General features: G+C 38.4%; 4 protein-coding genes across 5 annotated transcripts; 2 read left to right on the top strand and 2 right to left on the bottom strand.

Moving 5' to 3' along the window:
• Positions 1-588: 588 nt before the first annotated feature.
• On the bottom strand, positions 589-37499 carry LOC140237357 (dynein axonemal intermediate chain 4-like). The gene is made up of 23 exons (XM_072317294.1): positions 37231-37499; positions 35472-35682; positions 34400-34516; positions 33278-33348; positions 32286-32398; positions 31062-31243; positions 29911-30018; positions 28812-28881; positions 21913-22038; positions 21278-21393; positions 20253-20355; positions 18987-19192; positions 18355-18441; positions 17068-17145; positions 9066-9139; positions 7861-8002; positions 7079-7245; positions 6202-6289; positions 5320-5448; positions 4778-4875; positions 3818-3893; positions 3133-3210; positions 589-2420 (listed from the first exon to the last, which is right to left on the bottom strand). Exons 1-23 carry the CDS (start codon positions 37266-37268, stop codon positions 2364-2366), a joined length of 2535 nt encoding a protein of 844 aa, XP_072173395.1. The 5' UTR covers positions 37269-37499; the 3' UTR covers positions 589-2363.
• Positions 37500-38161: 662 nt separating this feature from the next.
• On the top strand, positions 38162-51196 carry LOC140236782 (mesoderm induction early response protein 1-like). Of its 2 annotated transcripts, XM_072316716.1 has the most exons (10): positions 38162-38181; positions 39514-39538; positions 40351-40484; positions 42676-42907; positions 44006-44082; positions 45956-46025; positions 46636-46787; positions 46986-47162; positions 47963-48090; positions 49425-51196. In XM_072316716.1, the coding sequence occupies exons 1-10, from the start codon at positions 38173-38175 to the stop codon at positions 49972-49974; spliced, it is 1554 nt and encodes a 517-aa protein (XP_072172817.1). In that variant the 5' UTR covers positions 38162-38172; the 3' UTR covers positions 49975-51196. The 2 variants fall into 2 exon arrangements, with proteins under 2 accessions (XP_072172817.1, XP_072172818.1); XM_072316717.1 differs by lacking the exons at positions 42676-42907; positions 44006-44082.
• A 22715-nt stretch (positions 51197-73911) lies between these two features.
• Positions 73912-86728, bottom strand: LOC140236775 (dimethyladenosine transferase-like). The gene is made up of 11 exons (XM_072316705.1): positions 86634-86728; positions 83305-83378; positions 82764-82850; positions 81075-81136; positions 80108-80251; positions 78378-78501; positions 77632-77724; positions 76961-77025; positions 76073-76136; positions 75365-75471; positions 73912-74895 (listed from the first exon to the last, which is right to left on the bottom strand). Exons 1-11 carry the CDS (start codon positions 86689-86691, stop codon positions 74853-74855), a joined length of 921 nt encoding a protein of 306 aa, XP_072172806.1. The 5' UTR covers positions 86692-86728; the 3' UTR covers positions 73912-74852.
• Positions 86729-100036: 13308 nt separating this feature from the next.
• On the top strand, positions 100037-135425 carry LOC140236818 (protein zyg-11 homolog B-like). Its single transcript, XM_072316755.1, has 12 exons — positions 100037-101047; positions 102294-102434; positions 117333-117391; positions 119165-119282; positions 122756-122809; positions 125249-125407; positions 127182-127343; positions 128342-128389; positions 130145-130212; positions 131925-132054; positions 134108-134258; positions 135103-135425. Exons 1-12 carry the CDS (start codon positions 100037-100039, stop codon positions 135273-135275), a joined length of 2274 nt encoding a protein of 757 aa, XP_072172856.1. The 3' UTR covers positions 135276-135425.
• The last annotated feature ends 8754 nt before the right edge of the window (positions 135426-144179 follow it).

Below are 144179 nucleotides of genomic sequence, written 5' to 3' on the forward strand. Positions count from 1 at the left end.
GGATTTCATTATTAAAACGGTGTTCTTTATAACAGGACTGCACTTTACTTGTATTTTAAGAACTAGAATGCTGCATTTAGAAATGAGGCAGGTGAATGTGTGTGTGTGTGTGTTTGTGTGTGTGTGTGTCTAATTTACTTTGGCTTCCTCGTGTGCAGGGAACCATATAGCACAAGGATATCCAGCAAACTGATGGAACACATAAACAAAACTTGTGTTGTGACATACACAGATGTCACAAAACAATGCAAGCAAACAGGGGTGCACATATCACATGAATGTGCATGGAAAGAGAGAGAGTTAGAATACAGTATACAATGTATTCGTGTAAACGAGTCTTCTTCGCATAAGACCAATCCAAAGGGATTGGATAAAATTTGACTTATAAATTTTGACATGCAAAATATTATACAAAATGAATACATGGTTATATCCAGTAGGGCAGAATTTTTCTATGACTTAGCCAATTTCTTGTGCGAGCTCAACTAAGGCGAAGTGACTGTAATTAGATGGGTACGTTGATTTTTGTTTTTTGCCTAGGCTACAGACACCTTTAATCAACAGATGACACAATAATATGTTTTTGCTTAGAGTTTAGTACTTTATTGTGATAAATTACATTCTGACATCAATAACCTCAAGCAAGTAGTTACAGACACAAAGAACAAGGGTTATTACATGTACATTATTTACAAAGAGCTTCAATACCCTCAAGTACTAAAGAGGCATGTGTATTACAAATGGACGGTTTACATTTATAGAGCTTTACTCCTGTATATACAAAGCATAAAATGTGTTCATGAGATCTCATCAAGCGGACTCCTCTTCATATGTCAAATTTGAGTGTCAATACAGTATTAGATGCATATGATTGCATCCTTCAAAAACACAAAATACAAAAAAGTATTAATCGAACAGACACACTAAAGGCACACATCCAACTAAGTTCAAGACTCGACCCTAATGTCGACATCAAGTTACTTGAGTTCAAAGCTGGCTATGCATGGGAGATTTTCACAATGTAAAATGTCTTGCCATCTTTCTGGAGACCACTTAAAACAGCTGTGTAAGGACATTTATGATCATTTGCCTATTCCATATGTAATAGGTTTTCTTTGCTTTGTTGGCTTTGCAACACTTATCAATAACATATGGCACGGCAATGCCACTGTTCCACAAGGATCTGTCAAAGATGCCTACATACCCAGTATTTCATATTTTGTCAAAGATGTTGACATATTTCGTATTTTCTTGGGTGATTGTTTTCCCTTAAAATGAGGCACGGCAGTGAACATTTCAATTCAATCTGCTACTGACGGCACATGGAGTGTGGAACAAGGATGGGAAGACATGAATATGAAAGACTGAAAAGAGGACTGTCTTATTCACATATAATCACTTTCTTGCCCTCATAATATATATCTGGCACAACAAATCACATTATCAGCACCGGATTGGATCCCAACACACACCAAGCTGCCTTGATTTTCAGTGCTGGGGGTAAAATGTGTATGGTATCTTAATGTGCCTCCTTTCTACAATCTTACCGCTGTGATTTCACTTTGCCCACACATCCTCATTTTTGGAAGTTGCAAACTACAACACACTTATTCTTATATATATATTCAACGATAGCCTTTCTCTTTCTCTCTCTCTCTCTCGGGGGGGGGGGGGGGGGGGGGGTGGGTGGGAAGTTATACCTTTGTAAGCTGATATTGTAGAGAAATATAAAGGGGCAAAAAGAACCACAGAAGTGCACATCAATAATCACAAAGTGGGAAAAAATGAAAATGAAAAAAAAAGAAGAAAATCCATGACTTGCCAACGGTTCTGCCATGAGATCTTTCCCATCAAATTGTGTTTAAAGTAAAAGCACTACACCCCCCCCCCAAAAAAAAAAAGAAAAAAAAAAGAAAAGAAAAGAAATGCTCCCTAGTATTGGCATGGTTGATTAATTCATCATCATTTTGAAATAATTTCAGCTTCTCTCCAAACATATTTGCATATTTAGTTTAAGCAAAAATACATGGAGGCATTCATAGAAAGTGGTTGGTGTAGTAGAACGTGTTCGTGTATGACGGAAGTAAAATTGTTCCAGGAAGAGGCAAATGAACAGGAACCACAACAGTCACACTTGTAATGACAAGACAAAGGTCTTCACGTTTACAGGATGTAGAATGAAAGTGTATCGTTTTGGTCCTCTGATGAAAGACATCTCCACAAACGCCAACATGAGGTGGCCGACAGAGGTGGCATTCTCTAATGCGACTCGAGAAATGATCCAGTGGCTGAGGAGATAGATAACCATTAAAACTTCCCCTATCCTCTCCTGACACCCTCTCTTTGTGGCTGCATGATTCCACCTACGTCCTAAGCTGCCCGGCCAGCGTCTGCTCCAGCAGTTGCTTCAATTTCTCTGTCTGCAATGCCAAATGATAAAAGACGAAACATTACACTCGTCAAACAATATCAAACATAATTTGCTTTGAAGACATTGCTTTCCCATTAAAGTACCATTTGCAACTTTCCTGTTCACTTTATTCAACACAAAGACACGTTATCATCTAAGATAATGACACTCATCTGCAAAATTTCTTTAAAAGAACTGAAATTACTTGTCATTTCAAAGACATGAATAGTACCAAATGTAGATAATGGAAATAATACAAATGACTGAAAAAATGGCCCTAGTGAAACAAGAACATTATGACTGACACCCTACTTTGCTCCTCTAATCAAAAAGAAGCCATTGTGGTATCTATATTTTTCAAATTTAGCTTTCTCTGAGAGGGAGAAAGTATCCAAATTTGGGGAATTCCTGCACATTGTATTTGCCTAATATTCTGCAAATTTGGACTTGTGGGACAATTGGTATGTAAGAGGTTAAATGTGGGTGTGGAGGACAACAGTGACAGCATGAGAACTAAGTCTTATCCCCCTTTTTTTCAGCAAAACAGAGAGTGATCTTTCCCCCCCCCCCCCCAACCTAGGAGACGATATACAGCATATGTATTTTATGGGAGGCAATATTTCATTGATACATGGTATCAGTCACCTCGTGAGAAACAAAAATAAACACCACTGACAAATATTCACATATACAATAATCAAAACCTGGTGAATTAGCCTTACTTGGTCTTCTTCCACAGGGGGCATGCACCGTAGTTGGAACACCGACACCTGTCCTTCACTGTCACCAACAAGGATGCACTGGAATGTAAATAACAGTAACAAGACATTACAGGACATTATCAAAATGTTTCCTCCAAGAAAAAAGATCGAGTGTTGAGAAGAAAGAGTGTGACTACACTGGCAAGGCGTTAGGAGGGCTTTTAGAGTCTTATTAACTGTGAAAAGAACAACTTCACTCTACTTCTGTTACCATAACCAGTAACTTTCTGTGAATGGGATATTTGCAAGATTTTTTTTTTTATTTGCAAGATATTTGATATGACGAGAACATTCACTATTTTTAAAATTATAGCCTATTTCATCTTTAAATTCCTTTAAATTTTTTCAACATTTGTTTGATGATGCAGTGCACTTGGTTCCAACATAGCATGAGTCAAACTTAACCTTTGCATACTATCATACGAAATGATAGAATGTCATAGAACCCCCTCCCCCCCTCCCCCATTGGCAAGGATTTGCCTAGAAGCACAATATACTAACGTGAATGATAAAGAAAAGAAAAGAATATGGGACATTGGTGTGAAAAGAGATGCCAAACATGGCACATTATACCAACAGTAATGCAGTAATAGGCTTCTAATTCACATCACATAGATGCATAACAGTCATTGTTCTTGGTACTCACGTCAGAGTTGCTGGCAAACACAAGACATGAAAGCTTGACACCCGGTGCTGGAACATTAACTATAATGGGATCCAGTCTGCAAAGAAAGAAAATAAATTTCCAGCCTTTTCAAATTTTCATCTTCTTCTACATTTAATTTACATTTACCAGAAATACTCTCAAATAAAATCACCATGAAATTTTCGCAAACTGGAGCTAATGGCCTTTTCGCTGCCTGAAATTTTTGCAAATTGCCACTGGCATTCAGTGCATGTAGTTTTGACAAGAACTTCCGCCCACATTTTAATTTCATAAATCTTGGCTCTCATGAAATTAGAATGCACGCAGGACTTTCTTTTTTTACAGTACTGTGGTGTAATACTTGATTAATGTACACCTACACAGATGACTTGCATAAGCTATATTCCATGCCGTCAATCCCTCGTTTGAGGCGAGACCCAAACTTCCACGAAGAAAGTGGGGTGCTATACCTCGTTAAAGATTTTTCGTTTGGGAGTTGGGAGTCGAAGTATTTGTCCATTGCAAATAAACTTTCTGCTCAGGCGTGACAAACCTGGAGGCCAAGGCAGGGTTTGATGACTCCAGCAGCTGTCGTATTACGTAAGAGCATGATAAGGATATCTGCCTGTGGCACACCATTCAAAGTGAACTCAATTTTCTCTATCCTTTCTAAAGTTTTCAATTTTATATTCTATTGAGAAATTCTATGGTCATCCATTTTACATTTCGAAAGAAAAAAATTGACCCGTAAATAACAAAAATACAGGAATAAGAAGGAGTGCATTGCCAGTTTGCCGGTGCTGCTCACTGTTGGGGATAAAGTACAAGCCGTGGATCAAGTTGGGGAGGTGGGCTGCAGTGCAGGCATGCTCTGTCTGCATACGCTGAATGTCTACACTCACACACACACACACGTACACACACACGCACCATTTCTGCATTTCTGTCATATTGCCTTACGTGTTCACACTCAGATCCCAGATCTCAACAGCGCCCTCATTGACGCAGCCAAAGACAGTCGGTGATGAAGGAGACCAGCACACGTCCATGACAGCTTTCTGTGGAGTAGTGATCAGGATTAATTTAGAGCAAACTACGTACAGCATTAGCTTCACATCCACAAATTATTACTACCCTTGGACTGCTGCTATTAATCACCATTATGTGACTTTTGTACTTCAAAGCAGACTAAGTTGTACTTGCGTACAGTTTTCAGCATACAAAGCCTGGAAAAGTTTGTTGATATTCTTCCCGCCTTTCTTGACTTGATGTGCAACTTCTATCTATCTATCTATCTCTTCATCTATCCTTCCATATATCTCTTCATCTATTTTCTATCCATCTATCTAGCTATTGAGCTTTTTATCTATTCACATATCTCTGTCACTTCATTTATCTATCACCTATCTATCTATCTATCTATCTATCTATCTATCTATCTATCTATCTATCTATCTATCTATCTTCTCATTCACTCCTTCCCAAGACCTCAATCTTCCTACCGTTGATGAGAAGAAGTTGAGGACAGGTTGGAGTCTGTCCTGCATCCAAAGTCTGAGGCTCCAGTCTGCGCTGCAACTCAGGAAGATGTCGTTGAGGAATGGCGACCACCGGATCTTGTATATCGGACCCTGTTGACCCAATCAGACAAAACATGATCAATGATATAATCTATTGGTTAGCTAAACAGGTCAAGTGCTTGTGCTTGCCTTAATCCCCCTTCCAACACTTGACGCAAGACATGGTCAACCAGAAATCATGTATGCAAACTGTGGCCAACCAGAAATACAACCATACTGCCTTGTGCACAAACCGTGGCCGGGTAGAAATACATTCATACTACTTTTTGTCATGGTTCAAATCCTTTCTGCGTGGTGCTCTCTCGAATATATAACATATCGTCAGTTACTACTTTTATAAGTTAATGTGCCATGTACTAGAACAACACTGCTTCTGTGTTGGCTAAAATACTGAGGACATTTTTCTTGAAATTTATTTTCTTTTTCCCTCCCATAAAAGCAGTAGTAATATAGACACATAAAAGTGAAAGCTGGCACACAGAAGGTAGCCCATTCAGCTGAACCACTTGTAACATATCTCCATCAAAGAGACTTCAAATTGATTGCTTCAACAATTCTGTCAACAACACAATCATCATTGGCTCAAGTGCAGAGTATATGGACAAACACACTGTGCATAAACATGCAAAGTCCATACCTGTCCATCTTTGTCACCAAAATAACGATTCAAGCTAAATGTTGATGTTATTTTTGGCCTCTGATTTTGATGTGGAGGTGTGGCAGAATTAAATGAGCATACCGAAGAATGAACCTCATGCAAGTGAAATAGGCCTATAAAAGGAAGAAGGAAGGCTGATTGCTTACCGTGTGGCCCTGGTATGTGTCGAGATACTGTTCATTGTAGGAGCAAGAGCACTTGTGGATAAGGCCGTCTTCAGTCCCAGCGAGATATCTGGTATGTGGAGGAAGAGTGATTGAAGGAGATTAGCAACAGGTGTACGTACAGTGCCATTCATGTGTGCCTTCAGAGAGGAATTTATAGATGGACAAACTCTATGCCGGACTGCTGCAAAAAACAACTACAGATGGTGCTGATATGGTTTCTCGTCTGAATCTACCCTCTATTAGATGAAGACACAAGTAAAGCAGAGGGGTGAACAAAAACTCTAATCCGTCTAGATTTGCAACAAAGTAGCATACATCTATGACGACTTAAGTGCATATTTCCACAACCTTTTCCTACTGAAAGCACACCATAAAACACACAAAAAAGACCAAAGCTAGATTTCCCACTTATTCCACTGCCTTTCCATGACCCTGATCTGAATGACTTTGTTCTCAAAGAGACAAAGTATCCCAAACGGGTCTAGGGCAATTACCCCCTGGGCAATTACCCCGAACCCTTCCTTTGGCCCTAATCCTAATCCCAACCCTGAATCTTATCCTCACCCTAGCCCAAACTCTAACCCTAAACCTAACCCTAATCTTTACTCTAACCTTACCACTGACCAGAAATTAGACGGGGGGTAATTGCCCTGATACGATCTCAAACTAATGAACTAACTAAAAGAAAGACAGACAAATAGACAGCTATAAATGCAGACGAACAAACACACAGATCCTGAATTTCTTTCATTCATTAAATTCCAGGCACAAAACCCAATGGATAGACCAAAAAAACCCAAAACTTTTGTATGTTCTAGTCTATTGATTCCTGAACACTCCTAAAGACCATGCTTACATGTTGGAGTCCTTGGGGTAGAAGTCAAAGGAGAGTCCAGCCGCCTGCCTTGAGATGAATGCCTCTCCTTTCTCCTTGGTGTCCTTGCTTGGTGTGCTCGGTGTGGCTGCCTTCTTGGTTGCCTTGGCAACTTTCTTCAGCTTCATCAGCTCTGCACTCTCAAAGCCCTGGATTACACACACAGATGATGTGTCAACAGTATTAAGTATAACTCTGATATTTTCAACAGGAGTGGGACGTAGCTCAACACTAGAATGTATACCCTAACTTGCTCTTGCACCTGAAAACATGAAGCAGTGTTTGGCTTTGCAGTCTGAAGTGAAATCTGTGTGCATATAAAACAACAGGCAATTTCGGTTCTGATATATGGTCTCCAGTCTTTATCTCAGGCAGCAATATTCTGGCCTGTAAAGTGTATTCTCACATCACTGTTTGAGAGAGACACAAATTCAAAAGTGTGCTATCAGTTGTGATATGATTCTGATGCATGACAGATACCTGATAGTTTTCAAATTTAGTAGAATAGCATTTAGAGCCATATGTGTGAAAGTAGACAAAACTTTTGTCACTGGATGTAGTTCCCAACCTTTTGCTTGCCTACTGATGATCTCCACAATAAATGAGTGAATCTATTCCATCATTCAGAGGTTACTAGTTTCAAGTTATCAGAAAACTGGTTAAGTTTTGTGGGTTTTTTTTTTTTTTCCAGTAGGCCTATATCAAACACTAAAATGGCTTTGTCTCCTAAAAATGTTTCTCCTTGATGACGGTTCTGATCCCACCTTTCTGATCTGCCACTGGGTGACACGCCCATCCGTCGATATGGAAACGAGGACCTCGATGCGCTCATCACTGGACGACCCCCTCTCTTTGTCCACCCATTGTAGCTGCCAGACAGGGGCTGCATGTTTGGCGTGACTTTCACTTGAGGACACATAGAGTCAGGAGTGACAAGACATTAGATTTGATACTGAGGGGTCTAGGGCAATTACCCCGTGGGCAATCACCCCAGACCCTTCCCCTGACCCTAACCCTAGTCCTAATCCTGAACCTATTCCTAACCCTATGCCAGACTCTAACCTTAAACCTAACTCCAATCCTAATCTTTACCCTAACCTTATCACTAACCAGCAATTAGCCGGGGGGTAATTGCCCTGATATGGTCACAGAGGGGTCCCTTTGCAATTACAGTTACAACAGAATTGCATATCTTGATACATACCAAATTTTTGTTTATACTTTTTGAAGTTTACTCTCCATATCAGATCTATTTTAAAGGTCATCTTTATTACATTTTTTTCCTTTCAAAAATGAATACTAAAAGAAAAAAAGGACAGAAAATTACTCCAAATTGCTCACTAACAAATCTATAAGGAGATAGCATCTCAATGCAGTTATTGCCATATTCATGTTCAGGAAGACATGCTAAAATATATTGTAAATGACAAACTTCCAAATGACTTTTCCAGGAATTCCATGATCAACAAAATCTGAATATATATTAGGTAAGAAAGGAAATTAGTACATTATATAGGTTTGGGCATCAAGAATTCTTCTTGCAAGCAACATCACTGACACAATATAATGAATGATAGTTTCACAGCCCAAAATATTCTGCTCAAATATCCAACTCTCGCTCTCTCTCTCTCCCTCTCTTGTGCAATCTGTGAAAATCTTTGTTTGCAAAGGCCACAAAGTCATTATTTGCATCATGCCGATTGACTTACAAAAGCAAAAGATGTAACTATGACATGAGCCTTTCTAAATTTGTTCAAGAGTTTCATCATACAAAGGATGACCAAAAATAGAAGAATGGATATGTACTTAAGTTTTCATGCAAACAGAAATAGTACAGCAAAGTATCATTTAATCCGTTGAGGACGAATCCCGAGTATACTTGGGCAGGGGTCTATGGGAAATGTGTGTTGTAGCAAAATCAGTCCGTCCTCAATGGGTTAAGTTAATAAAAAATGTACAAGTAACTTACTAGCTGTCCAGGATGGGTTCATCACTTGAACTTCTCACATTGTATATTGCCACTGTACCGTTGTAGAGCCCAACCTGAATAAGAGAAAAAAAAAATATGCATACTTTAGAATACACACATATATCTAAGGGTTTACATTTGCTTCTTTCATCACAAGTTAAATAAGTAGAGATATTTGCATTTTTGTTTGTTTTGTTTGTTTGTTGTTTGTTTTTCGGTGGAGAAACTAAAACTACCTGAATACTCATCATGAAGAAGATAATGACAGTATAATGCTGAACTTTGCATTCCCTACATATCACTTGTACTGTGCACAGAGCAAAATCGAAGAGGAAGTGCTGAATGTGACTAGCATAACTATCAGGGTAGGTTTAACATCTTTCCTTTTTATATCTCGAGATAGTTTCTTTTAACATGGAATATGTGCCAATATATCAAGGTACATAAGGTAATCACAATTGTGAGATATTTAGGAATATGTTTCTGTGCTTAATGTGTTTATCTGTTCACAGCATTCTTCTTTACAATGCTGACTCTCTGTGTAGCGATGTCAGCGGGGTCGCATTTAACACATTTCCTATTCTGCCGACGTGTTAAAAGGTCAATTTTCATCAAAGCACTGTGGCTATATATACAGCTTTAATTTTTTTTAAAAATATCAATAAAATGCACTATAAAGTACTAAAAATAAAAAAAAATTAATTTGGTTCACCAAAATGATCGGGAAACTTTCATTCGATAACATTATCGCGGCGCTCCACATCACACAAAGTACATCGTGCAAGTCGCCATCTTGATTACAGTGACCCCAAATCATTTCTGCTTCCGGGTTGGTTTTTTCTCTCTTGCCTGGTCATATGACGTAGGTATGTAGAGGTATTTTCGTCGCTACATCTCCACATGTTGCACATGCGAAATGACCAGTCAGAACTCGACGAGCAGTTCGTTTTCCCCCTAGAAATCTTGTATTTTGGTGAAGTTTGGAAAAAGAGGCATCAATTTTGTGATTTTGGACCCTGTTTTCTATAGTAAGATCTCGAGGGTTTTGAAAAAACCGGTCTTTATTTGATTTTTGTGGATGTTTTTAACCTAGAAACCACTTGCATTTGCAGTAAAAACCTGTCGCATTTTGTCGCAACAGGGATAAGCAAGGCGGTGTCGGGAGAGCTCTCGGGCATCTTTCGGGACGCAGAATCACGGTTTCGGAGGTGATTACATAGGTTCGTATTTAAGGCCACCTTACGTAGGTATTTTCTTTTTAAAGACACCATATCTCGCTGCTAGCTCTGCTGCCGTGTGTTTTGTACATCGTGCTGCGCTGTCTGCTACTGTGCAACGCAGAACTGCGATAACTTTATCGCTGAGCGAGTAGGCCTATCTGCGATCGAGATTATTTCGAGAAGTAGGTAAGTGACAAAGTGGTGAAAATTCCATTTCTACCGAACTTGAATCTCGCTCAGATGAGGTTACTGAATAACTAGGGTGAGTTTGTGCATGTTTGGAGGTCATTTGATAAACAGGTGCGAAAGTACACTAGCGCCCGTGTTGTGCTAATTACCTTGGTAGGGGGCGGCCCTACTTCAAATTCATTACTCTGCCGTTTTTGCATATAGAATTTAATTGATTTCCACATTGATTGTTTCCAAAATAAGTTTTCGTTGTCAGCCGGTTGTTCAGTACGTGTAAAGCATTTTTTTTTTTCAAACCACCTTAACACTAGGATAAAAGTATTCCATGAATATGGTCTAACGTTACCGTTAGTTCTTAACTTCTAACCAGTAAACCAGTTAAACTTTACTTACAACGTTGAATAGACTTTCTAACGTTTGTCGTTAGGTCTAAAATATGACAATGTATGTTTCACTTTTCAAATTCACCTCTTTAAATTCTAACATTACATGTAACAGTTAGACAAAGTCCAAGTTTAAATCGGCAAATTGATTCAATCTTGTCTTGAGTTTATGATGAAGAAGATGTTGGGTTTTGACTTCGAAGTACAAATGTTTACCAATGCCCCTCTGTATGTATGAATATGATTGTTGTTAGATAGGTTAATCATTAATTATCATTATTGGTCTATTGTTATAATAATAATTATTATTTAATATTCAACATTAATGTTATTATTAACAACTGCAGAATACCCCGCCAAGATTTTGGAGGCATGCACGAGATTTTCTTGTGCACTGTGTGCGTAGTATCCCGGATGAAATAAAGCACAGTCAGTATGGTCGGGAAATCTCTGGCGGGGTATTCTGTGCAGTTAAGCCAATTATTGTTAATATTTATCTTAAGCTTATTATAGTGATATTAATGTTTTATTGTCAGGCCCTAACTTTATTAATCATAACATTAGCATAGAGTCTATTCCAAATTAATGTATAATAAAAAGGTAATTAGAATATTATGATTTTTGCAATATTTTCAGGCCATTTATGATATTATCCAGCAGTGGATCCAGGATTTGAAAATTGGAGCGGAGGGACAAAATTCAATAAACTTCACTTGTAAAACTCACGAAGGAATAGTGGAATACCCACCAACTCCACTTGACTTCTTGGGAGTCTTCCTCAACAACATTAACAATGTGAATGAAAAAAAATTAACAGTTTGAAAAACAACAGAATAAATTAAGATGAAGTACATTTAACCTTACCCAAGTCAAACTCATATAAGTCAAATAATTGTCCTACGGTAAGTCAAAGGTCATTTAAAAGTCTATCTTCTCTTTAGATTCTATTGTTTTTTCCCTTCATAAGTCGAAGCTTTTTTCTTGCGTCCCAACTGATTTGACTTAGGAAAGAGTGACTGTATGAGATTAAGAGTAGAATAATCAAAGGAAAAAAATGCATGATTAAAGATTCATATTTGTATGTTTCATTGTAAATCCAAACAGTGCTCTACAATGGATCTAAAGAAGCTACACCCTGCTAGTCAAAAGTTAGCTATAGGTAAAGGCTCCTCAGATAAAGTTGATTGGCTCTGTCATGTAATCAACCTCAAATTCGGGACTGAAGAAAATTTTTATCAATGCACTCAAATCGATCAAAACTGTCGATCACTATCAGCTCCAACCTTCAACGGATATCCTTCAAGCATTTGAGAACGAGTTGGTCTATGCTTCATTTCAAGTAGATTCTACAGTGGAAGAATTTCTTCACAATTCTGGATTTTTATTTACAAGTATCTTGTTGGCCCACTTTGGAGACTATTCCTTAGTTACACAAGAGATCCGTGAATTGGAGGATGTTATTTGTACGATCCAACATATGTGTTAATTCAAGATAATTCCAGCTACATGTAATTCATGATGGCCTCCTCATCTACATCAGTGATCACTCATGATGACATAATAAAGCGATTGAGAACTTCACCAATGTCTACGGTAGTCGGGTGGTTGGCAGAGCAGAAATCAGGTGTGAGTGTTGTCGCCCTAAAAAAGAAGTTGAAGAATACAGATGAGAAATTCAAAAAACTAAGAAAAAGTAAACACAGGGAAGCTGGAAAAATGGAAATGGACAATTTCTTAAAAGAAGAATTTGCATTTCCAGCAAGTCCTGTTGAAGCAGAAAGTCACTATGTTTCAGTGGAGGGAGAAATGGCTCGAATATACACTCCATCTGGAAGTGAAGAGACCATACATACTCTCGCATCACAACTCAAGAGCAAGGAATGTGCAATCAAGGAACTTGATGAAAAACTCCAAAAGATGACTGTAGAAATGGAGTCCAAAGATAAGTTGATACATGTGCTTCAAGAGAGAATTCAAGAAAAGGATGCAAAACTGCACAGAGTTATGGAGAGTGACAGATACCACAGAAAAAAACATTCAGAATTCAAAGAGTTGGTGCAAAAGAGTCACAAAGAAGAAGATTCATGTGCACAGCAATCGACTGCAGAAGATTCACAAGCAGATGAAATTGAAGAGATGAGAAAAGAACTCATAGAATTGGAATACAAGTTTGATGTTTTGAAAGAAGAGGTAAAAGGTGATACATGTACAGTGGAGTTGTATGATGAAGAGGTGAAAACATATACTCCTGAGCTCCAGAGGTGTGTACAAAATCTACTCACAGAAAATGTTGGAACTGATCATGTTGGCAATGTGATTACGGAGGTTCTTAAACTTGCTGGGAAACATCCCAACAAACTACCAAGTCGAGGTACAGTGAGAAACATCAATTTGCAAAGACTTGCAACTGCACAGACCCAAATCGCCCAAGATGTCAGTGAAAAACAAAACACAACTTTGGAAACAGATGAAAGCTCCAAATTCGGCCAGAAATATGGTGCATATGCGATAAGGGATGAAAGTGGCAGACCGTATGTCCTGGGTCTTCGTGATTTAGCCACCAAATCTGCCAAAGACACCTTGCAGGTTTTCAAAGATATCTTGTGGGATATTGACAATATATACTATCATCCAGACAACAACTTGGCTTCTCAAAATATGCTTTATCACTTACGAAACACTATGTCAGATAGAGCGGCAACAGAAATCAAGTTCAATGAGTTGCTTGAGCTCTACAGGGAAGAAATCCTTCCTGCAGTTGTCGACGACTGGAAGAATCTCTCTGAGGAACTTCAAAATCAAATAACCCGTCTCAACAACTTCTTCTGTGGGTTACATGGACTGGTACATATGGCTGAGACGGTCAACAATGCAGCACGGGAAGTTGAAGCGCTACACTTCGAAGGTGCTGACAAAGTCCCAATCAAGGACCAGCGATTTCGTAAACCCAATGAATCTGCCATCTGCCGCACGGTTCGTACTGCTTGCAACGTATTTGCATATGGTGGGGATGCCAAAACAAGCTGTCACGGACGTTTCTTTTCCATGGTCAGTGATGTGCTAAAAGAGAATGGATTTAGAAGCCTACCACTGACACCATACCATGGGAATAGATTTAATATTCTTTTTCATAATGCATGCTGTGTGTATTTTCTCCAGCCATATATGGTAGCGTTTTTGGAACAGGATGGTGGTGCTCCATGGGTCCTGCATGACCTCAAGACACCATTCTTTCAAGCAGGATGTAAAGCTCTTGGCTTAATCTCGAAACTCATCACAGCCCCTCTGTGGAACCTCATTGAGGACAAAAGTATCCACATCGTAGACATGAATACTCGCTATCTACAGTTGGTAACGTTCCTGAAGGACACATCCAATGGCAACATGGAGGAATTTGTTGCTGGAAATGCCAGACCCTTCCCTGATGTTAGAATAAAGGAGGATGCTCTGTACAAAGCTCTTGTCAAAGAAGCAGAGTGTGATGCTGACTGCCAAGTCATCCTAAATGCAGTTTTTCCTGCACTTGCCAAATTGACACAAAAGCTATATCATGACCATCTTCCAGGTGGACGATATGAAGATGCCTCAGAAGATGTACGGAATGCAGCTAAAGGGACTGCTAAACACAATAAGTACTGCGAAACCATTTTCGCTTACTATGACCAGCTGCTGAGAACAAAGCCACACATCTCGACCATTGCGGCAGAGGCAAGTGTCATGTTCACGATGAACAAGACGTCCGAATGGCTCGATGCCAAAAGTGAACAAGAAGAAAGGAAAATCCTGAAAGAGACCAGGAAGAAAGTGACCGAGATACAAAAGACCTTCAAGGAGAGACAATTGCAGATCCGGCAACAGAAGGCAGAGCAGCTGAAAGAGAAGTTCCAAAAAGCTGAAGCTGCTAGACAAAAGCAGCTTAACAAAAAGATGCAACAGGTCAATGACATAATTTATTGGGGACTCCTGCAATCTGAAGATCAAGTAGAGCAAGCAGTGGAAGGGCTGACAAATACTGAAAAGGTCAACCTGCTCAAGGCACAGATAAGGTTCAGGAAAAATGTACTGCAACAAAAGCCAAGTGATCAAAGTCTCTTCAATTTCTCTGTACAAACTGAAGAAGGCGGTTGTAAAAAGAGGCGGCAGTTGTCACCAGAAGAGCTTGTAGAGAATGTGAAACTTCTAATACGGGAAAGCCGATAAGGTTCAGGAAAAATGTACTTCAACAAAAGCCAAGTGATCAAAGTCTCTTCAGTTTCTCTGTACAAACCGAAGAAGACGGTTGTAAAAAGAGGCGGCAGTTGTCACCAGAAGAGCTTGTAGAGAATGTGAAACTTCTAATACGGGAAAGCCTTCTAGGGACGACCACTGAGAAATAACCAAGAGGTCCTAGCCTGGTGCGAAAGAAAGCTCGACACCGGTTCAACACTGAGGAAGGACCTAAGTGGTGGACGGGAAGAGTTATCTCACATGTGAGACATCTCACAAAAACATCGTTGCTTCATAGTTCAATTTCCTGCTCCACCGCATAATGCCAGTTTTTCTCAATTATTGTTCTCAAGTTGTTGAAATTTGTTATTACTAACTACATGTGCAGTCAAACCTGTATGTAAGGCTACCCAAGAGATACAAAAAGTGGCCACTCAGACAGATTTGACTGTATATAAATTAACTAATATATTTCTTCTGCTTTTCAGATAATACGACTGTCCCAGTTCAAACAATTACATGTAACATTTATTTCACATCATTCCATTGTTGATTGAAACATTGAATAAAATATCTTTATTGAAATTTTGGTGTTTCTTTGTGCATTTGATGAATAATTTGCATGAAATTATTGACATGAGTTACAGGCAGTATTGTTCAACAATGTTTCACTAATGTATTTCTCTCTATTTCAGATGTTATACACCTTTTCGAGTTCAATGACAGTAGCATTTATTTCACATCATTCCATTGTTCTTTAGTAAAATTCCTTAAGATATCTTTAATATTGAATGTTTGGTGTTTCTTTGTGAATTTGATGAATAATTTGCATGAAATTATTGACATGAGTTACACGCAGTATTGTTCAACATTCTTTTATTGATGTATTTCTCTCTATTGCAGATTACACACCTGCTCGAGTTCAAACAACATTTTTTCACATCATGTCACTTCTTTCATTAAATGTGTTGAATGTCTTTACCGTTACATACACATGTAGTTGTCATGTTTTTGCACTTCATAAACAGTTGAGTTTGCATGATTTTTTTTTTTTTTTTTTTATACCGGGTACTTCCATGCATTGTTCAAAAACGAAGTTACCCTTTGATTGTGCTGTTAAAATTTTCATTTTTTTTTTATTTTCTTATCATTGACTTTTGTGAGTGCATTAATTTCTTGTTCATGAGTTTGCTTGTCTGAGTATTTGCATGTTTGATTTTAAGTTGCTTTTTGTGTACCGTACTGTTAGATTTTATTTCACGCATAGTTTTGATTTCATGTTTTTTTGTGTTTGGTTTCTTTTTCTGTATGTAGGCCTACATTGTACCCCCCCCCCCCCCCTAATTTCTATGAGTTTGTTATTGGATATACCTTTTCAGAATTTGCTTCACATGATGATCATTGCCATTAGTAGGTACTTTTTTTCCACTTGTTTACATTGTTTCCTGCTATTTGGAGTTGACATACTATTTTTTTTTTTCATAAAGGTGACTGGTTATCCGTCGTATAACATCGTGTGCTCAGATTCACCGGATACAGTGTACACAAATAGACTGAAGGACGATTGGGAAGCTGGTGATCTCGTGGTTGAGGAGGACTATTAATGAAGGTATGAAATCAAATGTATAAATTCAAAAGCCTACTGTTGACATCTAAGCTGTAAAATTTCATTTTGGAAATCTTTGCTTGGAAAACCTGCATAAGGGGTAATAGAGTAAGGAGAAGCAATTCTCCATAAATTGCCGCAGAAGACATACAGTTGAGTGCTACATTTGACAAGCCATAACTCAGTAAAGAAACATCAAATTTTAATTATCTCTTCACCTTTGGCTTTGTCTTGCTGAGACCTTTAATATGATATATGGTTTGGCCATATTTCATGAAAAAAAAAATTTGGTCTAACATAGCTACTCTGTGTTCTATACCATTTTGCTAAACACTTCTGCAAATTACCGACATGCTTCTTTCTAGCCAAATAGCAGAGCTATGTGTCTTCAAACTTACCGCTAGCAGGTTTGGATTGGATGCTGAGAAATCCATAGCCGTCACTCCTGCCTCACAGTTGAATACCCTCTCAGGATACTAATGGTGGGAAAGACCCAAATCAACAGAACACTCATTTGGTGTGGTATAAATGCATCATAATCATATTTTGATATGAATCAGCTAGATACAAGGGTGACTTCGTGACCTTAGAATTCAGCTGATTGTATCCAAGTTGCTATTAATCCTTATCGTACTTTGTTCACTAACTGGCATGTACACCTTGGAGAGCTTTCTTCACCGATTGGTACAGATGTCAGCAAACTAACTGTCAATGGAGATTAACTAATCTCCCAGGCAAGCTTCATGGATTATGCTGCTCTGAAAGCAAGTGAAGTGCCTAACCAACTGAGAAAAAACAGAAAGGTTGTTTGCATCATTGCGTACATGAGCTAATTGTGAACTGGTTTATCTGGAGTTGTCCAATACAACACATCATATTTGAGATATGATCCAAAGACAAACGGTTGGTCACTTTTTTTGAGGGGTGGATGTTACATTTTGCGGTTGCAAGCTTTAAAGGTTACAACACAAAAGTCACATTATTAGGAAAATTGGGTAGAAATATGTGAGTGCTAGTGACAACTGCATTGATTTCTTTCTAGTGTGCGTGTGCATGTGTGTGTGTGCGTCTTTGGAATCTATTTCTAAAGGCATTTAAGGTACACTCTGTTCACATCTTCGTTGCTATCAACATTGTGATTCACTTAAAGGCATAATTTACCATTTGCAGATGAAAGAGAAACCCAGCATTTAGGGATAGAAACAACTACTGTAAAAATTTGAATTGGTAAAATTGATGTTAAGTATTGTTAAATATACAAAATGTGAACAACATTTATAATAAAAATGTTTCCAGACTAAACCGTCTACAGTTATGGTTTATTGAGAAAAATAGAGAAACCTCCTTGATTTTAGGCTTTATCGCGAAAATTTTATATGATACTATGTTTTGTGGTACAACAGACCTCCACATATGCATTAAATGTCATATCTTTAAAATGTTTTAAATCACTGTTCCCAAAGGTAAACAGGATCTTTAAATGTGTAAAAATAACTTCATTCATCACTGCTTTATGATTGTAATGTTCCTAATATTGGAAATCTAAATGTCTTTTAAAGTGTTTGCCTTCAGTAAAGCATGTGAGAAATTACATTTGACCAATGTGGCAGCGCTTATGTCATCAACTTGGAAATATAAGGATGAAATATGCGATAAACACTGTGTATTTACCCTTATTATCTTACCTCTGGGTTCTTGAGCGACCAGCAACAAGCTAACCCACCCTTCTGTTCCGTAAAGCCAAACTGTCCATAGCCACATGCAAGCAAATCCTGTCAGAGCAAATTTACATGGATCAATGTTATTTGAATGAATGAAAGAGAATATCACAACAGATGTTTATAGGACTGGAGGATGTTTTAGCCACGAACAACTTCTTTTAATAATTGAAAACAAATGAATACATAAGTGAATAAATATTGATACTCACATATTATAACATAGGAGGTAACTATGGAAGCAACCTAAATTTTGGGCCACATGCAGTTAAAAAAAAAAGTAAGAAGTTCCTTCATAAGGAAAAAGACTAATTGAGCCATACTGTTTTTATCTTTTGAAGTCAAGACCATAATAGGAAAGCCCGAGAGCCTTCATATGGAAAAAACATTTCTTATTTAGCCATGCCATTTAGAATTTCTGAAATGAGGACTCTAGATAAGAAGGGATAACTCATAATAAGCAGATCAATATGCAAAAGAACAGGTTCTAAAATGTGATATTAAGTAAACTTGCCACCCTTCTAAGCTGGGATTACACCCACTTCTGGCTTTCTAGCAGTGGCTCTACCTGTTGAGTGAGAAAAGTAAAAATTACTCACTGGGTTGTTCTTGTTCCACGCCATGCAGCTCACGTTTCTGCCCTTGGTCAGTGAACACGAATAGGCCCAGAGACGGTCCAGGTTGGGCCCCAGCTGGGTCAGGTTGACCTGGTTGGCGGCGGAGGCGGGCGGCTGGGCGGGTGTGGCTACTGTGGTAGGGGCGGAGACCTGGCTCTCTGTCTCCTCCGGCTCCGCCTTGTCAATATCTGCAAAGAAGAATCACAAAATGTTTCATCCAAGTGTCCAACAATTCATATGTATCATTACGTGTATCATTTCTATCTAAAATTTTGTATCGATTTCAGCATTCAGCAATCACTTTAGCTCCTGATCATAAACACTTTGTTCAGTTATGATTCCATCCATCCAGGCATCTATCATTTCATTGTTACATTTATCCAATCAATTTCCACTGCCTATCTACATACAAGGATTAACTGAATATTCATACCTGAAAATATGAGGTATTTATGTATGTTCATTTATCTATCTATCCATCTGCTATCCACTTTTATAAGTCTCTTTAGCAATTTGTCCTTGTATGCACATGTCTGTTTGTCTGTTCATCCATTCATTCATCTATTCATTCTTCCCTCTATCTGCCATGCTACTTCTATTGCATATTAGTTCAGCAGACATTACAGAACCTTAATATCTTACCATCCATCAATAAATCTTTCATTTTCTTTGCATCCATCTATCCATCATTATATTTCCCACTTAAGTATCCATCGTTCAATCTATCCATCATTATATTTCCCTCTTAAGTATCCATCGTTCGATCATTCTATCTACAGGAATGGTACAGTATTGGTTGAAGTGAGGATTCAGCTTTTTAATTTTTTTTTTTTTGAGATACCTACAAACCCCTTCATGAAATGTTAAAGAGCACACAATTCTATGAGGAATTCAAATTTTATTTGATGAATATTGGTTTTGAAATGACTGAGATATCCACAAACAGAGTAAAAGGGAGCGATCTGAATTAAAGGCAGGTCCAACCTTTCAAGAGGATCACCTCCTCTTGGCTATCTCAGCCATTTCAAAACCAATTTTCATCAAATAAACTTTGAATTCCTCTCAGAATTATATGCTCTTTCATATTTCATACGAGGTTTCTCATTATTTCAAAATATGATCATCATCTCAAAACATGATCATCGAAAAACTGTAGAAAGCTGAAGTCTCATCCCATCCAAAGCTATACCATCCCTTTAATCTATGAATCTGCTGCAATAACAGACTACGGCAGCAGGTGCCACACACCAGGATAGATGGGCAGGTCTCGGTACGCCGCCTGCTTGTGCTGCAGAGTGTTGAGTGTGATGACTCGCTCCATGATGAACAGATCCCTCTTGAGCTCCTCCAGCTGTGGGCAGTGGTGGCATGAGGACAGGAAGTGGCAAAGCATGATGGGAAGGAGGAAGAGAAGAGGGAATGGGGGAGTAGGGAGAAAAAGTGAAGAAACAGTAAAGAGTAGGTAAAGGGAGAACAGAAATGGGAAATGTCCGAAGTAGGGAACAAATTTGTGAGGAGAGGACACGATTAGAAAGAGTAAAGACAATGAATGGAAATTCAAGAGTGAAACAATCAAACGGTGAAAGAGGAAGGGATGAAATGGTGCAAGAAACAGAAACATGCAATAGAAATACTAGCATTGATTCAAATAAACACAAAATGAATTAAATAAGACAATATCTAAAGAACCGATAGTTTTCATTTCATCACATACATGTATATGCTATGCTTATCCCAATTTAAGATCTTATTGCAGTCACCATTCCCATTAGATAACTTCAAATATCACTTGTACAGTTATGACTGAAAGATTGACGATGTTGCAATTCAAACAGATATCAAGTCCACAATATATCTTCTCCTCTATGTACCTTGGATCCACATTATCACACTGCTATCAACATTAGGTCAACAGCAAAATAACAACATTCAACCAAAAGTTTAGATAAAAGACAACAAATATTTTTTGGTGATGAAAGCAATTACTCCTTGTAATTTGTCTGTATTGCATGGGCTAGCTAAATCAAAACCAAAACTGCTGAACACATTGCAGGCAGTGAAAAGAAGGGTCCCTACTTTTTTGTTTCTCTTTGGTTTTGTTTATAGTCCAATATTCTATAAAGGTTTTGTCGTTACTTTCTTTTCTATAAAGGAGTTGCCCGATAAATCTGAAAATTTCTATGCTGAGCCCTGGTAATTGTTGGGTGGTTTGTTATCGTCTTCTTTGATGGATACAGGGAAGTGGTTCTTTTGTGTGTAATGCAGCAACTCACATTTATGATCTCCTCAAAAGACAGCCCTCTGGATTCGGTGACATCTTTGCTTTCTTCTGTCAGCTCTCCTAGCTCTGATTCAGCCATCGATGCATTCACTGTGCTGGCTTTCACATCTGAACGGAAAACAGAGAGGAAGAAGGAATAACTTGATGTGTGCAATATCCAAAGGCAACTTTAGGACACTTCTCAAGTGCCAATGTTCATAAACAGATTAGTATGAGGTTAACAGACGGTGAGTTAGCCTGTTGCACACACATTTTCATTGTTCTCATGAAGTGTGGGGCCATATTTAGAACAATGTAATACATACAATACAGCACAATACAATACAATAAATACAATGGCATGATTGGCATTATTGAGTCCTGTGAAACATGTTGTCATGCATAAAGGTGCTATTAAAAAATTGGCATAAAATCTGACTTCAGTAATCCAGTAATATCACTCTTTCATATGGCCATGGGTCCAAATGTGGCCAGATAAATGAGGTTGGACAGTACAATATAAGCATAAACACTTCCAGGAGCATTATAAACTACCAAGAGATTGCAGTTGGGATTCTGACTCCCACTTGAAGGAACAAAGTGATTACAAAGAATGAATGAGAGGGAGAGTTAGGAAAAACTATATACCTCCTTCTTTTGATTTGTTTGTCTCTGTAGAGCCCTCCTCTGGAACAGTGCTGACTCCAGGCTTGGATGCCTTGGGCTTCTCTACCGATGTCTTCTTCCGGTCCTCGTCCTCCTTCAACTCCTCATCTTCACAAGAGATGATTATAAAACATCACAACATTTCACATTGGCCTCAAAGAATACAAGATTTGAAACAAGACTATAACTGATATGTATTTTAATCCCATCCCAACCGCTTTATTTATTTATTTATTTATTCATTTATGTATTTATTTATTCATTCACTTATTCACTTATTCATTTATTCATTTATTCATTTATTCATTTATTCATTTATTTATTATTTTTGGGATGCTGTCATCACTTTCTTGTACACAAATTTCATGAAGTTGGCGTTGGAGCTGCTATGAAGAGCTTTAGAGCACACTGGCACATTCATTTCATCTGCTAAAGAACTAGTAGAGCAGATAAGCCCTCAAAATCACGTGAATTGTGCAAAATTTGACTAAAGCATGAAACTTTCACCAGTGTTAGTACATACCATAAGATTTATTTTAAGATCGGGAGGTAAGTCTGATTTGACCTCTGATGACTTCCAGAGGTCAATGTACTTTAGATATCAGAAAATCGATGTTTTTAGACATTTGCAAATGATATATGTGGTTATGTTGCACTAAACATGCATTTATACCACAGAGAAATCATTTCCAGATTCAACAGAGCACTGACAGGTTTTTACCTTTGACCTCTGATGACCTCCAGAGGTCAATGAACTTTAAATATCAAAATATCGATGTTTTTAGACATTTGTGAATGATATATGTGGTTATGATTCACTAAACATGCATCTATACTTCAGGGAAACCATTTTCTGATTCCACAGAGCATTGACAGGTTTTAACCTTTGACCTCTGATGACCTTTGGAGGTCAATGACCTCAAAATATTATATTGATCTGTGATGTCATTGGTTAATGGTAACCATTGTTAAGATGTACAAAACAAGCATATCTGTCTTACAATGAAATTGTCTTCATATTCTAAAGAGCAGACAGGTTTCTACCTTTGACCTCTGATGACCTTGAGAGGTCAATGACCTTAGAATATCAGAATATTGAAGTATGACATCATTGGTGAAAGGTCAACATGGTAAGGATGTACAAAACAAGCATATCTGTGTACAATGACATCGTCGTCATATTCCAAGGCACACAGACGAGTTTCTGCCTTTGACCTCTGATGATCTCGAGAGGTCAATGACCTCAAAGTATCAGAATAGTTTGGCATCAGCAATGGTAAACATGATGATGTTTTAGAGAGCACTCGTATGCCCTGTTTATTAACGAGCCATTACCGTTCACCTATGAAAATCACACAAGGTCAAATACCTCGAATGAAATGTGAGGATGTTAATATTGATATTGCGATAGTTAATAGTTAATAGTTGTTTATAATGTAGGGCTTACAAACCATGCATTTCTGTTACCAAAAAAGTGGCTACTCATTCCGCAGAACTTTTCAGGTAATTATCTAAGTCGGGTATGTGCACAGAGCAAGGGGTGTCGATCTGTTTTCACGTGGGGGGGGGGGGGACTTGGAAAATATGTAAAAGCATAAGTTCATGGTGCAAAGGAATGAAGCGGAGGGGGAGGGGAGGATGTGGGTGGGGGATTGGATTTTCGCAGGTTTAGACCTGAAATCAGTGATTCAGTGTAGCTCTTGTTTAATGTGTGCGTCATCACTTATACGGAAGTTGATGGGGTGTGGGCGCATCTCACCTACCCTCCTCCCAAAGACGAAGTTTTTTTTTTTTTTTTTTTTTTTTTTTTTTTAAGAATCTGATGCATACGTTTTGGGGATAAATGGAAAATTATGGATCACCAAGGTGTACCAAGTCTATATGGATGGGAACCCAGGAAGCGCAGCGTTGGCGAGGGTAGGGTATTCCACTCCCATTCGACAGAGCTCTTGTATTTTGAGAAATGAGATTCAACGACCTGGCACACAGGCACTTTTGAAGGAATACCTCGAAATTTGTATCAAAAAGGTGTAGTAAGTCAGCCATCTATGGAGGAAGACCAATCGACAGAAGGATGTGGGTGGAGGTATCCCCTCCCACATTATGGAGCTTTTGCATTCTTTTGTTTGCAATTCAATGATCTCGTGCCACTCTTGGTTGAACTACCATTTTGAAAAAAAAAGTCCATACCCAAATGTGTAGCCATAATCAATGCATGGAGGAGAGGTTGATACAGCGAGAGGAGGGTATGAAAATCCTTCCCATGCGAGGGAGCCTTTGCAGTAAGAATAGAAATGTAAAAAAAAAAAATCTAGTATACACATTTATGATGGAATATTTGGGAAATTATCAGTAAAAGGAGTGTACCAAATCTAAGGGTAGAAACCGAGGAGGGATTGTTAATTGAAAGATACACTACCCCCTCCAACAAGAGGGATTTTCTTTAATATGTCGGAACTGAAATAAAGATCTAGTACGTACTTTGTGATGATATAGAACAAAAATGGGACAAAAGCACTGAGCGTATATGGAAGGGGACATAACGAAAGATAGTGTGGGGGAGGGGGTATGCAAAGGAGATTCTGCCTTTTAATCTGGTGCATACTATAGCTAAAATGTTCAGTGACAATTCATTTTCTGTCAAAAAAGTGAAGAAAAAAAATCTCAATCTCAGGAAATACTTGGAGGCAAAGTTTTATGTCCCCACCATTCCCCCTCCCATATTTTCTCGGGAGGCGGGGCAAATGCCTCTTGCCCTCCAAAATGAACAATCTTGCATATATAGGAAAGCCTTTTCATCTTTGGAATTCAAATAAAAATATCTCTTAAAAACATTTTTCATAGAATAAGGGAAATTATCATTCCCCAAAGTATGTTATATCTGTGGAAGGAACCAAGCAGGGGGAAGGAGTCTATCGAAAGGAGATATCCCCTCTCACAGAAGGGAGATTTTGCATTTCAGAATTAAATTTTAACAATCCGATGCACACTTAAAGTGAAAAACTTGGGCAGTTTTCTGTCTAAAAAGCAAAAAAACAAAAAACAACAACAAAAACTAACAACAAAACATAGTCCACATCTCAGAATTTAATGGGGTGGGGGTCAACTATCCCTGCCACCACCCCACCCCTCCTCCAAACTAATGCCCCGGTATGTGCATGTGTTTTATTCCACTTGTTGAAAAGAAGAGAGAGTTTAAGAAACAATATTGTTCAGTGGTCGCTATCCCAGTCAAGTAAATTGTTTATCAATAAGGTGATTTCCTTCACCTGTATACCTTAAGATGATGTAGACCTGGTATTTGCCTTGCACGTTATTACATCTATTTCTTTTTTAGTATTCTCGTTTATATTTTGATGTGAAAGCTGTTTACTTTGCCACGATTTTATTTGTACATAGAAAAAATAATCCAAGACTGAAAACGAAACTGATACAATATTTAATGATTGACATGATGCACATATTGTGTATTTCTATAGCAATAAAAGTGAGCAATTCAATAGGCGTGTACTCATTTCACATGAACATTAGCGATGATCCTCTGACCTCTGGAGGATATTGAAAGATATGCATCAAAATGTAAGAATATTGATGTCTGGTCTCATTGGTTTGTAATGGCCTGCTGCTTATGAAATAATAATTATATTTGTGTGTGTGTGTGTGTGTGTGTCCAAAATTGTATGCAGAGTATGCCACACACAGTTCAATTTTGACTTCCATCTAGGACAATGAGCGGTTACTTTTTTCTCAACTACACTGTAATATCAAAATCTATTGAAAAAACATGGTGGCGACTGGGTCTAACATATTATCATTCCTTTTCGTTGGAGATCCATGCGGGGATGGTCAAAACAAACATAAAAAATAGATATCTCAGACCTAATTGTTATAACAAAGCATCATATCCTCATATACCCAACCCAACCTTCTATGCCCAGACAATGTAAACCACCCCATGGACTTACTTGGAGCTTTAGAATATCCTTTGTCAACAGAGAGAGACATCCAAACCTTTGCAGTGCCGACTAAGATCTGCCATGGAACTGATTGGTATTGGCTCTGCATCATTGACAGCAGATCTCGTTTCCTATTCTCCTTCTTCTTCTTCTTCTTCTTCTTCTTCTTCTTCTTCTTCTTCTTCTTCTTCTTCTCCTTCTTCATTATACTGTGTAATCTTGTAATATTCTGCCATGGAGCCTTTTCTTAATTGGTTAAAGAAGGTATCCAAAGAGCTATATGAAGCAAAAAACAACAAACAAATGCAAAAACAAAAAGAGAGACATATGTATCTTTGATAACAGACCTGAATATTGAGTATCTCTCTCCTGAAGTGTTTCAAAGAGATACAAGAGACAGTGGCCGAGAGTAGCCGCCACCTTTTTTGGGAGTATAGGCCTACTTTGTGTTCTTGCAAATGATGCCTGACATTTTTGGTCATTTGCCCTTTTTGAAGAATGCAGCAATAGAGCCACAACTTCCTGCGGAGTGGATATTGTGGGGTTCTTGATGCAGAACACCATCGCTGAATTTGCCTGAGCTGTACTTTCTTACAGGGATTGCCATTGTAGTTTTGTTTTGTTTTGCTTTGTTTTGTTTTTCAAGTGTGGCTGTAACACTGCTTGTTTTGCATATGATGGTCATTGCAGCTAGAGAGTGCATATCTTCTCTGGATCATTCCAAACTTCATGATGTTTCACCTGGGTGAATGGATCCCAGATGATGCATGCATATTCCAGGACAGTCCTGAGCGGCATGGAGTAGCAAAACACCTGAACTTTATGATACTCGTATCTTCGTCTGGAGAGAGTCTTTGGTTGAAGTATAACCTTTTTAAGCTGCTGTGGCGATTTGATTCCAGCTGAGCCTCCTATTGGAACTCCAAAATATTTTGCACAATCCGCTTTCTCCATGGTTTGCCATGAATGCTTATCTATTCCCTGGGTAGGTCTCGGATGGCAATAGCTAGTTGCAATACACAGGATTGCTTCATGTGGAATGCATGTTGGGCCTCACAGTATGTCGAAGTTTTCAAGATGGTCCATGATGTCGCAGCTGTGGACTGTATACTCCAGGACCATGAGTCATTCATCGCAGTCATACTGTAACAACCCACCAGCTTTACACTGGCCAATACAGGCCCACCAGCTGGAAACTATGCAAATATTGCCCATGAGCTTGACACTTAGGCAAACCAGTCCCATAATGAGTCCGACAAATGGGGGAAAAGATCTATGAGACTTACACTGAATAGATTAAACACTCTGTATATCAGTCTCGTGGGCCTTGTTTTCCTCGAGTGTCGAGATAATGGCCATATTTGCTAGTCTACATAACTAACCCAAACATAACAGTTGTATTTGAGGTCACTGCCATCACTCAAGAAACTTAAGCTTTATTTCTGAAGTAATTGACCTCTCACATTTCAGAGACCTGTTACTATAAACCAATGCTCTGTGGAATATGCATACACACTTTGATCAAAACATCAATGCGTGATTTGTACATGATTAAGCATTTACGATTACACCAATGAAGCCAAACATCAATACAGGTAAGCCTACACATCTGACCTCAGTGACCTCTCATTGTCCTGAGAGGTCAAAGTTAACGCACAGGCTAATGACCAATGTTCCATGGAATGACAAGATTCTTCTATTATAGCATAAATGATTGTACATCGGGTATTACAAAGTTGACCAACTCGTTGACTATACATAGAATATCAATATTCTGATATTTTGAGGTCATTGACCTGTCACCTTCCTCAGAGGTCAAAGGTAGAGACACGTGAGTAATTTCTCTTGCTCTGTGGAATAGGAAAACAATTCAATTGTAATACAAATGAATATAACATCATGTTTGTCATCAACCAATTGCACCAAATATCAATGTTCTGACATTTTGAGGTCATTGGCCGCATCATAGGTCATCATAGGTCATCAGAGGTCAAAGGTAGAAATCTGACTCGAAAGGTTCAGTGGAACATTGAGGCAATTCCTCTTACAAAAATTAGTTTTTAGTACATAATTATCGTGTTTCAGTTATGAGTGACGCATTAAAATATCAATTTTCTAACATTTTGAGGTCATTGACCTCTGAAGGTCATCAGAGGTCAAAGATAGAAACCTGTCAGGGCTCTGTGGAATATAAAGACAATTTCACAGTGACAAAAATTAAGTTTTAGTACATCATTACTGTGTTTTATCATTAACCAATGATGCAAAATATCAATTTTCTGACATTTTGAGGTCATTGACCTCTGGAGGTCATCAGAGGTCAAAGGTAGAAACCTGTCAGGGCTCTGTGGAACATAAAGACAATTTCACTGTGACAAATATTAAGTTTTAGTACATCATTACTGTGTTTATCATTAACCAATGACGCAAAATATCAATTTTCTTAGATTTTGAGGTCATTGACCTCTAGAGGTCATCAGAGGTCAATTCAGACTTACCTCCCGATCTTAAAATTAATCTTATAGCATGTACTAACAATGGTGAAAGTTTCATGCTTTAGTCAAATTTTGCACAATTCTTCGGCTTATCTGCTCTACTAAACCACTTAAGTGATGATGAAGTCCCTAGAGTGAAATCATGGCATATAGTGTCTAGTTACACACAGTGATATCACCTGAACAAGAATGTCTCAATAAAATACATGTACAAACATATAAAGTTATTCAATGGAATGTTACATGTACCTATTTGAAAATGGGTAATCCAATGGCCACTCATATATTTCTCAATGATCAGGTTTTTTATTCAATTCAGATCGTACAATTTTGTGATCTTTTATAAGATAAGATCTACTTCCTAACCAGAACAAAATATTAGAGAGGGCTATTGCATGCCACATCCACAGGTTTTTCCTCTCAAACCTACCTTTTTCCTTGTTTTCAAGATCTTGGTATGTGTCATACATCTCCCAATTTGTGACTGTACTGTCTTTGTCCTGTGAAAAACAAACAAACAAACAACAACAGCAAAATGAATTTAATGACTTTCCTTTGCTCCAATAAGAAATTCAACAGCAAGAGTCGATGGTCAAATGAATAAGATATGCCTTCTACATATTATTTAGCCAGAGGTTGACTCTGCTGAAGTTTGCTCGCCACTTTACAATAACAGAGCGTTTCAAAAACATAACATGGCAGTGTCAGATCAACAGGAATTGCAGAATGACAAACTCATTCTCCTCAGCTTAGGCACAGCATTCTTCAATTGGATATTTAGAGGTGTATGATAAATGTACAATATGTTCCCATCTTCGGTAGATCACGTATGTAGATTGTGACATGTGGTCAATGAAGACTATTACTTTTCACATCTCAATCAAATTAAGGGCAATGACAAGTAAGCTGACATAAATGCATCCATGCTTCATTAAAAAGCCAAAATGTAAAGAGAGTGACTTATTACGGGTAAAATGAACAATCTGTCTCGTCTGCAATCTAAACCATACATGCAACTGCATAATTGGACTGAGTCAGTGACTGTTCAGTGACTACCAGTCAGGTGGCCTTATCAAAGGAATAAAGCTGAAAAAAAAATTGATAAACATAGTTTGACAAATGTATCAACCTTTGTTTGTTAGTTTGTTTATTTGTTTGACATCATCTTTCCTACTACCGGAATATCATTTTCTATTTGGTGATCATGATTTTTTGCTCAACTCTGCACTTCTCAATACTATTAACATTCACCAAGTACATGTACTTGTCAATAGCCAACACAGCCGCTGGAAAGCTTTGCACAGAGGATGTGTGTAAGCTTTTCGGACACTCACCACATAGTTGACCCTTGTGGTCTGGATTTCCTTGTTCTTGGGAAGATCGTTGAAAGTCTGCATGCCTCGTTCAGCGTATCTATCATTACCGTCACGGCTCTTGCAGAGCTGTGGGAGCAAAGATATCTCAGCGATATGTCATACCATCACAACAATTGTTATAGCTATCTTGCCTTTCCTATTTCATACTTTCACCACATAGTTGACCCTTGTGGTCTGGATTTCCTTGTTCTTGGGAAGATCGTTGAAAGTCTGCATGCCTCGTTCAGCGTATCTATCATTACCGTCACGGCTCTTGCAGAGCTGTGGGAGCAAAGATATCTCAGCGATATGTCATACCATCACAACAATTGTTATAGCTATCTTGCCTTTCCTATTTCATACTTATCAACGATACATATTACAGAAGTTTAAAGCATATGAATCTGTATGTATTAAACATTGCTTCAAGATATCTTCTCTGTTAAATGTCATACATGTATAAGACATGAATCTTGTAATGGTGGCAGCTCTGTGTATCCTATTTTTATCCATGTTACTTTATTTTTCTCATAAATTGTTTAAAATTAGTTCTGTTTGATTAACTGTGATAAGATGTAGGGATGTTTAAATTATGTTCTGAGAAGCATATATGTGTTAAGTTTTTGGTAGATATCAGTATTCTTAAGAAGTACGTTGTACGTTTTATGTCAAATTGTATTTCAGGTGAAAGTCCTGCGGTTTGTGATTATGTTCCTGTTTAAAAAGTTTTAAATGTTTTTACATGTTTACATGTATGCGCAATGACTTAAAGCAAAAAGAATTCCCAGATTGGACAATAAAGATGAAATTGAAATTGAAATTCTTATCACTTGTTGAGGCCAAGGATCACACATAATTGTAGGCACTTATACAGAGGATGCCAACCTCACAAACAGCAGTGAAGTATTCTAAGCGATAAAAAAACATATTTTTAGTGGAAAAGCAGTATTTTTACAGGATTCTTGCAATAGACATGTAGGTACTGTAATAGAATTTGGGAACATAGTATTTTCTATGAAAACCTGTAGTATCTTTGCAAAAACAGTACAAAATACTGCACAAACAAGTAGCAACTGGCATTTCTGGTATACCAATAGATGAATAAGGCAGGCAGTATCTAGCTCTGAGGGTTACTTACATTTGGAGTGTAATCTACATTCTATCAAATAGTATCATGTACACACCAACAAACACACACATATCAGAGTAACAAATAGGAGCTAATAATGATTCTCATGCAATTAGCTCATAATCTAGAAAGATGTTCCAGGACTGTTTTACATTACATATTACATTGCAGCATGAACTATCTTGGGTGTGGCTACCTCTTTGTATTTCTCATTCCTGGTCTTGACGTCTGCTGCTTCGTCAACATCCGCTGAGACGCTGACCCCGGGCAGGTCCAGGAGCCAGATGGTCGGGGTCTCCGTCAGACAGATGGAGACCACATTCTCCAGGTCCTCCTCTGTGAGGTCCTCCTTTGTCTCCTCCCGCCTGGTTTGGATGTCTTCACCAAGGAAGATTAGGATGAGCAAAGTGAGACAATAATGTAAGCTGTTCTTGGATGTTACAGATAGGAAACATCAACCAAAGAAGACGTGGAAGAGACAGGGGGAAGAGGAGTTTTGGAAGATTTGCTTGAGGAAGGAGGATGCCCCAAGTCAGGCTAGGTGGCAAGAAGGTGTGAGAGTAGCCTTTTGACAAGGCCTCCTGGCTGAAGATTGAGACTAACTCGCCACACCGAGCACTGCGAGAAACGGGTGAACGCGAGACCGAGTGGCGCAGCCACGAGGCCTTTCGAAACCTGGGGTTTTTTCCCTACCGCCTCCCGACGAAGGTGAATATGAATTATTCATATATTCATGAGTCAGATCGCAGTTGGTATGCTAATGAGGATGTGTCAACACTGCTGGCAATGCAGGCAGCTACGGTTGAGCAAGCCGAAGACATGTATACTTATACGTATTCATTAGATGCAACAGCGTGGTGAGCAATGTGGTCGGTGATTGGCCGCTACCCTTTTTGGTAGGAGAATCGGCGAGAAACAAGGCTCAAGATAGGAAATTCATGTCAGGTTTCAAAAGGCCGCGTGGCTGCGCCGCTCGGTCTCGCGTTCACTCATTCTCTCGCAGTTAGTCTCTTTTTCAGCCACGAGGCCTTGCCAAAAGGCTAGTGTGAGAGGAGCAGTTGCTGCTACAGTGAGGTAAATCCAGGCATCCCTATCACTCCAGACAGATCATTACTGGATGATGGCGCAAGAAAAATTTCAGGAAAATTCAGATGGGCTATTCTTGGAAAGTCAGACTTCTTGGTCTTGTTGCTCTCAGACACAGCAAGTCGAAAGCATAAACTACATCAAGGCATGAACAAGACATGAAGTCATGGGTGAAAACTGACAGCTTTGATTAACTCCAACATTTACATAGAGACTGGGAATTATGGAAGCACATCTGTGGAGCACAATCCAGCATTTGCTAGCCCAAGTACTCAGAACAGCACCTGAAACAGGATCCATCATTGTTACTGACTTCTGGCAATGTGTCACTCACCTTCAAGCCCACTCAAGATGTCTTTCATAGTGGTGGGCTCGGCGATCTCGTCAGTGAAGGATTCGGTGTTGGACTGACTGGATGCACGTGACAAGCTAGCACCAAATACAGATCTGAATGAAACAGAACAAAACTGTGTCATGTAATCTATCGACAAATGAGAAAAACAAGCACTGGTCACATCACAATGGTGCTCTTAGGGTGAGTGGTTGTTTGATCTCTGAATAGAAACCAACATGAGGAATATCCTAACATTGCATCGTGGGTGACGGATAGTATGTCCTAAACTTTAATTTATTTTTTCATCCCAAAGGTAAATTCGCAGAGAGAGCCATATCATTTTCAACCATAACTTGACAAACAACTAGGCACAAGTTTTTGTTTAATCTTAACTCATAGGTACGCAATTAAAATGTAAACACAAGGCAACATAGAAGTGCTCAAATCAATTTTCCAAATCTATCAACTAATGGAAATGGAAGTTTACAATATTGCAGAACTGCCAATATTTCCCCACCAAAATCATTAAGGTTCAACAGAGCAGTCTGAAAGATACTTGTGTGGTCATACATGTACATCTTCAATTAGCAAAAATAATTCCAAACTCAGGGAGGTCTTTACATTCTCTTTGCGTGACTTCAAGAAATTTTTCAGACTGCAGACTCAGAGAGACCTGGAAGCTCTAGCTGCATTGCATGGCCAAGCACTGTAATATCAACTACAACTTTCGAATAATCAGGTAAAATATATTCAAATCCATTTCGATCATTTGTTCTGCCTCGCTGAGTGAATGATCAACCAACAAAATCAGAAAATCATGGAGGAAAACTAGAAGATACATGCAGGGTTCATGTCCCCTGGTCAAAGCACCATGCTGCAAATCTAGCAGGACTTTTAATAGATTCATGCTTGTAAAGTTGTTACGGATCAATGCATGCTTTTAACAAGGTTTAAAAAAAAAAGAAGAATCAATAGTGTGGAGGTTTGTTTACCTTGTAAAAGGTCCAGCAAAGCTTGTTGTCCCAGTTTGATAAATTGACGCTTGTGACATGAGATCTGTGGGCTGAAAGATTGATAGGAAAATGTCCTAATTACCTTACAATACTATAATCATGAGGCAGCATTGGCAAACTAGCAAATATCATTCCAAGTTTGAGAGATATCATAGGCATCTATGTTCTCATGATAATGACAGCAATATAAACTTTTCAGCACAAAAGGAAATTAAAGAGATAGTATAGTTCTTGTTGAGATGGGGTACAGCTTTTAACTTTTTGCGAGATAATTGGAAACCACTTATATGAAATACAATAGAGCATACAATTCAAAGAGGAATTAAAAATTTATTTGATGAAAATCGGTTTTGAAATGGCTGAGATATCAAAAACTAAAGTGGTTCTAATAAAATGTGAGTCCAACCTTTCATAAGGACCACTTTGTTTTACTTTGTTTTGGATATCTCATCCATTTCAAAACCAATTTTTATCAAATAAACTTTGAATTCCTCTTGGAATCGTTTTTCTCTTTAATATCTCGTAAGTAGTCTCTAACTATCTTTCAAAATGTAAAATCTGAATCCCCATCTCAACCCCCCCAAAAAAAGTATCATAACAAATTGATAATATGCTACTGTAATTGTGGAAATTTTCATGGTGTTGAATTTTTTGCGCATTTCACGCAACCAGAAGCTAGCGCGAAAATAAAAACACGCGTAAATTTTTGCATGCCATATGTCCCAGTAGTTGATGTCTTGATTCCGCCGAATTAAAAACATGCAAAACTCTTCTTACCCAATCAAGCGCGAAAAATTAGTTGCGCAAAAATATCCACTTTTACAGTACCTGCAATATAAGCTCTAATCATATGAAAGGATTCTCACTGATGGAAAGTAAAGGGGCTCACTAAAAGTCAAGAGAACATAGTGCTCAGTGTATTGCATAATGCTATGAAATCTTGGTGTGGATGTTTTAGGTGAAATCATGCCTGCCATTTACACCTCTTGGTAAGATGTGTAATCCAGAATGGTCATGGGGGGGGGGGGGGGGCTGTGCACAAGTGTTGATTCTGAGGCAGCTGTCCTAGGTTGTAAATCAAATTGTAAACAGATCATTTACCGTTCCCTGGGTGGACTCTCCAGCGTTGAACAGCTTGCTCTGCTGCTGCTTGACCGAGTTGGGGTCAACAACAAGGAGTGGCTGTGGAGTGACATCTGATCCATCATCATCGACCACCTGTTCAAAGATGGAGACAGTCATGGGGAGGGATGGATTTTTTAAGTTTGGCAGAGTCATGTGATGAGTGAAAGTTACTGACTCAGTTTGCGATATAATGTCTTTAAAAAAAAAAATGTCTAAAATCACATCTTACACTGTATAACATTGAGTACTAGAATACATTCTTTGAAGGCTAAATGCCCAAGATATACATAGGGTGCAACCATGGTAATAATGACATTTCAGAAGAAGAATATAAATCCAGTAAGAACATGACAATCAAATGCAAGAAAGAGCAGGCATTTGAACAGATGATGAGATCCAAATGCAAAATAGTATAATGATTTGTTTTTTGCAGGCATGGTGCCAGGTATTTACTTTCGGCAAACTTTGCCAACTTCCATAAGTGTTATGTGATATCAAACTGTCTATTAACAGTTCAACAGTGATATAATGTACAAGACTTCTTTGCCAGTCTCGTCATTTCATTTGCATTGTAAAGAATTTCTTGCAATATCTTAGGACTGTGTGGCTCACTTCTTAATCTTTGCTATAACTGTCAAACTGATTAATTTCCTTTTAACATTCCTTGGGAATAGCGGCCTACACTGTAAGATATGAACTGCATGATATGAGCACATACAGTAGTCCTGTATGCCTTTTCAAGAATGGGCCTACTTTTAAAACTACATTTTCTTGTCATTTCCCAAACGCATACAGGGTTCAAGCATACAATTTCACAGCACAGCTCCACCTCTGATTTCTTGATCTGAAAGATGGTTCCAAGGCCAAGGATGATGCTATGATGGTAAAAAAAAAAAAAAGGGGGGGGGGGGGGTTGGTGAGGTTGTCTGAGCTCAGGCACTTAAACTTGAGGTTACAATGGATGCCAGTATTTTACTAATATCTGTGTATGAAGGCACTGATAAGGTTTTTCATTCCATATTTTGAGCTTCAAATATAATAAACCAACCTGTATGTTCAGGATCTTTCCACCAAGCCTGTGGTGCTCAGTCTTGCTGTCAATGCCCACTTGGCTCTTTCTGCTTGAGCTGAGGGTTGTGCGTGACCCAACACCCAGAGTCACATTGCGTTCCTTGCCAATGCGATTCTGACTAGTGGACCCACTGATTTTGCTGCGATTTGCTGCATTGGACCCTCCTCCGCCAGGAATCTTGAGCATGCTGGTGATTGAAGAAAAATTCATATCACACAAAACTGCGTCACTCTTTCAATGGACTGCTGCCTAATGGTTAAACTCCATGTGCTGGAACTAGATAAGATCTCGCTCCCTTTTTTTCTTTGCTTGATTTTCAATTCAAACAATGTTACAGACAGAGTCACTCTGAGTCTGACTAAACTTAGAAAAACTAGATGCTAGATTTGGTTAGAGTTTTACAGACTAATGTTAGAGGGACAGGGTTTTTATTCTAACATCAGAATCTAGTCAATTTTTCAATTTTGTCAATCTAGTCAATATTATTATCATCATCTGATCTGATGACATAGAAGTTAGAACCACCAGAGTTCTATGGATATCATACTGTTGTGCTGTTAGTGTTACTAGTCAATGGGTTGAGTTTAACGTTAGAGTAGGCCTAGATTCATTACTAGATAGTTGATAAAGTGGTAGTTAGTCAGTAATCGCTGATATTCCACGCATATTTCGCGCATTGTTCGCGTAAGAACCACGCAAACTACGCAAAAATTTCGTAAAACAGCGCAATACTGCGTAAAATTTTTACGCGAAGCCGAGTTTTGAGCTCCTCAAAACATGGAACTGCGTAAAGTGCCGATCCGGCGCACATCGGCTGACAACTACGAAGGTTCAAAATTGTAGACAAACTCATGAAATGCGCATAAAATAAGGCTCGAATTTCTTACGTGATTCATGCGTTTACGTGACTTTTGGGCAGTGTGACAGGTCCTCAAAAGCCAGGTTTTTGAGCAGCTCAAAACTCGGCTTCGCGTAAAAGTTTACACACTTCTAGGCAGTATTGCGCTGTTTTAGTTTTTACGCAATTTTTGCGTAGTTTGCGTTGTTCTTACGCGAACAACGCGCGAAATATCAGTGATCGTTTGCAAAAATGTTGCCGCTATCACGTTTATGTGCGATTCATACGCAGTTAATTGTGATAAAGCGCAGATTATGCGTGATTTTCCGTGGACCTCTGTCGTCAGGTGTCGCGCACAATCACGAATTCGCCCTATTTGGGGCCTTTGCGTGCCTATGCGCTGATTAGTGATTTTTGAGTGATATTTCCGTAATTCTTGCGCAATTCATCGGTGATTTTCATCGCGTAAATCAGCGAAAATTCTCAACGGACAAGCACGCGCAAAACCAAATTTCTTGCGTGATTCATGCAAACTTACGCGACTTTTGGGCAGTGTGCCCGGGCCTTGAGGGTCGGGACTTGGCCGGGGATTTCTATACAAATATGCCCGACTTGTCGGGGACTTGGCCGGGGATTTCTACACAAATATTGCCCGGATTGTCGGGGAATTGGCCGGGGATTTCAACTTCAATTTTGCCCGGCCTGCCGGGGACTTAGCGGGGGATTTCCGTGAAAATTTTGCCCGACCTGTCGGAGACTTGGCCGGGACTTGGCCGGGTAGTGTAACATGCAAAATTGCAAGTGGGATGCAAGTCCCGGCCATCCCCGGGTACCCATGGGCCGGGACTGCAATTGACAAGTGCATTAGTCTAATTACTCTCGGAGCTCTGCACTCACCCTGGCCCAGTTTTTCCTTTTCCTGCGCCTGTTGACATCGTGAATCTGGTGTTGAAAAGTTCGTTTTCGATGGCTATTCTCGCTCCACCAATCAATTAATGCTGAGCTCGGCCCTTGAGCCCCAGCTTTGCTGACATATGAAAACTTAATCTAGTACTTGCAGTTGATCATAGCTCGATTTCTTGTAATTTGACGGAGAAACAACTTCCTCAGTATCAAAACGCGCAGACAGCGCACTCGTTGCCGACGTTAGGGAGCTGGGCCTGGGAGGATCGACGATGTTCGAAATTTGAACGCCTGCTTCCTATTTCTACACTGTTAGTGTTACACAGACACAATGAGGGGGAAATAACACTTTCCCTAAGCACAAAATACAAAAATGTCCCCTGTATAATATGATTTGCAATGTTCAATGCCGGCGAACACGAATGAATTGACAAAAATGATTAGCGTTGACTCTCCTGTGACCCATCAGTCCCATATGTTACAATCTGTGTGAGATGACACTCTGGTACTCCTCGACGTTCCGATTTAGCATAGCATAGCATAATAAACGACTGAAGCAGAGATCAGCCGAAGCCGCCGACGGAGTTGCCATGGGATTGATAGGATCGAAGTGTGTACATAACACGATTTGTGATTGGTCCAAGCAGAAAAGTAAGTCATATTCGCACAAACTTCAAATTGTTTTATAAGGTAATACATTAATTAAAAGGATGTAAAAAGGCATCAAATTATATTTTAGAATATTTTTGTTCATTTTTTAATTGAAAAATCTGATTTTATCCTTGTAATGTAATTTTTCTATCTAAAATGACTGCTATTCAGCAGACCAATTACGATATGGATAACGTACTGGCCCTAATGAGAACATCCGGGACTTTTTAGCTATTACGTCAGCAGCCCGTAGAGGTCGACGTTATCCCATAATACTGTGTTATCATGGCGGAGGTAAGTCACCGAAAAATCTCTAAATTTAGGAGTAAAATTTGACCTTTCATTGAGGACAAATGAGTGTGAAAGAGTTTTAAGCAGATTATTGGTATTTATTCTGTCAGCCTATGAGACTAAAAGTTGCTTATGTCCGTTTAAATATTGACAACTGTGGAGTGAAAGAAGTGATGTTTTGTAGCAAGTAACGGGTAACCCTGCAGGTTAGTGTTTCCCCACGTACTACATGTATACTCTATGTACTGCGCTGATGTATCGGCGCGCATGATTGATCGACCAATCGGAAGAGATGGCATAGACGTCTTATGTTGTAGGGCGGTGCATGAACATGTATCACTGCGGAGAATCCTATGATAGGGCCATATGACACTGTGCAGCTCCCGAAACTCCGGGGGCAGTGTGGTCGAAGGACCGTTGAGTTGGGAAGTTTAGAGTTACCGAAGGCCTGTCTATAGCGGTTTACGGAATCGTAGTTCATGACGTCCCTGACCCCAAATGTGCTTTGATTTTTAATTTTTAATGTAAATGCAGAATTATTATCTTATGAATGATATGAAGATATCTAATGAGATATGATAAAGAAGTGTAGTTCCCGTAATGTATCACCAGCGACTTATACAGAGGACAATTGTGCAGTTAATGACGTAGCGAAACTGTAACGTTAGGGCTGAAAAAGGATACCTAAAAAAGTAATGTTTATAGACAAAAGTAGTAAAATGTTAAAGGTCTATGTCCAGTTCAAGAATAAGCACTTTTTGGCAAGGCGTAGAAAGTCATCACTAGCCTTGCACAATTCGCTGTCTGTGCTTTAGAATGCGCATTCATTATCAGACACAAAGATGTCATAAAATTTGCTATTATATTATCATGTAATGAGTTACAATCCCCTACCCTCCTAAGTAACAATCCAAATAATATTTTGTTCTTTGATTTTAATTTCGATTTTAACTCTTTATTTTTAGATCAAAGTGAAAAGAGGATGTTCATGTATAGATCTATGCCACAAAAACAGTATTGCAGCCCATTTCCTAGAATTGATATGCAGTCTTCTGGTCCTATCTGGTGCCAACTGTGAATGAATTAAGTTTTATCATGGAAGGTATAATGGAATGTATGCTAACTTTGACACACCAGCCATACAGCTTCATTTCCATTCCACAAGTTTTCAGTGTCAAGAATGTGCTTTCAGGAAATGTCTGTATTTGTATGACTTCTTCATATGCATTTGATGGTATTATTGAACATATTGTCATTGATTTTATTGTAGTTACTGTGAAAAAGTAAAACATCACACAAAGTAACTTGATTACATTTATATTTCCTCCTCTCCAGCCGGCAACAAGCGACTCGAGTCCCGGTAAGCAAAATAAATAAATCAGTCAATCAATTTAAAAAATTTAAAAAAGATAATATAAAAAGATACAAAATAAAGATATATAAATAAATGAATAAATAAATAAATAGATTAAAAAAAAATAAATATTTATTATTGAGGAATTAACCAATGCAGATGGTATTGTTAATAAGAGATTAGTTCCACATTTTTATGTAATGTATACATAAAACCAATAAGAAACAGTGAAACTTTGACAAGTTCACAAGTGTTCAGTTTCCTCTTATTGTTTTGTGCCCCAAATAAAAAGTGATTAAAAAAAACAGCAACAACTTGTCATTGTAAATGGTAATGCTTTAAGGATAAAAAGTCGTCTTTGTTATACATATTTCTTAAAATCTTTTGTAATCTTGATATTCTACTTTTCCTATATTCTTTTTTTTTCTGTTGTACATCATAGATGAAACTTGTATTGACTAAGTTTTACTGGAATTTGTAGGAAGCAGAACCAGTGGAAAAATTCCCAATACCAAATGCTTTGCCAAAATGAGGTTCTCTCCACTGTTTTGATGTAATATAGAGGAAGTGTGTACTTCAAAGAAACTTGTGGTTTCCAATTAAGTTATTATCATTACCATAGAGCTGCCATCATATGAAAATTTTCTTGATTTATGCTTCATTTGCTTGCTAATGAAAAAGGGGATATTGAATTCCTTGTGTGGGCTTACATTGCTCTCACCACTCTGCACTTCATGTAAACTGAACACATTTATTTTCCATGTCAACACTGAGTTTTTGATGAATTTTTTTTTTTTTTTTTCAACCTGACTGCTTAGAAAATGATCGTGACTTTGATGTCACGGCCGAAATGATGGTCCATGACTATGATGACGAGCGAACGCTCGAAGAAGAGGAGCAAAATGAGAGTGGGGAGAGTTTTAGCAACAATGAGCTGGATGAACTAGCACAGGTGAGCATTTGCTTTAAGGCACCTTGCTATGTTCCCTGAAGAGGGAAGCTATCTCAGCAACAATTTTTGTTTGTTTTTCTTGATATGGAAGTCATGAAATAAAAGCAATACATTGCTGCTGTAGTTAGATGAAAAACTTTGAAGGAGAGTTTTAAAGAATATGATGAATGTTTAATATCATGTATTCATCTTATTTGGTATCCAATCTTGGAGTTAAGTCAATTGTTAAGATGGCAGTGGCTCTTCGGCATTTCTGTTTGAAATCTCATAGATTTCACGAGTTTGTCCTCACTAAAAAAAAAAAAAAGGAAGAATGAAAAGAAGAAGAAATATGTTAGAGATAAGAGGAACTAGAAATGTCGCTATGGCGACTGATGCCTCTGCCATAATGCATGATTCTCCCAATAGGTGTATGGTTCAATGTCTTCACAATGTGTTATGACAGTTTCACAAAACTGACAAAATATTGAAATGACAGGTTTGTCAGAAATATCTTGAATGTTCACTTTCCTTGAACTAGGTTTGCTATAATTGTCTAAGAGTGCAGGTACCTGTATAAATTGGGGAATTGAGAACTTTTACTTGACTTCTGACCTACCCTTTTATAAGTTTATGCATTGAGTAATTTTCAAGGTATGAAGAAAGAGTGTAATTACAGTATAAAATATATAGATATTGCATTTAAACCTGACCTTTGACCCTTAACCTTTGACCCTTAACCTTTGACCTTCTGGCTGGAAATTTCTCAGAGAATCTCCATTAGGGAATACATGTACATATCAAGTTTTAGTTTTAAAAATAATAATGTAAGCATTGCATATACTAGTATATGAGGGAAATAGTAACATTTTGAGGAGTTGACCTTGACCTTTGACCCCCTGACTAGTGACCCATGACCCCTACATTCCCTAGAAAATCCCTGCCAGTCAGTACATGTGTATGTACCAAGTTCCATGAAGATACATTGAACCATTTGCAAGAAAAGTGAAATTGTAACATATTCACCCAACCTTTGACCTTTTGACCTTTGACCTTATGACATGAAACTCTCTCTGGAGAATCTTTATGCAGTAGTACATGTCTACAATAAGTTTCAAGATAATACCTTTGGGCATTGCATGGATATGGGGGAAATAGCAATGTTTTTAACATTTGACCTTGACCTTATGACCTTTGACCTCTTGCCAATGTCACTAAAATCTACTCAACTAATTGCCCCATCATACATCATCCTTGGACCAAGTTTGGTGAAAGCTGCTTCATCCAGTTTAGAGTTATCACGTAAACAGATAAATTTTAGGATTTGACCTTGATCTTTGACCTTTGACCTCTGTCCAATTTCACTCAAAACCTAATCAAGTAATTGTCCCATCATACATCATCCTCAGACAAATTTTGGTGAAATTTGCTGAATCCAGTCTTTAGTTATCGCGTAAACAGATACAATTTAATGATTTGACCTTGACCTTTGACCTTTGGCCGATTTCACCGTAAACGAATGCGGACGGACGTACGTACGGACGTGCGGACGTACAGACGTACGGACGTACGTACGGACGTACGTACGGACGTACGTACGGACGTACGGACGGACGGACAGACGACCCGAAAACATAATGCCTCCGGCACCACTTTGTGGCGGAGGCATAAAAATTACAGGATAATGAAAAGACCGAGCTGAATGTTCAATATTATAAATACATCTAGTATGAAAGCCAAAATGTAACTTTTGATCCATAGTTTTTATGACTGTTTTGTACTGTTTTGTTTTCAAGTTTAGTGACTATATTCTTCTTAGTTATGCTATAGATGTATCACAGACATCTGTCACTTGAGCGTCGGTAAAAACAAATTCTCTTCATTGTAAGTTTTTTGTGACAAGCATGTACCTCACACATCTCAGGCTTATTATGACAAAAATCACACAATTAGCATGCCTTCTAACCTTTTACAAATAGTTATTTGTAGCAAAACCTATGCAAAAAAAAAAAAAAAAATCATATTAAAAGACCTCAACTGAGTTTTGCAAGTACTCTTAGAATTGTTGCTTTGATTTTCTGTCCAACATCTGATTCATTTATATTTGATGTCTTATTCTACTTTGCCATATTCTTCTGAGCAGATAGAAGAAATAACTTGCTAACCATGCATTGCTAGATAGTCATATTCACCTCTGAATTTGTGCCTACAGGATGCTGAGATTCCAATGGATGACCTCTTAGCCATGTACCTGCCACCCGAAGGGGGCGTGGCTAATGATGAGGAGGAAGAGGAAGAAGAGGAGGAAGAGGAGGAGGATGACCTCACCAATGGAGAAGAAGACTTAACTAATGGCGAGACGGAGGAATCATTACCTAGTGACGTGTACCAGGGGTCCAGGGATTCTACGCCCGGTCGCACGCATACCCAGAGATTGCTCAGATGTGAGTTGAATGCTTGAATTCTTTTCTACTCATCTCCTTGTCTCATGGTCAGTTTGGCCGTGAGTTGAATGCTGTTTGAATTCTTTCTTGTGTCCATCATTATATGAATTTCCATCTCCTTGTCTCATGATCAGTTTGGCCTACACAGTGCTCTATGTTTGCCTTTACCAGTGATGACAGCTATCATGTTCAACTGAGACTAGAACATCTGCCAGTTCTTTTTGATTGTTTTTGTTTGTTTGTTTCTTGTTTGTTTGTTTGTTTGTTTGTTTTTTTATGTCTTGTAAAGACTTTCATATGCATTGCTGTATGTGCAGATATGAAGACATGTCAATGAGAGAAATATGTGTCTATGGCATTGTAATCCAGCTGCTTGTGTGTCCAAGTATGAAGATCCCTTTGTCGTAGGGGTTGTGTAATGCATTTTATACATTGGGTCGTGTAATGACAGATAAGGTAAAATGTCAAATATATGTAAACAAAGGTCTCAGCAAAATTATGGACATACTTCTGTTCAGACGCATCATTTTTGTGCCCTATCAGTCTTCTGTGATGTGCTCATGTTTTTGTGGAGTTGTTATAGTCTTTTCACATCTTATGTAGATCACGTGTCTCAAATCTATTGTGAAGGATGTTTTTGAAATAGACATTATGTTTAACTTGTGGTACTGGTAATAGAAGAGTTACAGTTTTTTAACATGTTTAAACAAGAATTTTAATTCATGCCAGAGAAAGCAGGAGTAATAGTGCATGAATTATGCTCCTGTTTGTGTTAGTTGTTTTTTTTTTTCACTTTTGTATTGTTATGGCTTTGTGAGATGAGCAGGCTTCTCTTTAAAACTTCAGATTTCTTAAAATCACAAAGATAACAAATTACTGAAACTCTAAATGTTGGAAGTTTAAAGTGATCTTTTTGGGCAGACATACATCGACTTCATTGTGCGTCGAGTGATTTGAAATAAACTGTATTTTGTTTGTTGTTGCAGTTCTGTGAAACAAGACAATGAAATTCCTGCTGGACTGTCGAGCTGTAGAGAGATTGACTCATTGTGGGAGATCATGCATTTTTAATAATAAATTATATTTATTTGACTGCAGCGAGTGCCAATCCAGACGAAGAATCAGAGTCAGGCTCCGAGGATTCCGATTACGTTCCACCTGATGATTGGAAGAAGGTCAGTTTTATTGAAACAGTAAAACCATTTTTATCATGAGTTGCATCCATGATTTTGTGCTGGCATTTGTGATTCAGCTTTCCTGTTAGAATTGCATGCTATCTGTATAGTTTATTGCATTTTGTACAGCTGGAAAATGTAATGAAGGGATGAAGGACTATGTCACTCTCCATTGCTAGCTAACCAATGTTCTGAGATTTATGCTACTCTTTATCACAAATTTGATATTTCACCACCATCACTGAATGACATTTGAGTCGATTATATCATCTTGACTTTGCTTTCTTTTGTATTCTCTGTTTAGTCCTTAAAATGAGTTTGTTGAGTGAAAGATAAGGCTCAAAGTATGTTCTTGCCTCACTTTTTATGCCTCCGCCACGAAGTGGTGCCGGAGGCATTATGTTTTCGGGTTGTCCGTCCGTCTGTAATGAATTTTGTGGACAAGGTAACTATCAAAACTCGTTGAGATATCCTAATGAAACTTGGCATGTATGTGTATTAGGGGGTGAAGTTGTGCCTATCAACTTTTGGGTGCACATGCTCGAGGTCAAAGGTCAAAAGGTCAAGGTCAAATACATAAAATTTCACTATTTCCACCATATCTATTGAATGCCTGAAGATATTTTCTTGAAACTTAGTGTATACATGTATTACCCAATTAAGATTCTCTGGTAAAAGTTTGGGTCATGAGGTCAAAGGTCAAAGGTCAAAAGGTCAGGGTCAAATACATAAAATTTCACTATTTCCACCATATCTATTGAATGCCTGAAGATATTTTCTTGAAACTTAGTGTATACATGTATTACCCAATTAAGATTCTCTGGTGAAAGTTTGGGTCATGAGGTCAAAGGTCAAAAGGTCAAGTAAAAATATTAAAACTGTTTTTTTTCTCCATACCTTGGAAAATTGTTCAAGGTATCTTCATGGAACATAGCATATACATATACTGACTGGAAGTGATTATCTAGAGAATGTAGGGTTCATGGAGTCAAAGGTCAGGGGTCAAAGGTCAAGTGCAACACTTCAAAATTTTACTATTTCCCTCCTATCATGCAATGCCAGCAGGGTTATTTTTTTTTTACACTTGGTGTATGCATACATGTGTAACCTAATAGAAATTCTCTGGAAAGTTTTTTTGTCTTCTTTTTTTGCCTCAAAGGTCAAAAGGTCAAAGATCAAGTGAAAGTGCTGAACTAACTTTTTCCTCCATATCTCGGAAGTGGCTCAAGTTATCTTGAAACTTTTCTACCTGAAAGTGATTATCTTATGAATTTTAGGGTCAAGGGCCAGATGAAAATGATAACAATTTACTATTCAATTCAGAAATTGCACTTTTTCTCCACACCTGTACCTTGAAAATTACTCAATGCCTAAATGTATGAATGGGTCAAAGTCGAGTTAAAGTCCTTAAATCCCTAGATACATGCTCTCCTGTTCATCCAATTAAACCTAGGTCAAGGAAGGTGAACATTCAACACATTTGTGACAAACTTGTCATTTCAATATTTTGCCAATTTTGTGAAAATGTAATCACACATTGTCCACATGTACTATCTAGACCTATTGGGAAAATCATGCATTATGGCGGAGGCATACCAGTCGCCAAAGCGACATTTCTAGTTCATATTTACTCTATTCCCATTTCCATAGGTGTGTGCAGTACATCAGTGCAGGTCTACCCACCAATCTAATGTAGTTCAGCAGTTAGTGATATTCCTCATTAAAGGGAATCCAAATAGAGTTGACATTTGTCATGGGTTACTTTGCAAATGACTCTGATGTACTAATGTTTGGTGAGAATCTTTGATTTTGTAAGGATGGTTGTGTCAGTGATTCATACAAATAGTATCTGATCTTCCTTTTTCCTGTGTAGTGTATAAGTGTTGGGCATGACTTCCAAGCCATTGTGCCTGAGGGACTGAGCCCATACGATGATGCTCCAGGTGAGAATCCAGAAACCATGGTGATTCATTTCAGCTATATACATTGCAAGGCGGGTTGAACCAGGAAGTCATACTGGAGCCATGAGTGACTGTACAATTGAATTGGTCTTTTATTAGATGCTGTGTAAACCGGTATTAAGCATTTATGTTGGTGAAATGATTGATTTGCTAATGTCTGAATAACAGCACTTCTGGGAGGCGTTTCATGACGCATTTCGTCCTGTCGGACAAATTTACTCTCAGCCAATCAGATGCAAGGATTCAGTTTGTCAGATGAAATACCCCCCTGATAATTATAAAACTTGCGTGGCACAAAATGATACCTGTGTACTTTGTAAGCAGCGTACAGTGTAAATAGTATTGAATAGGAATTTACATGTTAGATTTGAAAATGCAGTGTTAGATTCCTTGATATAATGAATTTAGTTGAACAAGGACATTACATTTTGTTTTGTTCTAATGCCTGAGGATAGTGTATGGAGGAGTGTATCTGGTTTTTATGCATGTGTTCCTGTGTGTGTGTCTGCATGCAGGCATATTAGTGTGAATCTATCAGCCATTTGCTCTTCGTGTGCCTAATGTCTCATTGCTCACACATTATGGCACACAGTGTACGAGAATGAGGACAGACTATTATGGGATCCCAACAAGCTGCAGGCAGCTGATGTAGAACGCTTCCTAGACCACGTCCACCAACCTCTCCCCGGCGTGCAGGGACTAAAGGCCCTCCCCACCGGCTGCCACATCAGGGATGATGAAAGGGTATGTACCCACCACCACCGTGCATTTTTTAGATGAGATGATTTTGTCTCTTTGTGACGGAAGTGTTTCTTTTCAGCTTCACTCTAGATATTGATGACGAGAATTTGACTTGCGGTATTCCGAATAGCGTGTACCTCCAAGTATTATGTTGAAGGAAAATATGATTGATTAATGGCACCTCTGCCTTGCTTCTTTTAGGCACTCTACATCCTCCTACAATGTGGGCACAACGTGGAGGAGGCCCTCAGGAGGCATCGGATGCAGATGGCTCCGCCCGCCGACGAGATGAGCCTATGGTCAGAGGAAGAGTGTCGCAACTTTGAGAGCGGCCTCCGCACTTACGGCAAGAACTTCCACCTTATACACCAACACAAGGTAATGCCAGTCACTTGAAATTCAACTGCTCAGTGAAGTCTGTCAAGCCCCTTGAATATCCTGGATGCTCCAGATCAATGCAGGCGACTACTGTTATAAAATGTCCTTGGGACCAGCAGTTTGTTTGTTATATAGAAATTTATTATATCCGAAATGAATTTGGCATTATAGACATTATTGATTATAATTCTGGGACCTGAATTTATACTTCGATGCAACAAATTTTCATCATAACTATGTTGGTTCTAACAGAAGAGCTCTGTATTCAAAGCATTCAAGCACTCTACCAAAGACTCAACATATACTGGTGGACTACATATCATACTCCAGAAGTGTACTTCCACTCATCTGTTTCCAGACAAAACCATTGTCATTAATGATCCCCAGGCACTGGAGTATTGGAAAGTCTTGTGCCCAGATCCATTCAATGTTTTTACAAAGGCAATCTTATCATATCGACCAATTAGTCCTTGTTTGTTCATTAGAAATACTTATTAATTTTTAAAGAAAAAAAAAAACAATGTTGGTCAGGTATTTCTAAATGTGCGAACATCTGTTACAGTAAAGTGTGAGGCCTTTATGAAAGATTAATGAAAATAACCAATTCACTAAATTTCAGTCCGGTTTGTCTACGAGTTTTGCTTCACAGTTGGTAGTAACATGGTATGCTAATGTGGTTTAACATACTATACAAATGCATGCGTTAAATTAATTGTCCTAATCCTGTACCTGTATGTTGAATTGCATGGCTGATACAGCTCCACTGACCACTATCACTGTAAACCCTGTGACTGTCTTAGGTCAGAACGAGATCGGTTGGTGAGTTGGTCCAATTCTACTACCTCTGGAAGAAGACAGCGCGGCACGACATGTTCGCCAATCAGAGCCGGCTAGTGAAGAAGAAGTATCACTTGCATCCAGGCATTACGTAGGTTGACTTCTCTTTCTCTCTCTACTCCGCTTGCGCCAGGCTTTGCGTAGGTTTTCTTGGCGCCGTTTCTGCTTTTCTGAGCAGTTACTGCTTATTCTCTAATGGTCTGTTTCCACCAAGTCGATGGAGAAGTCTTACAAAGAGAGTCAATTACTTTTCTGTTTTGTTTTTTTACGGGGGGGGGGGGGGGTTCGGTAATGGTTGTTGACTCCTTTGTGAAAGGATAGGGAGCTGGCTGCATGAAGGAAAAACTGGCAGTTTTCATTTATTTGTCAAACATGGAGAATTCTTAGCAAAAACTTGTCAGTTACTGTCTTTTATTTTTTAAATTAAAGTTGTTGACTTCTCGGTGGAAAGATAGGAAGCTACCTGGATGTTGGAAAAGCTTCAAATGTTTCTGAAGTTTCTTAATTTTTTAATCAGTTGCATGTGATAATTGCATGGGTAAAACATTTAGTTCTGATGATAGTGTGCATTTCATTCACTATGATATTGCCCCTGTCATTAGCATATTTTGGAGCCTTTTAGTTAGGGACTTAGCATTAGGTGATTGAAATTTTTATGCATATCTTTCAACCATGAGTTCTGAGCAGAAATCAGCAAGTTTACATGTCAGAAGGATTCCAAATGAAAAGGGAAACATTACACCAGTGATAGCATCATAAGTCTTATGGCCCTTGACCTGACATCCAATTCATTTTAAACTAGAAAAGCCTTCAGAGAGCTCGGACCTCTGCCAAGCAGCTCATTTCCACCCAGAGACGCATGCTGAAATTGCCCTTATTTCCCAATGATAAAGAAGCCTTTCTGTTGTGTCTCAGTGTCTATCTCATCAGCAGCTTACTGCACACTGCGCCTCGAGTGCATGCTCAGTGCGCATGTGCACACCTCAAATACATGCAGCTTGAACTCCCTCTTTTGTTGACCATATTGGCCAATGGATAATCCTTCCGAAAAAGAAAATTAAAAAAGTATCCTGGATCCAGACAATTATTTGGATCATTACCAAAATGTAATAATCTTTTCATTGTGTCATCATCGATTTCCCGTGTACGTTTCAGCCAATATGTTCACATCTTTTTGAGTTATTTTGCAAAAAGACAGATAAACTGACGCCAACAAAAACATAACCTCCTTAATAGCAGAGGTTGTGAAAAGGAAAGTTGAGTACAATAAAAAAATAAAAAAAAAATTAAGTATGGCAAAGTTGTGTGGTACCTCAGTGTGTATGGAAAAATTATTTGCCTGTCTGTCTGAAAGCAGTTTGGCATATTAGAATGCTAATAGTAAACCTCAACCCCCCTCTCTCTCCCTTTCCACCACACCCAAAGGGATTACATGGACCGGTTCCTTGATGACATGGACAACAGCATGAGCCCTCCACCCGCTCAGTCCCTCTTGGATCGGAGCCGGATCAACAAGCCCCCCAACCAAGTGACCATGCTGGCGCTGAACGGTGTGCCAGATTTGCAGAACTGTTCCCCCGAGCTGGGCGTGCTTGCCAGTGGAGACCTGCCAAGCGAGGCGTCGGCCTCTGTTAACTATGCAAGCACGCGCACCCTACCCATCACCTCAGAGGACGGAGTCCCGCCCACCAAGAAACAGAAACTGAAGGAGAGCAATGACCTCCTAGTCCTGGAGAATCTCAAGACTTTCATTGCCAGCAATGGGGGCATGAATCTGCCCAACTCTGCCGAGCTGGTCACGCCAATCGATTCCCCTCCTGCGTCGTCGGCCCTCACACATAACTTGCAGAACGTTGACCCCAGTCTAAAAGCCTACCACCAGCCCACCTCGTCGGTAGCTGCAATCAGTGGCAGCTTTAAGGGAACTGATGCGATATCAGCGAGAGACAAGTTTGGTGCGGTTGTGAATCAATGATAATGAGTTGCGGTGGATTGCTTAGCAACGTGCTGCAGTATTCTGTGTGACAATATGTATATAGTGCCAGAGAGATGCAAACTATTCAACAGATATTAAGGGTTTTTTTACCATTATAGCATCTTTTTGTATGTTTGTAAAAAAAGAAAGAATGAGTATACCTTCCCGTTACCATGATGATATTTACTTCTCCAGCACGAAAACAGTGATGGACGACGCAAGAAGTGCAAACTACCGTATGGATAAACACATGTCTCCTGTAGCTCTTTTGCAAGCTTTCAAAGAGTATGGCTTTTACAAAACACTTGGTTAATGAGCCTTTGTGTTGCATTGTTTTACTTGTGCACCACATGAGTTTATTTTCTAGCATCTTTTGTTGAAACCTTTGCAAGAATTTACCAAAGCGTTATCAGATGCCACCTTCACCGCGCAAGAAACCGATATGCAAAATGCACGGCATACTATGTAAGAATTTATATTTTGATATAATAGTAACCACTTTAAGCTCTCCTGAGGCTCGAGTAAACTAGTGTGATCATTCATCGTCCAGCACGCATTGTGTATCTTGGGGGCCGAAGTGGGCGCCAATTTATACTTTTTCATCTTCTTGAAAAACGCATGTTCAAATTTGTCACCAAACTTGGTATGTATTATTGCTAGGGTGATAAAATATGCATTTGCAGCAATAGGCGCAATACCCCTCTTTCGGCCCCCAGGGGACCCCAGAGGACCCCAGAGCCCCAGATTAGAGAATCTTTACAAAATCTTCTATGAAACCAAAAAAAAAAAAGTGCTCAGAACGCATGGTAATATAGGTGAGTGTTTGTACCCTCCTGTGGCCATTCCCAAATTAGGGACTAATTTTCTCACCTACTCATCTTTTTTTTTCCCCAAAAAATGTGTGGCTGGATTTTCACCAAACTTGGGAGGTGATAGAAAATATGTTTGGTAAAACAGGCACCATGCTACCCTTGGGGGCCCCCAGGGCGCCCCAAAGTGAAAGATGTTCAGAAAAAAAAAGAATCTCGAGAACCAGATATGATAAGAGTCAATAGTATGAGTGAATACATCAATGAGTGTGCTTTCTAATTTTGTGTGACAGATCCGGGGCTGGCTCCCTCGCAACCAGGGCCAAATATGGGGCCAGTTTTTAATCCTTTTGAAAACATGGTAAAATTTTCTCTTTCACATTATTTTTATCATTAGTATGATACAATAAGTAAATGGACACCATGCCCCTTGGAGGCACCCCCCTCCCCAAGATACATTTGTGTTTGCTATATTCTTTTAACCCTAACTAGGCCGGGGGGGGGGGGGGGGGGGGGCCTCCGAGGCCCCCCCCTCGACGTTCCGCGCGATGTATCGCTAACGTGAAAAGCTATCGCCGCGACGTTTCAGGGCTTTTTCCTGTCGAGTCTCCCGCATCTTTTGACACCAAATTTGCGATGCCCGGGCGCGCGGTTCCGAAGTTTCGCATAAATATGTACATGCATGTCAGACCAAAAATTGCTCAAAAACGTGAATTCGTGTACAATTTCAATGGAAACTGTGCTTACAGTCAAATTTCATAAAAGCATGATTATTTTGGGGTTTTATTGATTAAAATCAATTAATAACATATTTTCTTGTTCGGAACAATGTCGCGGACAAGTTTCATCGAAAAAACAATGAAAAACAAAGTCGAAAAAACAAAGAAATACATAAGAAATTCAAAAAACAATAAAATACTTAAGAAATCTTTTCGGATAGCTCAATTTTTTTCTCTTATATTTGCTTAGGACACTCAAAAGAATATTTACACAAAAAAATGTGCCCATTTCGAGCTTTATTTAGTGATTTATACCAAATTGTCTGATTTCATGCATCATTATGCATAAATTAGCATAATTTAGCATAAATGACATTTTTTTTTTTTAATCTAACTTCGTAGTACTTTAGATTACACCATAGGCAATGTGTGTGCCAATTTTCGTCGCGATCGCGCGGTCGACGGCCGAAATCTGGAGGGGGGGCCTGGGAGGCCCCCCCCCCCCCCCCCGGCTCTATGATCTACCTAAATAGCCCGGCCTAGTTAGGGTTAAGATAATAGGAAGAATGCATTAAAGGTGAACTTGCGATACTCGGGTGAGCACTAGACCCACTTGGTCTCTTGTTCCTTACATTACGAGAATGTTTCCATCATTTTGGGCTATTTTCAAAGCTGTATATCGTGGACAGAAAATCTATTTCTGCTTGGGCAACCTGAAACAGTTTTTTGTAGTCCATTCCAACTTCCTTTCACAAAGCCTACATGGAGAATTTGCAGGCGGGATATTTTATGAAATGGTTTATTTTTTATTGGCGTATTTCACTGATTAAACAGAATACACCCATCAGCCTGTATTATTATCAATTGGTAAACCAGTGTACCTGTGCAACAGTGATCACTTCATGCTTCCTACGAGTTCAGCCTAGACTGATGGAGAATAACAAGGTATTAGATAGAGTGTTGTCTGGACCAATAACTGAGATGTTGATTAGTTTTGTTGTAAACTTACGCCTATATACTGTATTTGTGAATTGAAATCCCCCATTTTATTAATACTGCAAAATCTTGCTTTTCTAATCTTTTTGTCATGTAAAAAATAGTTTCTGTTTTCCTATTCCACTATCCTATGAAACAAACAAACAAAAACAGAAGTGTGTCAGACTTTCATGTGAAAGACAGAACATGTGACTCCCATCAAAACAGTTCTTAGTCCATTTATAAACTCAACTTCACTGGTACAATGGAACCTCATTATAGCGAGGTGGGATGAAATGAGATACCCCGATATGAGACAATCTTGCATAACCAATTCCTTTTATATTCTTCTGTTTTCTTTTTTCCTCCCTGGTATAACAAGGTACTTGCTATAATGAAGAAATTTCAGTGGTCCCACGCATCTTGTTACTAGTATAACGAGCATCCCTTGTACCCAATTGCTGGAAAGTCCTGGATAATTCGATTCACTCTGAGTTTGAATCTTGATGTCTTGTCAGTTCTTTGCATAACCCTGTGGTAGTCTTGCAATAACTTCTGAAGTGACAACGAAAGTGTTCGGCCGAAAGTTACTCATTTTACACATTTTCTCCAATTTTCGTCGGTTCCTTTTTATTCTATATCAGGGAAAATAAGCTGCAATAGCGTTGTCCAAAAGTTTGTGTACATGTTTTGCCGAGACCGCAGTTGATGCCTTCATCATTATTTGTATGAGGTGGGAAATGGACATGCCTAATGACTGCGTATTGTTGGGGTCCAAGTCAGTGGTTTGATTACCTGTTTGGCCTCACAGTCCTGCGCTGTCCCGCAATGTAGATTTGTCCTTTGTTTTCCATGAATGCACAGATGGGAGTTTGGTTTGCGCCTACGTGTGTAGCAGTCAGATAGGATCTGTAGACTTGGCCATGGTCTTTTGGTTATATTGCAGTGATAACTGGTTTGATTGGAGAGTGATAGGAATGTACAGCATAGTATGAAAAGACAGTGTGTATCCTGGCTGTGATTGCCAGGACTCGGTGGCTACTATTCAGCATGCTGCAGAAATTATAGACTGTATTGTGATGTCATCACTCCTTTGCTGCAGTAGTATCCACAAAAGATGAGTATACCTTAGCATGAAGATTCTGTGCTATTACATGATAATAGTTGCCTGTGAGTGTAATTGCAAAGCAGTGCTTGTCTTCTCTTGCAAACATTCTTGAGCTTTTACTTGCAGTCAGTTGCAACTTGTGACAGGCAACGGCATTTGAACTATTTGAATGTAAGTGTAAATGTTATTGAAAATCGTAGTGACCAGTGCGGACATGATAGTAGATAGTCAATTGGAGTAACAGTCTAGTCAGAGTGTTGCTCTTATGTAGACAGAAGAGATGTTATGTAATTGGTATCTATTGCTGAAGGATGCTGAAAGAACTTTGTGCATTCATATATTTTCTATCTGTTGTAGCCTTTGCAATCTGAAACTTTCCGTGCCCTCCAGCAGTGTGTAAAACTTGCATCAATCAGCCAAGTTTACCGTGACCAGTCAGTCCAGTGCCCAAAGAAAACTCCACCTCCCTTAGAATGTGTGTACTCTGGGATCTTGTCCAGTGAAAGCTTGCTACATTTTGCAGAAGTGATGCCATTTGCTCTGTCAAGCAGTGAAGTGTACCATGCATTTTTTTCTCCCGCTTTAGCTTTTGGCCGTGTCTGAAGTGATGCTCCTATGAAGTAGTGGTCATAGTATATGATTTATTACCACTCTCACACATTCATTTTAATTTGTGGTCAATATGACATATTCCAGGGCATCAACATATACAGAGCCTATCTGATGTGTCCAGCTCTTCTCTTCTCTGGACTCGTTTTATTTAATGCTGTAAAGCAAAAACTGAGACTGTGGCTTGGTGATCGTGCTTTTATTGGCAAAGTCTAATGAACTTATATCTACTTGGTATGAAATATCGTGGCCTTGACAACTCGAATCACTTCCATTTTCAAGCTATTGCCATTTCGTTTGGAGCAGATAGCATACATGTCATAAAACTTGCACTGTTAACAATATTGAAAGTAGGAAGGTGATCCTTTTTTTGTTTTATTTTGTTTAACTTGAACTAAATGTTAAAAGTGTTGAGTTACCAGTGTACTGCACCAAAGTTTGATTTTTCTGATTGGTTGTATAGTTATGTTTGATTTTCAAGTTTGACAAGTACAATCTTATGTTCAGTTTAGTCATGTGTCAATTTTCCTCAAGATCTGGTTTATACATTTCTTTTCCTTTTTTGTATATATTCTGGTAGCATGTTGTATGCTTTATATGACCTACAGAAGAAAGAGTAAGAAGGATGTATGTAAATATACTCAGCAAGCGTATTTCATTGTGTATTTTTATTTCAGGTACATTTGTAGAAGATGACATAGTGACAATGGTGAACAGAGGAGGGAAAATGTTTGCAGATCTGTGTAGGCTTATGTCACTGATCTTTCCAAATGAAATGCAACATCAAATTCAACTTATTTTTGTATGATAGCTGCTTAAAAGTGAAAAACAACTACTGTAAAAGTGGATATTTTTGCACAATTTTCGCACTCGGCTGGGTTAAGATGAGTTTAGCGTGTTATTAATTCTCGGAATCAAGACAACAACTGGGACATACTACAAACAAAAATATTTGAGTGCTTTTATTTTCGCGCTGGTTTCTGGTTGCGTGAAAGGCGCAAAAATTTCAGCACTGCAAAAATTTTCACTTTTACAGTATTAAGGTTCTTTGAAATCTTGAAAGGGAAAACTGAGATTTTAAGGTGGTGCTACTAGATTATAGTTATATGATTTTTCATTTTAGCAGTCTGTAAATTTTGTACATAAACACATAAAAACCTTTAAAAAATTTTAAATAAGATATATGCCGAGTTAGCATAGTATAGGAAGACCAAGGAAGGGGGTATGGTAAAGTTCTTCATGGATTTAGCTGAGTGGGATTGAAAGAAGGTAGTGAATATTCACAAAAGATATGCTCTCAGAATACTGCAATTCTGTGTACAAGGTTAGTATCCCTGCATCACACATAGTTAGCTTCCAAAACTTCTTTTTCCCTTTTAATGATGTGTAATTAATGTTCATGAAATGACATGTCCTTTGTATGCAGAGGTCAGCTGTGTGAACCCCCTCAAGTTGTTCTTGGCATGGGGCCAAACATTTGTTGTAGCTTGAGTGATCATGTGACTTGGTAATCCGAGAGCAGTTTAGATTATCAAAGTGATGATGTCACCAGTCTTTTGTTACAGCTTGGATTGGAACCAGGTGCGAGCATGGTTAGCAACAATAACGTTCGCAGATATTTGAGCCAGGTTAGGGTGTTTAGAACCAGTTTTTATGGCAGTGAATGGCTGTGACATCACACGTTGGTACTCTACTGCACTTGCCTTGGACAGCTGGAAATTTGAAAGCAATGAACTGAATGAACAGGTTGTAATACAGGATTTCAAGATCAGACTAAAAAGTGACTGAGCAAGAATTTCTCCAACTGTCGAATGACATTATCAGCATCATGTGTAGAGAATCTACTTTCCCCCCGACTTACGAAAGATGCTTCTATCAACTCATTATTATCAGTTGTGTGGCAAGGTATTCCTGTCACTCTTAAAGAGGTGGTATGGAGTTATTTTTTTTTTATTTTTTTTTTTTTTGGGGGGGGGGGGTGGATTTCATTTTTAAATACTCTAGTATAACTGTGGTAAACCAGTGATAAGAATTCCCTGCATTTTTTTTTCTTCCTTCTTGAAAATGTCATTGGAGATATTTCATGCCGGTGTGGAAGAGAACGTCAACATCATGGGAAGATGAAATGTTCAGTTCTTTGGTTGCTGCAGTGTCGTGTAGATAATCTTAACTTGTTCGGACCTTTGTATGTTCTTGTGCCCTCATGAGACTATTATGGTCCTCATTGTTCTGGAAGAGCTACACTTTCAATGTCCTTGTGGTAAAGAATTCAGGGGACTTACAAATATTCAGTCACATCAGATCAAATCAAGCCAGTTCTCTTTCCAGTCTGGACCTGATCCAGTTGCTGCATGTATGTGACCTCACTGTGGTTTCAAAAGCTACGAGAGGTTGGGGACATTGCCATTACGATGAGGTATACAGTAATGGGGCTGATACAAATAAAAAGTAATGACAGACTTCCCCAGAGCATGGTGTGTGCATTGATATATTTGATGTGACCTAACATTTTCTTTAAAATATACGATCGACGAATATTAAGAAGATGTTTGTTGGTTTGTGCTATAGAATTCTACAACATTTCCCCCTATTTTATTGGGTAAGCTGTCTTGTTACAGCATCAATGAGAGGTGTCAGTCCATCAACTTGTTTCATGTACTATACAACCTAGTATTTAATATCTTATTTTCTTGAGCTTTATGTGGTGATCCTGCTGAAGTTTTCGACTCTTGTTTTCAGGGATACACCCTGTTGTGAAGAAATCATGTTGCATATTTTTGACCAAAGCTGTGTAAGTGTATACGTGAAAGATTGATGATGTGATAGGCCAGCGACTTTGTGTGAAGAGCTCTTTGATCAAAATGTTTTACGAACTTGCAGCAAATTTTAATCACCAAACAAAAACCAAATGACAGAAGTTTTGATTAATCTGAGAGTATTGCCAGTGAATTTTTAGCATGATGTCTTGTTTTTGAGACACTCACCTACCTTTTAAAGACTCAAAATCTCCTAGAATTTCATACCTCCCTCATTTCAAAGTAAATATAGGTGTCACTGATGTTGATTTAGTTGTATTTTTTGTATCTCACTCCATGCCTTGATGTCCCATACATTGTATCAGAATTTCAATAAAAACTTTTATCTTAATCTGCTTTGCCTACTTCAGTGGATAAACTAGCAAAATAAATCAGACCTGCTGCAAAATAATGATATGGTAAATGTATGTTGCCATCTGCAAAATAAGAGTACAGTGGACCCCCATTATAACGAAGTCCTCGGGACCGGCAGTTTTCTTTCGTTACTTCGAAATTTCGTTATAACTGAACAGATAAACAATAAACATACATAGAGCGGATAATGTTTCGGCCTAAATTTTTACTTCGTTGCAACCGAAATTTTGTTATAACCGTGTCCGTTATAACGGGAGTGCACTGTATAGCAAAACTCCTTAAATCAGCAATTTTTGAGACTCATGATCAAGTCTTCTCTGTTGTTATGAAGGCTTCCAGATTCAGAATGGAACAATTTCTTTGGAGTGCGCATTTTGTGCACATTTATTATCATGCCCAGAAGGGAGTTTCATTTTAGACTGTGTCAGATTTTGATTTTTCATATGGATATGTTTTTGTGTGTTTCTGTCAGTGGAAGCGTCATTGCTGCTACAAGATTTTTTTTTTTTTTAAAGAAAACATAATTTGAAGTTACACTCACATAGGATCTGAGGCTCATGATCTTATTTTAGCATACATGCCTTTGCCAGAGAAAAGAACCATTATACAATAATCTCTCGCAGTGTGAACTTGAAAGCATCAATTTTTTTTTTTTTGTTCCTTAGAAAAAAGGTAAATATAATCTTACTTTCTAAGTTTTTTGGGGAGGAGGATGGGAATCGACATGATTGGGACTCTGTATTTGTAATTTGCATGCCACCCAAACATTCACAAGGGGATATCATTATCAGACATTCATATACATTATACCTTTTTTTTGGTGAAGAGATGTAAATACTGTACCTTTTCCCTGGTGTGCCAACAATACAAGAACTGCGCAATCTATGGCAATGGAATGCCTAAAGGATACTTTGATACCAAGGATCGTACAGTTTTGAGTGAGGGATATCGGAAAAAAAAAAGAAGAGAGAGAAAGAAATAAAGTCATTTTGTGTAATGAACATGAGACTAGAGTATACAATGATTTGAGTTCCTTTGCAGTGGGGGATGATTATGAAAAAAAACCAAAAAAAAAAACAGTGGGAGTAACCAGAAATAGGAACTTGATGAAAACTTTGCTAAGTCAACTAAACTGTTGTTAGAGGGTCATTACCCATTTGATCTTTGTAACTTTAGTGATATGCTACTGATAAATCTTTACGGTTTCCCATCTTATTATTTTGCAGATCTGTTTCCCCCCCCCCCCTTTCACAAATGACTTTATAAGTACTAAAATTACTTCCATGCAAAAATTACACAAGTATTGGAACTATGAGTGGTTTGATTCCTGTGACAGAGGAGCATTTGCAGTGCTAATTAACTGGATATTGAGAGATATGTGAAGTAACGCATCACCATTTGTGAAAAGTATTAGAATGGCAATTACCCGATAAGGAGGAAGAATGGCTTGGTATATGATCAGTTTTGTTGAACAGCAGTCTGGCCGTCTTATTGGTCAGAAGCTATTCTGTGTTGTTTTCTTCTTCCTCAACTTCGCATTTCATTCATGAGCACATCATCCATGGTCAACTAATTCATCTTAATGGATTTTATTTCATTGTAGGGGTCCTACTGCACTTGTATCAAGGCCATAACTGAAAGATCGTTGGTCATTGAATTATTTCAGTATTATGTAACATCTGTCAACAGTGCACTGTTAAAAGTATATTTTAGCTTTGTATATTGCGTTTCAAGAACTGTACATTTCATTTGCATACTGTTTTGCACTGTTTGGATAATTGGGGCAGATTTGTTCGTACACACTGAATTTTTATCCCATGTTATGTATTTCCACCCGAAAGGGACTCGAGTCTGCAGTTTGCATATTCTTTGTATGCTTTGTTCATTGAAAAATTTTGTGTTATCTTTTTTTTCTTCTTTTTTTTTTTTTGTAGCAGACAGTGTACATATTTTAAAAGGCTTTAAATTATTGAGAACTATGGTATTTCTGATTGGCTCTGTGAGACTTGTGAAGCAGTTGTGGGATGATTCAAAGTACGACTGCTGGAAGGGGGTGGCGAGGGCTAGGGCTAGGAATATCATCAAGAGATCCTTCATCTTCTCAGCTATTTTTTCATGTACTTTTGTAAATATTAAGATGTTTGCCACTTCAACGTGTAGCTATATAATTATATATACAAATCTGGAATAAATATGACTGAATAGCAGAGTAATTGCCTCCCTTGTCTCTGTATTTTTTCAGTGAAGCGTATTACAGTACAGTGGACTCTCGTTATAATGAAGTCCTCGGGACCGGCAGTTTTCTTTCGTTATAACGAAATTTCGTTATAACCGAATGAATAAACAATAAAAATACATAGAGTTGATAATGTTGCGACCCTAAATTTTATTTTGTTGTAACTGGAATTTCGTTATAACCGTGTTCGTTTATAACGGGAGTGCACTGTATACGTTCATTAGTGCCGCTATTTCTTTTATTTTTTTTCTCTGATTGAAATAACATCAGTTACCTGATATTTTGCCTCGTTCTCCAAAGAACACCATGCCTACATGACAAAGCTAGTGTCTAAACTAGCACACTTTAGTTGCTAGCAAGTACAGTGGAAACTCAATAAAATGAGATTCTTGGGACCAAGAAAATCTGTTCTTTATACGTATCAGATATTTTGGTAGTCAATAAACAATACAAAAAGGATATGAATTCATTTGGACCACTGAAATTAATTTGTTGTATTAGATCTCTTAATGTTCAGTTCCCACTGTATTCCCTATATGAGAATACAGTCAACCTGCCTAAGTCGAATCTTTTTGGACTGAAGAAATAGCTTCGACTTAGAGAAAATTTGACCTATGAGGGATTGAAATCAACAGAATATAAAGAGAAGGGACTTGAAAAGACCTTCGACTTGGGCGATTATTCAACTTATGCGAGGTCGACTTAAGCAAGGTTGACTGTACTGTAGAATCAAATCAGAAAACGAAAACAAACAATAATACCTTCCAATGCCATAGGTGGGTCTTCATCAGCTCGAGCTTGAAGAATAGCGAGCTTATGGGGGATCAGAGAAATAAGCCCGAAGTCAGCTGAAATGTGCAATCGTGTCTTCACCAGCTCGTGCTTCACTTCAGGCACAGTCAAGTTTATACGCTCGATGCTGGCGCATGCGCACTTTAGACGAACGGTACCGGCGCGAACACACTCCGACCAGACTGCCTATGTTCCTGCGTGGTGCGCAACGCATGCAGTGCCAATGTTTAAGCTCAAGCTGATGAAGATGCGTTAAGATTAGCGCGCTATTTTGCAAATTAGCTGGCTATTCTGCAAATAAGTCAAAGATTTCTTTGGCTTATTTTCCGATTGGAATAGCGCGCTATTTCGGTCTTCACTGCAAAATTAGCAGGCTATTTTCTGATCTGGCCAATTCTTTGGATCAGAAATAGCGGGCTATTCTTCAAGCTTGAGCTGATGAAGACCCACCTACTGACATCGCATGCAAAGAGTATGCTGATAAAGTACAAGGAGAGTTTTAACACTGAGAAGAGAATACATATAATTCCTTAGCGAGGGCAGTAAAAAGAAAATGAAAGATGAGGAACGTTCTGGGCATTTACAGGTTTCTCGCAATAGACCTCCACTCTATAAACACAAAAAACAATAACACAAAAGGAGACATTGAAAGTTTTACACAATTTTCAGTGGGTTTTAGACAAACTGCATTTATGGAGCTAAAATTTTCCAGGAGGGCGGTGCAGTGTATTGACCGATTCGGGTTCGTTGAGGGCAGCAGACATTTTATGGCACTGGGCGCAGCCATGAGCTCAAATTGCGGTGTCTCAGCCGACCCCCCCTGCTCTCCCCCACCCCACGGGCAACATGTTTATCGCGCACTTGTAACAAAGCTTCGCGCACTAAGCAAGCATTCGCGCACTCAGTACGAGACGCCCATTGGCTAAAACAGCCATGCATCAGTTTCTCATTAAGCGCGCGTGAGAGGGGTGGGGAGAGAGAAGGGGGGGTCGGCTGAGACACCGCAGTAATGGCGCTGCCCATGCCAAAAATACACATAGCGCGTCACAGAATCGGTCAATAGACACTGGGTTATAACAATATTTTATCACAACAAAATAAAAATTTGGGTCACAAAATTAAGTTGTTATAACAAAGTCACTTCCGAGCCCCATTTAAAAAGAAAAACAACAGAAATGTGCTCCTCTATTTGAAATGCTGAAATGAAAAAAAAAAAGAAAAAGAAAAACACTTAAAGAGTCTATGCATGGGCAAATGCTTCACATAACAATCAGTGAGCTTGGGTAAAAACAGAAGTCGCTCTGCGTTCACTCCCTGCTTCACATACCATTTTTGAGAAGAACTTGCATTAGTCTATATTAATCAGAAATGAAGCACAAGTTCTGTCACATATATATGTATAAACAGGCTGTACATGTATTATATACGTAGATGTTTATTAATGTGAAAATAAATAGGGTTTGTTACGGCAATCCATAGATTTGTTATTCCTGAGGTCTGTCGACCCAAAAATGATAGCAGTCTTTGTTACTCCGAAGGTAGGAAGTTTTGTAACTTATTTCTCCCACTCAACCCAACAAAAAACAAACAAACAAAAACACTAATTTGTTGAATACTTAAATGTTTAAATTCTTGCCCTACATAGGCCAGTGTTGTAAACCAAATAGGGGAAAACAAAACTAGATGTATGACAAGCCCAACTGCTTGAGACCAGACCATGAGATGGCATTTATTTCCAATTCTTCTAAAAAAGGGTTTGGTACAGCAGAGTAGCTGACATAATGATCCTACCTATGGATGAATTGGAACAAGGAGCAAGTGGTGGTAGCAAAAGCTAAAGGCTACAAACTTTTTAATTGGCTAACAAGGGAATCTCTCTCATCGACTTGGAGGAGTTTGATGCAGGAGCCAGGGTAGGGGAGAAATTCAGGGCAACAAAAATTGAATGCTGGGATAGAATTCCATGACACTATGCTTGACGTCATGTGGACTTTGTGGGGGGGGGGGGGGGGCACTGAAGGAATACATTCTAACTCATCCCAGGAACTGAGCAACTTTACTGATGTTGAATTATTGTGACTGTAATAAAAAACAAAAAAACAAAAACAAAACCCCTACACTACTCTCTCTGAAAGTCTAAAAATCGGAATGATTGCAAGGTCATCAAAATGTATTTAATTGCTTGTGACCTTGTTGTTCAAATGATATAATTTGGCTTCAGCAGCGACTTAAAATCTTTGGTGTACACCACACCCAAAATAAAGTACATGTATATGTAGCCAAAACATGTTATTCTGGCCATTTTAAAACTTTACTCAAAATCATGTAAATTACATCTAATCCACCAATACGTACGCGCTGAACTACAGGTCAAATATTCTATTATCAGTTGATCTACAGGTAATTCTTTGTCACATTAAAATGGTTGACTTAAATGTATCTTTTATGATAAACTTGTTCTATATGTAATGTTGATAAGGTATATTGGTTGGAACAAAAAGTTAACATCTTATGTAGATATTCATGTGCATTATATCATTAGCTACTTTACACGCATCTAAAATCAAAGCGCAGGCTGCATCGCTAGTAATGTAGATTTTAATTATTCATGTCTTTTGCAGGGGCCGCTAACCCCCCACCACCAGCACCACACACTTTTTAAGCTGTTAACAAGGGGAAAAAAAATTGTGCTAAAATTAAAAGCAGTGAAAAGGTATGCCCTTCTGACAAATGACAACCCAGATGAATTCATCAGAGCTATCGGCAAAAGAGCAGTGAGAGAAAAGATGAAGAAACTTGAAAGCCAGTTTAGAAGCACAATTTCATGAATATCAAAGTGCTTCCGCAGAGGAAGGAAAAAAAAAAGAAGGAAAACAAACCTGAAGGCTGAAGATTGGAGACCCTTCATTGGCAACAACTAGTCACCTACCAGATAGTCAAAATCGGGATGCTACTGTTGTGTAAGGAAACGAAGGCTACTAGACACACACACACTGTAGAGCCGCACATGCGCTTTACGTAATAAAAGTTGCTTTGGAACCGCACTTGAAAGTATAACACATGATTTCTTTAGTGTCTTCATTGTTGTATTAATGTACCTAAATTACACGTACATAACAACAAATGTGGCGACGAGGATAAACTTCAATTGCATCTTCTTGATTTGGTAACGTCTTGGAGTCAAATCATAGCTACTTTTGGGGCTATAGGTGAATTTCGTGAGGATGACGGGAGTTGGACCCAGTACATTGAGTGAATGGGACATTACTTCAATGCGAATGGCATCACGGGTGCCACGAAACAGCGCTCTATCTTACTGAGAGTGTGCGGTGCGTCAGCGTACAAGTTAATGTCAAGTTTGCTGGCGCCCAAGAAGTCAGGAGAGGTGGTCTTTTCGGAACTGGCATCATTCGTGAAGGAGCACCGAGACCCAAAGCCCTCGGTGATCATCCAGCGCTACAAATTCAACAGTCGAGCTCGCAAGGAAGGCAAATCGATTTCGGCTTACGTAGCGGAGCTATGTTGAGAGATCGGTTGGTATGTGGAGTGGCTGACGATAGAATTCAACAACGATTACTCTCAGAGCCAACCTTGACCTTCGAAAAGGCAAGAAATATCGCTGTTGCAATGGAGCTTGCAGATAGAAATCCTGCAGATCTGCATGGGGAAAGAGTGTCGAATGGGACGGTAAACAAAATTGAATCTCCGAGTGGCCGTCGCTATCAGGCTCATCGCCTGCCCTCCAAGCAACAATCAAAATGTGATCGGTGCGGTCAAGCCCCACACAAACAAGGGAAAGATTGTCTGGCGAAGGGCGTGGTAAGTTTCTCGTGTGGGAAAAAGGGACATTACGCAACTGCATGTCGCTCAACGGCCAGGAACAGCTCATCGAAGAAAGCGAACTTCCTTTTTCTGTCCAGACACCAAGACCTCCATCTAGACCCACAGAGAATGAAGGGCAAAGATCTCCTCATCCTCATCGAGCAGTGGATTAATCAGATGTTCTACAGCAGAACCAGCATGTAGAATGGAAGGAATCTGACAGAAACCCTCTTCATTATGTTGAGTTTATAGTATGCTCATTTGACAATGTGATTGGTGGATATACTCTTGGTGATGGGGTCAAAGCTTATATCGATTCTATCGCTGTAAAAGTGAAGCCAAGAGAATCACACAGTGCTGCACGGTCATGGTTCAACAGCTTGGGAATCAATGGGCCAGAGAACTGCAGGAACGCTTTGGCTGTAGATGCAAAATTGGGGAAGCTTAGATAAAGCAGGTGACCAGTGGACCACCATATCATGCTAATGACAGGAAAGGTCTTCAGAAGTTCGCTGACCAGCGAAATATGTGTGGAGACCTCGAATGCACTGAATCTCACACAGGAGATGAGTGGCCAGCATGATCTCCTCAAGGCGGTAGAGAGAGACTTCCATTCTACCTGAAGGGCAGATGGCTCAAGGCAGTTCGCAGGCATTCTGGTGGCTGTCCTGACATCATGGACATAGTCAAGTTTGTGTCTGCTGCTGCAGAAGAAGCGAACAACCCAGTTTTCAGGGAGGTCACCATGACATCTAAATCAGATGCAGCTACGCTTAATTTCAAGAAGTAGCCCAATAAGAGGAGCTATTCAACAGTTGCCACAGAGAATGCAAAGCCCACAACAGTGCAACCAAAGTTCATTGAGTGCATGCAGTCAAACCACACTCTTTTTGGACGTGACAGCTTCAAGGCATGATGCCAGAAATGAGATTTAAGTTCGCTTAAGACATCAAGCTCTGTTTCAACTGTTTACAATTAGGCCACGGCAGTCGATATTGCAGATTGGAGACACATGCTCTGATATGGGATGTCACAGGAAGCGATCCACGTTCTTGCACACACAGAAATACGCACTACTGGCAACAAGAAATTTGTCACAGACTGAAGATGAAGAACCCTAATCAACAACAACACAAACACATATCAAATCAATCAGCACAAAGAGGGTTCAGTTAAAAAAAAAAAAAAAAAAAAAAAAAAAAAAAAACTACCACACGAACAAGGAGATGTGCCCTACTCATACAGTTGTAGTTCCAGTCAGAGTTGGGGCACACGGAAGAAGTGCATCTGTCCATATATATGCATTACCTGTACTGGACTCAGGATCTACCCATACGTTTTGCACGGAAGAGTCAGCTGTACAACTGAATGGTGACTCAAAGAAACTGAGTCTCAGTTTAACAAAACTCGAGAGGGCGAACAGCACAGTGTAAACATTAGTAGTCAGTCTGCTTGTAGATTCCGGGCCAGGATCAGATGTCATCGTGTTATCCTGTGTATACAGTACAGAGAAGCTACAAGCTACAATCTCAGGAAATTGGCCATTTGAGAGTAAGCATAATAATGATGCAGATCTAACACCATATTTCCATGTGAGAGGTATGTGTTGAGCATAAAGAGATGATCTTGTATTCAAAGGGGAGGAGAGAGAGGGTAATCACCTCTAAAGTCTTGAGAAATGACTTGCTCACACATGTACACAATTCACACAATGGTGCAAATGGCTGCCTCAGAAGGGCACAAGAATGTCTTTTCTGGTCAGGGATGGGTGCATAAACCAACGACCATGTGCAGAAGGATGAGACTTGTCAAAGTCAAGGAAAATAACAGCCAATAGAAGCTCTACCCTTCCATAAAGTTCTACGCCAGTTGAGGTGTTGTTTTATAGTACAAGAGTGACATCTAGTGTTTGAGACACTGTAACTGTGACTTGTACCACTACTGCATGAATACAAATGCTGTTGCTATGTGATCACAGATCAACCCGATTCCTTTCTATATTGCAATAAAGAAACCCTGGGCAAAGGTTGATGCCGATCTGTTCCTGTGGATGGAATGAAGTACATGTACTTGATAATTGTGGACTTTTTCTCAGGTGACTGAGAAGCTGATCATCTGGAGATTACACTGACAACCAATGTCCTTTAGAAAATGAATACCACATTGTGAGAAAAGCATACATATGCTTACGAAACTTGATGTTTCTGAATCTGAATGCGTAGGTGGACGTTTGCATACATCGAGTTTACCAAATTTATTCTACCGTGACATGAATTATGATGCTGTTACTTTTCTGATAGCTTGTTGCTAGAATTTTCTGAAGAATAAGAAGTGTTTAACCCTAAAACGACTAGGGGATGGGCCTAAAAGACCCCCCTCAACATAAACTATGTTTATTTTGTAATGCTTAAAGGTTTCACACTGCCGTTAGTTTTGTGCAACTTTTGATGCTAAATTTGCATGCCCCGCATGTAAGATTACAGCTACATCACATTTTCACATGGTATGTCTTCACAGATGAGATGGTGAACACAGTTCTCACCAACACAAACAAGAAAATCAACAAGTTTCGCTCCACCTTGTCACCTGAAGGGCGGAACTGCGACAAAATAACCAACAGAGATATGAGCTCTGATGGAAATACTGTGCCGCCGGGGAATGCTTGCCCAGAACCTTCTTGATGTCAAGTGGCTCTTTGGACAGCGAGTAGGCCATCCCATATTTGGAGCTACATTGTACTATGAGCAAGAACAGGTTCAAGTTCCTCATGACAAAACTCTCCTTTGATGATGAATAGACCAGACCTTGAAAGGTGAAGAATGACCACTTTGCTGCATTTCGGGAGCTCCATGATATTCTGAACAGAAACTGTGCCCAGGTAGTCAACCCAGCTGACTTCATCACCATTGACGAGACCCTCTACCCCATGCGAACAGGAATTGGCTTTCGTCACTACAATCAAAGCAAGCCTGCAAAATACGGAATGCTGTTTTGATCCTTGAATGACGCAGGGTACCCATGCACATATGTCACCTCTGTGTATGCTGGAAAACCAACTGAAGAACCAACACGTCACTACGTGGCTGGCCCAGAACAAATCGTAAAGTACTTAGTGAAGGAGATGGAAGAGCACGGACACCTGAGAGGGTGCAATGTTACGATTAACAGACTCTACACCTCATTCCCTGTCAGTCACTGTGGTGATGATGGCGTGGCCGGGTCAGTAGCCAGTTTGACAACCAGCTCTACTTCTCATTTACGTGCTATAAAGACCAAGGCAAAAAGAGGAGCCCTAGTAGCAGAGGCAGAAGGACTCAGATGCCTACAAGAACTGGAATTAGAAGAGCTCAAGCTCAAGCAGAAGAGTAGTCTGCTGAAGCTGCAGACACAGCTCGACATTACGAAGGTTGAAGAAGGTCTTTGTCTTGTTCTTGTTGTATTGGTCTTCATCTTCTCTTCTTCTTTTGTTGTATTTTTGTGTTGGTGAACTGACACCTGAATACTGATTTCCTTATTATGTAAATAAATTTAGTTTAATCAATCATATCCCATCAGAGTCATACCCATAGGGTTCTAATCAATAGTCCCACATGAAAGCCCCACTGCGACATTGGTGTCAGGAGACGGATATAGTGAATAGACTGGATTGGTCAACAAGACACAAAACAACATCAGCAAAGAGCTTGGAAGTGGATGTACAGCGACCCTCAATGTCGGAGATCTTCATCGATGTTGATAATGAACGACAAGGAATCATCAGGATAGATCGTGGGGAAAATACTTTATAAACACATTGTATGATTGTGACTATTAAATATTTTAGTCATTGTGTATTTGATACTCAGTGCATATCGTCTGTTGAGAATGAGAAGGGCGTTAAGTGGTCTTGAACACTATGGGTTTAGTGGCAACTTAACGCCCTTCTCATTCTCAACAGACGATATATTGTTATTTCTTTCCTCGTATGAAAACCAGCAGCATACCTCGTGATACTGACAATGGAGGAATAGGGACTTGAGATGCTAACAGCTCTGGTATATCCAAAATGATAGCAGTTCTCACTGGAGCATTTCAGAGTCTTTCTGCCTCTCGAGTACTTCCAGCAATCAAGCTTTCTAAATTCAAAGGTACTTCAGTTAAACCAGGAAACCCAACAATCTCTGTTTGGTGAGTTTGAGGAATACAAATTGTATTGTGCATTGTACAAGTTACAAGGCAGAGAGAAGGTGCAGGTATTGTTACCTCATCTAGCTGGACCAGCAAACGATGTAGTCCTCTGTTTAGAGCCCAATGAGAGAGAAAATTACGAATGCCTGTCAACGGCCTTGAAGTCTCTCTTTGCTCTTCAGGAATGATACGGTCCCTCACAAGTCAATTACATGGCCACATCAAACAGGAAGGTGAATCCCTCGCTGCATACAGTTAGCGCATTCATCAGAATATATGATTGGATGGAAACGGTCCCATCAACTGATGAACAGGCAGCTCTGTTCTAACTGTGTGATAATACAAATGATTCATTCAAGAGGTATGAGACAAATAAGTGAAGAGACAGATTAGACCTATAGCCCTGGATACCGCTTGAAATTCTTTCCTTGTCATGAGAAAAGAGGTTCCAGAGTTATTTCCAGATGAAAGCATCTCACCATCCAAAGCTAGGATCAGAGAATGTGAAGTGGAAGCAGCTAGTATCACATCACAAGATGATGTGTCTATGCAACACATAAAGGATGAAATCCCAGGACTGAATGAAACACTACAGGAAGTAGTAAAGGTAGTGGCTGAGATGAAACAGAACACATGTATCCAGCTATGTCCTAAAAAAACTGGAGAAATGGTGTTCTAACTCTGCACAAAAAGGACATGTCAAGAATGACTGCAAATCACCAACAGATTGTTGCAAGTGCAGACAAACTGGGCACATCAGAAGTGACTGTCCGAATGAGGCTAGAGACAAGAAAGAGAAGAAAACAGAAGCAGAGGTGAAAGCAGTACACAAGACAGGAACAGCTGATGTCATCTCTGACATGATTGTCAAGAGTCCCATGACAGAAGCAAAGATTGCTGGTGTCACTACTGGTTGCATAATCGACACTGGAGCGGGAGCCAGTCTGATTCCAGTCAGCTACTTTAGGTCCACTCGATGGTACTGGTAGTGGAGTGAAAGTGATTGGAGTTACTGGTAATATCATTTCAATACACTGTAGTTGGTAATGTGAAAGCTCCAGTTGCCATTGATGAGAAAGTAGCACAGGTAGGATTTCTTGTAGTCAGTGATCAGGTTTAATTGGTTAGATGAAATGTATACTGATATAAAGTCTTTTTTTTTCGTCCTGAAACAGTTGAATTGATCAAATGTATTACATTTGTTTGTAAATATATATACACATATATATTTGTGTAACTGTCAGTTGTGTTGTGATAGACTGGGTCCATTGTATTTCTTTCCTTGTACTTACCTGCCTGTGGGTAGGTAGTAACCTAGGATTGTTTATAACATGCTTTCATTTGTGAAGGAAATAAAGTATGTTATGTGATGTAGTACTAGACTGAAAGGTAAATTTCCTGTCATTTTGGGATGCAATGCCCTACAAGCACTCAAGAATGAAAGGGGGATTCAGAATATGCCAGGTTGGGATCTAATTGAGAAGACCTTTGAAACAAGAAAGTAATCTCCACAGAAAGCCAGAACCTCATTGCTGAAAACGGGAAGGTGAAGTTGTGCCACCATTCCCAGAGCGAAGCGTACTCTGTTGTGTAACCATCACGGAGGATAGTTGTGCAACCATAATGGAAGATGATTTGCAAGTGACAATTGCTAATAGGTCCAACAGTAGGATCAGTATCAGTTGAGGCACTGTTATTGCATCTCTACAGTAGAAATAGAAGAGGGAGAGAGAGGAAGTCACTATGAATGATGGAGAAAGAATGGTGGAAATAATCGTGGAGAAAGTGACAGTAGAAGCTGATGCTTAAATTGAAGCAAGCCTTCAGTCACAAGGAGTGAACATAGCAACAGATGCACAGATCTGCATGAGTAAGAATGGACTAAGTCCTTGAACTCTTTCGAGACGACGATCCAACAATGCAAGACCCAAATTAGACTGAGTTTAGATTAAGGGATTATCACCTTGCAAACTTTGTATAAGTGTTGAGCATTTAATATCGCATGATTATTAGCAAGTACAGCGTGTGTTACAAAATCATACACACAGGCAAAGGGACATATGAAAGTTTGTTTAATGGTCAGTCTCTAACTTTCCTTGGAAAGTGCTGACCTAGTGACAAGACATGACCATGCTGAAGGATGACAGCACTTTGGATGGGTCATCATGTTTGCAGAGTCCAGAGTAGAATTTCCTGTGTTAGATACAATGTTCAGCTTGTTGTATAGATCTGATGGAGATCATGTGACACGGCTACATGGAGGGATCAGCACCATGACAGTTTTGAGTTGGTTGGAGGTTTTCTTCCTTCTCTTCGTTTCTTTACATCTGTCTTCTACCTTCTGAACATCGAGTGTGTGTACAGTGAATCACAGCCGTAATAAATCTCATTCAACTGTACAACCTTGAGTCTCTGTGTTTCGTCTGGCAGTGCCTGACCTGACAACAATCTCCTTTTCCAGACTACGACACCACCCAACCAGGATTGGACTCTCTGTAGCTTTAAAACAGCCAGAATATGTATTGATGACATTAAGACATGAATGGGAAATAATGGTCAGAAACTTGATGACTTAAGTCAGAATTTACTCTGTAGGCTCCAAACAAATGTTATCCAAAGTGAAATCCTACACAGTGCACTCCCATAATAACAAAGTTTTTGGGACTGGCAGTTTTCTTTTGTTATATCGAAATTTCATTATAACTGAACAAATAAACAATAGAAATACATAGAGCAGATAAAGCTGCGGCTTTAAGTTTTTACTTCATTGTTAACTGGAATTCCTTTATAACCGTGTTCATTATAAATGGAGTGCATTGTACATATTATGTTAGAATTGGTAAGGACAGTCTTGCCTTTGAACAAAGTCTGAAAATCTTGGTGTTGTATATAATACAAATCTGTCGTTCAAGCATATGGATCCCAATTGGTGAGATTTCAATTGCGTAACTGAACTCGATTTGAAGATGTTAAGCTAGATCATCAGCAGAAGTATTGATAGATGCTCTCATTTCGTCCCGCCTGGATTTCAGCAATTCTCTGTTATGCAACCTTCCACAAAAAGAAATTAGTAAATTTCAACATTTTTAGAATTGTACTGCTAGATTACTCACCAATATGAAGAAAACAACACATATTACCCCAGTACTTCTGTCCCTCCCCTGGCTCCCTGCAGAAAAACCTATTATCTTCCTGATCCTTCTGCTTGTCTACAGTGCATTGCACTGATTTGCCCTTGCCTATCTTCAAAATTCTCTTCATTTTCACCAACCATCACATAATCTCCCGTCATCTAACTAAAAAATTTTACAGGTAGCTCAGATCAAACATAGTTCGGGATTGTGCTTTTTCATACATGGGCCCAAAACTTTGGAAAAACCTTGCAATATCTCTACAACAAGCACCTTCTATTGATTTATTTTAATTGAACCTCAAAACCTACCTTTTTAATATGCATTGACGATTGTTTACATGTATGTTTATTTATGTATATTATGTTTGTTTCCTTGTTGTTCCTTATGTTCTGTCATCTATAATACTGTGTTGTAATGTAACACACCTATTCAGTGTTTCCACAGCACCATGAGCAGCTCTTTAGTTAGAATGAGTGCGTCATAATACTACAAGAATATTTACCAAAAAAAAAAAAAAAATCAGTCCATTTGAAGCTTTATTTCAGGAATTAGAGCTTATAATCTGATGCACAAAAAAGAAAAAAAAAATCATACATAAAATTGGAATAATTAGAATAATTTAGAGAAAACAACCATTTTTTGGAAACAAATAATGATTTATTCTTGGAGATTATGCAATGGGCAATGTGTGTGCCAGTTTCAAGAAGATCATGTGATTGACAGCCATGATCTTGGGGAAAAATAAGCCCCCTGGGTCATACAAATTCAAAATAACCCAAGCTACAAAAGGTAAAATACCAGTGACTTTAAAAGCAAGCATTCAGAATGTTTTGGTTGTTTGTTTTTTTTAAAGAAATGAAATAAAAAGTGAAGATTACACCTCATCCTCAATCAATGGACTTAAGGATCACTTTTTGTATATTATTGTTTTACAAGCCTTACAAGCAACATTCACGATACAAATCCTCCAAAACCTCACAAATTTCATTCCTTTGGTCTTAATTAAGAATATTAGGGACAGAAAAGCAAATATGCAGTATACTGTGAAAGTGGATATTTTCATGCGACTAATTTTTCGCGCTCGGCTGGGTAAGGAGAGTTTTGAGGGTTTTTAATTTTGCGGAATCAAGACAGCAACTACTGGAACATATGGCAAGCAAACATATTCACATGCTTTTATTTTTGTGCTAATATTGGGTTGCAGGAAATGCGCAAAAATTTCAACAATGCAAAAATTTCCACTTTCACAGTATTGTCTTTCGAGTATATGTGAAAGGAGAGTTGATATGATTTCAACTTGTTACTGTTCACCCATATTCTAATTTTAATACACAGACACACAGAGGAATAATTTCTCTACGACGCTTGGTGGATGCTCTCAATGATACAGTAAACCTTGGATAAGTCGACGTCGAGTGAGTCGAAAATCACTTAACTCGAAGCAAAATAAAAAGTCCCGATTTTTCCCCTTTGTATTTTCGCTAAGAAATATTTGGATAAGCTGAAGTACGAGAGTCGAATTTCGGCTGTGTCGAAGTAAAACATTCAGTCCCTTTTGTACAAAATACACGTAGTTTACATCACTTGAGCCGAAGAAGATTTGTCTGGCATTCTCATTACATTTAGAGGAGAACAAAAAAATCGGCATGTCGCAGAACCCCGTCCCTGGCCTGCTGCAGGAAAGCATGCACACTCACCGTACCGCTCTGCACGCATGTCGAATACATACACATGTATACATGTATACACACAGCACATCGATCCATATACTTCATCCATACACACAGCACATCCATACTTTATCCATGTCAAGCCAGAACTCCTTGGTCAACCAATCGCTGCTTTAATATTTTAGTGTCAGGCCAAGTGGGCGGAGCTTGTTTGTGCGTGCCCGGCTGGCTGTATACTTATGTTCAATGGAGGTGGGATGGGCCTGGGAGAGTGTTTGTCTCAGGGTAGGTTGACAGAGATGGCTACCTATGTTGCACCATAGACATACCATAGCACATGCACATTGCCACATTAGCGCAGACATTCTCAGAACTACGTTTAACTACTAGCATTGATACAAATTCCATGTTCAATTTAGAACAAAATAAGAACATTATCTTCAAGAACAGACAAATTTGAATGTAAACACACACACGCACGCACACACACACACACACACACACACACACATGCATGCAAATGTACTATAATACATGTACATAACTGTGAGTCGAAAAAAAAAATCGACTCTCGCAATCGACTCTCGCAATGCTAGTAGTTAAACTACGTTTAACTACTAGCATTGATACAAATTCCATGTTCAATTTAGAACAAAATAAGAACATTACCTTCAAGAACAGACAAATTTGAATGCAAACACACATACGCACGCACACACACACACACACACACGCATGCATGCAAATGTACTATAATACATGTACATAAATGTGAGTCAAAAAAAAAAATCAACTCTCGCGAGAGTCGAATTTCACTTAAGTCGACGCATTTTTGTCAGTCCCGAGAGCTTCGACTCATGCGAGGTTTACTGTATTATGGAAACTTGCCCTTCTTGGTTATCAATGCTGATGCAATGACTAAAATCACTGTAATTTAACATGACTGCAACTCTCACTTTGAAAACAAGGGTCAAGTACGGATTAAACAAGGGTACGACTATGAGAAAGACGGTCTGAAGCACAAAAGAAGTCAGCGATACACACAGCATGTGGACCAATCAGGGCTGGGCTACAGCCAGCTGAATCATGTTTGCTGTATCAAACGATGAAGTAAGGTTTGCACCCAGAATCCAGGATTTGTGAGCAGCTTCCATCAAAATCTGAGAGATTCTTCTGAGCAGAATGTCACCAAATAGTCTCCCCTCATGGGACAACATCTCATCAAGAAAGTGGCACGCGTATATTTGGTTGGCATCTAGCAATGGCAATACGAATCTGAAGAAGCCAAGAAAACTCTTCTCCAGATGATCCTCAAGTACAAAGAATGTTCTCTGCTGAAGGGTTACATAAACGATGCCCCTCGCACCACTGTTCACTTCCCACATCAGCAGATTCCAGGCAGTTTGTGGCATTTCCGTTGATATCAGCACTGACAAGCAGGCATCTCCATGGTCAGGACACAGCTGTCTCCTTGGACATCCCAAGTGTATGTATCAAGTCTTCTCTGAGAGACTCTGAGAGTTCAAGTCATGATGTTTCACAATATTTAGGTTTACCACACTTCATTTGACATGACACGCATGTATGAAGGGGCTACCTTCTGTCCCCAACAAGACTAACAGTTTGATGATGAGTCTGACCTGAGGCAGAGCAAACACGGCACTTCATCATGAAAAGTGGATGCCTTCCTTGTTAAAGCTGGTCAGCAGTCTAGGAGAAGAGAATGGGAAAAATCAAGACAAGGATTTGATTAGTTGTCACAGCATCAGCATTTAAACTTACCTATGAAGGGATCAGGCTCAGGTTAGCAGTTTGCACTTTTCATCTTGACATTGCAAATAAGATTTGTTTTGAGAATTTATTTGGACTGAAGAGTGGAACAAATAGCTATAGACTAATGAAACTTAAAGTTAGACAAATCAATTGATGTGAGGTGATCCCCTAACCCATTTTGATGATTCCTGCCACGTTTGGTCAAAATCCAGCCACAACTTTTCAAGAAGAACATGAAAATGTGGAAATGTGTGCGCATGATGCAAGCTGGAGGATGCCAGATGGTGAATAATTGAACTAGCTCACTTGAGCCATTTGTCAGATGTGAGCTCAAAGTCATATCACAGTAATGATATTACATGCTTTAGCAAAAATGACTAGATTCATAAAATGATAAAAAAGTCACCTGAGGAAGTCATCAATGTCCATGGTCCTTGCTCTCATGCCATCAAACTGGTTTGCCTCAAGGATCTTGCACACCTTTTCCTTCATGTCCAGATTCTCTGGAATCGGCTGTGTGGTGAATTAAAATAGAGTTGATATACATTGTAGTGCCATTTACAGCATGACGGGAGCCAAAAACATCACAAGAGATTAAACAATTATCACAACAATCATGCATCTATACAGGAGACTAGCGATTATTTTATCCTACAGCAATAATCAGCACTGCAGCATTTAGTTTCTCAGTCACCTTGAAACAGTAATCAAACTCTAAAGTCAAGAAGAAAACAAAACATCAAAGAAAACATAGCATATCAACCACCCACACTGCATCATTTCTGACATATGTTTGACTTTTTAATTTCTAATTTGTGACATGAAATTTCTTGTAAGAAGGTGAAGATGTAAAAGAATCAGTAAGCAGCAGATATAAAAGGAATCAGCAAGGTTGTATTATCAACTTTAGGTTATTGCTCACAAGAAAATACATGTATAGCAGAGAACAATTATATTCTTCAACAGGGTCCTTCCACGAGCAACAATGACCATGAGGAACTAAGATGAGATGAAAGAGTAACAGTACGGATTAATGTGAGAGACTATCAAGGATTTATATAGGTAGGTGTACAAATGATAATCAAGCTGTATTTGTATGTTGCAGGTGACTTACGATGTTCTTGACTGAACAGTGTATCCTGTAGTTCTTCTCCAGCATTTCAATAATGCCCTTATTCCTGTAAAATGACCAAAAATTTATATCTTTGAGATACATTTTTAGCTGGAAATAAGTTTGCAAACAAACAGAAATGGTATTCAGTAGGACCCAGTGAAAACTTTTTTTTTCTGCAATAGAGCCCCCAACTATATATTTGTGAGAAAGCAACATATACTGTATACACCGAATATTTCGCGAGGTTTTTACTTTCGTGAGTTTCGCGAGTCAGGTGCTATTCGCGAAATTAAAGACACAAGAAAATATTGATTAATCAATTCATATCGCCCAATACACTTAATGATATCAGGAATCTGGTGAACAATTCATGTATACCAAGTGATGCTCTGTGGGCAAAAAATAAAGAATAAATAAACAAAATAAATCAATAAAAACATAGCTTTGTTGTTGGAGCAGCTGATTTTTCCTGTTAGTTTGCGTGCAATTTATCATATTGGCATAAATCATCTGAGGTGGTAAAAAAAAAAAATCTGAAATCAATTTCTTTGGCCGTAACTTCACTGTATTGTATGAAACAAACTTACAATCAATCAAGCAATGAAAAAGGAAACATGCTTTTTCAATCAATTGATGAAGAAGGAAATATACTTTTAGTGATTTTGAAATTAAATTTGCACTGAATGTTGCATTTCCTAATGTCAGAATGCTATGTCAAGTTCTTGAATTACTCATCTAATCCACCAGATGAAACTAATGAATTGCATTCGATCAAGAACTGATGAAGAAGAAAAATAGACAACAGATGACAAACATTGTGCATATTGGGCAAACAAGCTAAAAATAACGAATATGATCCCGCTGACACAACCAGCGTGATATACTTGCCTGAATGCTGCCGAGAGTGTCTTGTTTTTTCTCACAAACGCTATCCGCACCAAACCGTCCCACTCCTACACAAGACAAAATTAAAAAAATTGAAAGTACCAAACATACTCCAACAGCACAAAATAATGATAATGCCTCTACTTATGAAAAAAACAAACAAACAATGTTTGAATCAACATCTTGACTGCACATATTAACTTTGAAACAAACCACTGGCATGAAGATGAGACATTCACAGCATTAAACCATACATAGTTTTTAGACAAGATTTTGTTTTCAGTTAATGTCACATTCTAACAGAAGGGCAAACTTGAATCACGACGTACTCTCTATTGTACGGCAACAAGCATAGCAGGGAATATTTTTCCTGGCATCTCATTGCAATCGGCGGTGCCTTTTGACAAGACTGCTTTACAAAATTTCTAGTGTGTAGCATTTTTTTTTTTTTTTTTTTTTTGGGGGGGGGGGGTCTTTTTTTATACATAGGATTGCACTGAACTTTGTTATAAGTATTTTCCCATTGATCAAAATTACTTATCAAATTTGAGAAGTAAAATTATTCCCTGAGAAGCGGTTCAAGACTCCACTTTGTGGGGTGAATATAAATCTAGATGCAGATAGATGCATGCAGAAACACAAATTATGCTAAATCTATTCTAATGCACTTTTACCTGAAAGTTGATGGGTGGTGGGGGGTTTCTTGGTTCGATTCGTACAACGCTGGATTCAACCTTTGGTGGTGGCTTGAAATTATTTCTTCCAACCTGGCAAAATTATCAAAATGAATAAAAACCATTTCGATGAACAAACCTAAATACTTGATTTCAAAGAATGAAATGACCTGGAGAACATACGTACATGATTAAAAAACAAAACAAAACATTGAGAGAGTGAGAGAGAAAGAGAGAGATAGAGATATAAATAAGCTGTTTTATCACAACTCTGTCTTTAGAAACTACAAAAAACAACAATCCAACAAAAATACCTGAATTACTATCAAAAAACAAACTTTACAGTGATGATCCTAATCCAAAAATCAGATAACACTGTGCACAATGTAATCTTTTGAAGACGATTTTAAATAAACTTGAATTTGCTCCTGTTTGTTAACACATTTAAAATTCTAAATTTGACATCAATGCTCAATAGGAATCCCCCTGCAAGATTTTTTGTTCACAAGTTCTCTTTCATGTTCTAATCTTTGTTCATCATTTCTTAACATGCAACCTGCTATGTTTAATACAGAAATGCTACACATACATTCAATATGACCACGCAGAAACACAATGAAATCAAGTCACATACATCCTCCTGTTCATTCACTCCATTTATGATTTTCAGAACTGCATATCACAATCTCTGCACTGTTTCAATTGGTGCCACTACATTTTCATCATCAATACATTGTCATGGTTACCTTCATCAGGTGATCAACCCTTGCCAAAAGCTGTGTGTTTATTGACAGTCTGCAGTACAGTTTGTCCCCTGGCCTAGCTACCAGCCGCTGGGCAAATTCTAGCTGGAACATCAGCACAGCACACCTGTAAGTATTTGAGTTCTAAATGATTAATATCATCAGTGATAGAAATGTAATGATGATAATCTTAATAAAAATTGCAAAGTACCACTACTACCACTACTACTACTAATATGTAATACCATACGCTACTAAAATATCATAAAATATTTATCTGTAATCATTTTCATTCTAATTTTTCTTATTTTCTTCATTTTCTCCATCCTATAATGAATAATATTATACTAATAATAATGATAGTAATAATAACTATCATTATTGTCATTACTACTATTACTATTATAATCATTACCATTCATTGTTATTACCATTATTATTATCCGTATCCGTACAGTGCACTCCCGTTATAACGAAGACGGTTATAACGAAATTCTGGTTACAACAAAGTAAAAATTCAGGCCGCAACATTATCCACTCTATGTATTTTTATTGTTTATTTGTTCAGTTATAAAGAAATTTCGATAAACGAAAGAAAACTGCCGATCCCAAGGACTTCATTATAACAGGAGTCCACTGTATCATCAGCACCAACATTATTAGCATTTTTACCATCATCATCATAATCATCATCTCGATTACTGTAAAGCGAGCAATGTTTGCGTGCATTTTAATTTCGCGAATTTCGCAAGCGCCAAGATTCGCGAAATTAAAATGCACGCAAAAGTTTGTGTCTACACTATGTGAATTGAATGACAGTGGCATTTCGCGAAAATTTCATACCGCAAAAGAGGCCGTCGGCTCCAATTCGCGAAAAATACATGCCGCGAATATATCATGTTTTACAGTACATAATTATAAATCTCATTGCCAGAGAGGTGTTTTCCAAGGAAGATCTTCTCAAGTAGTTTTGGTGTCACTCTGGTCAAACATTTACATCTTGGAATGGCTAAGCTCATTCATATCGGTATTATCCACAGAAGCTAAACTGCAGTGCTCAGAACTAGTATACCCTGTGAAGTATAATGTGTCTTTCTACTAGGCAGTTGGAAATGATGAGTGGCCTCAAATCAACATGGTGTTATCATGTTTGACTTTGGGTGCTCAACTGTCTTGGTAAATATGATATTTTTACCTGCTCTCTAAAATTAAATTTATGCTAAATGGTACAAAATAACAGAACATGACTAGAAAAGGCACATGTATGATGAAAGACAGGTATTTCAGAGGAAATCCCCTCATGAAATGAGAATTTGAACAAAAAATTTATGAAAGAAGAGCATTCTCCATGATGAGAAGAGCTATGTAGAAAGGTCATTGCAAATACCAACCTAGAAAGTCACACAGTATAATGGACCAAGAGAATTACTGAAAATCATTGCCAATGTGAAAGCTGCATTGCAAATAAAAAACAGCAAAATTGTGAGTAAACACATAATCATGGAGAATTTAATTTCAGTGTTACTCATTTAATTGAAACAATGATAATAAATACTCCCCTCTGTTAAGATAAGAATTTTTTTACTACTATATAAATAAGCTACATTCACAGCAATGTCTGTTATCAGATGCCACAACACTGGCACAAACAGTAAGTCATATGCCACAGCAGCAACAAATCAATCTAGGGATTAATATCAGTTTTTCTAAAGGGCAATGAATGGAGAGAGTACCTGAAGAATGGACGGTGGAGGAGCAGCTTGAAGACAAACGGAGATGAGATCTGGTAGGGAAGATTGGCCACACAGACATCAAAGAATGGGAGGTCTGTCTTGAGAACGTCACCCACAATCACCTGCAGCTTTGGGCCGAATGCCCTGGAACATAATACACGACAGAGAATGGTGGGACAATAACATGCATTAGAAACTGGTCTGGTTCCACTATGCATCAAAGAGTAAGTATGCAAAGCACCACCACTCTTGTTCTACGTATCTTTGGCTCAGTGTGCACATTACAATGAATGTGCATGATCACATCGACTGCATCCAATCTTTATGTGTCCAAATTTGCAGACTTTTGTGGGTGCTCCGATTGTTCTCACAGAATACCTTACTTTTTTCATTTACAGTAAAAACAGATGTGGGAAAATAAACAAATGCAGATGTGAACTATCTCTTTATTTCACAGCAGCAAGGTAAATGTAAACCTGACTGGAACACTTTACTTGTGTTGATTACACTTTAACACTTGAAGTCAATTGTAGTTCGGTATCCAAACTGAATATTCAATAATATATTTTGCTATTTATAGTACAGTGTTAAAAAAAAAAAATGTCCTGGGTAACATGCTGATACTCCCTCCCCCTACCCAACCCTAGCATGTGCACACAATGTTTTGCCCCCCCCCCCCCAAAAAAAAAAAAAAAAAAACCCCAAAACAAAACAAAACAACCAAACAAACAAACAAAAAAACAAAAGAAAACAATATGAAACAAAACACAATGCTGGAAGAAGGAGAAAAATATTGATAGCTTCACAGACAAATGCAATGGCATATATCTCCTTTTTGTATTTGTGGGATAATGCCTAACCATGTATGGCAAGTCTGTAACTTCTTTAAGACAGTTTCAGATAATCTTTTTGAATCCCTCAACACAGGGTAATATCTTTTACAAAGTTTGACTAGTTTTCTACTCACGTTCCCTGGACCCTCTTTTGAAGTTCAGCAACAAGACGGGGATCAAGCTCACAAGCAATGACCTGCATGAACAGACATACAGAAATCATTGTAGAATCACTGAGCTCTACCAATTTCATTTTAAAGATAATATAAAGTTTTGGTATTACCTCAAAAGTTTCCCTGAATTTCCTTGTCTTCGTTTGTGTTTCAGGTTAAAGTACTTTTCATATAACTAACACTGTGAGACTTACTCGCCCCAAAGTGCTCTCATGTCTTAGTAATCATGCAATAATGGTTTCGTACCAGAGCCGCCGCCATACGGCAGCGGCGAGGTAGTACACGTATTGTGCAAAACCATTATTGCATGATAATTGCGACCAGCAGCGTGCAGCCCCATACGCATACTGTGTAGCTAACTGCGACCAGCAGCCCCATACGCATAGCTAAATGGGGCTTCGCATTGTAGCTTACAGGATCATGATAGATTTAGTATCGCGGGTAAATATCAACTTAAAATCCAAAAATTTCTTCAATTTGAAGACTTACCATTTAAGCTGAAGTATTGAAAACAGGCTTTGGGCAACGTTTGGTTTTGCCAATAGTCCCTTTCTGTTCGAATTGATGACTGAATGTGACTCGGTCGAGAGGACCTTGGAGAGCTACACTGAATTGACGGCCAGCGCATGTGCACACAAACATCTTATCCATTCATGGATTTGAAATTTGTTCGCATGTGATGTGTGCGTATGCGCTGGCCGTAGTAATCAGTGTATGTAGCTCTCCCAAGGTCCTCTCGACAGAGTCACATTCAGTCATCAATTCGAACAGAAAGGGACTATTGACAGAACCAAACGTTGCCCGAAGCCTGTTTTCAAGACTTCAACTTAATTGGTAAGTCTTCAAATTGAAGAATTTTGTGGATTTCAAGTTGATATTTACCCGCGATACTAAATCTGTCATGATCCTGAATGCTACAATGCGAAGCCCCATTACGCTATGCGTATGGGGCTGCTGGTCGCAGTTAATTGCATGATTACTAAGAAATGAGAGCACTTTGGGGCGAGTAAGTCTCACAGTGTTAGTTATATGATAGATACTTTAACCTGAAACCAAAGGTACCAAAACTTTTTATTATCTTTAGGTTGGGTACAAATCACAATTATCAAAATGAAACTTACACAGAACTACCGGTACTTGTACACAAACTCTGTAATGCACAGATGTACACCATATACACCAGGGAGGTGGCCCACCTCCCGGTGTATATACTTGACAAGCTCAGATCATAGTCAGGACATTGAGAACTCAACTTTAATTTCAATCATCTCGTTCCAAACTGGCGGTTGCACTGTCGCCACGACGATAATACACAATGCTGTAGATGGCACCATTCACATAATTGCCGGATACAATACACTCTACTGCTCTGTATCTCACACATCATAGATCGTGAAGATACTCTTGATTAACACTTTATATTATAGGCATATCATTTCATAAGTGAAAAGATTACCATAAGAAGTGCACTTACAATAAACAACATTTGGTGTTTTGGGGTTTTTTTTTGTATCTCTACTCTGCAACATAGACATTTATAAAATGAACCAGCTGAGGATGGGTTCCTTTTGCTACAACAGGCATTTCCCATAGACACTTTCTCGAGTATATTTGGGCTCGTCCTCAACGGGTTAAGAGGAATGCCCATACCTTTTTAACTTTGTCTAGCATCTTCACTGTCATGTTTCCTGTACCAGGTCCAACCTCCAACACGGTGTCTGTGCTTCTCAGTGCAGCCTTGTCATGTGGAAGTAAAATTTACAAAAATAATAATAAATCAGTAAGTTAGCATCAAAGAAGAGGAAAATTCATCTAACATCAAAACACATATCCAGTGTTGAAGTGTTAGCCTTGTTTGTGGCAAATCTAACCAACAGATATACGCTCAATGTGGTTTAAATAAGAAGTCACGTGTCTTCAAAGAAATAAAGAAGAGCGAGATAAACAACGAAAAAGGATCAAAATTTGATCCTTTTTCGTTGTTTATCTCGCTCTTTTTTATATACATTTAAAAATAAAAAAAGGATGATAGATGATGGAATGGTTTTATATTTTCATTTCTCTCTAAATGCGTAGAGTCGTCGACAGGCTTACATTTTCTAAAGAGCAACTCACAGCCCAAATATGAATGACTTCAACTCTTCTGAGAGCTGTGTTAACAAAACAATGAAAGAAGAAAAAAACAACATACCTTGTTTATGATACCCTCAATGACCAAGGGGTTCTTCAATATGTGCTGACCAATACCAGTGTTGAACAGAATGCCTTGTTAAAAGGAAAAGAAAACAGAAATGTATAAAATCACTCACAGAAAATCTTGGTGTTATACGTAGAATAACTTTGTGACCAACATTTTTGGCATTGTTGCTGTGACAACTCATTTTTCAGAGCTACATTAAGCTGAACATTTCGACTAGCAGTGTAGGGGACCCTCCTTGATGAGCTTTACAAGTATCAACAAGTCAAGTGGTGGTACAGATGATTCTCCTGCACATCAGTTGAATTTGTGCAGTATACAATATTTTGGACTTAGCATGATGGCTCGTGCCCTGAACACCGCGCATGCGCAATTCGCTACTGCCCTCGCACGCATCACAATGACGTCACTTTTCATTCATGAATCGGGAGCTACACTGAAGCTGCATCATCATTGGCTCTTTACTCCCGTCATTTACATATTTTCCCACAACATTATAACATATGTGTGCGACAATTTCCAGCGTGATCAGCCGAACAGTTTGATACCAAACTCGGCATATTTACATCAAATTTTCGATTTTTGGCAAAATATTTTCCTCCTTCGGTGTAACCATGTATTCAGTGAAGCTATCGTTATGTTTGAGATTTGAAAAGTCATATTTTTACATGATTTTACGGTGTGAATTTGTGAAGTAGTTCGATGTGTTCGTTGGTGTGTGTGTATCAATACATGCGATATGTATGGTAGCGACATGTACAGGTGTGGAGTGACACACATAAGAAGAAGCTCAACACCACAATGCAAATTGGTCGCCATATTGTATGGTTTGTGTAGCATTGTGTACTGATGGGAGCTCTTCAGCGAGGTCACCGCCATAACCGCTACGTAACACGAAGGCAAGCACGCATGTTGAGTGCAACGCATTGTGTACACCACACCGATCCACGGAGTAGTGAATCTCGCACACTGCACTGTGCAGGGAAGCGGACGGCCGGGCGATCAGCCAATCAGCGGCCCGGCTATCTTTTCACAGCCTTCAACGGGGGATATTTTAATGTGCTTAGATAAGCTCACACCTAAACATTAAAGGACAAGTTCACCTTCATTAACATAAGGATTGCGAGAATGTAGCAATATTAGTAGAACACATCATTGAAAGTTTGAGGAAAATCAGACAATCCGTTCAAAAGTTATGAATTTTTGAAGTTTTTGTGCAGTCACCGCTGGATGAGAAGACTACTGCAGTGTATGATGTCACATGCGTACAACAATATAAGGAAAATATAAAGAGAATTTCACAAAATTTAATCTTTTGAAAAAAGTACACATTCCCTTGACTCGTTACTGACATTTGTTATTGGTAATATTATTCCTACTGCCTTTAGAAAGAGGCAAGTCAAGTGCTCTTTTATTATGCGAAAAAAGTGAAAATATGTTGAATTTTCTTTACATTTTCTTTATACTGTCGTACTCATATGACATCACAAGCCTTAGTAGTCTCCTTATCCAGCGGTTCCAACACAAAAATTGTAAAAATTCATAACTTTTGCATCGATTGTCCAATTTTCCTCAAACTTTCACTAGATCTAATGTGTTCTACTAATATTGCTGCATTCTCTCAATCCTTATGTTTAATGAAAGTGAACTTGTCCTTGTGCTTCATCTAGATCAAGCACATGCACATTTTGGATGCAAAGTGGCCCGACTCATGTCTTCACGTATAAAGAATGAAATTGTTTATGCATGAGAAATTAAAAAAGAGGGACACATTAACAAATGCCTTTGACATTTCACATGCGTGGAATTTGGTTCCTGCAATAGTCCCTTTCTGTCCAAATTGATTTTTCTTGATTCGGTCAAGCGTAAACTAGATCTCGTACTAGCGTAAACCCATCCGTAGTATGACAACTGATCATCCAGGTGAACCTGTGCGCATATTACCTGCGCACAGGTTCTAAATCCTTCAAGTGCATTCATACTAGGGTAACATCCCCAGTATTCGGTCACTTAAGCTTTTTTGCAATATTTTTCAAACTAAAATAATACATACATACATCATATCTACAGCAATGTATGTGAAATATATCAAATTTCTTTAATCTCAACTTTCATTTCGTTAAATATCTCACAGAATTGCACAAAATCGCGAAATATTTCACCTTGAAAATTCCCCAGTATACGGTCATCGGCTCCAGTATTCGGTCACGCGATGTGCGCGTTCAAATTCAATGCGTGTTCAAGGCAGCTGAAAAACGCGCGCGCGCGCTACCTTGTTGGCGCAAAATTGCATCGGAGAAGTTGCGGCGACCGTTGGTGACCGAATACTGGGGCCTCGGCACTTGCATTCAACCCTTGTACATTGGGACACTGTATCGGCACGTACGGACATTTTGTTTTTCTTTTGCGTTTTTGAGGATACCATTACACTCCAAGCTTGCGATAAGCGAAAAATCCCGCGAGAGAACGGCGTATTTCTCGATTTTTAGCGCTTTTTCGGCGACCCATATTCTTAAAACCGGGCCTTATCCGCGCGCGCTTTTGGAAAGTAGCGCCGATTCTACACTTTTGATGGTAAAATTTGGGATTTTGGATGGATTTTTGGAGGGGGCTAAGGGAGTTTCCTGTTGTGAATGAGTGTGTAAGTATGTGAATTAGTGTGATTTCCGTGTGTTGTGACAGTTGAACTTACTAGCTGGTGACTAGTGATAAGTGACCGAATACCGGTGCCTGACCGAATACTGGTGCCCTTACCCTACTGACAGCCAGGCTAGGTTTACAATTGACCGCATCACAAAAAAGCATCAATTTAGACAGAAAGGTAAAGAGATTATTGGAGGAACCAAACTTTGCACGGCACGAGCTGTCAACAATTGAACTACATCTGTACACATTCAAATTAAAAATAAATCAAATTCTGATGTTGAATTTCACAGGCAAAGCCACCACATATAACACACCAAATCTTGACATATGCTGCCCTGCCCGAACACACTACGCATTCGGCATTCAGCTGCAGCTAGAACTGGTCTCAGTTTGAGGCCTAAAGTTTACAAAAGACCCAGGCAGCATTTGAAACTGTCCCCTTTTTTGTGACCTCATTCCCTGGGTACCATACCAGTTCTCCCCAACAGTAACACAAAGTTAACTGCAAGTCTCAATTTTTAAGAGTCTTGCATGTTGGTTTATAAATCATACCAAACAAAATTTCATACACATGGGACTACCACATGTCACCAAACACAAACACCACTACCACCAGCCATGCCAGTTATCACCGCACTGCAGAAGTCAGTGCAAACAAAATCACCACTTATACTCACCTTGTTTAAACACCTGCTCGTGGACGCGGGATTTTTTCTCAACTTTAACTTTAGGCATGATTGGTAACTTAAAAGCTTCAATTCACAATGAAAACAGTTCGGTGTGTCAGGACGCACATCCATATGACGACCCCACATACGTGATCCACTACTGGACAATTTGTACCGATACACACGCACGAGCGAGTAGTCGTACACGAACATGTGGTAGGTGCACCGGTGAAACATGTGTTGTGTGCGGCAGTGACACACCAAAGGGAGGTTTGTACGCTCTTTGGTACCCACGCTCTGTAGTATTGCGCAAGAAACTCGTGCGTCGCGCAGATGACATCTCAGAAGCGAAAGCCCGTAACGGCTTGCAATGGCGCCGTCAATACAAATGTACGTATGTCAGTAACAGTATTGAATTGTACATACGGTATGTAGACCTATGAAAAGAAGAAGAAGAAGAGAGAGAGAGAAAAAAAAAGATATCTCACTGCGTCTCCAAAAACAGCATGCATGTGTTCGTTCAAAGTTATCCTTTTGGTGCATTCATTTCATTCATAAAATCATGAATAAGTAAAATACCAGACTAGCCAACAACATCATGAGTGCCCCCCTTTCTCCCTCTTCCCTCTCTCCCTCACGCCCTCGTTTGGCGCGCCAAAGCCGCGGCGCCACGTTTTCAAAAGTGTGTGTGTGTGGGGGGGGGGGGGGGGGGGTGGGGAGCAGTTTAGATTTTTCTGGTGCCAGCCCACTTCCGGGTTTCACCATCTAACAAGCAAGAAGAAGAAGAAGAAGAAGAAGAAGGAGGAGGAGGAGGAGGAGGAGGAGGAGAAGAAGAAGAAGAAGAAGAAGAAGAAGAAGAAGAAGAAGAAGAAGAAGAAAAGACCTTCAGCGCAACTTTCTGGTGCCCCTTCCAGGGTTTCTTCGGCTAACAAGCAATTAAGGGGGAAAAAAGTCTTTCTTCTTCTTCTTCTTCTTCTTCATGATTAAGTCTGCCTCCTTCAATAGACTGAAGATTCTTGCAGACTGGTGCTATTTACATTATAATACAATTTATTTACAGATATTTACAAGCACATAGAAAATTTGACGAAAAAAAAAAAGAAAAAACTAGCCACTGTGATCAACCGTTAGACGGTTTCGAAATGATCCCACAAACATGACAAATGGCGCTGAAACAATTTCTGACGACAGGGAATTCCAGTTCCTTACAGTTCTTGGGAAGAACGAATGGCGATGCGATTCAGTTCTCGAATATGGTACCTGATAGGAGTGTGGTTGCGAAGCTCTCGTTAACTGAGTAGCCTGTTTGATAATATAGTCCTGTGCTGAAAGAGGAGTGAGATTATTGTGTATTTTGTACATCATAATTAGCCTGTCATTTTCTCTGCGCTGTTCCAGAGTGGTCTAATTAAGTTCTTGTAGCATTTTGGTGACACTCGAGGTGTTATGGTAGCGATTTAAAGTGAATCGCGCAGCTCTTCTCTGGACCATTTCCACTTGGTGGATTAGGTTCTTGGTAGATGGGTCCCAAACTGTGGAAGCATACTCAACAATTTGGTCGAACCAACGTTTTGTAAGCTGTGGCTTTAACATCAGAAGATTTTATGCGAAGATTGCGTTTTAGAAATGCAAGCACGTTATTGGCTTTATTGACAGTATTGTTGATGTGGGTCCACTTCAAATCAGAAGTCTTTCCCGCACTTCTAATTCTACCACTTCCAGGTTTCATCGGCTGGCAACACGAAGCCCTCGATCTGGTGCAATTTGCAATCGGCTTCCAATCAATATCGATTCAAAAGCAAAACAAAGCTTAACCACATTTTTTTTTCTGGTGCCACTTTCGGGGTCAAAAAAAAAGTGTGTGTGTGTGTGGGGGGGGGGAAGTGGTTATACCCTATGTATTCCTATGAGGGGAAAGTGGGGTTACTCTGGAGGCATTGGAACTTGTCCTTTGTTAGGTACTATGTTTTGGCCGCATTACCCGTCCACGTTGATTAAATCAGACAAAATGTTTTACTATTTGAATAAAGTTCAATACTATCCTTTTTTAACTTTAAAAACACGTTCGTTTCTTTGTTCTTTAGTTCTTAAAGGTTTTAATAGAACTCACTGGCAAACAACTATTTGACAGGGATTCTCTATAAGCTCAGGTTGAGCAGCCTGAGATTACAAGCAGACCCAACTTTGTGTAATCAGATTCACTGAAAAGCACACTCGCAACTTCTGCCAGTCCCCATGACCATGTATCAGGGATGCTATTTCTTTTTTCCCTCTTAAAAACAAAACACAACATAACAAAACAAAACAAACATTAGTGTGGCAAAACAATCACAATGATTTATTAGCACAATTTGAAACAAGAAATTAGTGAAAATAACCTAAACCTATATACTGGAAGATTTTTCAACGATGATTAACCTGTACAGTTTATAATCATAAAACGCAACCACAGAGATAAGTTAACTTGTTATTCGGCGAATTCTCACTAAGTCAATCAACATTGTCCGTTGGCGTGGTAGCATTATAATCCCATCATGAATATTATTATAGCCATTTGGACCTTCACTACCAAACAGCATTGGCAAATACACAACCACATTTTATGTCAAATTTGTGGTGTATTTGTCATTTTGTTCTCTATAGCTTTCCTTCTATTCGTTACCTCTGTCAAATTTGATTTCATCGGAATTTGTGGTGCGTATTTTCATTTTGATCCACAGCGTTCTTCTATTCATTGCCTTATAAAATCAATCAAACTGCATAGGTATATGCTTTAAACTCAGACTTTTCATAGCTTCAAGAATTTAGTAACTGCCTATTATTATCATCTAACTTCATGCCTATAATACGGAGTTTTCGGAGCTTGTTTGATGCTGTAAGTCTTCTTGTATAAAAAGACTTTATGGCCTCAAGCATTTGCTATTGTCGATTTCCTATACCTTTCGCAAAGGCACAGACTCGCTCACACATGACATTGTGAGAAAGCCACAATTTATTTTGACAATGTAAACTATATACCAAGGTAAGTAAAAATTTGATGGGGTAAGACCATAGAGCTGTATTATATGTAAATGCAGCTCTATGGAAGACTGCCTATGGTCCGTTACTGACGTCTTACCAAGGAGGTACTTCCGTGGTCTTATTCCACAAAGACATGCACCCTCATAATAACTGCAGTGGCAGATCCGAGGGGGTGGGGGCGCTCGGTTTCTGAAATAAAAGAAATAAAAAGAAAAAATGAAACATGAAGAAGGGGCGCGGAAGTCCCCCACCCCTTTAATGTTCGATCATCATAGTGGCACCAGAAAATTGCGCTGAAGCCTTGTTGTTGTTGTTGTTGTTGTTGTTGTTGTTGTTGTTGTTGTTGTTGTTGTTGTTGCTTGTCAGCAAATTTTTGTTAGTTTGTCAGCTGAAGAAACCCGGAAGTGGCACCTGAAATATTTGTTGTGCCCCCACCTTTTATACGGAATTCCTGGATCCGCCCCTGACACCATGTGCTTGTTAATATCAATTAAAGGCATGATGCAACCATGGAGCTACAATAGCTCCATGGCACAACGGAATTGTATTAAAGCCCATCACCCTTGCACTAAATCCACCCTCGTGACGAATGACACAATTTGTCTAAAATGATATTTGTATGAATCCTATATAGAATCTGGAAGTGGTAAAGGCATTTTCCTTACATCGGGTGCGGTGCCTGGAACGCATTATGTCAAATATTTTCCCTTGGATTTCAACGTCCTGTGGTGAAACTTTTGAGAACACCATTGCTGAATACACTCAGCAAAAAAAAAAAAAAAAAAAAAAGTTCATCTTTCTCATATAGACTATTTGGCTAATATTTATGTTTTATATACCATGTTAAAGGTAATTTAATTTGCTATCAACCTAGTATAGGATAATAAAAAGGGAAACTTTACACATGAACGAACACATTCGTTTTTCTCTTCTAAGGCACAAAAGTAAAAATTGCAAAAATGGACAAGTTGTTATTTAAGCGTGTAATATGCTCTTCCATATAACAATGAGAGCAAAAGACAAATTCAACTCAATAAAAATGCAAATTGTTTTGCAAAAAGCAAGCTATGATTTCTATGTCTCTGTAACCCTTCAAAGATAAAAAAGGCAAAAAATAATGGAGCAAATTGAAGAATCTTTTGTCAAATCAATAGTCAAAGGACATAAGAGAAAAAGTAATGGTAACAAAGAAGGCTAAATTTGAAACGTTATTCCAAATTAAGAAAATTTAAGATAATATTTGGTTCTTGGATGTGTCTCACGCGTTCTTAAATTCCTTATTATGATAAGGTGAAATTAAGAAATTCAGTCGATTTTATCACCTTTGCGGCTAGCTCTCTATGTCATTTAAAGTTTGAATTGATAGAAAATTCTTATATCACCTTTAGTTTATGTACATTTGTTTTAGAATATAAAGAGAAATGAAGGAACGGAAACTTATTTCTGCTATTTCATTTAAGTCTCCCATTGCGTTAAATTGGTCTTTTGTTATCATTGCTATATCTTGGAGGGCGTTTGCGAATGAATTTCAATATGTCAATTTTTGCAATTTTTACTTTTCTGCCTTGGAGGACAAAACCAAAACGGTTTTCACTCATGCGTAAAAAAATCCCATTGTATAAACCTACCAGGTTGATAGCCAATTAAATAATCTTTAATATGGTACATATAATTATGACAATGATTTTTATCAAAATTTTCTATGGAAAATGTTAACTGGAAAAAGCGTTTACTTTTTTATGAGTGTATGTGCAATCATTGAATACCTTAATTGATGATTAACAGCGCACGTTAGCAATTATTAAGCAGTTAAAGGGTGGTCAGTCTTGCATATGGACCTACTCTTACTCTTACCCCACTTTTCCCTATCCTTAAAATAATGTATAGGCCTCATCAAATAAACGTAGAATCCTTTCCAAAATTACATGCTCTTTCATTTTTCATAAGAGGTTTCTCAGTATCTCACGTAGGAATGTTCAAAACATGAATCCCCACCTAAACCTGTACTGTACTAATACAGTCCCTTTAATGTTACCTATAGATAGAATAACACCAGCCATACATAAAGAGAAAAAAATTAGGAAACTGAAACTGATATAAACAAAAAGCTTCAATGCCCCATAATGCACACACACACACACACACACAAAAAAAAAAAAACAGCGGACGACTCTGCCAAAAAAAAAAGGGGGGGGGGGGAGGGACAACGATCGAGGAGAAGGAGAAAAATAGAAATGCACAAAAATTATCAAAAAAAGAAAAAAAGAAGAGGGAGTGGATAAAAATTAGGAATGAGAAGAAGTTGAAGTATATAGTTTACAGGTTGAAAAAAAAAATCAGTCCCGCCCATCATAATGTATTATAGAGGACTAATAATGTTTGGGAAAAAAAACAAAAACCAAACAAAAAACCCACCCACAACTACAAAGAATATCAAGGCACGCAGGAGATTGAAATAATAAGAGTATACTAAAAAAAAAAAAAGAGCCAAAATAAATAAAATGCAGGCTTGGTGAGGAACAGGGGGCTGATCCAGGAATTCCATAAAGGGTGGGGGCGTAAAAAAAAAAAAAAAAAAAAAAAAAAAAAAAAAAATCTGTTACCAATTCCGGGTTTAATCAGCTGACAAGAAAAAAAAAATTCAAGCAATTTTCTGATGCCACTGCAATCGAAAATTGAAAAAAAAGGGGGGAGCAAGCACCCTTCTTCTTCTTCTGATTAAGTCTGCCTCCTTCAATAGGCTGAAGATTCTTGCAGACTGTGCTATTTATACAGTTTATTTACAGATATTTACAAACACATAACAAATTCGAAGAAAATAACTAGCCACTGTGATCCCCTTTCATTTTCATTTCTTTTTATTTCTTTTGTTTGCGCCCCCTCCCCCTGGATCCGCTACTGAGGAAGAGAGGAATAAGAAGAAAGAAACAGTGTAGATGGATGTGGATGGACCCGGGGGTGGGAGTCAAGGGCTAGTCAAAATCATGGTTAGGTCAAGAGTAATGGTATACCCCCTCCTCCGCAGCTTCTATACTGGGAGAATCTTAGGTTGCTCGGAAAGCCATAGGTTTCCCAGTTTGCGTTTTCTTTCGATTTCTTTCTTCTTCTTTTTTTTTTTTTTTTTTTTTTTGGGGGGGGGGGTGGTCCGATTTTGGGATTGTTTTGTTCTCATGTTGTTTTTGTTTTTGCGTCTTTTTTTTTCAAGAGCCAAAAAAAGTGAATGTGTTAAGACAAGGCTCGACACTAACGGTGGCCCGGTGGCCCGGGGCCACCAAAAATGAAAGTCGGGCCACCAAATTTCAAAAAAAGGGCAAATTTGGTGGCCCGCCTCGGGCCACCGAAATTTTTTGAAAAGTATGTCAATAAATTCGTATCATTTTGCGCCGGAACCTTCAAAAGGACATAGAAGTAACTTTGTCTTTTGTGTTTTGAGAAATAGAAATATGTTTCTTCTAGCTTCTTAATCATTTGCATGTAACCCCTATGATGTCATTTATTTATGTTTACATGTTGCAACCCATGTGCCTGTCAATGAATATTTATACTTAGTCTTCACCATTCAGCAGTTAAATTTGTTTAAAGGATGGATGAAAAGGACTGAATGAGTGAGCGTTGCGAGTTTGTTGAGGTCTGTTTATGAGTAGATATGTCCAGCTTCCAGTTCTTACTATGACAAAACTTAAATATTTGACTCCTTTAAAAAAAAAACCAGGACTTTTAATGTTGTTTTTTTCGTGCCACCAAATTTTTCTCTCGGGCCACCAAAAATTTGAAATTGATGATTTTTAATTGGGCCACCAAAAAAAAAGTTAGTGTGGAGCCCTGGTTAAGAGTATACGTGCCAACCTGTTGCACAGTCCCTGAAAAATTATAAAGAAATGGAAGAGGGAGAAAAGGTAAAGAAGAAGAAGAACTTAAAAAGAGAGGATATTGCAGCAGAAGGAGGAGGAGAAAAAGGTACGGTAGTAGCTAGCTTATCATCCAGCTGTGGTCTGGGATGTTGGCTCTCATGGTAACTACTGAGTACAGTTCTCTGCTTCCGTACTCCCAAAATGCAAAGACCGCCACCAGTCACGGAGTGCTGGCAGTGAAGTACGATGTCACGTACGTAACAAATAGCGAAGGCTCGGGATCTCGAAAATTGACCTTTTGGATGACCTTTTTCTTCTCCGCAGCAGCTCGACGATCGAAATTAGCGCATAACAAACTGGCGGAAGTACTGTGAATTTAACGCCATTTGATGGCAGCTGGGCCGAGTGATCACGCGTGATTTTACCAAATTTCCATGATTTCGTGAAGATACAGTCACTCTGACTCACGTGATCACGTATCTTTGCTACACAGTTTGTAAAAACGCAGGATATTTTGAAGGGAAGGTGTCGTTCTGTCAGACGGTCGTACTTCCTACATATTCCAATGACCAACTGTAGCTCTCCATCGCTATGTTGTGCAGACTACAAGGATAACGAGTGATCGACCCGTCCGAGACCGGTTGTGTGTTGTGCGGGAGTGGAGGAGGCAGTGTGTAATTACTACGGCTTTCGGTATTTGGGATCTAACGTAGAATCCCTAGCTGAAACTTGAACTTGGTACGATGATGTCTGTTCATCATTTTTTCTGTCATTTTAGATGTTGATTTCTAGCATATGCTTTCATTCATTTAATGTTTAGATCTAGATATAGTAGATGGTCAATACAAGTCAACACTCCACTATTAACAAAAACCAACACTCGGGTCTGACAGTGTCAATGAATGAACTTGTGATGTGAGTTAATAAGTCAGAGTGTCGTGATCGTGTCAGGACTATTTATTCTTCATGTTTCATTCCATAACTATTGTTACTGATTTCTCCTGGGATTTAGGAAGCCATCATATTAAATGTCTGTGCATATTTAACATTATCAATTCAAAGTGAGCATACAAGACTCTACATGTATTTATTGTCAATTTGCTAAATGTGTTTTTTACACTTTAGGGTCTAACGTTATAAATTGTAATTTGATTAGCATCCATTTGGTAATTGACAGAACTCTTGCTGGCACTGCAGATGGAATGAACTAGTAGTAGACACAACAGTAGTTAGAGCCGAGTGTGTGACAGTTGTGCACATGATTACCATGCTGATGATGACATGCGTACATCTCCATGAGCCTCATTTGCTGATTTTTTCTTTGTCGTCTGCTCGGTAAGCTGTGTACGTTGAATCGTGGGTATGAATTGTGATTCTGGTGCAAGCACAAGGTGGGAAAGACGTTGATTATTCCATTACAAAAGTTGTGTCTGGAATTATAATGCAAAAACTACAACTTTTTGGAGAGGTGTATATTTGAAGTCTATTTTACAGAAATCGGAATGGATGATTTTCATAATTTTGCCAAATTCGTAATTTTCAGAACTTTGTGAATAACTGGTGCTATTTTTAGCCAAAATTTCATCAGAGGAGTCTGAGTATAGAATTCAGAGCCATGAAAAAAAAAAAAAAAAAAAAAATGTCCGGTGATACAATCCACTCTCCTACAATTGCATCTAAAGATTTTCGTGAATTCTTGAAATTCAGTTTGTTCCATCCATACAGTGCTCACCAATATTATGATGTTTATACCTCTCTCAAGGGGAAATATGTCATGTGTTTCATCAATTGTTCATCTAGTTGTTCCTGGTAAGTGGTTCGATAACATTGCAGAATAAGCCAAAGCTATGTTATATACATTATGCCTAGAAATCTCATGTTCTTTTTTTTTTTTCCATTTTGAGACGGCGGTAGAAATACTTGATAACAAAGATAAACACTGCCATTGAGCAAAACTTTGAAATTACTCTTATTTGGTAGTCTAAGTGATTGTAATACCAGTGTTACTTTGACCATTGTACAAGATGCATGGTTGTATACAATGTTGTAAGACTATCCAAAGCTGGTTTTACCTGGTATTTCTTTCTTGAGTGTTTCATCTTACCTGGAATGATTGAACATCTCAGGATAGATCCCCAGAAATTAGAAATAAGTTTAGCCTTTATAAACGGTACATTAAAGCCATGATTTATCATTTGCAGATGAAACAAAAACCCAGCATTAGTGCTTTAAAATAGTTCTAAAATGTGAGTTATGGATAGAAACAACCACTGTAAGAATTTGAATCAGTAAAATTGATGTTAAAGGACGAGTTCACCTTCATAGACATGTGGGTTTAGTGAATGCAGCAATATTAGTAGAACACATCAGTGAGAGTTTGAGGAAAATTGGACAATTCGTTCAAAAGTTATGAATTTTTGAAGTTTCTGCTCAGTCACAACTGGATGAGAAGACTACTATGGCTTGTGATGTCACATGAGTACAACGATATACAATGTAAAGAGAGAATAAAGAAAATTCAACATATTTCCATTTTTCTCGCATAACAAAAGAACACTCAACTTCTCTCTTTCAGAAGGCAGGGGGAATAATATTACCCTAGGCTTAATATACATCAGTAACAAGTCGAAGAAGTGTGCACTTTATTCAAAAAATAAAGTTTTGTGAACTTCTCTTTTTATTTTCGGGTCAATCCACGTCAAATCATCCAATTTTCAGAAAAGTTGTCACCCGACCCCCTCCGATTTTCTTTAAAATCGCACCAAATGTTCCCCAAAGTGTCTGACGGAAAATCCCAAAATATTTTGCCCCAAGGTCAATTGGTTGCTAAGATACAGCCTCACATAGCAACCGGTGCGCATTCCAAAATATGAGTTAAAAGAAAATTAGGCATTTTTGATTGACTGTTTTAGCATGGATATTAATGCAAAAATGCTCATTATCTGGAAATTGAGAGAACTTTATAGTCTTTGCAAGAAAACCTTACTGTGACGCGAAATTGACTTTTCGTTAACGTGCACGAGGTCACCGAAAATGGTGTTAAATGTTAATTTTGAAAATTTTAATGCATATTTAGAGGCTAATATCTTCCACATTTCATCACCTTAGGTTCTAAAATATTATGCTGTTGAAGGCTTTGACTTGCTCAGTAATTTTGAAAAAAATCAGCGCATTCATGCGCACCGTTTTTACGGAGAGCGCCCTCAAAGTTGACAAAAATGAAAAATGTGCCAAATTCAAGGTCACGGATCACCCTTCGTCCCACCTAGGAATGGCATCAATTTTTGTGTATTGATAGACATTTACCTATGTTATCTTGGGTTACCAAAGAAATTTTGCTACCGAAATGTTCAATGGCAAATTTACCCCACCGAAAATGGTCGTAAACGGCCAAATTTCCATGTAATATCACATATTGGGTTTAGAGGACATTTCAAATGTCCACACTTTCAAGATGAAAAGCACTAGCCCTGTGATATTTGCAGTAGGCATAGTCTGTTATACATATTTCAGCAATATATACCACAAAACACTTTTATTACTTAATAATGACCTTGAAATTTAATCCAAAATTTGATAAAAACAATAAATTGCTCCATTTTCCTCATTGCACTGCATACAAATACGTGTTTTGAAAGACATTTCACAGAGCAATATTTCAAGAATTATGAAAGCTGAAAGCCTACCTTATTAAGGTTCTAAAGTATTTGTGCTCTTCTTTCAGATTTAGTGTCAATTTGATCATGAATGTTTTACCCTTGACCTTGAAGCCCTTCTAAAAATAGCTGTAAATTTGTTAACTACAAATTACACACACGACAGGTGTATTATGGCATGATATACTTGTGATTCTTTCACAAACACAAAAGCTTTTTATGGTGTAAATGTATATACTGGAATTAATCTACACTCATGCTTGCAAGATATGTTACAATTAATAACTTTGTTCTGACAATGCCCTCAATTTATGACCTTCAAAATCATGAGAAATGCCTATTCCTCTCCATAAAGACCTGTATTATGTACTGAATAATAGTTAATAATATGGACGTTGCGCCCAACATATATAGATTCTTATTCTAGCCTGTGAAACGCACATTAAAAGGACTAAGAGTCTTCTTTTTCAGGGGATTCGTTCTGTACCTTATGAAAACTTCCAAAATCATTTCAATTCTTATGTATTTTCTTGTTTTTGGAATTTCTTATGTATTTCTTTGTTTTTCATTTTCTAAAGCATAACTGAGTTTTCTTGTATTGGAAATTGTCACGGGCCACTTTTCTACCATAACCAGAATAAAATTAATCAATCAAAGTGATAGAGTTTTTATGAGTTTCCAAACAAAGCACCGTTTTCCATAGGAAATGCACACAAAATCACAAAATATTACTGTCCCCTTTTTTTATTGAAATTGAGGGTCATTGTCAGAACAAAGTTATTAATTGTAACATATCTTGCAAGCATGAGTGTAGATTAATTCCAGAATATACATTTACACCATAAAAAGCTTTTGTGTTTGCGAAAGAATCACAAGTATATCATGCCATAATACACCTGTCGTGTGTGTAATTTGTAGTTAACAAATTTACAGCTATTTTTAGAAGGGCTTCAAGGTCAAGGGTAAAACATTCATGATCAAATTGACACTAAATCTGAAAGAAGAGCACAAATACTTTAGAACCTTAGTAAGGTAGGCTTTCAGCTTTCATAATTCTTGAAATATTGCTCTGTGAAATGTCTTTCAAAACACGTATTTATATGCAGTGCAATGAGGAAAATGGAGCAATTTATTGTTTTTATCAAATTTTGGATTAAATTTCAAGGTCATTATTAAGTAATAAATGTGTTTTGTGGTATATATTACTAAAATATGTATAACAGACTATGCCTACTGCAAATATCACAGGGCTAGTGCTTTTCATCTTGAAAGTGTGGACATTTGAAATGTCCTCTAAACCCATTATGTGATATTACATGGAAATTTGGCCGTTTCCGACCATTTTCGGTGGGGTAAATTTGCCATTGAACATTTCGGTAGCAAAATTTCTTTGGTAACCCAAGATAACATAGGTAAATGTCTATCAATACACAAAAATTGATGCCATTCCTAGGTGGGACGAAGGGTGATCCGTGACCTTGAATTTGGCACATTTTTCATTTTTGTCAACTTTGAGGGCGCTCTCCGTAAAAACGGTGCGCATGAATGCGCTGATTTTTTTCAAAATTACTGAGCAAGTCAAAGCCTTCAACAGCATAATATTTTAGAACCTAAGGTGATGAAATGTGGAAGATATTAGCCTCTAAATATGCATTAAAATTTTCAAAATTAACATTTAACACCATTTTCGGTGACCTCGTGCACGTTAACGAAAAGTCAATTTCGCGTCACAGTAAGGTTTTCTTGCAAAGACTATAAAGTTCTCTCAATTTCCAGATAATGAACATTTTTGCATTAATATCCATGCTAAAACAGTCAATCAAAAATGCCTAATTTTCTTTTAACTAATATTTTGGAATGCGCACCGGTTGCTATGTGAGGCTGTATCTTAGCAACCAATTGACCTTGGGGCAAAATATTTTGGGATTTTCCGTCAGACACATTGGGGAACATTTGGTGCGATTTTTAAGAAAATCGGAGGGGGTCGGGTGACAAGCACTGGATGATTTGACGTGGATTGACCCTTTCCTTATATCGTTGTACGCATGTGACATCATACACTGTAGTAGTCTTCTCATCCAGCAGTGACTGCACAGATACTTTAAAAATTCATAACTTTTGAACGGATTGTCTGACTTTCCTCAAACTTTCACTGATGTGTTCTACTAATATTGCTGCATTCTCTCAATCCTTATGTACAGTTGTATATGAGGGTAGACTTGTCCTTTAAGTGCTGTTGAATATACAAAATGTGAACAATAGTTCTAATAAAAATGTTTCAAACTACATGTAAGCCGTCTACAGTTACGGTTTATTGAGAAAAATACTAATATCTCCTTATATTTTAGGCTTTATTGCTAACTTTTTATATGGTAGGACATTTTGTGGTACAACAAACCTACGTTTTTATGCATTAAGTGTGATATCTTAAACATTTTTAAAATCACTGCTCCCAAAGGTAAACAAGACCTTTAATATTAATAAGTCAGAGCTAAGAGTTTACCGTATACTGAGAATTTGTGTTAGTGTACAGGATGTGGCAAACACCAACATATCATAGAACTTTTAAGTGAAGGGGATGAACAGTAAGTACAAGGGTTGTAACCTTTTACCTATAGAAGACTCAAGAGTTATCAAGCAATAAATCGTTCCTTTGATATTGGCACTCCAGCAAAGCACTGAAGTGTGACTGTGATCTCTAATAGAAGATGATAACTACATATTTTACATGCTAAAAATGCAATTTTCTTGCATTTTACAACAGTTTGGACTTTTTATCTCTCAGATAAGGATGCTTTTAATCACAGGCAATGTCACAGCTATGTTTAGAGCAGCCTTTTGCGCATTTTATCCTTACAGGTTAGAAATAGACCGCCCAGAAACAATGACTACGGGGACTGCCTCACCTGAGCCTCTCCAAAAATTGTGCCTTGAGTATGTTGCAAGGAACCTGCCAAAGTTTTGCTGTGAGTATACCTCACTGGAGAGTGAGCACACAGAGCCGAGACTCTTTCTCAAATCACCCGAGGTGAAGCTGCATCGTGATCTTGCTGAGCAGCTTCTGAGAACACTCAGTGAGATGCGTCAGCTTAGGGACTACACACTCAGCCTCTTTGCCAATCAGAATCTTGTCTCCCTGCGCAAGGCATGTATTCGGAACGCGACGCTGTCATCGCGGGGACTGCGTGCCCTGTCCGGGCATCAGCTCCTGGAGCTGGATGCAGCTGGTGTTCGCAATGTCAACGTCAATGACATCATTGGGGCTCTAGGCGAGTGGACGCGCAGAAACCTGCGCTCCCTGAACGTTAGTAACTGTACATTCATGAACAATTCCAAATTCTGCATAGTGATTTCCCTTCCTCAACTCAGGCTTTTGCGACACCTCAATGTCAGCTACACAGAATTTGGGAACAACCTGGGACTAGAGTGGGTGGCAGAGGACCTAATACATCTTGAGAGCCTGGACATTTCAGGTACCCTAGTCTACAACATCGCACCACTGACAAAACTCACTGAATTGAAATCGTTGTCGATGTATCACACACGGGTGGCGGAGAAGGACATACCCTCTACAGTAGCACAGCTTCCTGCCTTGCGACATCTGGACATTTCACAGGACATGCATCCGGTACGGGACAGCTCCCATGAAGCAGGGATCAATGCTCTGCTGACAATGGACGGTGCCCTCCCGCACCTGGTGTCGCTGGACATTTCGGCACGAGATAACATTCGCGAAGAGGCTCTGCAGCATTTTGTGAGCACCAGGCGGAATTTAAGATTCTTGGGGTTAACGCTGACTCAAGGGGTAGCCAACGATCGACAGACCCCCAGAGACATGTGTTCAGAGGACTTCCTGACTAATGAGGAACACCAACTCTTCAGGCCAGAGCTGAAGGTATAAATACAGTCGTATTATCACATTACCATTTTATCTCGTTCAGTTAAATGTGAGGACAATGTACATTTGTACTATGATATTATACAGTGTAGTGTGCTACTGACATGCAGAACTACATTTCCTTCATGTTTACATCAGGATTCATGCATGAGAAGTGATTTTTCAGAACACCATGTGTGGTACTTGATCAACTGAGCTTTAACCCTAACTAGGCCGGGGGGCCGCCCCCCTCAACATTCCGTGCGATGTTTCGGCATTGCAAAGAGCTATCGCAGCGATGTTTTATGACTTTTTTCTTTCGAGTCTCCCGCAACTTTTGACACCAAATTTGCGACGCCTGGGAACGCGGTCCCAAAGTTACGCATAAGTGTGTGCATGCATGTCAGACCAAAAATTGCTCAAAAACGTGAATTCTTGTACAATATCAATGCAAACTGTGCTTACAGTCGAATTTCATAAAAGCATGATTATTTTGGGGTTTTATTGATTAAAATCAATAAATAGCACATTTTCATGTTCGGAACAATGATGCGGACTAATTTCAGCCAAAAAAACAAACAAAAACAAAATGGAAAACAAATAGTCAAAACAATAAGATACAGGGTACTTAAAAAAAGAAATTTTTCTGATGGCAGAATTTTTTTCATCTACATTTGCCGAGGACACTAAAAAAGAATATTTACTCAAAAAATGTGCCTGTTTTGAGGTTTATTTTGTGATTTATAGCCAAAAGTCTGATATTTATTCATTATTATGCATAAATTAGCATAATTTAGCATAAATGATAATTTTTTGATAAATTTACAGTCTTTTAGATTATATCACAGGCGATGTGCGTGCTAATTTTCATCGCGATTGCGCAGTCGATGGCCCAGAGCTGAAGGGGGGGGGGGGGGTGGCCTGGGAGCCCCCCCGGCTCTACAGTGTATCATCTACCGAAATAGCCCAGCCTAGTTAGGGTTAAAAAGGACTGTGTGTTCTCTATGGAGTGATTTCATGTCATATGAAATAGATAAGATACATTGTAGTTTTCAGAAGTACACGACCACCCATTATGTTACTTTGATCATCTAACGCCACATGTTTTGGCACAAGGAAATCCTCACATGTGTGATTCATCTTAATCTATGCTCATGAATGTCTTGTGTATAGTGGAAGGTTTCTATCATGGGGCACTTCATGCTACATTGTATGTAGTGCAATGTACGCGTATGTGTCATCTGTGAATCCCACACTTGTGCAGGTCTCGGGCCATGCCACAGAGGGCCAGGTAATTGAAGCTCTGAAGAGGTACACTGATCGCCATGACTACGTCCACAAGCTTCTCTGCTGCCTCTTCAGCATGACACAGTTCCTAGAGAAGCCCAGGCCTGATCTGGTGAAGGTAGGTCAATGACCCCTGTCACTAACATCCATTAGCTATAAACTCTGCATTGCTAGTCAGATGGACTGATAGATTTGAATGCAGTAAGATGCCACATATTTCATTGTGATTTTATTTTTCACAAGTTAAACACCAACATATATTTTTGACATTGATACAACTTGTATGCCCGATTATTTCCTCCTATACATGTACTGTACTACTGTATGTAGATCTCATAGCATGAATGTAATGAAAGTCAGTTTCACAATTAGAAATGTCTATTTTGGATTGATTGATTTTAAGGGATAATTTCTCATTCTTTCTCTTTGGTTCTCAATTATTTCTTTAACCACTTCCTTGTCTTGCAAGTTCTGATTCAGGAAATACAAAATGAATGCTGTAAATTCTAGTGCAACAGGTACAGCATTATTTGCAGACAGGAGTACACACATCACTGGTTTCATGACCTCCAAACTTGATATCCCTACAGGCACTTTGCATGTTTCTCTCGTGTACAATGTGGGAACCACCTATTTATAGGGCATATTATTTGTTTTTAACCTGTTGAGGATGAGTCCCGAGTGTACTCGGGCAGGTGTTTATGGGAAATGTGTTTTGTAGCAAAATCAAACCGTCCTCAACGGGTTAACCCTCCTTGACGTTTCACGCAATAATTCTGCAACATCAGAAGGCATTGTCGTGAGGCTTCTCTCCCTTTTTTTTATGCTTCCGCCACGAAGTGGTGCCGGAGGCATTATGTTTTCGGGTTGTCCGTCCGTCCGTCCGTCCGTCCTTCCGTCCGTAATGAATTTTGTGGACAAGGTAACTATCGAAACCTGTTGAGGTATCCTAATGAAACTTGGCATGTATGTGTATTAGGGGGTGAAGTTGTGCCTATCAACTTTTGGGTGCACATGCTCAAGGTCAAAGGTCAAAAGGTCAAGGTCAAATACATAAAATTTCACTATTTCCACCATATCTATTGAATGCCTGAAGATATTTTCTTGAAACTTAGTGTATACATGTTTTACCCAATTAAGATTCTCTGGTGAAAGTTTGGGTCATGAGGTCAAAGGTCAAAGGTCAAAAGGTCAGGGTCAAATACATAAAATTTCACTATTTCCACCATATCTATTGAATGCCTGAAGAGATTTTCTTGAAACTTAGTGTATACATGTATTACCCAATTAAGATTCTCTGGTGAAAGTTTGGGTCATGAGGTCAAAGGTCAAAGGTCAAAAGGTCAGGGTCAAATACATAAAATTTCACTATTTCCACCATATCTATTGAATGCCTGAAGAGATTTTCTTGAAACTTAGTGTATACATGTATTACCCAATTAAGATTCTCTGGTGAAAGTTTGGGTCATGAGGTCAAAGGTCAAAAGGTCAAGTAAAAATATTAAAACTTCTTTTTTTTCTCCGTACCTTGGAAAATTGTTCAAGGTATCTTCATGGAACATAGTATATGCATGTACTGACTGGAAGTGATTATCTAGAGAATGTAGGGTTCATGGGGTCAAAGGTCAGGGGTCAAAGGTCAAGTGCAAGACTTCAAAATGTTACTATTACCCTCATATTTATGCAATGCCAGCAGGGTTATTTTTTTACACTTGGTGTATGCGTGTGTAACCTAATAGAAATTCTCTGGAAAGTTTTTTTTTTTCTCTTTTTGCCTCAAAGGTCAGAAGGTCAAAGATCAAGTGAAAGTGCTGAACTAACTTTTTCCTCCATATCTCGGAAGTGGCTCAAGTTACCTTGAAACTTAGTACATATTATGCATGTTCTACCTGAAAGTAATTATCTTATGAATTTTAGGGTCAAGGGCCAGATGAAAATGGTAACAATTTACTATTCAATTCAGAAATTGCACTTTTTCTCCACACCTGTACCTTGAAAATTACTCAATGCCTAAATGTATGAATGGGTCAAAGTCAAGTTAAAGTCCTTAAATCCCTAGATACATGCTCTCCTATTCATCCAATTAAACCTACGTCAAGGAAGGTGAACATTCAACACATTTGTGACAAACTTGTCATTCCAATATTTTGCCAATTTTATGAAAACGTAATCACACAGTGTCCACATGTACTATCTAGACCTATTGGGAAAATCATGCATTATGGCGGAGGCATACCAGTCGCCAAAGCGACATTTCTAGTTTTTTTTTATATAAAAGTCTCCCGCAACTTTTGAGACCACATTTGCAGCATCTGCACGTACCGTTATGAAGCCACGCCAATTTTGTAGGTTTTGCATGTCGCCACAAATGGGCATAATTATGATCTTGTGTAACATTTCCTATGAAAAACAGTGCTCTGTCATGAAACTCCTAAAAACCTGAGCATTTTTATTATCACTTTATTGGATTAGTTTTTAGGTTTTTGATATTATGGTAGAAAGTGGTCAGTGACTTTAGAGAAAATCATTTTTAAAGTCAAAAGAGGAAATACATTAATTCAAAGAACAATAAAATGTATAAGAAAGAATTGAAATGACTTTTGAACATTTTTATGATGTAAAGTTGTTGAATACCCGTGTTAAACAGATATAATACAAACTAAAATTTTGCCTCTCAATGCTAAATTGGTGTTTAACAGGCTGAAATAAGATCTTGAACTTAATTTACATGATTAATTGATTGAAATTAGAAAGTGAGACAATTTCAAAAAATCTTTAGACACACTCGTAGATTATGATGTGGGTGATCACACCACTGATGGTAGAAATCTTGGGGGGGGGGGGGGATGGAATCTGCTTCCTCCGTATAGCCAAAACAGCCAAGCCTGATTAGGGTTTTTAAAACACTTGTGTGACAATTTGATCACTGACACTGCATGAAATCATGTCCAATTTAAATTACATAGTCATAGTGTTAATTCAAAAGGAGGTAAGAGATGAAGAAAAGCAATTTTATTTCATGAAAAACATTGTGTGAATGCAAGCATCCATCCACATCACCCAAGTCAATAAAGGGAATTGTGACATTGCAGTGTTCTGATGCAGGTAGTTTGCTTATAAAAAGATTTTTAGGAGTTCTGCAACAACATCCTGGTCAGAGTGCAGTTCACATCAGGATGTATGCTCTTTACTCAATGAGTATTTTTTTTTTTTTTTGTACATGTAGTTCTAGGTAGTGTTTGTGTTACAATATATCTCAGTTTTTACCATAAAAATGTATTAGTTCCTACATCATTTACTCAAATTACTTTGAACAATTTTCGTAATGTTTCCAAGTGACAGGTGTTTTGTTTCCAAGAAGCCACAGTAAAATGTATCTTTAGAGGCTATGAAAGTACATATTTGTGCTGATACCAAATGTTACATGTGGATGTGGGAGTCAATCATTTTGTGAATAAATGCCATTATCTCACCGTACATGGTACACTGTGAACAGCAGGAATAGAGAGTTTCATGTCAAAGCAGTTTAAGATCTCGTACAACCTTACAGGGCTAGAAAGACGAGTAGGTTTGCACAACATTCTTGAACTATAGCATTGTTTCCATTGGAATACATAGTGGAAGTAGGTCTTTTGGTGTGTATTAATGCGTTAGTACTTCAGTGTGCAGTGTAGGGAAAGGATTGTGATGGTGTGAACTTTGTAAAAATTGCATTCTTGCCTTTGAGAGAAATGTAGTATCCCCAAGGCACACAGCCAAGTGGCAATAGTGGCTGGCAATATTGATGGTAGTACACCATTGAATTAATGCATACACACCATTAAATGAATTAATGATCAGTTTTATTCTTCATGGAAAAGCGAATAGGTATGGACACATTGGTACTTTAAAACCACTACCAGCTCATTTGTTTAAGTATCAACAGTTGAGGCATAGTGCAATTATACATTACTGTCATGTTGATGATTTGGAATTATTACTGTACGTGCTTCCTGTTTCAGATCATGTCAAATAATGAATCATTCTTACGTCACTTATTAGTTGAGTAGAACCTGAACCCATCTCAAATAACAGATTGATTTTAAAATCAGTTCCTTTAGGGGGGGGGGGGGGGGGTAGATGTACCTAAAATGTATTAAAGATTGTAGGAAATGCTTTTTTTTCCCCCTCTGTTTTTGTGAACCTGCCCTTGCAGGTTCAGACACATGAATCATCTCCCTTATGATGACAGTCAGATATCACTCATGGAATTTTATGTATGCACATCAAATGTGGTATGCATAGCATCATGAATGTTTACTGGTTTACCTGTGGGGAGGTATGGATGGATACACATGAATTCCATTTGTGGTGTTCCATGTGCAACTGCTCACATTTTTGGACTGGTATTAAAAGATACATGTACCTGTAAAACCATAGATATTTGCTTCCATTTTAATTTTTTGAATTTTGCAAGAGCCAAGATTTGTGAACTTCAAATGCACATGAAAGTTCTTGTCTACACTATATGCATTGAGTGCCATTGGCCATTCACAAAAATTTCATGCCGTGAAAAAGGCTGTCGGCTCTAGTGCACGAAAATTTCTTGCTTAAAATAGAGTACCGGTATATACTGTAGCAAAGAGAGACTTGCTGGATTTTATTGGCCTGCACTTGTTGGTGAGTGACTGATACAGATTAATAATCATTAATACGATAAAGAGTGTGAATTTCGGTCTGCCATATTTTTCCAACAGTATTTTACTGTCCTTCCACTTATGATAGTCATCAACAGTGTTGAATGCTTGTGTACAATTCTATCTTGAGACATAAGAACTGAAGCAGCTAGAAGAACTTCCATCCTTGCCTCTTTTGTCTGCCCAGCTGCACTGCTTTATGCTGCCATGCCAATGCACACTAGAGGTTAAAAGTCCTAGTTGCTGGTGTTTCATTAGAGTTTAAAAGTCCCAGTTGCTGGTGTTTGTATGTGATCAGATGCATTCCAACTTCTGCTTAAAATTGGGAAATAACAATGTGCACTATTGGACTAGACATGGGAAAATCCCAATCTGTTAGATCGTGTCATGGCCATACATGTACACATACATGTACAATGTATTTCGTTTTGGTACTGGTGCACCTGTATTTCATTTGAGTTCCTTCTACAATTCTGAGTTCTGTATATGCCATGTATTTCGCGTGTCTAAATTTTCGCAAATCAGGACTTCCCAACAATTTTGCGAGTGGTTAAATTGGCGATCATGGACTCCTGTACTGAACGGAGAAGTAAATGTATACGCATACGTCACATTCATCAGCATTAGAGTCAATATTTTTGTGTGTTTTTAATTTCGCGAATTGCAGCTGACTCGCAATATTCGCGAAAATAAAAACCTCACGACATATTTGGTGCATACAGTATGCTGTAACTACAGCACATCTTAACCTGTTGAGGATGGACTGATTTTGCTACAACACGCATTTCCCATAGACACTTGCCCGAGTGTACTAGGGACTCGTCCTTAACGGGTTAGAATAAACCCTTTCGTAATTTTTCTCTTCAGTCTGGGTTCGAATACATTCCCATAAGTATTTCCATACTCTGTAGGTAATGAATATCCAGGGAACAAATAATGTGTGATTTTTGCCTGACCATCTAGTTTGCAGTGATGGCTCAGGAGAAGTTGCTCCTTATAAACAACTTGTCAATGATATGCATACCATTGTTCTTGGGGTATCTGGTCTTGGTATCTCCTATGGAATGAAAAAGACAGTTTTTTTCGGGAATGTGCAGTGTAGCACTTACGAATGCAGACTTAGGCCAAAAAAAAAAAAATGTTGCATTGGCGTAACCCGCCCGACCCTAAAAATTCCGCCGACCCCATGTTTTTTTATTATTTTTTTTGCTATCGATATCAAATATCTTGTTGATTGCGATCGCGATCGCACAAACCCGGAAGTGGAAACGGCTCTGGGGATATCGGATGTACGAGGGAGAGATCTAGCATTCAGACTGCGATGTATTGTGCACAGTTTTGCCATAGGTTTCTTGTGTGAAGAACTTACACGAATCTGTATATGTGGGACTGTAATAGAGATCGCCGAGTGCGATGAAAAGATCGTACATATGGGTCAATTTGCATCTATCTTATCTAAGTCAAAATAATAAAATATGAAGTGAAAACATTCAGGATAGGGATTTCAACATCTTTAAATTCTGTGAAGGGGTATAATTCCAGTAATATCGGCCTCATAAATGATTTGTAGAATAGATGAACACAGCACATTCGGTTCAGCAGTTGTAACTGTTTACTGAGCTGAGCACGAGTTTTACACGTAAAATGCAGGTAGCAAAAAAAAAAAAAAAAAAAAAAAAAAAAAATCCGCCCGACCGACCCTATTTTCATTCATTCGTTTATTTCATTCTTCGGATAAAAAGATTGGAAAAATAACAATCATGCATATATACACAATATGTACAGGTTAAAATGGTAAAAATACTATCAGCGAACAAATACAATAGAACAAACGGAGTGCATTGTAATAAAGAAAAATGAAATAGGATGTATCAGTAAAAGCCTAGGAGGCTTGACAGGTAGATACACCCATAACGTATGACATAGAAATATATAGCTACAGTACAGCACAGAATAACTCAATGTGTGTTCGCGCGTGAGCGAGTGTGTGAATGTGAGTGAATATAAATTGTTGCGTTAAACATAAAACGACAAAAGATGAAACTTATACTTAATTTTAAATGAGTTCAGAAATTGAATATTGCGTAGCGATGGAGGCAGAGAATTCCACATATTTGGTCCAGTATACCGAATCGATTTATACAGGGAATGGGAAGTTACTCTAGATTTGTGGAAAAGTTGTCTATTTCTAGTATCATAATTGTGTACATCCAGATTCAAAGAAAACATTTCCATCAGATACTCAGGTAATGTATTGGAAAAATAACGATGCATAATCATACAAATACTTAATCTATTAATATCATAAATATTTAGAGTGTTCAAACTATAAAATAAAGGCATAGATGGAGCATAAAATTCGGCATTTGAACAGATACGCAGAGCCCGTTTTTGAAGACGGTGCAGTTTGCAGAGTTTGGACGGGTATGCAGTGGCCCACACAGTGTTGCAATACATAATATATGGAAGAATAAATGCATTGTACATCATAAACAAAATACGAAGGGGGACAAAATGCCTTATATGTTGAAGTATACCAATGATCCTGGATACCTTCGAACTGACATGATTTATATGAAAATCCCAGGCAAAATGTTGATCTAATGTCACTCCCAAGTATGTTACTACCGAGCAGTGTTCAATTTCAGTGTCATTTATATACAATGATATGTTGTCATAATTTTCACTCAAATTTTGCGAATAACGAAATACGACATATTTTGTTTTGAGAACATTCAATGACAACTTATTACAGAGAAGCCAAGTATAAACTAAATTCAAATTTTCATTTATGGAATCAATCAAAACTGAAAAATCAGAATGGGATGCTACTAAAGTAGTGTCATCTGCAAATAATAAGAACTGAAAAAACGGTGCACATTTTGCAATATCATTAATATATATCAAAAACAGAAGGGGTCCTAATATGGACCCCTGTGGAACACCGCACAATAATGAGTTGCTATTAGAGCAGTAAGTATTATATAAAGTATATTGTTTTCGCCCAGTTAAATAACTATGAAACCACTGGTATGGTATACCACGAACCCCGTAGTATTGCAATTTGGATAATAAAACTGAATGGGAAAGGGTGTCGAAGGCCTTCGATAAATCCATAAATATTGCAATTGCATGCTTATTTTTATTGATAAGATTCAATACCCGATCATATAAATCAATTATAGCAAACTCAGTAGAATAATGGGAACGGAAACCATATTGATTAGAACAAAGAATATCATTCTGATTAAGAAAAGTGTAAAGCCTATCAAATGCTATTCTCTCCAATATTTTTGCAAAAACCGGTAGTACTGATATAGGTCTGTAGTTATTACAATCATTCTTGTCCCCTTTCTTAAACACAGGGATAACTTTGGCAGTTTTCATACTGGATGGAAATACGCCGGTTTCAAGAGATAAATTACATATATGTACAATTGGTTTAATGATAAATGTGATAACTGATTTTACAATGGAAGCGGGTATGTTATCAAAGCCAGCACTCTTGTTACCATCAATTTTGTGAACAATATCATATATTTCTGATTCAGAAACCGGTTTAAAAAAGAAAGAACGTTCAAAATTACCAGAGAGAAAATCAGAAAAACTCATAGACGTATCTGATGTATCAATCGAACGAGACAAATTTGGACCAACATCCACAAAATATTCATTAAAAATATTTGCTATTAAAACTTGATCACATATAACATCATTTCCTTGTACTAAAATTTCAGGCAGATTACTATCAGTTTTTCCCAGAGTCCGGTTAATAAATTTCCACATACGTTTTGAATCAAATTTAGTCTTATGAAACTCATCATAATAATATTTTCTTTTAGCATGTCGAATAACAGAGTTCAATCTATTACGATATTGCTTATAAAATGATTCATTACTGTTGTTTGGGTTCAGTTTGTACAATTTAAATAATCTGTTTTTCTTCTTGATTGATTTCAATATTGCACGTGTGATCCAGGGCTTTTTAATCCTTTTATCAACAGAACCCCTTTTTCTAAGCGGCATATGTTCATTCAATATAAACAGAAAGCGGTCCAAAAATAACTCATAGGCAAGATTGGCGTCGGTCAGCTCAAGGATATCTGACCAGTCAGCTTTCGATAAATCGCCCATCAGTGATGATAATGACAAAGGTGTTATTTTCCGTGATAATACACTATGCTTTTTACTATTTGGACTCAACGTAGCTAAAGAAGAAACAGAAAAAACTGGATAATGGTCGCTCAAATCAGAGAGTAAAATACCAGAAATGAAATGATGGTCAGAAGAATTGGTAAAAATATTGTCTATAAGAGTAGCTGAATTAGAACATACACGGGTCGGTTTACATATCAGGGGGGAATACCCCATTGAAAAAAGCATATCAACGTAATTCTGAATGACACTGTTTTGGTCATACTGTATCAAATCAAGATTCAAATCTCCCATAATAAAACACACTTTCGACATTGCATTCAATGTATTCAAAACTAAATCAAAGGATTTTATGAAATCACCGACATTTGAAGAAGGTTTACGATATACTATTCCAATTATTATCTTGTTCTTAATTGCATCCGTGGTTTCAATGAAAAGAGATTCTACGCCATCAATAGACAATTCTACATCTTGTAAAGTTTGAACAGACAGATTTTCTCTGACATATAATGCTACTCCTCCGCCTCGGCCTTCAATACGATTAGCTTGGAACATATTATAACCCTGTAAAGAAAAATGATTTGATGTATTGCTCATCCATGTCTCAGTTACTCCTATAACAGAAAAGGGGAACTTAAGAACCTGTAAATCTTCACAAAGTTTATCAAAATTCTTATTCAAACTTCTAGCATTATAATGGATCAAGCTAAGCTTGTTCATCGACGCATTAATAGATACTGAATCACGAAACTGTTCAAAATCATAATAATTGCAATCAGAGGTGTAATTTTGAGAATAGGAATTCTCATCGTCATCAGAATTGACCGAAAAATCAGTGCCTAGATACTCACAGAAAGACGCCATTAGAAGACAGAGATAATGAAGCTTTATTGATTATTCACAAAGTGTCGATGTCGCGGAGAGAAGTGATCAGTTTCTTGGTTCCGTTTTTTGTTATTGTGAAGATTCTTCCGTCAGATGACCATGTTTGCGTAGTGTTCACGTGAGAGAGTGCTTTGTAGTACAGTTCCTGCCTTTCAGATGTCAAGTCTTCGCGGATGACAATTCCTGTCCCCTTCAATCGCGACTTGGCAGCATACATCTGGTTACGAGCGTTGTATCTCGCAAATTTGACTAGGAGTGGTCTGGGTTTTGCAGGTGACTGATGGTTGGTAGATCGATCGCCGGAGCGCGGCTTGGAGGTGATCCTATGGCTTCTGTCTAGGTCCCGAACATCCAGGTCGACACCGATCTTGGTGGCAAGAGCGAGGATGGCATCATCCGTATTCTCCTTTGGAGATTCTGGGAGGCCGTATACTCGTAGACACTGACGACGTGAATACTGTTCCTGTTTCTCCAGCTCTGATTCCAAGTATTTGATCTTCTTCTGGAGTTTCTCCGATGATGAAGCAAGTTCACTGATCTTTTCGTCCCTTTGCTTCAATTCTAGCTGAAACGAAGCATGAAGTTCATCCCCAAGTTTCTCGTAGACAGCTGTGTAAACGGCGTCAACTATTTCCTTGATGACAGATTCTGAACAAAGGGCTTTCATCACTTGCTCGGAAATGAGCTCTTTCATGTCGGCGGTCTTGACATTGTCCGTGCTCGTATTTGCATTTGCACTTTCACTTGTGTCGGCAGCACAATTTGCATTTGAATGAGGTGTAGTGCTTGAGTGCCCAGCAGCAGTAGAGACGTCTCTGCCGGTACAACCTAGACTGGAATGCCCAGCCAGGTCGGGGGAGTCCTCGGGGGAATCTTCGTCGATGGTTTCAACATGGTGACCAGATTTAGAAGATTTCTTCTTTAGTCTCGTTCTCGACGACGACATGGTTGGAGACGATTTGGACTTACTCCTGACGTGGCTTGTGATGTAAGGAAACTTGCAGTTTGAACATTGCAAGTCAAACAGAGTCGAAACGCAGATACAGTAAACCAGTAATGACACGGTAGAGACACACGGTGCTAACACACAGCCGCCATTTCACATTGATGGTAAGAACATCTAAATTATCATTTATTTGAAAATCTCATGTTACGCCAATGCAACAATTTTTTTTTTTTGGCCTTATAGAACTTCCAAGGCATGGTAAGCATTATGATTTTAAAGGGACTGTACAGTACTAGTTTAGGTGAGAATTCAGCTTGTAATGTTTTGCAAGATATTTAGAAACCACTCTTTGAAATGTTAAAGAGCATACAATTCTAAGGGGAATCAAAAGTTTATTTGATGAAAATCAGTTTTGAAATGACTGAGATATCTAAAAACAAGGCAAATCAAAGAGATCCTTAGAATAAAAGTCATGGCCTGTCAATTTTATTAGATCACTTTTTTTTTTAATATCTCAGCCATTTCAAGGCCAATTTTCATCAAATAAATGCTGAATCCTTCTTGAAATTACTTGCTCTTTCATATTTCATAAGAGGTTTCTCATTATCTCACCAAAAATGTTATATAAACCTGAATTCTCACCTCAACCAGTACTGTACAGTCCCTTTAAAACATCTACCAGACACCTATTCCCATCCTGCATGTACAGTTGCTGTTTTGTAAGTTGTGTGTGGTGTCTCATCCTGATGTACGTTGTTTTCTGCTGTGTAATGGTTCATTTTAAGGCCCTGTGTTATGGAGTTCATTTGACGATAATGATGAGTATGCAATAGACCATTGTACAGTTGCTAATCATTCTGTCATTTCCATTGTCATCCAATGTGTTCACTACATTTAATAGTTGCATAAGATTGTGATCCTTGGAAGGTGAATAGACATGAAAGGTTAGCATTTAATTTCCTCTAAGTTTGCAGCTCTTTACTCAGGGCCTGGAGGTGGGTAAAATTTATGGAGAAGACAATGGACAATAGCAAATATTCTCTGATGGAAGTCTCAAAAGATCTTGATTGCTACTTTAGTAGACAACACAAAACATGCAAAGGTTCAGAACAGTGTGCATACTATGCTGGGAACCAAGTGACAAGTCTCGTAGCTTGAGGCAATACAGTTGCACAATAAGTAGGCTAGATGCAGTGAGGAAGTCCTCTCTATACTTATTACTGCTCTCATTTTAAATGCCCTGTTGAGGCTGATCTACATGTACACTGTTTGTATGACTTGAGGTAATTTCTGCCAGCTACCAATATTTCTTACAGGTTACAGAAAGGAATTAAAGGTTTTGTTGCATTACACTTTCACTGTGTACTCAGTTTTGAGGGAGATATAGGGCTAGACCATCAAGATATTCTGTAAAGCAAAAGGCAAAGTCATTTTGCAACTTGTTTATGAAGCAATCAGTGTTTCTGCTCGTGATTTTTGTTTTGTTGAGTAACTTCTTTAGTTTTACTTATAGTATTTTAGATAATAGTTGGGATGTCGCATCTAAATAAACAATATCCTCTGTTTCTCTGTGCTTTTCAGTCACAATTTAATGATATTTTCTGACATTTCTACAATCAATATACATGATACTCATTTACATTGTGCATGTTCTGAAACAGTGGACATACTGTAAAACATGATATATTGGCGGCATTAATTTTTCGCGAATTGGAGCCGACGGCCTTTTTTGCGGCAAGAAATTTTCGCGAACTGCCACTGGCATTCAATGCATATAGTGTAGACAAGAACTTTCGCGTGCATTTTAATTCTGTGAATCTTGGCGCTCGCGAAATTCGCGAAATTAAAATGCACGCGAAAATTCCTCATTTTACAGTACTGTACAAGTTGTATTATGGATTTGAATTTCATTCTTACAAGTAACTAACCTTCTAATGGTGATGAATACTTGAGGATTGACATGCATTTCAGCCTCTGCATAGTGTTGTTTTCAGATCCAGCAAAGAGTTTAGTTTGACTGATACAAACTCATTTTAGCTGTGAAGATGTGTGTGTTTCTGTAGAATATTTTTCATGCAAGCTTTACATTCTGAAATAAAGGTAATCTAAGTCCATTTATTGATCAGGAAATGAAGGCGATTCCCCAATCACTCTGAGGTTCCAAACTCCTGTATGCCATGGTACACTGCCATCACAGATCTGATCAGAAGATCTGTGCTCTTTGAACACATTGATGGTTTTTTTTTTTTTTTTTGCCTGTGTTTTGCACATTGTGTGTCTGCTGGGGGAGTGGCCGAGAGCTGATAGCAGTGCATTCATTCAATACAAGAATGGTATTTGTGGGCTCAATTTAAATGTCCTACAAGCTTCATTTGAACGGGCCATCTAATGTGAGAATTGTAGTTATACAGTGCTTTGCATGCATGACATGTGAGTATCGTTTGATTATCTAGCAAAGGAGGTAAATAAAGTGTAGTGCAAAGTTCAACCTTGGAATGGATGTAACTCCCGTTAAATGATATCAGCTCCATTAAGTTATTTATTTGCTGATTAAGCACAAATTTGTAGTCTGTTCTGGATTGAGAACTTGGAACAGTACACTTTGATGGTGTATATATCTGGACGTGTTTTCAGTGATTACAGAGAAAAAGGCATTAAGAGCATTACTGTATGTACATTGTACGACGGATTAGTCTGTTCTGGGAGTAAAGTAGCAGAATGCTTGAATCTGGCATGCAGACATATGTTTTGTTATAGACTCCAGCTACATGTATTCAAGTTTATACTTGAGGTGCCAGATTACACTTTGTTACTCGTACACTGCAAGGAATGTTACTCTTACTATACATTGCAAGGAAATTGCTAAATAATAAAAAATTTTGAAATAAATCTAGCACTGCCATTTCATGAGTCAATGTCATCACCTGAAGGAAAGCAAGGATATTTTGACATCTGCAACCCCCTAGATAATTTCTCCCTCCTTTTCCATTCAGGTCACATAACGCAACATCTACTGAGTATTTTAAGGCTTGGATGGTTCATAGGTACATGTGTGTACCAATACTGCACACTGGCACTAGTACTGGTCCGATGGTCTAGGACCTGTAAAAATCACTGTTGGACCAGTAAAAAAAAGGGGGGGGGGGAAATGGGTACTTACTGGTCGGACGGACAGGTTGGACCAATAGAAAACATGGCTTAGTGTGCAGCCCTGGCTACACCATTCATTTGCAGGTTTTTCATAGCGACATCCCTGCAAATGTAGAAGCATGTAGGCCTACAAGAGATTGCTCCTCCTCCATGAAACCATTCCAGATATTTCATTATGATGGATTTCTTTTGCTGTGAACAAAATGGAAATAGTAAAGGCCACCATTCTATTCCAGCATATCAGACTGATATTGAGCAAACATGCGCTTGTGCGGTATGGCTGTTTTTCACTCAGTCATTGCCACCATGCAAAATGTGTAGAAGGTGTACAGCAATTCATATTATTTTCCACTAAATTTAATCAGTCATTTGATACATTTTGTGTGTGTCCCTTAATGGACAACACACAGGGTCAAGGGAGAGTTTGACTTGGCACTCTGGTCTACATCATCCATAGTTCCTTCCACCACATGACCCATGTACTTATTTGTTATTTTATTTGTTATTTGTTATTTTTTTGCTGTTAACTGTATCTAGTTCTAGTTTCCAGAGGAACCGGTGGTACTATACAACTGTAAATTATCCACTCTCTGTTCTGAGCCCAGTTAGTTCAGGAAGCTACTGTAGTTGGAACTACATGTACTGTGTTGTAGGGTACAGTTAGTGCTGTAAAACCAGAGACATTCACATCTTGAAATTTTCGCGAATTGGAGTGGACAGTCTTTTTCACAGAGCTCATGAAAATTTTACGAATGGGCAATTTAATTCACTGCATTGTGTAGGGCAAAAACTTTTGCATGCATTTTACGTTGGCGAATCTTGGCCCCTCGCTAAATTTGCGAAAGTTTCATGCAAATTTCTGGTTTTACAATAGTGTCAAGTCAGAGAAATTCCACAGAATGATCTTTTTATTACCTAAACTTGCCTGAAAATGTAGATACATTGTAGTAACATACACAAAATGTGATACATAGGACAGTTTGATATACAAAACTTCTTGCTTCCTTTTTACCTTTTCCTTGGTGAATTCATGATATTTGAAGAAATATGTATGTCGTGTTCATGATTCTTACCGATCTATAGGCAAAAATAAGCCAGCCAGTCAGACCATGTGATACCGTGTACGAGTAAAAAATGTATAGTGTACAACTGCGAGTCAGTCAGTCTTTTGACATGTTATGCTGTTTTTCTTTTCTTGCAGATAATCCTTCCTCAAATGAGAGCTCATCCAAGAGTGCTTGGAGTTCAGATGGCAGCAAGGTCAGAAAATCTCCTGTGGTCCATTTTAACCATTTATTTCTATCAGCAGTGTGTTTATATGATGGCATGTTGAGGTGTTGGTCTTAGCCCTCACTTAGCAGACATCCAAGGGATTTCATGAAGAAAATATTCATGAACGTATTTAAATTGAAGTGACATGGGGAAAGTCTGCTGGATGTCTCACTTTGGAGAGAGAAGGAAGGACGGGCAGCTACAGTGTAGCTGTACATGTAGATAGTGTGATGGAACATGAGATGGATTCATGCGCTAATTAAATGACAGCAGTAAACTTTGAAAACATAGTTCAAGGACAAGTTCACCTTCATGAACATAAGGATTGAGAGGATGCAGCAATATTAGTAGAACACATCAGTGAAAGTTTGAGGAAAATTGGACAATCGATGCAAAAGTTATGAATTTTTAAAATTTTTGTGTTGGAACTGCTGGATGAGGAGACTACTAAGGCTCGTGATGTCATATGAGTACAACAGTATAAAGAAAATGTAAAAAAAATTCAACATATTTTCACTTTTTTCGCATAATAAAAGAGCACTTGACTTGCCTCTTTCTAAAGGCAATGGGAATAATATTACCCATAACATATGTCAGTAACGAGTCAAGGGAATGTGTAATTTTTTTCAAAAGATGAAATTTTGTGAAATTCTCTTTATATTTTCCTTATATTGTTGCACGCATGTGACATCATACACTGCGGTAGTCTTCTCATCCAGCGGTGACTGCACAAAAATTTTAACAATTCATAACTTTTGAACGGCTTGTCCAATTTTCCTCAAACTTTCAATGATGTGTCCTACTAATATTGCTACATTCTCTCAATCCTTATGTTCATGGAGGTGAACTTGTCCTTTAATGACATTTCAAACACAGAACAAAAGAATGCTCTGCAATTGATATCACTCTCTTTGGACTCATCATCATGGTTGTCTTTGTATGCCAAATGCCATGCAAGATGGCTTGCCTGCATTCAAATGGTCATAGATTTTAACTGTTTAACTTTCGTTAAATAGAACTGTTCAGTTTTTTCTTTCAGTTTGAGAATGTTATTAATGGTCATCCTCCACATTAAAATATTCATATGATGTATCGCTATGCTTAATACTCAAGTTTATTTTGTCATAGTGCGCCCTAATGCTTCAGAGCATTCTTCTCTGTGAAGAGGATATTGGCTATGTTTGAGAACTGTATGTCTTATTTTTAAAACAAGTTGGGACACTGCACACATATGTATTTCATGAATATTGCATATTACATATCAGGACTTTAATAGTGAAGACAACCTATGGGAGTGATTGAATTTGAATTGAAAACAGTGAGAAATATAATGTACTATGCACTTGACAGCAAAAGTGTGGGATTTGTGATCTTTGAGACAATGTACTGTATATGCCATATATTTCGCGAGTCTAAATTTTCACGAATCGGGACTTCCCAACAATTTCGCCGGTGGTTAAATTCGCGATCGTGGAGTCCTGTACGGAATGGAGAAATATATACGTGTACGTCACATTCATATCGGCATTAGAGTCAATATTTTCGTGTGTCTTTAATTTCGCGAATAGCAGCTGACTTGCGGAATTCGAAAATAAAAACCTCGCGAAATGTTTGGCGTGTACAGTACATGATGAACAGTTGTTTTCAAAATTCATGAAAATAAAATCACCACAGAATATGTGGCATCATTATACAGTATGTATCAAAATGTGTGTGGTGGAGGTATGTATTCTCATACCTCTGAACTTGTTCTCTCTACAGTGCCTGTCTCTACAACCTGACCAAGCACCAGCTGGGGGAGGGGGTCCATGTGTCGGTGCTGAGCGAGATGGTTGGCTTGGTGTTGGATGCCATGGAAACCTTCTACAGTCAGCAGCAGGTGAGTTGAAGAAGGGCATGGGTACACTTCCTGCCTCTTATTCTCCATTTTCAGGTGGAATAAGCAGCTCTAATCCCACCAATCTCAGACCATAGGCTATGTACTTGTTAGTTCACTGTCAAAGCATGCAATGTAAATACCTATGTATAGTCATAAATCTAAATGTTTATAGATAATTATAGATTTACTCAGTAATGAAATTGTATGGAAATACAGTAGAAAATGTTTTCAAAGTGTACCGTGTTCAATTCAGTGAAAGCCTGTTGAAATGAAGTGTACCCTGAAGTTTATATTGAATAGAAATTAACCATATAGGTATTACACTTTATACATCAAAATAATAAATGCTAGAAGTTGTCAACAATATAGAAATAAAACACATGTAAAAAGTGAAATATGCGATTTCAACAGGCATGAAAACAACAACTCCCAAAGAAAAACCCATAACAAAATTGAGACTACAGGTGTTTACAGTATAAGATAATGTAGCATTATCAAATGCAGCACATGTGAAGTACATTATAAATATACATGTAGTATGATTTTACTAAATTTGGCAGTTAAACTTTGATAAAAGAATAATAAGAATGTAGAAATATTTTCTTAAAACTTGTGTGTGTATTTTGTTTTGTTTTGTTTGTTTGTTTGTTTGTTGTTGTTTGGGAGGGGCTTTTATTTGTCCTGAAACTGACAAATTCAGCAATTTATAGTGACTGTTGATTCCTTGTGTGATCATCACCTCTAATACTGAGTGAAGAAGTTGAATGCCACTTACTGATGTTAGAAAACATATGAAATAATGAATTTCAACAAAAACTGCAGCTGATAAAACTTTACAAATGTGATGATATTCAGACAGTATGCTGATTTTCAGTTGAGAAATCCCATCCATGATTTGGAAATTATTTGTAAAGTTTGCCATGTGTCATGTCTATAAATTGCGGTTTCCCAAGCACAATTATTATTGGAAACAGTAAAATGAAAACAACAACCATGAATACCCAATATCCTGAACATGATCAGGAAAGGCGAGCAACCGTATTATCAAAACATGACATCTTTGAAAGAGTGAGATTCACATCGTACATTGTGTGCCGTCAAGGACAAGACATATTTTCTTCTGTGGTGGAAGAATGTGCATGTAAAAGCACCTTATCCTGTATGGCATTGTGTTCCTAAGGAAGTGAACAAAGTAGGGAAGAACCACTAATCCTCGTGCTGTTTCAGCCATGCCTAAATTTGGGGTTTTTGTGGAGGATAAAGGTCTGTCAAAAAAGAAAAGAAAAAAAAAAACACAAACCAAACCAAAAAACAAACACCAAGAGCACACAAAACCCCCAAAAGTCCACTCCAAAAGAATTGAACAGGGTGGGAATGAATACAATAAGAGAAAGAAAAAGAGAGAAAAAAAAAGGGAGATAGACAAAGACAGACCAACAGACAGACAGAAGGTTGTGCTTCATAATTCTATATTCAAAGATCCAGTATTTGGTCTTATCAGACCAGTCAATGTTCAGACAAAGGAAATTCATATGGAAGTACCAAGTGCGGCTGAAAAAACACCAATGCAAAAAAAAAAAAAAAAAAAAAAAAATCACCCAAATACACCATGGACCAAAATATGACAAAGTTATAAGTGTACTATGCAAATAATGCACATTACATGGGGCATTAGTAGGAATTATCCACCTGATAGTAATTGTGGTCCGTTCTGAAGTAGGGTGGATAACCTTACTAACGCCTGACCAAGTAACGCACATAATTTGTTTGTTTGTTTTTGGTTTTTTTTTGCGTATGTAATTGGTGTCATGGATCCTTGTCATTTGATCAAATATTGATGTAACTGCCACCACACCATGACCTGTCCTCACAATGTAAGCTTGAGCATTAAAAATTCATGTGATTCACCGTCCAGTCCAGGCCTCTCTGCTACAATCTCAGGAAACTCCAGTTGTTTCAGGTGAAGAAAAGTGTCAAATTTGGTGAACCTAAACTTGATGTGCCTCCTTGTGCGAGTTGTTGACATGATCAGTTCCATCTGTCAGTTCTTGCATTTCATTTTCTAAAGGTAATAGGAGGTTTAACGACTTAAATTATGTGGCAGCGGTATTTGCAAGATTCCCAGGCCAGAGCCAGCTCCAAGCTACATTGTAACTGGACTGCGCACACTAAAACAATAACAGTGCATTTACTATATAATACACAGGCTATGTAGCTAAGCACAGACAAGCGGTCATTACAGCTGTAGTACCAGTCATTGAAAAAATTTAGGCCATGAGGCAAAATGAAACAATGAGTTATAGGAAAGTTTTTTTTTTTTTTTTTTCATTTGCATCTCATTTATTCATTTCAACACATGAAAACCCATTCAGCATTGTAAGCTGTTTTTCAGTGGGTACATGGATTTGATACATGGTAATTTAAAAGTACAAATGAATAACAAGAATTATATATGAATATAAATTCAGAAAATATATTTATACAGCATAACGGTAAAAAATGCAAAAAAAAAAAAATTAACATACACAATACATACATAAAGACATACAATACAATCATAAACACAAAGTCATACTTACATAATGTATGTAAATTGATTTAAAAATGGAACATTATGATTAAAAAAACCCCTGAAATTACAAATCAAATTAAAGGAAACCAAAACCCAAAGAGAAATGTGGATTAAGTGAAAGCAGTAACATTAGTGGAACACATCAGTGAAAGGTTGAGGAAAATCGGACAATTGATGAAAAAAGTTATGAATTTGAAGTTTTGGTGTTGGAACCGCTGGATGAAGAGACTATTAAATGTTATGGTGTCATGTGTGGACAACAATATCAAGAAAATATAAAGGGAATTCCACAAAAATTCACTTTTCTAGCATAATGAAAGAGCACTTGAATAACCGCTTTCAGAAAGCAGGGGGAATAATTGCTACCCTTAACATATGTCAGTATCAAGTTGATGGAATGTGTAATTTTCATGAAAAAAATGTTGGTTTTTTTTTTTTTTTTTTTTTTTTTTTGCGGTCTGTTCTGAAGTAATGTAGGGTGCATGGCAGGTGTTGAGTGGAAGAGATTTCCATGGTATTGGAGCCAGGGTGGAGAAGACCCAATGCCCATTTGGTGTTGGTTCTTGGATCAATGACGAGTTAAGAGTCTCTAGATCAAAGATATCTTGCTGGGATGTATACTGTAATGATGTCGGATAGGTTTGAAGGGGCAGCATTATTGAGAGTCTATCAACTTAAAGTAAGACCTTGTAGTTGATTCAGTGATGGTTACAGCGCCATGACAAGCTGAAAACTACTCTATAGACATTGCATGAGTCATTAGAATCGCGTGTTGTCGAAAGTGGTTTGATGTATTGGTTAAAGAATGCAAATTGATCCCAGCGTGTAAGCCATTGATGGTCCATAAGAAAGTATTTTAATCACCTTGCCTGACATTGTCTTTGATATATTCTCCCCGCAGCTCCAGAAGAATGCCCTCCTCACACTGTGCAGCGACAGGATCCTACAGGAAGTGGTTAGTACAATCTCTGTCTCACAGTGCCAACATTCAGCAGTGCTTTGAGTATTACAGATCCTGATGTATGGGGGGCTAATTAATCACAAAGTAGTGCTTTGACAATTCAAAGGATATGGGGTTTGCAACAAAAGCAATTGCTTTTCAAAGATCAGTGCATGTTGTCAGCTGTAGAATATTAAACAAGGAAGTGGTTTCTGATTTTTTATTTTTATTTTTTTTTTGGTACATGAATGCTGAATTAGGGTCATTTGATTATTTTTGTGTAAAAATTGTCACTTCATTAATTTTTCTGAGATTGTTTATTTTCTGTGAAAATATCATGCATACTCATATTTTCCTTGGCTGATGACAGGAATGTAGATTTTTTTTTTCTCAAGATTGCATTGAGCATGACACATCCATCATTTTTGGCATAATCTCACCTCTTATCAGGAGGTCTTACAATATATTGCCAATGTCTAGTCTTTAATCAGGAAAAAGAAACCACATATCAATATTCATGTGAGAAAAAATGAAATGAAGCAAACATTAATGTCTCTCACTTATGTCAAAGTGATCTCTGTAGAAATACAAAATTGTACTGTAGACTTAAAATGTAAATCTAAAGTATACTACCAAGTGTTAGCTGATAACATGTAGGGGTTAGTAAGCACACCTCCAATGTATAGATCACTGCCATTTCCCTCAGCAGTAGTAACGAGATTAGAGCGTAATGTGGACAATTAGCAGGGGGATGGGCCCTTTAAACAGCATTTACATTGAGCCAGGAAGTCAGGTTCGATTGTTCTAGGAAGTGGGTGCAGGAAAGATCGTGAGTGGATTGTTGTTTCGCACCTTATCAATACCAAGCAGACCTCGGTTTTGACAGATAAGTTCAGGATTGGTTGCTGCCGTATCGGGAGCAATTTGCTGGAAGGTTGAAAAACAAATCGGGGATGAATGATTGCATGTTCACTCAACTATCAAGGGCATATCATTTGCCAACGTTTGCCAACTTGGCATTATTTCATTTGAAAGTGAACAAAAGAAGGGGGAACCAAAATTAACCAATTGCTATTGTGGTAAAGCAGAGTTACATGTATGTTTCCAGGGAATGCTTGCCCTGTTCATGGTATTGTGCAAGTGCATTTAATCAATCCACTTTGCAAAATATTCAATGCATTGCTTGCACATGTCCATATTTTGACAGATGCTTTTACACTATTCTTTGGTGTTTCTCAAAGGCCATGAAGGCAAAGTTGAAATCTTGCAACTGATTGACAAAGTGCCCTACATGGACCTAAATAAATTTTTGTGGCTACTACTATTTAAAGCACTGATTTATTCAGTGTTTATTTACATCAATGTAGGGCAGTTTGTCAATCAGTTGCATTAAAAACAACTCAACGCAAGAATTTCATTAATTTTGAAATGGAAATTTGTTTTGTCATTATTTTCAAGCAGTCTCTGCGATTCTCAATAAAACCAAAAGTTATACATAAAGCTGTACATGTATATTAATATATCATTTCTGAAGATAGATTTTAATAGCACCTTGATCGTGGTGACTTTGAAAGATAGAAATCAAACACATAATAGAGTGACACTGTCATTAGAATTAATTGAAAAATTAAGGTATGGAGTGTTCAAGTTTTCCATGTTTTTAAGATAACTGATAGTGGTCATAATTATCAAATGCAAATTAAATTGTTTCACAAGTATTCTTTAAAGGGGAAATTCAGTCCAAATATAAATTAGTCTAATAAGAAAGAGTAATATATTACGAGTTCAAACATAAAATTTTGATTGAAATTGGTTGAAAAATATGGGAGTTGTTAATTTTTCAGGAAACAGTTCTTGAAGAGTCATTATGAATATGCAAATGGCAAAGTGAGCATGTCATCCCCTCACAACTTGCCATTTAGTTTGTACATAATTTTTTGAAATTTTCCATTTTTCATTCAAACACAATTATGCCCAAAGCTCAAATCCTGGTATATCTAACTGATCACTATTCTGAAATTATTTAACCAGGAATAACATCATGTTTCAGACTTCAATGACAGAAACATCAAATTTTTTGTCATTTATTTGTACATGATCAATGGAAAATTGTGAGGTTATGACATGGTTAGCTCACTCATTTGCATATTCATATCCACTGTACAAGAACTGTTTTGCAGAAATTAGACAAACTTCAAAATTTCATAACTTCCTTATTTTACATTCCATTTCATTCAAGTTTTTTACCGTTGAACTCGTAAGATTGATATTGCCAAAATATAGAAGCAACTTCGATAGGTTCATATGGTATGTGGATGGGTGAAGCAGAAAGAAAATTAAATGATTTTAGTTGTGAGTTCTTTGCCTTGTTACATTGAAACTGCTGCCAATTTCTTGCATTCTATGACTGGAAATCATCACATTTTCATGTCTCTCCTTGTTCTGTGATTGCAGAATTTTGATCGTTATCGTGCGTCCAAGATGGTGATGGATTGCCTGTTTGTGTTTGACGACCCATCAATGACCAGAATGTCCGTGGCCATATGCTCCATCCTTGCTGCCAAGATCTCCACAGTACAGACCACCATGCTGGGTACCAAGAGAAACATGCAGGTGTGTCATGTCTCCTTTTCATGTCAACTGAGGTGCACTTGTACTTTAGAGGGATTGTATAGTTTTGGTTGGGACTTGACATCTTTTTTCTAACATTTGCTGGTAAGATTTATGAGAAACCTCTTATTGAATATGAAAGAGCAAGTAATTCGAAGAGGAATTTAAAGCTTAGTTGATGAAAATTGGTTTTGAAATGGATATCCAAAAACGGAGCATTCCTAAGAAAAGGTGGGTCACTTTGTTTTGATTTGTTTTTAGATGTCTCAGCCATTCCAAAACTGATTTTCACCAAATAAACTTTGAAATCCTCTTAGAATGGTATGCTCTGTACTATTTCATATCAAATGGTTCTTTGGTAACTCGCAAAAAGTTAAAAGCCCAATCATCATTTCCACCAATACTATACCATCCCTTTAATTGACAAATGTTGGGTGCCTTCATGAACTACAAGGTTCAGTGTCATATCCCTGCTACCAATATTTGGCCTACAGAGGTGCCGAGGCACTCTTTATTGACAAATGTTGAGTGCCTTGATGAATCACAAGGTTCAGTATTGCATCCTTGCTACCATTGTATTTGCGCAACAGAGGTGCCTCAATACTTTTTACTGACAAATGTTGGGTGCTTTACTGAACCAAAAGGTTTGGTATGTCATATCCTGGCTACCAGTGTGTTTGGTCAACCGAGGTACCTTGGTACCGTAATTGATGAATGATGTGTGCCTTTATGAACTACAAGGTTTGGTATCATATCCTCGCTACCTGTGTTTGGTCAACAGAGTTTTTTGGCCAACTGAGGTACCTCGGTACTTTAATTGACAAATGTTTGGTGTCTTGATAAAATACCAGGTTTGGTATCGTGCCCCTGCTCCAGTGTTTAGTCAACAGAGGTAACTTGGTACTTTAATTGACAAATGTTTGGTGCCTTGATAAAATACATGGTTTGGTATCGTGTCCCTGCTACCAGGGTCAACAGAGGTACCTTGGTACTTTAAAAACGCGTAGACCCGGCAGGCGTGGGGGCGCTGTTGGATGATAATGCCAATCACGTCTAGCATTGATACGAAGATTGCCGAAGAAGAGCTGTCATCAAGAGTAAAGCACGTAGGTGTTGCTAGGTAATGTTGCCTTTGTTGTCTTCTGCGTGTCACGCAGTCTGTAGTGATGCCAGGGTGCGTGCTCCTTAGTATGATGTCACAGAAGAAGTATGCTAAAGCTGTCATCATCAGCCGAATCACAAGCCGAACTGTGATCGGACCACTGACTACAGTGGATCGGACTTCTTCGGACTCATGAAAATGGGTCAAAGCATGAGCGCTAAAGAGGAGTCAATAGCATAGGTCTCTGTAGGAAACTTGCGCCGTCTGCCGGTGTACGCATTCGACTTAACCACCAGGTCTATGTGCCTTTAATTGACGAATGTTGGGTGCCTTGATGATCTACAAGGTTCGGTATTGTATCTCCGCTACCATTGCTTGGTCAACAGAGGTGCTTTGGTACTTTTTACAGACAAACTTTGAGTGCCTTGATGAACCATAAACTCAGTATCATGCCCTTGCTCCCATTGTGTTAGGTCAACCGAGGTACATGTACCTTGACACTTTTATTAACAAATGTTGGGAGCCTGATGAACCACAGGGTTAGGTATTACATATCCTCACTACCAACGTGTTTAGTCTACATATAGTTTCACCATATGGTTTTTGTATGATTCAGAGCCACATTACTTCATTTTAAAGTTGGTTTCTTCTTCATGCATTTCTATTCGTGTCCAGAAATTGCTGCAAATAGTGAAACAGAAAGCAGAAATCCGCTCTGTCGACATCACCCTCAAATTCACCTTGAGTGCCCTCTGGAATCTAACTGACGAGTCGCCGCCCACCTGCTCTATTTTCTACAATGAGGGTGGGCTTGATCTGTTCATCCGCATACTTGAGGTGAGTACTTACAGTTTTGCTGGATGTGCAGGTTTCCAAACAATTCTGCACTCAAAGGAAAAAGTCCCGGTTTTAGGTGTTGTCGGTCCATGTGATGGATGCCAGATTCTTTTTTTTTTAAATGAATGAAAAGTGCATTGCAACTCAATACAAACTGAATATTGTGAATTCTCAACCAAGTGTTACTTAATGGTAGTTCAGATTGGTTGTGATCTCTGCTTTAGACCAGATTTTAAGAATGAGAGTAGTATTCCAAGTGCAATGCATCAATGTTAGAACTTGCTCGGGCACTTCTGAGTATTTTTTTTTCTTCCCCCTAGTGCTGTGAGCAACATGAGGATTTTAAGTGTCTAATGGTTGTGTTTGATACGTAAAACAACTCAATTAGTGAATCCAGTTGCAAGTAATGAATAATTGTGAAGTGCAGCAAGAGGTCAGATGTAATGACTGTAATGTGATGACGAACAAATTGAAGTGTGTATTGCATGGTAGAGATGATACTGATAGCAGAGACTCTAACCCCAAGCACCTTCTGATCTGGAGATTCTCCCGCCTGAAACCCCTAGCAAACGGGAGACCAGTATGACCTGCGAAAAACATGGGATTGTGCTTGAAGCAGCCTAAAATTATGCTAAATTGGCATGAAATTATGTCACATTTTGTCAGCCAATTGTGGTGCCTCGTCAGATGACGAGCAAAAAAAAAAAAAAAAAAAAAAATGGTCCTCACATTTCTTTTAGCTGCGAATTTGATATCTTGCCCGATCAGCTGACAAGCAAAAAACCAATAAAAATTGAGGTGCCCAATCGCATTGGATATATGAAAAAATCATTCCAGGTTTGAAAAAGGTGTCTGGGTGGGAGAAAGATCATTTCAAGCGGGAGAACAGGAGATTTTGTGAAAATTGGCATTCGGCAGGAGATCTCCCATTGAAAACGGGAGAGTTGGAGTCTCTGTGATGGTATAAAAGTAACAAATGGTCTGAATTCTTCGTACAGATCTTCCCTGATGAATCCACACTGCAGACCAAAGTTCTGGGTCTCATTGTAAGTACACATGATTATCACTTTACAATGTTGCTAAGTTTTGTGTGTCTTTTTATGCCTCCGCCAACGAAGTGGCCGGAGGCATTATGTTTTCGGGTCGTCCGTCCGTCCGTACGTCCGTACTTCCGTACGTCCGTACTTCCGTACGTCCGTACTTCCGTACGTCCGTACGTCCGTACGTCCGTCCGTCCCGTTTTGTTTTTGTCGATATCTCAAGAACCGTGTGGTGGTTTTGCATCAAACTTGGTATGAGGATATATCCTTGGGGGATGATACTTTGTGTGGATTTTAGGGTCACAGGGTCAAAGGTCAAAGGTCACAGGTTATTTTGTGAAAAAAAAATTGAAATTTCATGTTTTTCTCCATATCTCGCAAATGGTTCAAGGTATCTTCATGGAACTTAGTATATATGCTTGTACCGATGGGCAGTGATTATCTAGGGAAGTTGGGGGTCATGGGTCAAAGGTCAGGGGTCAAAGGTCAAGGTCAACTCCTCAAAATATAACTACTTTCCTTATATTTATGCAGTGCCTGAAGGATTTTTTTTAAACTTGATGTATGCATGTATAACCCAATATATATTCTGTGGGAAGTTTCTTGCCAAAAGGTCAAAGGTCAAAAGGTCAAAGGTCAAGTGAAAGTGCTAAATTGCACTTTTTCCTCCATATCTCAAAAATAACTCAAGGTATTGTCATGAAACTTACATATTTATGCATGTTCTACCTAACAGTGATTCTCTTTGGAACTGTGGGGTCAAAGGTCAAAGGCCAGGTTTCGATAATACTATTTTACCATTTGATACTGAAATTATACTTTTTCTCAATACCTTGAAAATTACTCAATGCATAAACTTGTAAAAGGGTCAAAAGTCAAGTGAAAATCATCAGTTCCCCCAAATACCTGCACTCTTGATGTTTTAATCATTCATCCAATTGAACCTAGTTCTAGGAAAGTGAACATTCAGCACATTTGTGGCAAACCTGTCATTTTAATATTTTGCCAATTGTGTGAAACTGTCATCACACATTGTCAAGACATTGTACTATAGACCTATTAGGAGAACCATGTATTATGGCGGAGGCATACACCAGTCGCCGTAGCGACATTTCTAGTTTTTCTTACATTTTTTACATGTCGAGATAGATAGGATGTAACTGACTGAGTAATGGTCGCTGGGGCGACAAGACCTCGTATCTACAAAATGTCAAATGTTCAGCAAAAAATATGGCAGCCAAAGCACAGCATCAAATGGGAGAGCCTTTCCTTTGACATACGCTGTAGCATTGTGGCTTTATTTTGGGGGTAAGACAGCTAGGATTTGGACAGGACATCACTTAACTGATTGTCTGACCATTATTCAAAAAAAGTTATTTTCACCAAAATTTAAAATACGAGGTCTTGTTGCCCCAGCGACATAATACCATTATAATTCTGTTACGTGATCTTTGAGTGTCTGAGAATGATTCATTTAATTTTCTTTTGAGAATTTTTAATTTTTTCTTGACTTGCTTAATGTGAAGAAAATGACATGCCACAGACCAGCAATCAACATTAAAGCTTTGGCAAGATACTTGAATGAAAATATCTGTATATATCTTGGAAAACTTTAGAATCAGGTGATGTGACAGAAGTTACTGTACAGCCGAGCATGTGTAGATGCATGGTGCGTCATAGAGTACCATGTGACACTTTGGGTGGTATGATGAATGGTGTGATTCCAACTCGGGGGTTTTCATTTTGCTCTTCCTTTTGCAGAACAACATTGCAGAAGTGAAGATCCTCCGAGATAACCTGAAGAGAGAAGACTTCCTAAACCACTGCAAGTAAGGCTGCATATTTAAGATTTAGCGTACAGAGAAACACGCTTTTGAAACATGGATTTTAAACATGGTTTGTAAACATAGTTTGACAGAGGAGAATTTATAGGAGTTTCTCCCGAGTGTGTTTGCGGCTGGGCTTACTCAGACTGCGCCATTGCTCATCTCATAATGTGCAGCTTTTCCCTTGGCAATTGGGCAAATAGGGCACGTGCCACTGTGATGTCATAGAAACCGTGCTTGAGATTGTGGTTGTGTTAACACTTTCAAATCCTTTTGTTACTAGTGAAATACATTCTTGAATTGCTCCCCCATGATGTGTTTCAAAACCATGTTTCAAAACCGTGTTTGTAATCACAACTATCATTTGCAGTAATATTTAAACCACAAAATGTGGTTTCAAAGCCATGTTTCTTGCAATAAAAGTTTAGTTTAAGCCCACCATTCAAGTAAAATATGTTGTCATGTGCCCAGTGTCATAAAGAGACTTCCATTTTTTGTATTAAACTTACATCTACTAGCACGCAAAAAGCAACAACTAAGAATGCCCTCAACTCCTAGGTCAACACATGCATGGCTGCTGCAATGGGAATTGCATTTATTGTAGGTTGCAATTGTCATAGAAAGGGAGTATCATTTTCGTCATTTCAAGTTCGGTGCTGGTGTTAGGGTTACCGTGGGAGACCTGTATTTACTTCCATAACAGATGCACGTTTTACGTGCAAAGTCTATGCTAATGCAGTGCTCGCCCACGTATACGTAAACGAACACTCTAGACATGGCTACATAAATCTGAGCCTGGGAGCAAAATTAAGATAGTTGTATTTTGAGGAAGGGATGAAATTTGTGGCATTTTAATCCGTCTTCCTCACCATGTGTCTAAAACTAAGCAGTTTTGGCTACATCTTTTGATATTTGACTGTAATCACGGGCCATCACTTTTTTCGTCACACAATTCCCGCGGAGCTCGCGGTGGTGCGATTCCAACACCTAGTGCTGGTGATCGATAATTTTGATCGGTATCGCCTCGTTAATCTGACCGTCGGTGTTGGAGCTTGATTTAACCCTGTTATTTGGGAGCTAGCACTAGCACTAGCACTAGCACCGAACTTGAAATCATCCAATGAATTCTATATAAAACAGGCCCAGGGCCCCGTTGCATAAAAAGGTGCAGTCAAGCATAAGTCAGGTGTCAGCCAGTCAGAATTGAGTATTCAGAGACTTGTGTTTGATTTCCTGACCTCCCCCCCCCCTTGCTCCTGTGAGAATGGAATATTCCTGCGTTGCAGTTTCATACCATGTTCAAATTGCCATACGGACAAAAAAAAACAAAAATCAGAAATGACATAGAAAGTTACAGAATTTGAAATTTTCTCAAGTTTTCACCAAATTGATGCACTTTGGTAGAGGCTATAGTGCCATCAATTCACAAGTCTACCATGACTTTGTACACCAATACTGTATATGCCATATATTCGACAAGTCTAATTATTTGCAACTAGGGCCTTCAAAAAAACAATTGTGTGGTTCGTTCACGATCATGTAGTACAGCAATGGACTTCCTTGTATCCTTGTACCATTATCACACGCTAAAAATAAAACAAAACAAAAACAAGTGCAGAAATAATCCATAATGTCGTCCTTGCATTATGTCCTTGCATTATGTTGGGCAAAATTATTGCAGTGCTGTGTCTGTCCTGTTGACACCACTTTTATAGGCGCCTCCTGGAGAACGACCAGATTGAGGTGAGCTACTTTGCTGCCGGCATTGTTGCCCACCTCCTGAAGGATGGCGAGGAGACGTGGGCCTTCAACCCAGACCTCAGGGAGAAGTTCCAGCAGTCTCTGGTAAGAAGGATATCAGCTGATAACCTCTGGTTATCCACCAGCTTGAGATTTGCATTGCGTTCCATTCAGCTCTGTTTTGTTGCTATCAAAAGGCCAGTTGCATGAGAGTAACATGGAGTTTACATTACTGCAAAGTTTGATAAATCTGGAGATTCTATTGATTTCTACTTATTTGACACACCTATTTTATTTTTATGCCTCCGCCACGAAGTGGTGCCGGAGGCATTATGTTTTCGGGTTGTCCGTCCGTCCGTACGTACGTCCGTACGTACGTCCGTACGTCCGTCCGCTTTCGTTTACGCGATAACTTGAGTAATATTTACTGGAATTTTACCAAACTTGGTCCAAGTATGAAGTATGATGGGGCAACGATTTGATAAGATTTTGGATGAAATCGGCTAAAGGTCAAAGGTCAAAGGTCAAGGTCAAATCATGAAATTGTATCCGTTTACGCGATAACTCAAGACTGTATGGAGCAAATTTCACCAAACTTTGTTGGAGGATGATGTATGATGGGACAATTACTTGATTAGTTTTTCAGTGAAATCGGACAGAGGTCAAAGGTCAAAGATCAAGGTCAAATCCTAAAATTTATCTGTTTATGTGATAACTCAAAACTGGATGAAGCAGCTTTCACCAAACTTGGTCCAAGGATGATGTATGATGGGACAATTAGTTGAGTAGATTCTAGTGACATTGACAAGAGGTCAAAGGTCAAAAGGTCAAGGTCAAATGCTAAAAATGTTGCTATTTCCCCCATATCTATGCAATGCCGGCAGTTATTTTCTTGAAACTTAGTGTAGACATGTACTACTGCGTAAGGATTCTCCAGAGAGAGTTTCATGTCATAAGGTCAAAGGTCAAAAGGTCAAAGGTTAGGTGAAAATGTTGCAATATCACTTTTCTCGCAAATGGTTCAATGTATCTTCATGGAGCATGGTACATATGCATGTACTGACTGGCAGGGATTATCTAGGGAATTTAGGGGTCATGGGTCAATAGTCAGGGGTTCAAAGGTCAAGGTCAACTCCTCAAAATGTTACTACTGTATTTCCCTCATACATGCATACTAGTATATGCAATGATTGCATTATTAGTTTTAAAAGTGTTTAATATATGTACATATGTATTACTTGATGGAGATTCTCTTGGAAATTTCCAGCCAGAAGGTCAAAGGTTAAGGGTCAAAGGTCAGGTTTTAAATGAAAAAAAAAAATTGTACTGTAATTACACTCTTTCTTCATACCTTGAAAATTATACTCAATGCATAAACTTATAATAAGGTCGGTCAGAAGTCAAGTAAAAATTTTCAATTCCCCAAATATGTGTACCTGCACTCTTTAATAGACAATTATAGCAAACCCAGTTTGTGGAAAGTGAACATTCAAGATATTTCTGACAAACCTGTTATTTCGATATTTTGCCAGTTATGTGAAACTGTCATCACACATTGTCAAGACATTGTACTATACACCTATTGGGAGAATCATGCATTATGGCGGAGGCATCAGTCGCCGTAGCGACATTTCTAGTTGCCACTTTCAAGTCATGAGAACATTTGAGTATATTGCCCTGCATCACTTTGAGCTCTAGTTGATCTCCTTGGTTTGTTATGTGTAGAAATTTGGACAAGTAGTTGGCGTGGTACAGCTCTTGATTAGTGATAATTCTATGAAGCTTTGGTAAAGATGATTTTTATAGTCATTTTTCACTGAGGGGCATGCTTTCCAACATGTGTGAGGTATTCTATTTCTCCTCATGCTAATCCTATTTCTGCTTTGAATTTTGATGGATATGCCTTTTACAGTTGTAACCCATTATAAATGGGAAGGTTACACAGGGTTTGCTTTAGGCTCATGTGAATGATGTCCAATAAAGTTTGCATGCCAAATACCAACCCGAGATGAGAGATTTGGACATACAGTGTACATGTAAGTATGTGCAAAGAAATGCTTAATAGTAGGTATGTCAGATATAAATGTTTCAGAGTACTCAATATTGTGTGATGTTACTGGCTTCATTTCATACCATCTCCTGTTCCGACCACCAACAGCATAACAGCATCTTGAAGTGGAAGAACCCTGCCGGGGAGATGGTGGCTTACAGGTCTTTCAGTCCTTTCTTCCCGCTGCTGAAGTGCTACGAGATCCCAGAGGTCCAGCTCTGGTCTGTCTGGGCAATGCAGCACGTGTGCACAAAGAACGGTAAGGGTCTCGTGTTGTTATGAAGCGTGTGCTGAACATGAGCCCTAGTGGCACAGACCAGAGACCCTTAATTGTGACGTCTCTGGTTCAAGTTTGGCGACGGCAGCAGTTGGTTTTGTGTGTGTGTGTGTGTGTGTGTGTGTGTGTGTGTGTGTGTGTGTATTGAAGGCACTCTATCCTCATTGCCTAATCAGAGGGGACTTAAAGCTTGTGATTCCATTGCAGTTTCCTTAAAAGTATTTAAATGCTTCTCTAAAGGTCGCACTACTTAAAAGGCCATGTTGAATACATCCAAACAAACAAACATAATGCAGACATTCAAGCTAACATATTAAGATTATGATAAACAGCAGTGAAATAGTTGATTATGATTATTGTTATGCTTATTATGATGATGATGGTCATCATGATCATCACCGTTACCATAACAAGCAAAATATTCTTAAAGCTTAATGTTTTTCATGTTGTGACTCTACTGGCTCTCATATGACTCTTCAGTGCTACTTGTCTAAAAATACTGGTATAATCACCTTATCAAATACTTCACTATTAGCTAAATGGGATTGAACTGAATCATTAAATTTTAAAGTGGACTGTTCCTTAAAGGAAATATGCTTAAAATGCCTAGGTTTCTTTGGTACTTTAACCTACAGAAGCAAAGTGTGTGTAATGTTAGGACCAGTACAGATCATCAGAGGCAATTGTCTGCATCCGTTCTTCTATGTGTTGCCTGTGATAAAGGAGCTAAAGAATTCATAAACTTATGTATAGAATGTACATTGTATATAAATGTACTGGTGTTATGCTAATAAGAGTTTTGTTCCTCCTGTGTGTGACCCTACAGCCAGCCGTTACTGCCCTATGTTGGTCACCCAAGGAGGTGTGGATCTGCTCAGTGAGATGGTAGCCAAGCACGACCTCCATCCGGACGTCCATCGGGTGGCCACGAGTGTCCTGGATGTCGTACGCCAGAACCGAACGGCCGTCGCCAGCCCCTGTGACACGAAAAAGAGGTGATCGCCCAAGCCAAGAAGTCTTTCATTGTGCGTGTTTTGAATTGTGGTGGACGAGGGAGATGTGGAGTGAAGCACAGGTTTCATCCCCCTTCCAAAGGATGGGATTTAGTGCTCACTTGATGACGATGCTTGTGAATACTGGACACTTGGACACTGGACATTGCAGTGAAAATTCCCTCCGCTGTGGTCATCATCCTTCTTGCGTTCAACCATTTTTTTTCTTCCCCCCCCCCCCCTACAGTCAGCTGTTTTTAATAAGGGGTTCACCCAGAGCATGTTTGCATAGTTGGGGTGTGAAAACTATTTCATGCATCGTTGGGAGGAGGGTTTTCTTTCTCACTGTAATATGTGGCTAATTGTGTATGGACACCTTGTTTGATGCTAGGGCAGTGTCGTGTATAGGAGCCTTGTTTAATGTAAAACCTGCATCTCCTAACAGAACTCAGCCATGTAACATGTACCTACGTAAAAGCAAGTCATTCACTCTATTAGCATTTCATTGAGTGCTTGTTCAATGCAAGAGTCCTGAAGTGTGAATAGATCATTATTCATTTCTGTCTTAATCAGTTATTATCAATTACCTTGTCAAAATTTAATCTTGAAAGTTATGATTAAACCTTCTCCCAATGTCACAACTAACCTATAATTTTTTTTTTTAATAGTTTCCACAAACTAGCCACTTCTAATGCAAGGAAGTTGTGTTTCTGTAACTCACCTCTGAAAATACTGTTTGTTTTATGGTTTCAACAAACTAACCATTTCTAATGTGAAGGAGTTGTGTCTTGATCATGACATTTCTCATGCTTGTTTTGTGGACAGTGTGTGGAGAAACCAAAAAAAAAAAACCCTTCAAAAACACTACTTTTTGCAGTAGGAGGAATGTTAGCAAACAGGATTGAATGCCTAGTGTGAGTTTTCTTCTTCATTGAGTGCCTGATCGTTTAGGAGTATGTGTAAAAGCATTATTCTTTCTGAGTGTCCCCAGTTGGCTCAGTGTTAGGCTGCTGCTTTTTTTTTTTTTTTACCTCATTTATGATGCTGAATAGGTGCATATTACTGTATAAGCTGTTATTTTTGCAAGGGTTTGATTTTTTCGTGAATTTAAATAACAACATGCAAAAATGTCGCCATGTGCTGGGGACGTAGTACACTGCCTCAGTGTCAATTCGCGAATGTAGGATATCGTGAAAATGTCCGTGAACTTCTCATACGGAAACATATCTGTCGCGAAAATAACAGCTAATACAGTACTCAGCCACATTTTCTACATGAGACATGTATCCAAGATCAGAAGATTACATTTCTATCATTCTGGCACTACAGTGTACTTGTGTTGTGTAGATGTCTGCATGGCTCAGTGACAAAGGAATCTGTGGAGAAGTGCAAATAGCATCATCCGGTATAATTTCTTACGCTTGATTGACTGTCTGAACCTGTTTCTGGCCTGAAGACGTCTATCCTGATTAAGTTCACATACGTCTGCCTTTAAATTGCCAAAGGAGTTGAATCTTTGAACGAATCAACAGCTTCTTGCGAATATATTTGTGCGAGCACATCATACAGCGCTCTCAATGGATGTGCCAGCATGCATCCTTTGTACCTAGCAATGAAATTTTTTGCTCATATATGTATATTTTCGCTATAAATTTTGCACGAATGATATTAATCCATATTGCATGTATACTCTCTGCCAAATGTTTTAGTTCCCCATGACATATACAAGTAGATGTGAGAAGGGTGTGCAATCAGTTGCAAGGTCTCAGAAACAATTTCTTTGCTCGCAGATATTGCTTATTGGTTGTCAGTGATTTTTACTACTCTTTTCCTTTTAACGGTGTATAATTTTCATCATGTATTACCAGCATTTAATGGCCGTTCATTTTTCTTTCTCTATCATGGTTTCTCATGACATGAAAATATCATAAATCTTTTGGTACCTGTAAAATGATTGGCCATGTTTTGAGTGAGAAAAGATTGTATAGCTGTCATTACAAGAGGGCGACAGAGACTATATTCTTTCATTGAAGGAGAGAGCAGTACCTATGTATAAGCATAGGAAGCTTATCTACATTGTATGTACAGATGTATGCAAAGTAAATTGTGCTGCTTTGTGGACAGTGCACCATGAAACTATCCATTTAGGTGCATTTCTGCTTCAGTCATATCCCTTTCAAAAATGGATAACAATGAAAAACTTCAAACATCCTAATGACCAAATCAGAGCCAATCAGTTGGGCAAATTCTGAATATCTTTTCCCTTATATCAGATCAGCTAGGACAGAAACAGTGATTCTGTATCTATCAAAAAGATGGCTAACTTACTCTGATTGTTTGAACCCTGTTGGGAATACCACCTATAGATCCCATTCCTAACATTTTATATGATCCTCTCTGTGCTGGGGACTTTGGACAGTGTGTGCAACACTACGGGGGTTTTCTGTGCTAATCGCCACTCAAAGCACACAAAGAGTTAACATGGCTGATACCGGTAATGTCACACTCAAAATGACAGAATTCTATTTCCTGTAGACAGGTGTTTTCACAGTGTGATGGCATGGTATGTTTGCTCTGCTTTAATAGGCTGCTGCTCACTAGTTTCTAGATAATTATATCCCAACAGCAGTCTGTCTGGCACTCTGTAGGCATGGTGTTGTAAAGCATGGCTTCACAGGTTTTATTCCCTACAAATGTCCCCACCCCAAAAAAGCAAACAAACAAAAACAAAAACAACAAAACAAAACTCACAGATGAATGTATGATGGTGTGCTCTAGGAAATCATATTGTTTTTGTGGTTATTGCAAATTGTGTGAGGCAAAGTTGATCCAATCAGTATGACTTTTTGTGGGTCAGTCCTTACACACTTAGAATGGGTTTGTCATACATATAACCAAAGCATTAATTTCTATGGGGGTGTCTAAGCCTGGACACACTGTAGTACACCTACACTCCATGACAATATCCCTACAATGTGCTGTACAGCCATGAACATCACTGCATGGTACTTTCCACACCCCAACCTGGTCAGCTTTGTCTGTGTTCCTAACCTCAGGGTCACAAAATGTGATTGAAAGCCACTTTGTTTGCGTGTTCTGTGATGTGGTGCATGCTATGAACAACTTAAGTGTGCATTGCTACAGGCTTGGAATGCACAGCACTCTCTGCACCCTGACTTTGCTGTCTATGTCCTTGTCTCTGAGCTCAGGTTCACATGAGATCACATGTGATAAAAACTAAGTTTTCTCGCTTGTTTTGTGATGTGGTGCATGCTATGTCCAACCATGCATTGCCACAGGCTTGGGGAATATTGTGGGTTTAAAGAAAAACAACAAACAAATTGAAAGCCCAGAAAACAAGCAGTAAATGAAACAGTATGACTTCCAAGAGATAAGCTTTTGTGTCTTCTCCAGAAAAGCATACCTCAACGTTTTCACCTCGTACTTGTCTTTTCTGCTATTGTTTAGAGTTCAATGAGGGGTGTGTTCAGGGACATGCAAGGCCCCTTCAATGATATCTCTGCATTTTACAGTCAAGAGATCGTTATGACGTTTGCACTCTTAGACATGGACATTTGTTTGCTTGTTCTTGTCCATTGATCATGCACACAGACTGGCCTACCATGACAGCACAATAATTGTGTCTATTTATGAGCGATTACTTGTCATATTGTTGTGATGGTGTGGTATTGCCCCCCCCCCCCCCACCCCCTCGCTCTCTAAACTGGAGTCAGGTTGAACTCTGAAAATAGATGGTATGTCTACCATGTGTGTGCTCTGCCCTAAAGACCTTGAAGCATGGGGATACCATGGAGTGGGAAGGCCGGCTCCGCTGGGATACATTCCAGAATCCCTGCAACAATTTGTGTACAGCTTTATCGCTGATTTCTATGTTAGTACACACACATCCAAAGAATCTTGACTGGAGTCGAGCATTACCTATGAGTGTACGCTTCGATGCACATATTCGCTGACCGGTGCTATTCGTGGTTTTCAAATGTACCCCAATGGGCAGCGAATGAATCGGGCCACCCATTAATCTCCACACTGCTGGGTCCTTAATAAACTGACAGCTGGAATCAAAGTACAGCATGTGTCTGTTCAGTTCAGTCTGAGACAAGCGGAAGCATAGAATGACAACTAGAACTATGTACTGCTGTAAAAAGCAAGCAAGAAGAACACTATCAAGGAACCTGGATGATGTGAATGACAATCTGGGTGCAGTCCTCTGTATACCAATCATTTTTACATCATACACACTTTTGAAGCAGTGAAGTGTTTTGGGGTTCACCATTGTTGATGGATATGTAGAGAAACTACAGGGTTCCCACAGTCATGGAAAATCCTGGAAAATCCTGGAAAATCCTGGTCATGGAAAGTCAGGGAAAAGTCAGGGAATTTGGAAAATTTGTGAAAAGTCATGGAAAATTCATGGAATTGCATTTATACCTCTTGGCTATGGCAGCTTTCCAGTTTGTCGCAACTCTCATACCCTGTGATCATACTCTGGTATTATAATTGGTGTTCATGATTTCCATTTTTCCCAGTTTTGTGACATCCCAAATTCTACATAACTCCCGGGACATATACTAATGATAATAGATGTATGGTTGAGGGGTCTAGATATCGCGCACGAAAATTTGTGATGCTCTTATAATAGAAATTATTCCACAATCGTACCTGAATTTCTCAATAAATATCACGAAAATGCAGAAAAATCACCTCCCAGAATCTCCTGATGATACGATGACGGAGTAGTGCGCTCTTGCCGTTTGTATGTCAGACTTAATTTTATGCGTTCAATTTCTCAGGGTATGTAAAGGTCGCGCAGCTGCCCTATGTAGTTTCATGCGTGAAATTGTCTGCCCCTCTCTGTGGCTGTAACGTGCTTCGGCTTTCGTAGAATATTATAAACGATCGATCGGACAAATTACGAATTCTATCGGCTACGATCATACGAACGAGACAAGCGAGACGACACGTCTAGGCTACAACATCCTTAAAAAAAGATTTTAAGCTAAGGTAGGTAAATTACAAGGTAAAAAATTGGAAATTTAGTGAAAAATTTGTTCCGAAAAATTGGAAATTTAGTGGAAAATTTGTTCGAAATCAAAATTTCTTACCTGCTTCCTTCTCATGTTTAGCGGTTGTCAGGTATGTTTATTCCATGGGCGTATCGGCAAATTTTGCGCTTAGTCCTACGCGTAATATTGCTTGCTATACGCAGTTACGCTATGCGCAATCATTAAGTCCCTGCGCGAGACCTAGTACCCTTACTATACATGTCATGAGTAAGATAGTGGGTGAAACGGATGGCTGTGAGGGGAGGTGGAGGCCATCATAACGTGTCTGATTTTGGAAACCGTGAGAAAGGAAGTCATGGAAAGCAGCAATTTAGTCATGGAAAAGTCATGGAATTCTGTTTTCAAATTTCTGTGGGAACCCTGAACTATTACATCTTGCCACTGAATGATTTCTCCTACAGTATATCTGAAACCAGAGAGATAACAGCAGTAGTTCCTTTGCTTCATATGTGAAGCAAATGAAGCTAACAGGATTCTGGGTAATATCTGTTGTCAATAATTTTTCCCTTCTCAATTCTTGGGCTTCCTGAGATTCATGTAACATGGAGCTATACTTGAATATTGGGAGTGGACTGGTTACGAACTAATGTTGGTTGTCTCTATCTTCTTTCCTTTTTTTTTTTTTGGGGGGGGGGGAGGGAAACGTATATCAATAGTTCAGCAAGGCTGAAGCTGCTCATATGCTCTGCTTGTCCTTGTGATATCCCCAAAAATTATGTTTGAAAGCATAGCAAAGTTTTGCAATGTCAAGAAGTTATGCAAACCAAGTGTTTGTTTAGCAGTGAGATAGGGACATACAGTAGTCTATGAGAATGTATCAAGTTCTTTAATTTTCTGTGTTAGTCTGTTTATGATGATTCAGGTGCTGTTAAAGTGTGGTATGGCTGGTCTATTTCAACAGATTTTCGTTACGCTGGCACCATAACCTGCTTTTGTGATGCACACATACACTGCAGGCTCTGTCGTGCATTCGAACTATTTTAATCCTATTTCTTAATATTTGCTAAAATAAAGACTATCACAAATGGATGTTCTACCATCGTCAGAAATCATACTCCTGACAGCTTTGTCTTTAAAAGAAAAGAAAAAAAGAAGAAGTAATGTTGACTTTTTTTCGGTTAGTTAACTTCAAGGTCAGGCAGTGAGTCCAGTTGATGTCAGAAGGGACTAATCTGCTATTATTTTAGGCAGAGCAGTTCATTAGAAGATCAGTAAGGCTGGTTGAGGTGATGCGTGAAAACTTATCACAAAGCTATGCACCCCTTACTAATATATTCCCGTGGTATCCATGCATACTTTTTAAAGTGGATTGGCAAAGTTGTCTGACATATTTTTTTCTCTCTCATTTTGAACACTAAGTAATATGTTCACTTCATAAGTCACATTTGATTTTGATGCCCATAGTTTATTGTAACAATGAAGTGTGTGTTGGTTCAAGTGCATGAAAATGTGTACATGACAATGTTGTCATTGGATCAGGTTGTTGTTTAAACAGCTGATAAATGTTTCCTGCCAATAATTTGTGATTATCATCTATGCCTGAGAGAGTGAATGGAGAGAAAACAATGTGTAGCGTGTTATTTTTGCTCCAGGAAGTTGTGTAATCCTCATTTGGAGGGGAGAAAACAATTCTTGACTTCACACAAACTTAAAGCATGTCAATGTTTGAATGATTTTAAGACCTTCCACTCACTCTGCAGCAGTGTAAATATAATTGCCAATTCTGTACGAGGGGAAACTTGCATATATATCTATCATCAAATACTGATTTTGCGAATAGCCAATGGTTGTACTAACAAGTGGATTAATCTGACACGCTAACTTGTGAGATACAGCAATCTTTTAATCTGCCCTGTAGTGGCCAGTGTATTTCTTTCTTTTTTTTTGTGTGTGTATTTTGCTTCAGAGAAATGTTGCCTGCAAAGGGTAGTTCAGTACTTTTAAATTGATTGGTTTCACTGTTCAAAAACAGAATGTGTTTTTGGTTAAGAAAACACGCTTGTGAGATTCAAGTCGTAGCCTTTTACATGGTAAAGAGCAAATTATACAGACCCTGTCACTTTACGCATGGATTTGATCTCTTGTATGCATGGTATTAGCAGCTTTACCAAGGGTAAATTTAATTTGTCAATGTTTCAAAATTGCTATGTAGAATGTTTGTTAAGATGATACTAATAGATATGCCCAAACACTTCTGATTTCAAATTCACAAGATGTGGGTTTTCATAATTTATTTTGTACTTGTACGTATGCATTTGGAAATTTGTGGCCACAGTATCCAATATGAGATCATCAACATTTTAGTGTCGATAATGGGCAGGTAGAAAGAACTGTCACCTTTTGTGGCATTTCCTGCAAAATCTTCATAGATTTCTGAAACGGGGAAGCCCCACTTTTCACTCAGTGAAGTGAAATATGTGAATCCCATGTCTCATCTGATTAGTGTGTTGTGAAGCTATGCATACAGATAATAAAGAACAAACTGCTGCTTTCTAAATAGGACCTTCCGTACCCGATATAGCATAACTCATTTTGGCGAGCTGTAGGTGTCATTTGCTGGTGGCTTAGCAAATTTTTCTTTACGGAAGCAGACTCAGAATATCTCGTAGTGCAGCAGTTTGAATTGTCATTGTTGATTAATTCTGGAATCCGTCATTAAGTGAATCATAGTCTTTGCCAAGAGAGTTTAAGTGTTCTTCAAGCAAAAAGTTTTGTGATATGATCAGCCTATCAAGTATTTCTTTCCCATATTAGATGTGCTCTTCGGAAAGTTTGCGCTTCATTTGAAATTTATCAAAGTGTTAACTTTCGTCAAAGATAAAACAGTACCAATTTGATAAGGCAATGTAAAGAATAGCAATAGCTACTTTTGAATTCCGTGTAGAGGTGCACTATGTGAAATGAAGAAGGTAAAGGTTCTATGGTGAAGTTAACCTAACTGCTTGGGCAGTTGATTAGAAAAGTCTATGCTGGATACGAAAACGGGCTAAGTTGAAGTCAAGATTGAATTTCGTATTTTCTGTCACCCCAAATACTGATTTTAAATTGTATTTATACCACTGCAATCTGCTGATTTTTTTTTTTTTTTTTTAAATGAAATGAAATGAAATGAAATGAGATTGGTCAGTGTAGGATGTACCTTGTGTGATGTTGACCAATACTTTTTGCAATTGTCTTGAAATACATGGATGTGAATGCAAGTGATGTACTGCGAAAGGAGTGGACCGTGATGGAATACTGAGGATGAAATTAAAAGGATAAAATCATTACAAAATGGGTTCCCGTTTCTGGACTTTGAATTGGTTGTATCTTGTGACGCCCCAGTGTTTTGGCAGAGCCTCCAATGAATGTACTGTTAGTCGCCCATCAACCTGCTTGATAGACAGCCGCGCATGTGTATGTGTGTGTGTATGTGTGTGTGTGTGTGTATTTGTTGAGATACACCTAGAATGTGACCTGCTTACATTTGTATTTAGAGTTTTTAACAGATTAGATTTAGACTTATCAATATCTTTACTGTTATTAACAGTAGTGTTAAATGATGATAAGGATAGCTGTTTTGATAAAACTTTACAATGATAACCAAATGTGCCTCTGATGTTATTTTTCCCAGCTATAGTAGGATTTTTCTGTGAAAAAAACAACAACTACATTTTGAGATATAGTAATACTACTAAGTATACTGATAATAGTTGTATTGTTATTATTAACGATAACAAAAAACAATATCGTAATATTTTTACAATGATAGGATTTACAAAAAAAGTACAATACTGATGTATTTTCTTTTTCTCTTTTACTCATACCATTTTGGGATAATGTGTTCC

Source organism: Diadema setosum, chromosome 13 (assembly GCF_964275005.1).
Source record: "Diadema setosum chromosome 13, eeDiaSeto1, whole genome shotgun sequence".
Taxonomy (NCBI): Eukaryota; Metazoa; Echinodermata; class Echinoidea; order Diadematoida; family Diadematidae; genus Diadema; species Diadema setosum.

Coding starts and splice junctions, on each gene's coding strand:
- LOC140237357 (XM_072317294.1), bottom strand. CDS start 37,268: ATGTCAACAGGCGCAGGAAAAGGAAAAACTGGGCCAGG. Junction 8,003..9,065: donor GAACCCATCCTGGACAGCTA/GTAAGTTACTTG, acceptor TGTGTCCTCAAG/TGAAAGTCACGCCAAACATG. Junction 3,894..4,777: donor TGGGATCTGAGTGTGAACAC/GTAAGGCAATAT, acceptor CTTTCTTTGCAG/ACTGGATCCCATTATAGTTA.
- LOC140236782 (XM_072316716.1), top strand. Junction 42,908..44,005: donor TACCCAGAGATTGCTCAGAT/GTGAGTTGAATG, acceptor ATTTGACTGCAG/CGAGTGCCAATCCAGACGAA. Junction 48,091..49,424: donor CACTTGCATCCAGGCATTAC/GTAGGTTGACTT, acceptor CCACACCCAAAG/GGATTACATGGACCGGTTCC.
- LOC140236775 (XM_072316705.1), bottom strand. CDS start 86,691: ATGCCTAAAGTTAAAGTTGAGAAAAAATCCCGCGTCCACGAGCAGGTG. Junction 83,379..86,633: donor CGAGCAGGTGTTTAAACAAG/GTGAGTATAAGT, acceptor CCTTTTAACAAG/GCATTCTGTTCAACACTGGT. Junction 75,472..76,072: donor ACTGTTCAGTCAAGAACATC/GTAAGTCACCTG, acceptor TTCACCACACAG/CCGATTCCAGAGAATCTGGA.
- LOC140236818 (XM_072316755.1), top strand. CDS start 100,037: ATGACTACGGGGACTGCCTCACCTGAGCCTCTCCAAAAATTGTGCCTT. Junction 122,810..125,248: donor ACAGGATCCTACAGGAAGTG/GTTAGTACAATC, acceptor CTGTGATTGCAG/AATTTTGATCGTTATCGTGC. Junction 134,259..135,102: donor GCACGTGTGCACAAAGAACG/GTAAGGGTCTCG, acceptor GTGACCCTACAG/CCAGCCGTTACTGCCCTATG.